This window comes from Ovis aries, chromosome 11 (genome assembly GCF_016772045.2).
Source record: "Ovis aries strain OAR_USU_Benz2616 breed Rambouillet chromosome 11, ARS-UI_Ramb_v3.0, whole genome shotgun sequence".
In the NCBI taxonomy this organism is placed as follows: Eukaryota; Metazoa; Chordata; class Mammalia; order Artiodactyla; family Bovidae; genus Ovis; species Ovis aries.
Window position 1 is genome coordinate 33,630,093 of NC_056064.1, and position 105,776 is coordinate 33,735,868.

The 105,776-nt window shown below is 50.7% G+C and overlaps 3 protein-coding genes and 1 long non-coding RNA gene across 12 annotated transcripts; 3 read left to right on the forward strand and 1 right to left on the reverse strand.

Annotated features, from left to right (window-relative positions):
- Positions 1-4,855: 4,855 nt before the first annotated feature.
- On the forward strand, positions 4,856-12,863 carry ALDH3A1 (aldehyde dehydrogenase 3 family member A1). The gene is made up of 11 exons (XM_027975464.3): positions 4,856-4,894; positions 6,766-6,932; positions 8,513-8,744; positions 9,048-9,133; positions 9,364-9,572; positions 10,134-10,251; positions 10,715-10,856; positions 11,435-11,601; positions 12,013-12,112; positions 12,452-12,582; positions 12,667-12,863. The coding sequence occupies exons 2-11, from the start codon at positions 6,771-6,773 to the stop codon at positions 12,679-12,681; spliced, it is 1,362 nt and encodes a 453-aa protein (XP_027831265.1). The 5' UTR covers positions 4,856-4,894; positions 6,766-6,770; the 3' UTR covers positions 12,682-12,863.
- Positions 12,864-24,438: 11,575 nt separating this feature from the next.
- SLC47A2 (solute carrier family 47 member 2) lies at positions 24,439-43,585 on the forward strand. Of its 5 annotated transcripts, XM_042255707.1 has the most exons (19): positions 24,439-24,566; positions 26,349-26,409; positions 27,094-27,195; positions 27,389-27,457; positions 28,126-28,274; positions 28,896-28,938; positions 29,100-29,183; positions 32,121-32,165; positions 32,342-32,439; positions 32,739-32,836; positions 33,724-33,837; positions 34,459-34,526; positions 35,388-35,496; positions 36,157-36,232; positions 36,496-36,565; positions 41,063-41,195; positions 41,267-41,361; positions 42,228-42,321; positions 43,097-43,585. In XM_042255707.1, the coding sequence occupies exons 1-19, from the start codon at positions 24,472-24,474 to the stop codon at positions 43,315-43,317; spliced, it is 1,824 nt and encodes a 607-aa protein (XP_042111641.1). In that variant the 5' UTR covers positions 24,439-24,471; the 3' UTR covers positions 43,318-43,585. The 5 variants fall into 5 exon arrangements, with proteins under 5 accessions (XP_042111641.1, XP_042111644.1, XP_042111645.1 ...); XM_042255710.1 differs by lacking the exon at positions 29,100-29,183; XM_042255708.1 differs by lacking the exon at positions 24,439-24,566 and having other exon boundaries at positions 26,240-26,409.
- Positions 43,586-46,566: 2,981 nt separating this feature from the next.
- Positions 46,567-60,774, reverse strand: ALDH3A2 (aldehyde dehydrogenase 3 family member A2). 5 transcript variants are annotated; one of them, XM_042255714.1, is made up of 12 exons: positions 60,723-60,774; positions 59,767-59,927; positions 57,369-57,600; positions 56,578-56,663; positions 55,292-55,500; positions 54,211-54,328; positions 52,447-52,588; positions 51,768-51,934; positions 50,325-50,424; positions 49,150-49,385; positions 48,438-48,543; positions 46,567-46,734 (listed from the first exon to the last, which is right to left on the reverse strand). In XM_042255714.1, exons 2-11 carry the CDS (start codon positions 59,917-59,919, stop codon positions 48,472-48,474), a joined length of 1,515 nt encoding a protein of 504 aa, XP_042111648.1. In that variant the 5' UTR covers positions 59,920-59,927; positions 60,723-60,774; the 3' UTR covers positions 46,567-46,734; positions 48,438-48,471. The 5 variants fall into 5 exon arrangements, with proteins under 5 accessions (XP_042111648.1, XP_042111647.1, XP_042111646.1 ...); XM_042255713.1 differs by having other exon boundaries at positions 60,709-60,746; XM_042255712.1 differs by lacking the exon at positions 60,723-60,774 and adding an exon at positions 60,055-60,091.
- Positions 60,199-86,313, forward strand: LOC121820590 (uncharacterized). Its single transcript, XR_006061177.2, has 2 exons — positions 60,199-60,696; positions 60,827-86,313. It is a non-coding gene; the product is annotated as an uncharacterized LOC121820590 (long non-coding RNA).
- The last annotated feature ends 19,463 nt before the right edge of the window (positions 86,314-105,776 follow it).

Sequence of the window (105,776 nt, forward strand, 5' to 3'; positions counted from 1 at the left end):
CTTTTGCATGTAGATATTCCATTGTGCAATGCTATTTGTTGGAAAGACCATTCTCTCCTTGCTGAATTGTCTTGGCAGCCTTGTCAAAAGTCAGTTGGCTATATGTGTAACAGTTTATCTCTGGACTCAGCTCTGTTCCATTGATCTATGCGTGCATGCTAAGTTGCTTCAGTTGTTTCTGAATCTTTGTGATCCCATGGACTGTAGCCCACCAAGCTCCTCTGTCCATGGGATTCTCCAGACAAGAATACTGGAGTGGGTGCCATTTCCTTCTCCAGGGGATCTTCCTGACCCAGGGACAGAACCCATGTGTCTTATGTCTCCTGCATTAGCAGGTGGATTCTTTACCACTAGTGCCACCTGGGAAGCCCCTCCACTGATCTGAATGTTTGTTTTATGTCAGCACCACAATCTTCTTTTTTTTGGCTGCACCATGCAGCATGTTGGATCTAGTTCCCTGATCAGGGATCAAACCTGTGCTCCCTGCAATGGAAGCTCAGAGTCTTAACCACTGGACCCCCCAGGGAAGTCCCAGCAGCATCACCATCTTGCAGCTTTGTCATAGTTTTGAAATTGACTCTCTGCCTTTGTTCTTCTTTTTCAAGATTGTTCTGTCTATTCTGGGTCCCTTGCATTTACATAGAAACTTTAAAGTCAGTTTTTTTATTCCTGCAAAAAAAAAACCCCCAAAACTGGGATTTTAACAGGAATTGTATTGACTCTGTAAATCAATTTGGACAGTATTGTCACGTTAATGTTACATTTTCTGATCCATGACGTGTGGTTTCATTTATTTAGATCTTTAATTTTTTTTAACAAAGTGTGGCAGTTTTCAGCGTATAACTCTTACACTTCTTTTGTTGAATTTACACTTACTTCCCCTCTTCAATGCTGCTGTACAGGGAACTGATCCTGCTGGTTGGCATCTTCCCAGCTGTTCCTCCCTGGCACCCTTCCTCTTTCTATCTAGTTACTTGGAACCAGATCCCCAGGTTGGTTGGAACCAGCTGTGTACTGAGAACCAGAGCGTTCAGAAGGAGGGCAGGAGGGCTCCACCAAGAGGAGCAGGCTTGGATATGTCCCTTCCCATTGGGGTTGCTTTGGCTGCATATCTCTTCCAGGGAGACGGCTTGGACTGGGTGAGTCAGCCTGGGCTTTGGTGGGTCCAAAGGCTGGTTCCGCCACCTGTGAGTGATGGGAACTTGGACCAACGTTCTTCGAGCCTCCTTTCCCTCTTTATAAAATGGGGTGGGGGGAGGTGGTGATACCTTCCTGTAGAATTGTCATCAGAGGCCCCATGTGTCCAGTCACAGCACAAAGTGACTGCTGCCTGAGTGGTGGCCGTGATGATCACAGGCAGCTCGAGTTTGTGATGTGTCCCTGGAATAATGCCTCACATCATGCCTGCCGTTACCTAACAATTTCACGTTTGCCTCTAAAGACCTTGTACTCATCCCTTAGAACAGTTTCTCAGGTTTTATGCCCTCAGCCTAGCTTCTTGACCACTTGAAACATGTGAACTGAATTCTGTGCCTCGGACCAATGTAAAATCTCTTTCTTATTCACATCATTACCATCAATCTTCCCAGGAGTTCCAAAATATAGTTACATACATACATACATAGTTTATAGAATATAGTTTTGTAAATGCATATATAGATATATATATATGTCTGTAACATATAGCAGGTATTAAACAATAAATAATATGATTTCCTTATAGCAACTTCTTAAAAGAATAAACACAGAGATCAAAGGGAACTCTTCCCAGTCACTGGTGAGTCAGTGGTTCTCCACCTTTACCTGGATGCCTCAGAATCCCTTAGAGGCCTCAGAATCACTGGGAGGCCTTTTTTAGTTCAGTCACTCAGTCATGTCCGACTCTTTGCAACCCCATGAACTGCAACCCACCAGGCTTTCCTGTCCATCACCAATTCCCGGAGATTGCCCAAACGCATGTCCATCGAGTCAGTGATGCCATCCAACCATCTCATCCTCTGTCCCTTCTCCTCCTGCCTTCAGTCTTTCCCAGCATCAGGGTCTTTTTCAATGAGTCAGTTCTTCACATCAGGTGGCCAAAGGATTGGAGTTTCAGCTTCAGCATTGGTCCTTCCAATGAATATTTAGGACTGATTTCCTTTAGGATTAACTGGTTGGATCTCCTTGTAGTCCCAGGGACTCTCCAAAGTCTTCTCCAACACCACAGTTCAAAAGCTTCATTTCTTCAGTGCTCAGCTTTCTTTATGGCCCAATTCTCACATGCATACATGACTACTGGAAAAACCATAGCTTTGACTATATGTACAGACAATTGTTGGCAAAGTAATGTCTCTGCTTTTTAATAGGCTGTCTAGGTTGGTCATAGCTTTCCTTCCAAGCAGCAAGTGTCTTTTAATTTCATGGCTGCAGTTACCATCTGCAGTGATTTTGGAGCCCAAGAAAATAATGTCTGTCACTGTTTCCATTGTTTCCCCATCTATTTGCCATGAAGTGATGGGACCAGATGCCATGATCTTCATTTTTTGAATGTTGAGTTTTAAGCCAGCTTTTTCACTCTCCTCTTTTACTTTCATCAAGAGGCTCTTCAGTTCTTCTTTGCTTTCTGCCATAAGGTTGGTGTCATCTGCCTATCTGAGGTTATTGATATTTCTCCCAGGAATCTTGATTCCACTTTTGCTTCATTCAGTCCAGCATTTCTCATGATGTACTCTGCATATAAGTTAAATAAGCAGGGTGACAATATACAGCCTTAATGTACTCCTTTCCCAGTTTGGAACCAGTCTGAGTTGTTCCATGTCCAGTTCTAACTGTTGCTTCTTGACCTGTATACAGATTTCTCAGGAGGCAGGTGGTGGTCTGGTATTCCCATCTTTTGAAGAATTTTCCACAGTTTGTGGTGATCCTCACAGTCAAAGGCTTTGGTGTAGTCAATAGAGCCAAGTCAGTCAGTCAGTTCAGTTGCTCAGTCATGTCCAACTCTTTGTGACCCCATGGACTGCGGCACACCAGGCTTCCGTCTATTACCAACTCCTGGAGCTTGCTCAGGCTCATGTCCATTGAGTCAGTGATGCTATCCAACCATCCCATCCTCTGTTGTTCCCTTCAATAAAGCAGAACTAGATGTTTTTCTGGAATTCTCTTGCTTTTTCTATGATCCAACAGATGTTGGAAATTTGGGAGGCCTTGTAGCATCACCAGTGGCTGGGCCTCAGCCGGAGCTTCTGATCTTGTTGAGCAGGGGGGCCTGAGAATCTGCATCCTCGACAGTTTCAATCCCTTTGTTAATAGCACCTTATTAATAACTGCGATGACACATGACTTTGTTCCTGCCTCTGTGTGCCTGCTTTTGCTGTTCCAAGCCTCCCTGCTGTTCCTTCCCTAAATACCCCCCATTCAGTTCAGACTCTGTTTCCCCACTCACCCATTGTAGGACCTTCATCAGAAGCCCTGCGGCATCTTATGCATCTTGCAGCCATTGCTGCTGCTGCTAAGTTGCTTCAGTTGTGTCCAACCCTGTGCGTCCCCATAGACAGCAGCCCACCAGGCTCCTCTGTCCCTGGGATCCTCCAGGCAAGAATACTGGAGTGAGTTGCCATTTCCTTCTCCAATGCATGAAAATGAAAAGTGAAAGTGAAGTTGCTCAGTCATATCTGACTCTTAGCGACCGAGGACTGTAGCCTACCAGGCTCCTCTGTCCATGGGATTCTCCAGGCAAGAATACTGCAGTGGGGTACCATTTCCTTCTCCACTTGCAGCCACTACAGGTTTCATATTACTTTGAAACGCTCTCTGTTCACTTCATCACATCACTCACTTATTGAGCATTTACTCTGTGCCAGACAGTGTTCTAGATGCTATGGACTCAGCAGTGAACAAAGCAAATTCTAGGTGGTGGCCAACAGATGGCAAACAGAATAAGTAGACAAATGGCCTGTCAGAGGCTGATATACCTTCTGGAAAAGAACAGCGTGGAGGAAGAGGAGGAAGCGCGGTGACGAGGGTTGGTGGGCGGCGATACAGGGAGGGGCATTCCAGGTGGAGGGAGGGGGCAGGACGATCAATCCAGGAGGGAGGTTGGGACCCCCAGACGTGGCGAGGCTGGTGGGTGAAGGTGGCAGGCAGTGCCTGTGGGAGGCCCAGAGCCTGAGGTGTGTGCAGGGGAGGTGTGGGCAGTGTTCAGATGCATTTTCCACACCTGCCTCCACCACCCCCCAACCCCACCCCTGAGCAGACACCCAGCAAACACCTGTAATTAGGGAAAGGGGCTTCCCAAGCTCTCCCTGCCCAAGCATCTCTGGCCCCCAGGTGACCATGTTTGGGAGATTCCTGGACGTTGGTACCGGTTTGTGATCCTCTTCTCTGCTGTTTAACAGGAGGGCAGACCCACATACAGTGGGGCCCACTATAGACAGTCCCGGCCTGTGGCTCCCCAGGCTTGGCAATCTCGCCTCCATGGGGCATCTTCAGGGAGCTGCGTGCACAATCACCATGACTGTACCCTGCCCCCCGCCCCCTGCCCTTATGTAACCAGGGCGGTGGGGAGAATGGCAGCTGGCACCTGCACTTGGGAAATCTGGAAGCTGTCAGGTCAGTCTAAATCAATCCGCAGCCCCTGGGCAAACACAGAGGCTCCTTTGGAAGGCTGGACCAGGCCCCACCCAAGCCTTGCGGACACATTCTTGCATTTCTGAACCGGACAAAATCAGACAGCCCAGTCCTAATCCCCCAAACTGGGAGCAGATTACAATGCCCCATGTTTGAAAGCTGTTTTGTTCTTGTTACGCAAACTTCCTGGGGAGGGACTCCCAGGACCAGGAGAAGGGTCCTTAAATGCATCACCTCTAAGCTGACACCCATTCCTGGAGCTCCATCCCTGGGAGAGCCTGTGTCGAAGGTAACCCTCTTCCCCTTCTCTTCTTCTGGAGACCTCTAGCTGCAGCCTAGCGGGGAGTGGTCCACCCCTGCAGCTGGTCCTCCCTCCCCCAGGAGCATCTTCTGAGTATCTAAGCTGTGTGCTGAAGGTCCGAAGCTCATGTCTGGCGGCTCCAGGGAGGTGGGGCCCCCTGGGGCCCTCGGAGCAGGGGGACCTGGGGACACTGGGTGAGGAGGCTTGATTCAGTCACCCGGAGGCAGAAGAGTCCCTTAGAGAGAGCATTTAATGTCTCTCAGCTTCACTTTCCTCGTCAGTAATGTGGACTATAGCAGCTCCTTCTTCGTGGGCACTCCTTCAGAGTGAGGATATCTGTGAGGATATCTGTGAGGCTCAAAGGGGATGCTGACCCCTGCGGACACGGTGGCGCAGGTGAAGCCATGGTATATATATACCATGTATAATAATACATGCACATATACCATACATATTGTGTATATGTGGTGCAGTGCTAAGTCGCTTTAGTCATGTCCGACTCTTTGTGACCCTATGGACTGTAGCCCACCAGGCTCCTCTGTACCTGGGATTTTCCAGGCAAGAAGACTGGAGTGGGTTGCCATGTCCTTCTCCAGGGATCTTTCCTACTTAGGGATCGAACCTGCATCTATCTCCTGCATTGGCAGGCGGGTTCTTTACCACGAGGGCCACCTGGGAAGCCCCATATAATGTCTTTTTTTTTTTTTAAGTGGAAATAGCCTTACTGTGTTTTTTCTGCTGTCAGAGATCACATTGTGTCTGAAAGTGGGTGGATACCTCTGGGAGGATTACAGGAACTACTGGGGGAGAGGAAGGAGGGACACTTAACTTTTCTCTGTGTCCTTTCTGTATCTTTTACATTTCCTACCATGAGCATGTATTACCTATTCAAAAAGAGAACAAACGTGCAGGATCTTAGGTCCTCAACCAGAGATCAAAACTGCACCCCCTGTAGTCCTGCAGTGGAAGCTCGGCGTCCTAACCATTGGACAGCCAGAGAATTCCCCCCAAATTAACAAACGTTTTTTGAAAATGCAAATTCGCTGCAGAAAATGAAGCCCTTCAGAAAAATGCAAGCAAAGATAACCTCTAATCCACCACCCCCTACCTCCCACCCCACCACCAGAAGATTGCCATGCCAGGGCCTGCCCCACCGGCTCTTGCAAGTGCACACATGCCTGGCTCTCTGATGTCTGTAGCCTGTTCCGTTTCTTACTCCTCGTGCCCCGGACAAGGTCGACAGTTTCAAGACCCAGCCAGCCTGGGTCAGTCTGGGGAGAAGCCACCAGTGCTTTTGAGAATGAGGCTCAGTCCAAAAGGTGGGGCGTGTGTCCTGATGCTGGGTTTCCTTTACTCAGTGTGGGTGTGGAGTCACCACCTGGGTCCTTTAATCTGATCTGGAGACTGGGCTGGTCGGGTGTGCCTGGAGAGCACTCAGGAGGGTTTGCCTGGGAGTGTCAAAAGCTCTGCACATATATAGAGGTGGGCGTGGGGCTTGAGAGATGCCAAAAAGGGCCTGCCCCCAGCACACTGCCAAGACCCCACGGTGAGCAAGTGTAGACAATCTTAGGACTCCAGGTCACCGCTGCCGGGTCCCCAGTGTGAGGGTCCGTCATCTGCTGGTGGGCAGGGGTAGCCTGCCAACCAGGACAGTCCAGACTGCGGGGTTAGGGAGCTGAAAAGGCAAAAGGATGCACTTCCCAGTGACCCCAGGGAGATCATCCTATAAAATCAGCAGCAAGCGTGGGTGTTGCCCTAAGGATCCTAGGTCTCCTTTCCCTGCGCGCGAGGCGCCCCAGGTCCATGCGCCCGGCGGAAGGGCGCTCTCCTCCACGCTGCAAGGAGCTCTCCATTCCCAGGTACCATGAGCGCAATCAGCGAGGTGGTGCAGCGGGCCAGAGCCGCCTTCAACTCGGGTCGGACGCGCCCGCTCCAGTTTCGAGTCCAGCAGCTGGAGGGGCTGCGGCGCCTGATCCGCGAGCGAGAGAAGGACCTCGTGGGCGCGCTGGCTGCGGACCTCCACAAGGTGCGCCGGCCGGACCACCGGAGTCGCGGACTGCGTGCGCCCAGGAAGTCCGCTGCGCGCGGGGGCGGGGGCAGAGTGCTCCACCCCTTAACAGAGAAGCCTCTTAGTCCCCCAAACACTCTGCGCCCTCTGGGATGGGGCGCGCCCTCCTTTGCCTGCGCGAGGCGCTCCAGGTCCATGCGCCCTACACAGGGCCAGAGGCTCTTTTCCACCGTCTGTTACCCGGCTCCTGGCTTTTCACTCCCTTCTCCACCCAGCCCAGCGCACGAGGCCACCACTTTAACCATCTCCTGCTAACACGACACCCCTTCTGGCCTCTCTTTCCTCCATCCCTCAGCCCACGCGGAGCCCCAGGTTCTCCACACCAAGAAACAGCCCAGTCTGGCCCCTCTGCTGGGGTCTGCCCTCCCTCCCCATCCTTTCCTCTTTCTGAGCAAAACCAGACCCTCCAGATTCTCAGCCCCTTCCCCTCACTGCCCCCAAGTCACTTGGAGCTGCTTCCGCTCTCCCGTCTTGCCTCGGAGGGGAGCAGAGAGGCTGTAGTCTACAAGCCTCTGCTTCCTGGCCCTTTGCTACTGTATTATTTTTTAATCTCTCAAGATTTCTAACCTTAAGACAAAAACCAAAGGCAAGAAAATCCAAGGGGTTGACCTCACAACTTCCGTCTTGCTCTGCAAAGTCGCAGTTCTAGAGAGAGCTGTTTATTACACCTTCTGCACTCCCTCTCTCCCCACCCTGCACACTGGCTTCCTCCCCACCCCACGCCCTGCCATGGGCTGCCCAGTCCCTCCTCCCCTGGCTTGAGGGTCTCCTGGATTTCCTCCTGACTCTCTTTGGTTGCATCTTTCTTACAGCCACTTTCTCAAGGTGGTCTTCTTAGGGCTCTGTCCTGGGTTCAAGTCTTGTTTTCATCTATAAGCCTTCCTGGACATCCTTCAGCTCTGTTCTCCTGGACTCACTTGTTTAGTCGCTAAGTCATGTTAGACTCTTTGGGATGCACATGCACTATAGTCCTCTAGACTCCCCTTCCATGAGATTTCCCAGGCAAGCATAGCAGAGTGGATTGCCATTTCCTTCTCCAGGGGATCTTCCCAACCCAGGGATAGAGCCCATGTCTCCTGCATTGGCAGGCGGAATCTTTACCATTGAGCCACCAGGGAAGCACTCCCTGACTCACTAGGGACCCTCAAATCAGGTCTGAGGTCCCCTTGGGCACCTTGAACTCAACATGTCCAACCTGCCTGAGCCCCCAGCACTTGAAGAAAGGGGTCCTCGCAGCTCACCACCCAAAGGTTAATCCTCAGTCCCACCCTCTGTGCCTTCTTGGTGGGTGCTCTGGGCTGGGGATTCTGCAATGAATGGCTCCCTTGCAGCTGAACAAGTCAAGTTCTAAATGGGCCCACCTGGAGGATAAGGTCCTGTCTTGCTCCCATTTTGCAGATCTGGAGACTGAGGGTAGGAAGCTCACTCGGGGTCACAGAGCTGGGAAGCAGGACCACCAGGGGCCCTGGGGCCTCTGCTCAGAGCCCCCACTGCACGGCCCTCACCCTGGGGTGAGCCTCACTGAGCCCTCTCTCTAGAACGAATGGACTGCCTACTACGAGGAGATTGTGTATGTCCTGGAGGAGATCGACTACATGATCAGGAAACTCCCTGAGTGGGCTGCTGACGAGCCTGTGGAGAAGACCCCCCACACCCAGCAGGATGAGGCCTACATCCACTCGGAGCCCCTGGGTGTGGTCCTCATCATCGGCACCTGGAACTACCCCTTCAACCTGACCATCCAGCCCATGGTGGGCGCCATCGCTGCAGGTACTGTGGGCCCTGCTCCAGGTCGGGGAGCCAGGAGGGGTGCCCATCCTCCCCTGCAGAGGAAGGGGTCTGGGGTGCTGAGGACTGGGCAAAGATGGGGCCTGCGGTCAAGGAGAGGTTTGATGGAGCTAGTTCTCTCGGGAGGCTGCAAGGACCAGAGTATTCAGCCAGGCCTCTGAGTGCCCAAGGCCCAGCCAGGTTCGGATGTCCATGCAGCCCCGCCTCCTGCCATGTGTCCTGGGTCCCTTGGAGGACAGAGTGTGGGGTGGCCCTGGTGCAGTCCCAACTCTCTGTGCTCTGCAGGGAATGCAGTGGTGCTGAAACCATCAGAGCTGAGCGAGAACACGGCGAGCCTGCTGGCCGCCATCCTCCCCCAATACCTGGACCAGGTAACGGGCTCCCCCAGCACACTGAGAACTGAGGCCCAGCCAGGTCTTTGGGGTGGGGAAATAGTGAATTCTTGCAGCCATGGGCCGAGCCACGGGTGGGGCGAGGACAGCTCAGTGAGGAGAATGGACCCCCGAGCCAGGAGAGGGCGTCTGCTCAGTGGTGGCTGCCCGGGCGGGTGGGGAGGGGGCTGTGGCCATGTCTGAGCCTCGCCTCTGTCCTCGCTCGGCAGGATCTATACCCTGTGATCAACGGGGGTGTTGCTGAGACCACGGAGGTGCTCAAGGAGAGATTTGACCACATCCTATACACCGGGAGCACCGGGGTGGGCAGGGTCGTCATGATGGCTGCGGCCAAGCACCTGACCCCCGTCACACTGGAGCTGGGGGGCAAGAACCCCTGCTATGTGGACAAGGACTGCGACCTGGACATTGCCTGCAGGTGAGAGGCTGCCCCCAACCTAGGCAGACAGCAGGGCACCCCAAGTGACACCGACGTGGCCCTGTCCTTGGGCACCTGTGGTCCTGGCAGGAGCTGGGGTGGGGGCACCATGTTCGCAGAGAGAGTTCGGGAAAGACTTCCTGCAGGGGTGGGGACATCGAGCCAGAGCCCTACCCCCCCTTCACACACTGCATGCCTTGCCTCTGGGGTGTGGGGACACCTGGCCGTGCAGGTGACACCTGGCCATGCAGGGCTCAAGGCTGTTGAAAGAGGGGTACAAAGGCCACCTACCCCAGACCCCCTGCCCCAGACATCCTCCTGCCAGTCAGTGATGAGGTCACTGCAGGCCCAGGGATCACGTCCAGGGTCATGAATGTGCTCTGGCAGGAATCTGGAAGCCAGCAGGGCACCGAGGCATGCCCCCCCATCCCCATGGACAGTTCACAGCTCAGCCCCTTACAGGCTGACTCTGGGCTAACCAGGCCAGAGGCTTGTTCCCAGGGAGCCCCCTCCCACCTCCCCATGGCTGGCAGAATCCCCTATAACCTGGGGTTCTCACAGACGCATCGCCTGGGGAAAGTTCATGAACAGCGGCCAGACCTGCGCGGCCCCCGACTACATCCTGTGTGACCCCTCTATCCAGAGCCAAATCGTGGAGAAGCTCAAAAAGTCCCTGAAAGTGAGTGCTGGCGCCGGGGGTGGGTGACGGGCTGCTAGGCAGTGAGATGGGCGTGGACTAAAGAAAAGACTGAATTTTTTTTCTGATCATGAAAGTAATCCACACTCACTGTAATTTGGAAAAGATTAAAAAGCACAGAGAAGGAAAAGAGCTCTACCTGGAATCCCGCCCTCTAGAGGCAGCCGCTGCTCATGTGGCATGTCCCCTCCATCCTCTGTGCTGTGGACGCATGTTCGAGCCCAGTGTGATGTCCAGATGCCGTGCCTGTACTTCTTTCAAACAACAGCACTTCATGCCCTGGGGAAGGCGGTGGGCAGCAGGGGTGTGGCAGCCCTGTAGTTTTTAGTGGCACTATTCCGCCAGGCAGTGCCCACATACTTCCAATTTGGAGTTGCTGTGGCTTTGCAGCTTGTGGCCACGACGAGGGTCCAGTCCTCACCTGGAGCCTGCCACCTCCTCACAGGAATTCTACGGGGAGGACGCCAAGAAGTCCAGGGACTACGGGAGAATCATCAACTCCCAGCACTTCCAGAGGGTGATGGGCCTGCTGGAGGGCCAGAAGGTCGCCTATGGAGGCACCGGGGATGCGGCCACCCGCTACATCGGTGCGTGTGCCAGCCCTCCAGAAGGGCTGGTGGAAATGGGCACAGACCCTCGAGGGGCAGGCGAAGCCCTGTGGTGCATATAATATAGCCCCTTTCACCCATGGCCCGGGTTGACTCCAGGCCTCCCCATGGGCAGGAGCTGGGTGCCACCTGGGAAGCCCCTCCTCAGACCATACCCCCCACCCCCAAAGCCTAAAGGAGCCCCACCTCTGCTCCATGCCAGTAGCTTCAGCAGAGGGTGCTAGCGGCAGAGGCCATGGGAGCCCCAGGTGTGCCAAGTGGGAGGGGCCTCCTGCCTGGGCCCGGGGGGTCAGCAGATGGGGGCCCACTTGGCCCCCAGTTTTCCGGGAGGCAGAGGAGCTCCAGCAGGGCTCATGCGGCCTGAAGTGGGGCCCCCAGGGCCCCCCATACTGGTTATGCCATTGTCCTCCCCATGACCCTCCAGGGTGGAGCCCAGCTGGAGGGCTTCCTCCTGCCCCTCGTAGAGCCCGGGGACCTCGTCTGTAAAGGGCTGGGAGAGAAGGCCACGTGCCTGGGCAGGTCTGGGCGCCAGCTGACGCTGGCCTCTCCCTGCCTAGCCCCCACCATCCTTACGGACGTGGACCCCCAGTCCCCGGTGATGCAGGAGGAGGTCTTCGGGCCCGTCCTACCCATCGTGTGCGTGCGCAGCCTGGAGGAGGCCATCCAGCTCATCACCCAGCGCGAGAAGCCCCTGGCACTCTATGTCTTCTCACCGAATGACAAGGTGGGCCAGGCGCCCTCCCCAGGGTCCTGGGAACCCAGCTCAGCACCCCTGCAAATGCAGACTCAAGGAACAGATTCCAGCCCCATACTCCCTGCCGTGCGATGTTGGGCAAGTCCCCTAACCTTCCTGAGTCCCTTTCCCCTCGTCTCTGAAGTCCGGACAGAGCACTGACTGAGATGTTGACCCACTTGGTGCTATTCTCGGTGTTGTGGGAACTACTGCTCTTCCCATCTTGGCACAAATCCCCATGGGGAGAGTGGGGGACCCAGCCTGGGACTCTAGAGGCGGGGGGGAGCGGCCCCAGGCTGGGCTCAGCCTCCACTAGCTCGCATCCTTGCAGCTCCTGGACTCGCACAGGTGGGGAGGGCTGGGGGGTCCTGGGTGGAGACTGAGGCCAGGGGGCTATTACAGGTGATTAAGAAGATGATTGCGGAGACCTCCAGCGGCGGGGTGACAGCCAATGATGTCGTTGTCCACATCACCGTGCACTCGCTGCCCTACGGGGGTGTGGGTGAGTCTGGGGGCTGAGCTTGCCACCTGCTGCCCCACCCCGGGTGTCCTCCATCCCTGGGCTGAGTCTCAGATTCCCCCAGCTCCTCCTTTGCCGGTGCACCCAAAAGCCACATTGAACCTGGAGACTCTCACCTGGACCCTGAGAGAGGCCACAGAGTCACTTAGTGGCCGGTCAGGGTGAGACTCTTCAGGCCCAGGGCTGCGGGCACCGCAGCGGACACCCCAGGTCAGGGATTGGCCCAGGCGGTATAGGGGATCAGCCCGGGCGGGCGGATGGGAGAAGGGGCACAGGAGGGGCATTAGAGTCTTGGGCCACACTGAACCGGCGCCCCTGCAGGGGACAGCGGCATGGGGTCCTACCACGGCAGGAAGAGCTTCGAGACCTTCTCGCACCGCCGCTCCTGCCTGGTGAGGCCTCTGCTGAACGAAGAGACCCTCAGAGCCAGATACCCGCCAAGCCCGGCCAAGGTGAGAGGTGGGAGGTGGGGATGGGGTGGGGTGGGGGAGCCACCGGCCAGATAAGGGCCTCACTGCCCTTCGTGTCCCCCACAGATGCCCCGTCACTGAAGCGGTGCCCTGGCCTCACTGTGCTGCGCCCTCGGAGTGCTCCTCTGGCGCCCCCACTCCTCGCCCCCCGCCTGGCTCCCAGTGCTCGGAGTGCTCCCCTGGTGCCCCCCTGCTCGAGTGCACCCTTCCCACCCAGCCCTGCCCCCGCGCTACACTAAGCATAGAGCAATAAAGCTTCAGACCAGCCCCCGACTGCGTGTCTGCACCCCGCCCCTGCCCCCTCCAGTCCCATCCCACCTCCACCCCCCATCCCCCACCTCCCCGGCCCCCACCCTGTCCAGCCCCACCCCACTGTCAGCTGAGGAGCAGCAAAATTCTCCTCAGAGCTTCCCTTTAGCCCCAGGGCCCTGGAACTTGGGGATGTCCGCTCCATTTCAGGGGGAGGGGGGCCAAGGAGGCGGGGGCAGGGGGTCCCTGGGTGAGACCTGTGGTGGATGGCCCACAAGACCCCCTGGGTGACTCCAGTGTGCTGCCTCTGGGGTGGGAGGATGGGGAGCTGGGGCAGCACTGGGACCCCACACAGCAGCTTCTGGGCCGGGGTCTGGCCTGAGGGGCCTGAGGACCCGGGTCAGGGTCCAGTGAAGACCAAGGGAAGCAGGGCATCGATCAGTCCGGTGGGTGAGGGGAGACTGGCCGACCCTGGCACTGGCTGTCACCTCGTCCGCTCCAGGAGGGCAGGGGAGAGGACGAGGTCACTGGATGTTCTGTGTGTGCCTGTTACTTATTTTGCAAATATCCAAATAATTGACTAAAAACGAAAGCAAAGTCTTCCCCAGACCATTTCCCTGAGTCAGTGCCCCGTCCCCACCCTCCTCCCCTCCACCCCCACCGGGCTGACCCAAAAACACTTCGTCCCCATGGCAGCCCCCTGCCAGGACACCCCTCCTTCCAGCACTCTCCCCCTCACTCTGGGTTCCGAGGACACCACACTTCAGTGCCCCCACCTCCCCGGCTTCTCCTCCCAAATTAAAGTCTCCGGCCCCCTGGCCCTAAGCTCCAGACTCCCGTATCCAGTAAGATTCAAGCCAAATTAACAAAGCATCCTGCTCAAAAGAGGTCCCTTGACCTCCCAGAAGAGCCACCCCCAGGCCAGAGGAAGAAGAAGGAGGAAGGCTCGGCTGGACCCACCCCTCCCCACCACCACCAGCAGCTCTGTGCACCCTCCACAGAGGAGGAAGCCCAGGCTTGGAAGTGGTGTAGCCTGGTCTCCCGACACCATTCACAGGGTCTGTGTCTCCTCCCTCACACCATGAAAGTGTCACTTGCAGGGATGTGTCCTCAAAACCCTTGCCTGAGACGGTGTTGAGAGAGCTGGAAACACGCAGCTTGGAGAGGAGATGGTTCAGGGTCTCCAAACAACTGATCTGCGTCGTTCTCTGTGCTCTGGGAAAAGTCACTGTTGCCTCCCTCCTCCCTCCTCCTCCTCTTCCCACTCACCACCTCTGTTACAAGACTAACAGTCTAAGCTGTTGTATTGTGATGTTCTAAACCTGACCAACAGGACTAACCTGGACTAATCCTATTTCCTAACTAGATTTAAACTCAATAGAAAACAATGAAAAAAAACCGTAATCTCACTATCGTGATCCCCTCTACTGTTTTTTTCCTGGATTAAGGAATGCACTGAAAAAATATTTGCATGATTGATTCAGCCTTTCCAAACAATTGCCATCATGCAAAACGTAAATGACCAAGACCCATCCCAACTCACAGGTCACCAGTGAGAGGGGGTGACGTTCTGGGTGGCTCCTCACAACCCTTATCACACTGGACAGAGGGCATGGAGGGCACCTTGACGTCCCGGTTCTTAGCTGGGCAGCTGAAACCTTGGCAAAGCACCCTTTGGCTCCACTGTTTGGTGCTTCTAGTATTTAGAGTCTCAGAAAACAAGCAAGCAGTCTGCTGTGGTCACAGTCTCTTCTTTTGCTGTTGTTATGAAACAGAGGGGAGATTTCCTCCACTCATTTGTTGCTTCAGCAAAATTTTTTAAATTAGTTCTTACTTTTTTGGCCATGCCTCACTGCCTGTGGGATCTTAATTCTTGGACCGGGGATCAAACCCATGGCCCCTGCATTGGAAGTGCAGAGTCTTAACCACAAGAGAGAGAGAGAAAAAAAAAAACACAGCAGTTTTTTGAGTGGACAGTCCTGGGTGCTGGGGACATTGTGAAAAAAACACAGGGTCTGTGCTTCTCAGGAGGTGTGTTTGATTGGGGTGACTTAGGAAGGGGTTGATAGGGGTGACTTAGGTGATGCTGCAGGAACAGTCTGACCTCAGAGTGGCCGTGGTGAGTGCCACGGGAGGCTGGCGGGGCTCTGTTTCTGGAACTTCCCCCCGCCCCTGCTAACGGCGGTCTCCTGTTCAGAGCAGGCCTTGGGGGCTCACGGAGGCGGGAGGCAGATGCAGAGGCCCACACACGGGTCACCTCCACTCACATCCCGTCTCGCAGCACCCCTGTCCCAGCGGAAGGAGGAGCATCCCTGTTGTTGTTCAGTCACGTCTGACCCTTTGTGACCCCAAGGACTGTAGCTCGCCAGGCTCCTCTGTCCATGGGGTTTCCCTGGCCAGAGTACTGGAGTCAGTTGCCATTACCATCTCCAGGGGATCTTCTCCACCCAGGGACTGAACCAAAGTCTCCTGCATTGGCAGGCAGATTCCTTACCACTGAGCCGTGGAGGAAGCCCAGGAGCATCGATACTGGGCAGCAAGTGTCTGCCACTTGTACGGACCAGACAATAAGCACAGGGATAAACAGACACCTGGAAGAGCACCTGGAAGGCGGCTGGTGCCTCACAGATGATGGAGAATCTGCCCGCAGGCAGGGAGAACCATTCAGGAGCTGAGGGAAGGTAGGCCACCACCCCTGGTCAGGGCCCCGAGAGCTCCCCTGCCCCCAGTGCCTCCTTGCCCACCCCCCAGCCACCCCTCTCCCGGCACACATCGTTATCAAGGATCCAGAGCCTTTGATTCTGTGTTCTGGAGTGGAAACTGAGCATTAATACATTACATGTATGTATGTATTCATATATTTATTGTGTATAGAAAGAACTTACAAAGTTATATATATATACACACAAAATTTGAAAGTATATATATATTTTAAAGTTCTCTAGAAGAGTCTAATATTCTGCCAGGGTTGAGCCCCCCTGGCAGAAGCCAGTACTGAAGTGTATTTTTCCAGCCAGTGACTGGGTGAGGATGGGCATGCCACCAAGTGTGGGCAGCGGGATGTGAAGGGAAGTCAACAGGCGTTAGATTCTGGGACAGGTTCCTCCCTGATGAAAACAGAAGCACTAGAAGGGATGAGGGTCTGAGAAGGTGATGTGTCTGGATGGGACACCTGGAACAGTTCAGCCATCTCGTGACCATGAGGACAGCTCCCTGAGCTCAGTAGACCTGCTAAGAACGGGGCAGTTGGAATATGGAAGCAACTTGGCTCGTGGAAGATGTTACTGAACTGCTGGCCCTGTTCTGTCTTTGGAGTCTTTGTTATCCATGATGATAAAATATCTCAAAAAAAGTTTTTGAACTGTGTTTTCTCAGCTATTTATATTTGAAATCATCTTATCAGATGGACAGACTCACCCTGCCCACCCCCCATCCCATCCCTACCCATCCTCTGGCTGGTGTCCTTCTCTCCTCCTCTTCCCCTTGGTCTCTCGGTATCCCAGCATCTTCCCAGCAGGACTGCTTGTTCTCTCTGGCAAGTCCCTTCCTCCCTGGCTCCCTCCCTAATCCTGAAGCAGCTGCTGGCTGGCCTCTAGGTGCTAAACTCCCATGCACACCAGTTCTTCCTTCCAGCCACTGCTGCCCACATGCCCTGAGTTCTGAACCAATGGGAGAGGCCAAGGGGGCATCTGGAGGAGGACTGCTTGGTGTCTACTCCAGGACCATATCAGGCATGTCAGAACAGAAAACGGAATCCTCTGTAGGTATTTTCAATAGCTGTTCAGTTGGTAAGTCGTATCTGACTCTTTGCAACCCTGTGGACTGCAGCGCACCAGGCTCCTCTGTCCTTCACTATCTCCCAGAGTTTGCTCAAACTCATGTTCATTTCAGTTGATGATGCCATCGAACCATCTCATCCTCTGTCATCCCCTTCTCCTTTTGTCTTAAATCTTAACCAGCATAAGAGTATTTTCCAATGAATCAGCTCTTTGAATCAGGTGGCCAAGTATTAGAGCTTCAGCTTCAGTCCTTCCAATGAATATTCAGGGATGATTTCCTTTAATTTTGACTGTTTGATCTCACAAGCCTTGAGACACAGCCAAAAAGTAAATAAAAATATATAAATACATACTTACCTAAAGGGAATTAGGTCTCTACAAAAACACAGGAAATTCTGGAGGAGCAGACACTGGGCAAGGCCTCCAGGAACAGCTCCCAGGACACATGAGAAGGGCTCACCGGGAGAGTTACCCTCCGCCTGGGGAATCAGAGCCACCTCTGAATTAACTGCTGTGGGCACCATGGCCTTGCTCATCAAACCCAGGAGCCAATCTGTGCTTAAGGACAGAACTCAGTCCTCGCCCAGAGCCCAGGCTGCAAGGGAATCTGGGAAAGCTGGGTTTTAGCAACACTAAAAGCTGCAGCAGGAAGGGTAGTCGATGCTGAGGGCCAGTTGAGCTATTGCAAATCCCCAGACCTGCTTCTTGATCTCCGTGAATACATGCTAAGTCACTTCCGTCGTGTCCAACTCTGCAACCCCATGGACTGTACCCTGCCAGGGTCCTCTGTCCATGGGATTCTCCAGACAAGAATAGTGGAGTGGGTTGCCATGCCCTCCTCCAGGGGATCTTCCCGACCGAGTGATTGAACCTGCGTCTCTTACATCTCCTGCATTGGCAGGCAGAGTCTTTACCAGTAGCGCCACCTAGGAAGCCCTTCTTGATCTACTGCTGCTGCTGCTGCTAAGTCGCTTCAGTCGTGTCCGACTCTGTGCGACCCCATAGACGGCAGCCCACCAGGCTCCCCCATCCCTGGGATTCTCCAGGCAAGAACACTGGAGTGGGTTGCCATTTTCTTCTCCAATGCATGAGAGTGAAAAGTGAAATTGAAGTCGCTCAGTCGTGTCCGACTCTTTGCGACCCCATGGACTGCAGCCTACCAGGCTCCTCCATCCATGGGATTCTCCAGGCAAAAGTACTGGAGTGGGGTGCCATAGTCTTGATCTACAACGGGTACTAGTTTCAGTGTTTACATCTGGCGTTAGTGTGAGGATGAAATGGGAGAACTCGGGGGAAGCTCTCGGTTTGGAGCTGCACCAGGGCCTGGTTGGTGCTCGTTACCACTGCTGAGACCTCCGCCCATAGCAAACCTCACTCTGACATGGGCTTTGAGTTCACTCCTCTGTGGAGAGTTCACTTTAGAAAGTTTAGAACAAAGGGTTTTGATAGGGTGGCCCAACAATGGGCTCCTTTATCACCAGCCACCCGGGACACGCTGCCCTTGGGGCTCTGGTCGGCTGCTCAGCCATGCCAGCCATTGTTGACTTTCCAGCCAGGAGTATTATATAAGCTGCATATTTATTTTGTTTATCAGAAATTCTGAAAATACCAACTGGGTGTGGGCTAAGCTGCTTAATTCCTAAAGGCAACAGAGATGGTTCCTGCAAGTGAGGCAGCCGCATCCAAAGCCAGCGCCCAGGCTCAGAGCCAGGCCTGGCGGACAGAGAGCTGGCAGAGCTGCTCCTTCCGGGAAGATCCAGGAGGAGGCACCAGGGGAAGCCACGTGCTTTCGGGTGCAGGTCTGATCACTCTCACAGCAGGGCCAAGCCCGTGGCCTCGGGGTCCCTGCCTGGCACTCAAGTTCTCTACCAAGAGGAGAGCCTCCACCGGCCAGATCCTCACTCCAGGCTGCTTTCAACTCCACGGCAGGCTTTTAGCAAAGAGGATGGGGGTTGGTGGGAAGATGTTCTCAGCTCTCTGGTTTGATCCAAGTTTTTGAGTCAAAAACTTGAGTTTGTGGGGGAGAGAGAGACAGACAGACAGACATATGTGGAGAAACCACACACCCTTTGTTCCCTCACACGACCACGAGGCCCTGGGGGCGCCGTGCTTCCCTAATGACTGCCGTGGCACCCCAGGAGCGCTGCCTAGCCCTGGTTCCAGAGCACCAGGCTCACAGAACATCTTTCCTTTGAACCAGGGCCAGACATGAGCTCACGAGTCCTTGTGTGACCTTCTGGGAAATCAGTGTTCAGACTGGCAGCTGTTTTGCTGGAGAAAGATGACAGTGCTCTATTCCCTGAAGCCCGTCTGCCTGGTAGGAATTTACAAGGTCGGCGGCTGGTAGAAATTTGAGTGACCCGTCCTCTCTCCCGGGAAGACAGAGGGCAGGAGCAGAGGGGCCTAAGCCCAGCCAGACACCCCGGCAGGAGGAGCGTCTCCACCCCGAGGTCTTTTTCAGAGAGCAGGCCAGCAGTTGCTAGGCAGACAGATAAATGTTTTCTTCCTCTTTTTCCCCCCAAACTGTGCTCATTGTGACACAGGCGGGAGAGGCAGCTGCGGAGCACAGGTGCAGTGTCTCCTCTACCCACGCCATGGCAGACAGCCAGGGTTGACGCCAGCACAGGTCTGCTGGGCACTCTGCAAGATGACATCCACGTAGAGCTGGAGGGCTGGAGAAGAGCGCATTGCCACCCAGATTGATACAGACCAGCCCCACATTCTGGCCCCACCACTTCATTTGGGCAGTCTATTTCCCTGAGCTTCAGTTCTCTCATTTGTAAAGGGAGATAAGCATACACCTGAAAAGGTTGGGACTAGATGAAATATGATGTCATGGCTAAAGCTGCCTGTCCAGTCAACACCTCTACACATGCTCCTATGCTCAACACACATCCGCAGGAAATCTGCAGGAAGGAAAATGCCGTGAGGCAAGCTCATTTTCTCTTGAATCTTTTTCTCCTCCTTTTCGTTCTCGTCCATCTTCAAACAGATCTGTTATGCAACAAAACTGTTATGCAGACTATCTAACCTGCTTAAGGAAAGAAACCCAAGGACTTTTGCAGTGTTCATTAGCCTCTTATAAGCTAGTCTCATCTGGTCCATTCTTTAAGACCATCAGGAATCAAGGACCAGAGTTAAGGAAGAAAAAGAAAACAGACTCTAACACCTATTAAATGCCGATGTTGTTCCAGGCACTTCCATATATGTTAGCTCATTTACTTGCATCAGTACTTTCTGTGAGGTTTAAAAAAATTTTTTTTCACTTTTAATTGTGGTAAAATATACATAACCTAAAATTAAACATCTTAAACATTTTAAAGTGCATATATAGGAATTCCCGGGTGGTCCACTGGTTAGGTGGAGAAGGCGATGGCACCTCGCTCCAGTACTCTTGCCTGGAAAATCCCATGGACAGAGGAGCCTGGTAGGTTGCAGTCCATGGGGTCGCTAAGAGTTGGACACGACTGAGCGACTTCACTTTCACTTTTCACTTTCATGCATTGGAGAAGGAAATGGCAACCCACTCCAGTGTTCTTGCCTACAAAATCCCAGGGATGGCAGAGCCTGGTGGGCTGCCGTCTGTGGGGTCACACAGAGTCGGACGCGACTGAAGCGACCTAGCAGCTAGCAGTAGCAGCCACTGGTTAGGACTCCATGCTTCCACTGCAGGGGCACAGGTTCAATCCCTGATTACAGAACTAAGGTCCTGCAAGATGCACAGCATGGCCAAGAAAAACCTCTATATGAAAAAACACTGTAAAGTGTATCAGCTCAGTGCTGTTAAGCACATTCACATCGTCCTGCAACCAATCCCCAGAAGTCTTTCCATCTTGCAAGACTAAAGGTCTACACTCACCAAACAGCTCCCCCTCTCCCTTCCCTGAGCCCTTGGCAACCAACATTTTGCTGTCTATGAACTTGATGATTCCAGGGACCTCGTATAAGCATCTCCTAGGGTATTGCATCAGTGTTTGTCTTTTGGTGACTGGCTTATTTCACCTAAAATGATGCCCTCTGTGTTGGTATTGTTGATGTGTGGCATCCGTCAGGACTTCCTTACTTTTTAAGGATGAATAATTATAGTCCATTGACTGAATAGATAACAGTCTGTTTTTCTATTTCCTCAATGGACACTTGGGTTGCCTCCACCTTTTGGTTACTTGTTTTTGACTGGTTGTCCTTAGGTTTTGTTTTTGTAAGTTATTTCTTGTTTAGCTTTTGACCACACTGGTTCTTCATTCCTGTGGGAGGACTGTCTCTAGCTGGGGGCTCAGGCCTCTCATTGCAGTGGTATCTCTTGTTGCAGAACACAAGCTCTAAGGGCACACAGGGTTCAGTAGTTGTGACTCACGAGTTTAGTTGCTCCACAGCATGTGGGATCTTCTCAGACCAGGGACCAAACCACTGCCCCTTGCACTGGCAAGCGGATTCTTATGCCATTGGACCACCAGGGCATTCCCTGTGCTTAGGTTTTGACCTCCTCACCTAGAAGCATTTACAGACTTAGATGTCGGTTTGCTTGTAGACCTCTTTGTTTAATTAATCTGACGCTCCCCTTGAGCAAACAGTTGGGTTCAGCAAACCACTTCATGGGCAGGTGTGACAGAAAGTGTCAAGAGGGGGTGTCCTCTTTGCTCCCTGGCTGGCTATGATCTGATGGGTCTGGGAGCAAGCTTGGCCCTTCACACTAGAACGTCTGCCTCTCTAACAAGACCCACGTGAAGGACAGGAAGGCCAGGGTTTGCTCAGTGGGGGTCACTACAAAGATGATGCTGGGGTTGGGGAGAGAACTGCAGGTTCAGGGGTCATGGGGTTGCAAGGGACTGACCTACATTCATCATCTCAAGTAGAACATGAGGAGGCAGGGGCGTCATCTGGTAGCAGGAAGGAATGGCCAGGCCATAAAATGACCAGACGTGGAAAAGACTGAAAAAGCCAAACCAGTGAAAAGTGAATGATACTCTGGCCCTCTCCCTCACGGCACACAGGGTCTCCCATCTGTGCCCCTCTGCCCACCACTGCCCGTCTCCTCCCCTCCCACGCAGCTGCCTCTGCTGCCAGGCCCCCAGCCCTGGGTTTAGCTGGACTCCCTCCAGTCTTGCCCCGGCCTGGCCGAGTCCGCCCAGACCTGAGCCTCCAGCCCCGCCATCTCTCGGACCGGCTCCACGCCCACACCCCCGAAGTCCCAGGAGAGAATCTGATTGGCCCAGCCCGGCCAAGGCGGCCAATAAACCTCGGTGGAGAGGCAGTCACGTGGCACAAGGAGAGGCAGTCACGTGGCACAAGGACAGGCACGGTGGGCGGGGTCCCAGGGCCGGGTGTGTGTTGTACCGGGTGTTGTCCCCACGTGCTGCTGGTGCTCACGCCGAAGGATCCGGGGGCACCCAGGCCTTAGTAATCCCCGCCTGCTGCGCACCACACTGTTCTGACTTGAGTCTCCTTCTCAGTCGAGGCCCTTATTCCCCACGGGGCCACCTGCAGCCTGGGCTCAGCTTCCTGCTTGCTCTCCCACGTGGGTCCCTGGCGGACCCTGGAGACGGTGACGTTCTTGGCTGCCTTGACCTCGCTAAAGCCCGTTGTTTGGGGCCAGCCGCTCCAAACCTGCCGGCCACAGTGGCCCGAGCTCGAGGTTCGCACTCAGAGGGCTGCCTGCAGCTGGGCGCCCAGTCCCTCAGCCCAGCCCCTTAGATGGTACAGACCCCGACTGTTGAGGCGGAGGAGTTCCCGTGGCCCTCTACGGGTAAGGAGCTGCCTCCTGACCATTCGGCCCCAGGATAAGGCCTCCTGAGCCGGGCTGTCCCGGCCCAGCAGGCGCATCCTGAAGCCTCCAGTTCAGCAGGGGAAATGGCATCCAGGGTGGGGAGGTAGTAGCAGGCTCCTGAGCCCTGATAGCCGTGGCAGTTTCTGGAAGGACCATCTCAGAGACAGACGGGGTTAGTGGTGAGAATCAGCAGTAGGCCCAGCTCAGGAGGCCCCTGCCACAGGGGACAGGCCTGGGAGAGGGGGGCCGTGGGGACTTGTATCTGTGAATATAAGAAGTAACTGTTGAGCTTGGTGCCTCTGAAGCTCTTCATCTTTGTCGAGGGAAGTAGTTGGGGGTCGGCTAGGGCCGTAGTGTGCTGGGTGAGGTGGTGGAGGTGTCCAGGCCCATGTTCTGGACCCCAGCTGCTCTGGAGAAATCACCTGGGCGGGTGTCAAAGGACACCTGGCCGAAGAATCCCCTGGTGCTAAAACCAAGAGGATGGTTCTCCTCCGTGGGGCACAGTGGCTGAACACTGTCCCGGGCTCAGAGGAGGAGAGTAAACTGTTTCCTCAGTGGACTGCTGGTTGCTCAGGTGCCTTTAATTTAAGAAGATTCACAGACCCTTAGGCTTATGTGTGCTCCTCTGTATAAATGTTATACTTCAGTAAGAAGTTAAAGAAAAAGGGAAAAGAAGTTGCTGCCTGGGCCTTAATTAGGTCCGAACATCTCTGGTGAGACCTGGGTAGTGGTGTTTTTGGAAAAAGCCTCCCGGGTGATTCTAAAATGCAGTCACGGGTTAGAACTGCTGGTTTAACTCTGAATTTGGTGTCTCCAGTACATTCTGGTAAACTTCTCCACAGGCAGAAATTTAACTCAGAAGGTCCCCTAGGAGGGTCTCCGGTCACTGTTAAGGCTGGACCAGCCGGCTGTGTCCCCCCCACCCTTGCCAACCTTGGTGTTCATCAAGACCCGAGCCCAGACATTCCAGTGAAGTCTGGCTAGAGCAGGGAAGGGCAGGGGTGTGGAGGGAAGAAATGTCAGGAGGGGCAGAGAGGGAAGAGGCCACCACCTGAATCTAGGAGGTGGGGTTGGGGGCAGTCGGAGTGGCCTCAGGCATTCAGATGTCAGTCTTGCTCAGCCATCCGTCCTTTGCCCTGAAGATGTGTGTGAAGCTGAGGGACCAGGCCAGAGTCTCTCACTCCCCAGAGGAGAGCTGGGGGTTTGGCGGTCACATGGCAGGGAAGAGGGAATCAGAGAGAGGGACTCTGGCCCCTGACTTGGGGTTGCAGGGCGCAGGGCAGCCCCAGGGCAAAAAAAATAGTTTCAGGCCTGGTGAGGTGTAACCAAGCGAGGAGAGGCTTGCAGAGGCTGGCCCTGGCTGTGCCTGGCAGGTCACTGGGTCATCAGTTCCCAGAGGGCGGGGCTCATAGGCCAGACGCACCCCCAGGGGGACTGTCTTCCTGCTGCTGCAAGAGTTGCAACCAGAGTCAGGGTCCCCTTGCGATGGCTCTGTGCTGGTGCTGGCTACAGCTGGTCTTGTGGTGAGAGGGACTCTTGAGCCCGCCCCTCCCCCCCGCTGAGATGGCTAGGCCAATTCATCCAGGTCACTGGCTTCTGGCTTGCTTCCATATGTGCTTCCTCACTGAGCCCTTCTGGGCACACTCCAGCACCTCATGGCACAATGAGGCTGCAGGGCACTGGAACTGGCTTCAGCGGAGGCATCCTCTCCTTAGTTGGATGCCTTCCCAACCCCAGGGTGTGTTGGGGGCTGGCAGTGACTCTCCACCCTTTCCCTTCACCACCCCAACCAGTCCTGGGACCTGAGAGCTTTGGGTCCTTTTTCTCTGTGAGGGTCCTGGGCAGGTCTGAGCTCCTCCCTGCTCTGCCCTTGCTCAGGGTGCGACGTGGGTGTTGGGCCAGAGGGGAGAGGATGGAGGTGGGACCGTCGAGAAGCTGGGTCCCCAGGGTGCAGGGTTTCCAGCTCCTCCCACTAGGAAGGGGATGCTGCTTCCTTTCTCAAGCTTGGGCCAGGTGACCTTGGACCTTCCCACTGCCATCCTGGAATGTTCCCTTGTCAGGCCAGCTCCGAGCCATGAGATGCCAGGCTGCCCAGAGAGGCCCCGTGACAGAAGATGGAGCCCCAGGGAAGCACCTGCTGACCGCAGACACCCACGGCAGACAGTCCCACTTGGGTGAGCCTCGGGGTGAATACAGATAGTTATTCAGTTGCTCGGTCATGTCTGACTCTTTGAGACCCTATGGACTGTAGCACCCCCCAGTACCTCTGTCCTTGGGGTTCTCCAGGCAAGAATACTGGAGTGGGTTGCCCCTTCCTTCTCCAGGGGACACAGAGACACAGGTGCGATAAAAACATCAGCCCGATGCTCCCAGCAGCCCACATGATATAAATGGTGGCTGATTAAAGACACTTGAGTTTGGGGTACACAGGTGACACCATTGTTATCTGTTCAGCATCTCATCCTTCTGAAGAACCAACCTGCCCCTCCAGGTGGTCCCCAGCACCCCCTATCCCACCCTCCCCCTCCTGTTGCCATCCCAGGTTGACTCTGCCCCAGTCTTCCAGAGATCTGGCTCTGAGGGTGAAGGTATTCAGAGCTTAATCATCTCATGGACTTGCCCTTAAAAACCCGGATTTTCTCATTCTAGTCACTCAGCTTCTTTCCAGATCACCTGCCAATGCTGACCCCCTCCACGCTGTCTCTCCCCTTCCTGTTTATTAGTTTCTCCTGTTTCCACCCGATAACCATGATTAACAAACATTGCCAGGAGGGAGGAAGTGGCGAGGCATGCTCCCAGAGCCAGGCGATTGCGGGGCAGGTTCTCACCTAAGAAGGGAGAGAGTCCCAAAGTCCTGGGGTCTGTGGCCCCGTCCCTGAGAATTGAATCCCTGCTCCTCTTTGCTGTGGGGGGGTCTGAGACCAAGGGCACAGAGCAGAGGCTGCGCATCCACCCCTGAGGGTGGGGGCCGTGGAGAGGGGCGTCCTCACCTGGCCAGGGGACCCTGCGTGGGACTGGGTGACCACTCTGTTCCGAGACTCTGTGCCAGTTCACACAGGCTGAAATCCTGGAAAATCAAACCTGGGCCCAAGCCCGCAGGCCCTGAGCGTGGTGCTGGCTGCATTTGCATTACCCCAACAGTAGTGGGGTCTTCGTAGAAAGAGGCTGAAAGTGGAGTTCTGAAAGTCAGCACCCGGGCGGCCCCCACCCTGGGGGAGCAGTCCCCACACGGGTGGAAGGGCAGGGGTTCCTATGCCCCACCCCGCCCAACTCACCTCACTTCCTTGCTCCTGTGAGCAGCAGGGGGCAGAGAGCATGGAGGAGGACATGGAGTCAGTTGTGAGTTTTCATCATACAAATTCTGGGGGATACTTGCAGATCCTCAGCCAAGGACCTGCTCCCTGGACAGTGGGCTGACCCTGACCTGCTTAGTACCCTGGGGAGCACCAGGGAAACCCAGAACCCTATGGGCTAGACCACTGAATGCCCTCCATCTGTGGGGCAGGGAACCCCTTGTCAGAACTGACCCCAGACCCCTATCCCCCAACCCCCCTTGGGACCCTTTTGAGTGTGTCTCTCTTTTCACCTGGACAGAGAGTCCTTGGCCCCCTCAGCCCTGTCTCACACCTGCACTTCCTGGGCCTTTGCTGCCAACCCCCTGGAATGGGGTCAGCACGGTGACTCCGGGTGCCCAGACCTCTGTCCTGTCCATGGCTAGTGGGTCGGGCCACAGGCCTGGCGTGCACAGGGGGCAGGGCTGGTCCCATGGGTGGTAGTGGCCCCTCCTCCGCCCCTTACTCATTAGCCAGGCTGTACGGTTACCCTGGCTGGCTGGATGAGGCTGGCTGAGAAGGTGCTCAGGCGTGCAGGGTGGCTGGGTGGCCTGGGCTTGGAATGGACAGCCCCCAGGACACGGTTCCCCCAGGCCGAAGGAGTCGCTGCCCTGCCCTCCGCAGGCTGGTCCCCGTTGGCTTTGGAGCTGAGGCACGGACGCTCTTCGTCCTTTCTGGACCCCTGGTAAGGAGGCGGGGGTGAGGCGCTGACAAGGCAGGGGGCAGGGGCTGCTGGAGGCCTTCCCCAGAAATCACCCACAGTGACAGTGTCCAGGTGGCACCAGGGGCCACCACCCAGAGCCTGGCGGGGTCTGACCTCTCTCAGCGGCTGGCAGCCCCCTCCCCCCACCATCAGAGGGACTAGGTGTGTCCTTCAGGAACCCACGGGGAGGCTGGCTGAAAGGCCCAAGAGGCCAAGGGGAGCCCAGGGGTGCCTGCACTGGCGTTGCACTGGAAGAGGGGCCTTTGCCCATTTATTTTCAAAGGCAAAATGGCTCCAGGTACATTTTTTTTCTGACCATAAAGACTACTAAATATGTGCTCCTTGTAAGAGTTTGGATAACAGTAAAAGAAGACTCCTTTCCAATCCCACCACGTGGACAGAGGCTTCCTAGGGTTTTGATGTCTTTAACTCCGCTCCTCTGTGTTTGCATGCGGCCTGACAAGATGGTTACAGTAACATCACCAGCTGTGCCCACTCCAGCGCCCCTGCTGGGGAACCAGAGCTCAGGGGTTGATGCTGTTGCCCCGTGGGGTGGGGGCAGGACCCAGGCCTTCTGCCACCCAGCCTCGAGGGTCAGGGCCTGGAGAGCCTCTTGCCAGGAGCTGGGCTGTGAGCAGGGCCCTCGACCTTGGCCCCGGCCTTCAGTTCCTCTTCCAGATGCTGAACTTCATGGTCTATGTCGTGAGCACGGTGTTCTGCGGACACCTGGGCACGGTGGAGCTGGCGGCAGTGACCCTCTCGGTGGCCGTGAGTACAGCCAGGACCTTCTCCCCTGGGCTCCTGGGAGAAGACGTGGCCTGAGAGCACAGCTGGACCTCTGAGCACACCCCACGCATAGGCCCGGCCGGGGGGTCTCCTGCTGCTGGGCAGTCCCCTGGCTGCAGGGTCCCCCGTCGGTCTCCTCCTGAAAGCCTGCGTTCTCTCCTGTGTGTGGCTCCAGTTTGTCAACGTCTGTGGAGTTTCCGTCGGGTTTGGCTTGTCCTCGGCCTGTGACACCTTGATGTCCCAGGTAGGTGGGCCCCCGGGCAGGGCCGGAGCCAGTCCCACAGCTGCTGGAGAAAGGGTAGGGCTGGGCACCCACCCGAGGCCCCCCAGTGGCCCCCGCATCTGGGAACCTGTCAGGCAGGCCTCTGGGGGGCAGCTATCCTTGTACACCCACCCCCCAGGGACCGCGTGCTCTAGGGACCAGCCCCTCCCCTTGCCAGGGTGGCCAGGTGAGAGAGCTCTGGAATGAAAGACAGTCCTCCGACCTTGAATCCTCTGACTTTGACCTTGAATCCTCTGGCCCTGTGTACTGAGGGCACACAGAGGGGGCCTGCTGTCCTCGGGGGGCCCACCACCCGGAGGGGCTCAGCTCCGGGGGCCTGGGTCTCACGGTAGGCCTGGCTGCTGCTAACTCCCCAGGGAGACTCGCATGCGCTAGTGCTTCAGGGATGGTGGGGGATGGGCAGTGCCTCCCCCATCAGGAGTCGGGGGAGTACTGGGCACTGTGGGTGGACAGGGGCTGGAGTTCTGCAAATGGCCGCTGCGGTCACTCAGAGCCCCTGAGCCCCTCAGATGAAGCCCCGGGTAGGGACTGGGGAGTGGTGGAGGGCTGCCCAGCGCACCCGCGCCCCCCCTCCCCCAAGCCGGCCAGCGGAGGGCAGGCGTGGGGTGGGCATTACTCCTGTGTTCCAGAGCTTCGGCAGCCCCAACAAGAAGCACGTGGGCGTCATCCTGCAGCGGGGCGTGCTGGTGCTGCTGCTCTGCTGTCTGCCCTGCTGGGCGCTCTTCCTCAACACTCAGCTCATCTTGCTGCTCTGCAGGCAGGACCCGGCCGTGTCCAGGTGCGCTGGGCCGGGCAGGGCCATGTCACCCCGGGAGGCCCAGCCCAGCCAGTGCTGCTCTCTCTGGGTCTCCAGCCTTCTCATGGGGGCTTGATCTGGGGACTCTCCCCCACAGCATGCTGCTCCAGCTGTGGCCAGCAGGGGGCAGACCACAGCCCATTTTAATTGAGAAAAGGCATTTGTATGGGATTTGTTTGCATCTGGTTGAGCCCCGCAGAGGCTTCCGAAGCAGTGACATGTGCACACCCCACACCACAAACAGTGGGAACAGGACCGAACCCCATTTCTGAGGAATTACACACTGTTGTTAACGTAGGATGTGTTTCCTCCTCGGAATAGCTCCCTCGTTTCCTGTTATGTGCACTTCGTGTAGTTAATTCTTAATGTGATAGAATCTTGTTTTCCCCCTTACAAACCACACATCACCCCAACTGAAGTTCCCCAGCCCTGAGACCCTGTGTTTGGGTCCTTTGGTTCTTGGGCCCCGCCTCCTGCCACCCCACCCCCACCGAGGTTCCAGATGCCTCTGGGGGTCTTGTTTTCGAGGCAAAGTCTGCCAAACCTTTCCCCACACCCAGGGCATAGGCTGCTCGGCTCAGAGCCTGGTTCTCTCTCCTGCAGGCTGGCCCAGGAGTATGTGCAGGTCTACATCCCAGGCCTGCCGGTGAGTTGTCTTATGGAGCTTGGATCCTGACCCCCCACCAGCCAGGCGCCCCTCAGCCCTCATGCTGGTGGCCAGAGGGGCCGGAGAAAACTTCACAGTGCGGTCGGTGGTTGGTGCACATTGAACTTTTAAAAAGTAGCACAACACCTTTTTCTGGTTAGAAAACCATTTACAGGAGAGATTCTGGAAAGCCTGGGGAAGAAAACTTTCAAATCTTCCGTGATCCTACTACCCAGAGAAAAGAGGTTAATCTCTCTCCAGGGCTGTTTCTCTTCATGAGTGTGTGTGTTATCAAACACAGAGCCACACCTGTAGTGGGAGATGCGGCCAGTGTGTGCATGTTGTTTCGTAAGCCACCTTTTCCCTCTCAAATATATCATTAGTCAGTCTCTGCTGCTGCTGCTGCTAAGGCGCTTCAGTCGTGTCCGACTCTGTGCGACCCCAGAGACGGAAGCCCACCAGGCTCCCGCGTCCCTGGGATTCTCCAGGCAAGAACACTGGAGTGGGTTGCCATTTCCTTCTCCAATACATGAAAGTGAAAAGTGAAAGTGAAGTCGCTCAGTCGTGTCCGACTCTTAGCGACCCCATGGACTGCAGCCCACCAGGCTCCTCTGTCCATGGGAGTTTCCAGGCAAGAGTACTGGAGTGGGGTGCCATCGCCACCTTTAGATATGCTCAAATCACTGTCCACGATACCCATTTCAAAGGCCCCACAGTATCCCCCCCTTTGCCATAACTTATTAACCAGTTCCCATGTGTTGGGTATTTAGGTTGTTTGCAGTGGTCACTCTTATAAATTAGGTTGTGATCAACATTCTTGTAGAAAAATCTTTGTGAATGTCTGTAATGATGCCTTATTGGAATTGGAGTTGCTCTGTCAGTGGCTTTTGATACTGGTTTGTATCATTTCTACCCTCAAGAACAATATTCTCATCAGCACAGAGTATTATGAAAATGTTTTCTCCAATTAGAAATAGGTTATTTTAACATACACTTTATTGCAAATGAATTTGAGTGTTTTTTCATATCTTTGATCATTTGTTTTCCTTCTGTGAATTGCCCACATCCTTTGCTTATTTTAGTGGATTAATCTCTCCCTAATTATTTTAACTCTTATTAAATAATATCTCACTCCTTTGGCATATGTGTCACAAACTTTTTCAGTTGCCTTCTAATTCTTCGATACTTTTTTCTTAAAGAATTTTTAATGTGTACATAACAGATCCATAAATCCCATCCTTTATGATGTCTGTTTGATGAGCTTAAGAACAGTCACCCCATCGCAGGATTATAGAAGCATTTGCCTTTATTTTATTTGAACTTTTTAATGGTTTCTACTTTTGTGTTTAGGACTGTAATCTTTCCAAGATGTTTTCTAAGAGTCGTTGTTGAATGTTCTTTCTCTGTTAATTTATTGAATATTAAGTAAGCAGTCCATCCACACAGGTAAGTTTCTGAGATTTGAGCCCCACCCAGTGGTCCATGTGGAGAAAGCGATGGCACCCCACTCCAGTACTCTTGCCTGGAAAATCCCATGGACAGAGGAGCCTGGTAGGCTGCAATCCATGAGGTCGCTAAGAGTCGGACATGACTGAGCGACTTCACTTTCACTTTTCACTTTCATGCACTGGAGAAGGAAATGGCAACCCACTCCAGTGTTCTTGCCTGGAGAATCCCAGGGACGGGGGAGCCTGGTGGGCTGCCATCTATGGAGTCACAGAGTCGGACACTACTGAAGCGACTTAGCAGCAGCAGCAGTGGTCCATGTGTCCACTCGGGACTCATGGCTGCACGGCGTGATTTGCTGTGGTTCAGTGGACGTGTCACCACGTGGCAGGCTGTCTCAGGGGATCCCACCTTTCTGTCTCTGCCCCACTCTATCCCCCCTTGCTCTGCCCCCTCTGTCTTTCCTCTCTGCCCCCCTCTGCCTTCCCTCGCTCTGCCCACCCGCCATCCTCCCTTGCTCTGCCCCGCTCTATCCTCCCAGCACCAGTGACAGAGCTCTTGATGGGCCTGGGAAGGGGGGGTTGGGATGAGTTCAGGGTGCCCGTAGGGGACACCAGGCCTGTCAGGGAGCCCCAGCCACACCCTCCCATCTGGAAGCCTAGTGCCATGACTTTTCTGGGGCTCCAGATTTCTCCTGTATCATAGAAACCACCTGAAATTCTGGTCTTTCTCCTCCAAAGCTTTGGCTCTTTAGACCAAGTGAAGGTATCTTGTCCAACAGGGCCCCTGGGGCTGGGTCAGGGGAAACTTCCAAGTTATCACTATGGTAGCCACTTTATCAAATCAACAAAACCCCTCCCTCCCAGACAAAGATGCTGCCGAACGTAACTCCCTGTGGGATGAGAAGCATCACGTGTCTTAGTCATGATGTTAACCCAACTCTTGGAACTCTTAAATGTGCCAAATGCTGTTTTGTAAGCACTTTTGCAATATTAGCGTTGCGTATAAATGTATGTATAAATAGCAAGGATTCACACGCACAGTATTATCCCCTTTTTAGGTGAGGAAACTGAGGCAAGAGAGGTTAAGTAAGTGGCCTAAGGCCACACCGCTCACAGGAGGCACAGAGCCAGTACCTGAATCCAGCGGCACACTCTTGCTGACTGTGCAGTCCTGAAGAGAGGTGGAAGGCTGCAGGGAGGGTGGGCAGGGGCCACAGGCCTGGGCCAGGCTTTGACAGGGCAGGAAGCTCAGGGAAATGCCCTTAAGACACACACACACAAGCAGGCCCCCTCTGTCCTCCATGGATGACTCTGAGGTCTCCACCCTGCTCTGCAGAGGCTGCTGGTGGCCTCCACCCTCCCTACCCCCACTGCCTCTGCCCAAGGCCTCTCCACCCAGAGTGTTGTCTCTGGCAGCCAGAGACAAGTCCTAGGGTGGCCCCGACCTGTGGGCTCTGGTGGCCCTTCTGTGAACAGGCCCGGTTGGCGGCCAGGGGCCCAGTCCTTCTCGTTCTTGCCAGAGCACTGGAGCCCCTCTCGGGTCCACCCTCCCTGCCCGCTGGCCCCATCCTGGCACCACCCCTCAGGCAGGGCAGGGGCACAGGCCAGCAAGGTGCATATCTGCAGGTCGGGACACACTCTGGTGAAGCAGCTGCCCCACACTCATCTCAGCAGTGTCTGTTCTTGTCCATGTGGAGGTGTTGTTTACTTGTGTCTGTGTGCTTATTTACACAGGCAAATTTTCTCTACAGCCTGCAGGCCAAGTACTTGCAGAATCAGGTACAGGGCCCTAGCTGGAGCTGCCCCCTACCCCACACTGCACTGTCCAGCAGGGGAGGAGTGCCTGGGGTCCCTATTCTGACCTCCACACGGGTCTGTGGGGAGCCACATGTCCCCAGCCTGTGTCCCCCCCCGGTGTCGCGCCACTCAATAAGGCCAGTTTTCACCAATTTCAGGGCATCGTTTGGCCCCAAGTCTTCAGCGGCATCGTGGGCAACTGCGTCAACACCCTGGCCAACTATGTCCTGGTTTCTGTGCTGGGCCAGGGGGTCAGGTGAGCAGGGGGCTTCAGAGCCTGGTTGGGGAGGTCAAGTGTTGGGGGGTTCAGGTGAGTAAGGCGCTCAGGGGCTGGTTGGGGGATCAGGTGGGCAGGGGCTGTGGCGGCCTGGTCCAGAGCCCTGCCTACCCACGAGGGGGCAGCCAGTCCCATCACAACAAGGGCTGTGGAGGCTGTCCAAACTGTTCAGCCACAGAGGGGTCGTGGGGAACTGGGAATGAGCCAGGCCTGTCCCCGCCTTGCCCCCAGGGCTAGAGTCGGCCTTTGCTCCAGCCTGGCCTTCCCTCCTCTGTCAGGGGCTCCGCATTCGCCAACACTGTCTCCCAGTTCTCGCAGGCTGTCTTCCTCCTGTTCTACATTGTGCTGAAGAAGCTGCATCTGGAGACATGGGCAGGTGTGGAGGGGGCCCCCACCCAGGGAGGGGGTTGCTGAGGGGCGGGTAGGCCGCCAGCACCAGCCCAGGGCCTTCACTTTGTGGGCAGGGTCCTAGCTGGAGCCTTTGGAGGAGCCCTGCCCCAGGCCTGCCCCCACATCCCTCAAGGCCCACCCCTTCCCCACCTCCTGTATCTGCACCCTCTCTCCACCTCTGTACCTGCCGCTTGGCCTCTGCACCCAACCCCTAGAGGCCCGGTTTCCCAGTCCAGTGTGTCATGGGGCACAGCCCTGCTGGGGATGTGCTAGGAGCTTCCTGGCTCCTATTGGAGATTGAATGACAACTCGGATAAAATGCTGGGTGCCAGCAGCAGGCTGCACCCACATTGCTCAGATAAGTTTCATGACTCCTTGTTAACTCTATTTTTATTTACATGGAGGAAGCTGGTGCCGAGAGAGTTTGTCATTCACTGCAAATCACAGAATTAGGCTCAAACCTGCTCCTAGGCCTAGGTGCTGAGCTTTTAACCCCAGAAAGCTGTCTGTGTAGACCGTGGGTCCCTCTCTGGCCCCATGGCTGTACAACCCTGTCTGCCTTGTGAAACCTCCCAGCACCTTGGTGTCATGCCACCCTCCTAGCAGCCCTTCGGGGAGATGGGGCAGAGATAAAAGCTAAAACTTCATCCAAGGAGACGGGGCCCAGGAAGGGCAGGGCTGTCTGCCAGCCCAGGCTCCCACCCAGGGGTGCTGACTGAGATGTTAGCTGGTGCCCTCCTCCCGCCCCCACCCTGCCTGGTGGCAAGTGCCTGGGCTTGCTGTGTGGAGCCAAAAGCTGTGAGCCCTGGTGGTGGGCGGGCTGGCTGGGCCGCAAGGCGGACGGGGGCTCAGGCATCTGGCTTCTGCTCCTAGGCTGGTCCTGGGAGTGCCTGCAGGACTGGGGCCCCTTCTTCCGCTTGGCCATCCCCAGCATGCTGATGCTGTGCATCGAGTGGTGGGCCTACGAGATCGGGAGCTTCCTCGTGGGTACGTAGGGCGGCAGGATGTGGGGAGCCCCCTCCCCCGGATAGGTGGTTCACCCGCCCGGCCTGGCTCCCTGCCAGACTGTGAGCTTCTAGCAGGCAGGCCTGGGCCTAGCACTGCCCAGTCTAGGCCTGGCATGGAGTGGACACCCGGGCATGATTTTCGGTCAGAGATGGAGTGAGATGGAACTGGTGCAACCGGCACATCTTGTGCTCATCAACTGACTCAGAACAGAGTCCAAACCGCCAGGGCTGGAATGGCCCCAAGAGACCTTCCAGTCTATCCCGGACCCCATTTATAGATGAGAAAATTGAGTCCTAAGAGTAAAAGAGGCTGTCCAGAGTCACCCCAACAGGGCCAAGAGCTGAACTCAGGCTTCTTGACCTTGGTCCAGCTTTTTTCCCTCCCTCATCATACCGTGTACACAGGAGAGGGACCCTGACCCTGGCACACCCAGGCAGGGGTCTCCTGGAAGGCTGAATGCCAGGTGGAAAGGTTGTTTTTGCTGTGTCTGACCTTGGAAGCCACTGGCCCCTTGGCCCCAAGAGCAAGGGGCACTTTGTCAGCCCGGGGCTGTTGGTCAGCTGGCTGGACACTCTCTGTGTTCCCGCCCCACCTCTGCAGGCCTGCTCAGTGTGCTCGACCTCTCTGCCCAAGCAGTCATCTATGAGGTGGCCACCGTCATCTACATGGTGAGGCTCATGGGGGGCACGTTTTGTTCTGCCCCCAGCCCAACCCCCTGACGGCCTGGGGGTGTCAGAGGGGGAGGGGCAGCTGTCCCCCCAGGGGCCATTTCTGTCTCCTGAGGGACCCTCCAGACTGCCTGTGTCCACCAGACCCAGGCCCTAACAGGCACACGTGGCCCATAGCCACTCCGCCAAGGGTGATACAGAACTCTCCATGTTGGAATTGTTTTGAATTGATTGGCATCATTTAAAATTGGGAGATTTCACAACACAATCTGGATTTTTGCTTTTTTTTGAAAAACGGGACATTCCCTTTGGCAGTGGGCCCACGTTCTTGCATACCCCAGTGGTGGGCCCTGGGGAACAGAGCCCTCTGGGGGCACTTCCTTGCCTCCGCCGAGGAAAGAACTCTCCACAGTTCCTTCCTCTTCAAGGACACATGGGCTATCCCATGTCGCTTGCACAGCCTCTGCCAGCCACCTGGGGTGCACACTCTGTGACCACAGCTTTAATCAAGGGAGTCACAGAAACCTACCTGTACAGAACTGATCTGTAAGGTGATTCTTACATTGCAAGTGGTGTCAATCTTTTTCTCACAGGGACCTTTCCTGACAGACTTATGACTATACTCGCCTCTTTATGTCGTGTTTACTCATGAGGTTTTGGCTGTGTGTTTATTCTGGCCGCCTGTGGTATCAGATGGCTCAGCCAGGGTGGGGCTTTGGCTGGCTTGCTTGGGGTACCCTCACCCGACCTGCTAGCCGCCAATCTCACAGCTGGTTACCAGCAGCCAGGAACACCCTGCTTTCCTCCCTCTTGGCCTGGGGTAGGAGGGGGCTGACCGTACCTTCTTGTCTCTGAGTCCAGATCCCCATGGGGCTCAGCATCGCGGTCTGTGTCCGAGTGGGGACAGCCCTGGGAGCTGCAGACACTGTGCAAGCCAAGCGATCAGCCATCTCAGGCACCCTCTGCACAGGTGGGTGGGGTCAGACCTAGGCCAGGGGAGGCCCTGAGAGCCACAGCTACCTTCCAAGCCTGTGGTACCTGTTACGTGGCCCAGAGCAGCAAGCCTGCAGTGTCCCTTCTGGCCGCTTCCCCACCGCTGGGGGTCTGGGCCGGCAGTTTCCATCACAGTATGACGCTGGGAAGGCCCTTCCTCACCAGGCTCCCAGCCCTCTAGGTCTTCCTGTGAGCTCGGCCTCCTGGAGTCCCCAGGAGCTTGGGGCTTGCTCATGGCGACCCTCGGAAAGGACCCCTCTGCATCCATCCTGTCTCTGCTTTCTGTAGCTGCCAGGCTCAGATCAGCTCTTCATGGAGAGCAGTGGTTCTCAGGCTTTAGACCTAGGTTGGGGGTGGGGTTGGGGGAGCAGGGTGTCAAAACCTGAACATCCCCCCGCCCCCGGCAGTTTCTGACCCGGTCGGAGATGGGGGTCTGAGAGTCTGCTTCCCTAGGCAGCCACTGGTCCAGGGACCCCATTTTGAGAACCACAGGAGGAAGGGCATTTTGCATGTTGTCATCACGGGACCACAGATGAGGGTCTTCGTCCAAGGGGACATGCGGCTGGGCTGGCTCAGGCTGAGGGGATCCAGGGTCGACCCTTGGCTGGGTCAGCCTCACCGCCTTCATCTCTTGCAGTCGGAACCTCCCTGGTTGTGGGCATCCTGTTGAGCCTCCTGAGAAACAAGCTGGGACACATCTTCACCAATGATGAGTAGGTCTCACCTCGAGTCAGGGGCCTCGGCTGCTGCCTGTGCACAGACCAGGCGCCGACTGAAGGGCAGGGCAGAGCTGCCGGGGCTCCTTGGGGGGTTCGGATGTGTCCCCCCCACACAGGGAGACTCAGGGACAGGAGCGGCCTGGCCTGGCCTGGGGCCACTACCTAGGCTCACAGAAAGTGGGGGCAGGGCGGAATAGACGGGACAGGAGTGGGACTCCAAGGCCAAGGTTGTGCCTCATGGTCCCCTGTCCCTGCAGGGAAGTCGTCGCCCTGGTCAACAAGGTCCTGCCGCTGTACATCTTCTTCCAGCTGTTTGATGCCCTCTGTGTGAGTCCCCCTCCGACCCCCGTGTTCCCAACCCCTGCCCCCACCCCAGCAGCTCAGGGCTGTGAGCTTGAGCTGCCTGATTAGGGCTGACTACAGAGTAAGCGGCAGCTCTTGTTGGATCTATTATTATTCAAAATAACACATCCCTTTTTTCTCTCCTGCAGTTCCAATTTACTGAGATGCATACAGATTGGCAAAATACTGACCACTCTTCAGTGCAGAATCATAAACCCTCTTCTTCCTTGTTCCCCAGGATCGGGTTGGGGGTGGGGAGCAGGGCACAGCTCTGACCCAGGCCCAACCCGGCCAGGAGCGGCCACACTGGTTTCCAGAATAGAGGCACCCAGAGTACGGAGGGGTCCAACTTTCCGCTTGGATCACTGAAGAGCAGGTCCCATTGAGTGCAAGTCTGAATTCTGTGAATGTTTTAACAGCCTGGCATAGAGACAGCGAGCACCAAAGTCTCGTTTATTGAGCAGAATTTGAAGCCCTGGGTTGTTATCTTCCCATCTTGGGCAATCTTGCAGGAAGCTCCAAGTCTCTGCTTGGAGCATGGACTTAAGAGAGCAGCAAGAGGCAGGAGGCAAGAACCTGCACAGAGTCATCATCAGCTCGTATAGGAAGGAAAGAAAGAACCGTTGGGAGAAAGTATATTCGTGGAGAGTTTTCCCCAGAGCCCTGTCACTCTGGCTGGTTCCCCATACATTCCAGGGCTGGCCTTCGAATCTAGCTGGGCACAGGCTTGTAGCACATTTCTGACCTCATTAGGACCGCTTGCTTTGGGCTGGGTTTTGTCATCAAATTCACAGCTTTAATTGCAAAACATTAAAAGAAACCCTCTTCTGGGCTCTGTTATGGCTTCTGCAAGGACACTATAGTTACTTTTCCTCTAGCTGCAAGGTGAGGCCATAGCTGAGAAACTCCTCCTGCAGGGTCAGGCCACAGAGGGCTCTGCATTCCTAAATGCTCCTGAGGTAGCACTGCCCACCAGGGAACCCGCAGCAGATTCACAGCTCACAACTGCCAGGGGTCTTGCAGTGCGCATCGCTGCATCTACTATCTTTACTCCTGGTTATATCTATCCATCTATTTGTCTATATATTTTTTCATTAAAAATTCTTATCTTTTGGCTGCACCATGCAGGCTGCGAGATCTTTGTTCTCTGACAGGAGATTGAATTGGTGCTGCCTGCAGTAGAAGCGCCACTGCATTGCCAGAGAACTGCACTGGCAAACCACTGGGTTGCCAGAGAATTCCTTGCTGCTGCTGCTGCTGAGTCACTTCAGTCGTGTCCGACTCTGTGCAACCCCAGAGACGGCAGCCTACCAGGCTCCCCCGTCCTGGGATTCTCCAGGCAGGAACACTGGAGTGGGTTGCCATTTCCTTCTCCAATGCATTAAAGTGAAAAGTGAAAGTGAAGTCGCTCAGTCGTGTCTGACTCTTAGCGACCTCATGGACTACAGCCCACCAGGGTCCTCCGCCCATGGGATTTTCCAAGCAAGAGTACTAGAGTGGGTTGCCATTGCCTTCTCCGAGAGAACTCCTTAGATCTGTGTTATTCTTTTTTTTTTTTTTTTTTTGTATAATTTTATTTACTTACTTTTGGCTGTGCTGGGTCTTCGTTGCTTGCTCAGGTTTTTCTCTAGTTGTGGGAATGGGGGCTCCTCTCTAGTGGCGGTGCTCAGGCTTCCCTTGTTGTGGAGCACGGGCTCTTGGGTGCATAGGGCTCAGTCGTGGTGGCTCTAGGGCACGAGGGTGGTGGACGGGTTTAGTTGCTCTGAAGCATGTGGGACCATCCCAGACAGGATCAAACCTGTGACTCCATTGACACATGGATTCTTTACCACTGAGCCACCAGGGAAGCCCCATATCATTCTTAAGTTTTCATGGACCTAGTTTTTTTTTTTTAATATTTTTTATGTCTTTCTTGAGTTATAATTTACATACCATAAATTCATGCATTTTACCTACATGAGTCAAACCTTTAAGTAAGCGTCTACTTGTGGAACCAGCGCTGCAATCCGGTGTTGGACTGTTTTCATCACCCCCACAGAATTCCTGGGGCCTGCTTTGAAGTCACTGCCTGCTCCCACGGGCAGCCCCAGGCAGTGCACTGACCCACTTTCTGTCGGTGTGTACTTGTCTTTTCTGATTACTTGATAGACATGCAGTTACAGAGTACGTGGTCTTTCGTGCCTGGTTTCGTTCACTTCTTGAAATGTTTCTGAGGTTCATCCATGGCGTAGCATTTTTCGGGACCTCATTCCTTTTTGTGGCTGAATAATAGTCCACTCTGTGGCTGTAACATGTTTGTCTACCCGTTCATCAGGTGATGGACATTTGGGTTGTTTTGAGGGTGGCCTGCTGTGACTAAGGCTGCTGGGAACATTCAAGTATGAATCATTGTGTGGACGTATGTTTTCCTGCCTCTTAGTAGAGTCTTAAGGAGTTGAATTGTTAGGTTGAAGCGTAAGTTTAACTTTGTAAGAAACCGTTAAGCTGTTTTCCAAAACAACTGTATCATTTTACATTCCCACCAGCAATGTGCCAGGATTCCAGTTCCTCCCCTGTGTTGCTAATTCTTGGCATTATTGTTTGTCTTGAAATTGGAAAAAGTAGATTAAGAGCAGTTTTAGGTTTACCAAAAAAATAAGCAAATACAGAGTTCCCATAAGCCCCTCCCCTGGTTCCCCCTTTTATTTATATCATATATTAGTACAGGACATTTGTTTACTTGATGAAGAATATTGATACATTAAGTCCACAGTTCATGGTTGGTGTGCATTCTATGCGTTTTGACAAATGTTTAAGGACATGTACCCAATACTGGAATCATGCAGGATACAGACTACTATATATGAAACAGGTGAACAACAAGGTCCTACTGTATAGCACAGGGAACTATATTCAGTATCCTGTAACAAACCATAATAGAAAAGAATATGAAAATATATGTGTGTATAACTGATCACTTTACAGCAGAAACTAACTTTTTTATATTATTTCTCATTTTTATTAGAGCCATCCTCATGGGTCTGTACAGGTATCTCAATGTAGTTTGAATGTACATTTCTTTTTTTTTTTAGCCATGCCACACGGCATGTGGGATCTTAGTTCCCCAACCAGGGATCAAACCGAGGCTCCCTGCAGTGCGGGCACAGAGCCCTAACTACTGGACCACCTGGGAGTCCTTGATGTGTTTCCTGAATGACTAACGCCGAGCCCCTTCCATCTGCGTGTCTCCTCGGGTGAAGTGTCTCCTCGTGTCTTTGTCCACTGCAGACATCGGGTTCTTGTTGTCTGAGCCTGCCAGGGCTGCCCTGACAAAGCACGCAAAGCCGAGCGACCTAACATACTAGAAATAGATTGTCTCGAGGTTCTGGAGACCAGAGGTCCTAGATCCAAGGCACCAGGGGAGGATCTACTCCAGGCTCTGCTGAGCTTCTGGAACCCTCAGGAGCCCCTGAGCATGTAGAAGGCATTGTTTCCCCGTGTCTGTTTACATTGTCTTCCCCCTCTGTGTGTCTGTGTTCCAGTTTCTCCTTTTCACAAGGACACCCGTCTTCTCAGGGTAGGGTCCACCCTGATGGCCTCATCTCAACTGGGTCTTCTGCAGAGATGCCATTTCCAATTAAGGTCATATTTGGAGATCCTGGGGTTGGGACCTCAGCATCTTCAGGGCGGGGCACAAGCCAACCCATAGTAATTATCTTTTTATTCAGTTCAGTCGCTCAGTCGTGTCCAAATCTTTGCGACCCCATGAATTGCAGCATGCCAGGCCTCCCTGTCCATCACCAACTCCCGGAGTTCACCCAAACTCATGTCCATCGAGTCGGTGATGCCATCCAGCCATCTCATCCTCTGTCATCCCCTTCTCCTCCTGCCCCCAATCCCTCCCAGCATCAGTCTTTTCCAATGAGTCAACTCTTCATATGAGGTGGCCAAAGTACTAATGTTCTTTTTTTCATTGTAGAATAGTTGATTTATAATGTGTTAATTTCTACTGTATAGCAAAGTGATTCAGTTATACATATATGTATTGTTGTTCAGTTGCTAATTCATGTCTGACTCTTTTCTACCACATGGACGGCAGCCATGCCTCCCTGCCCCTCACCATCTCCTGGAGTTTGCCCAAGTTCGTGTCCGTTGAGTTGGTGTACATTTTTAAAAATATTCTTTTCCATAGTGGTTTATCATAGCATATTGAACACAGTTCCCGGTGCTCTATACTCAGACCTTGTTTATCCATCCTATATGTAGTAGTTTGCATCTGCTCACCCCAGACTCCCAGTCGACCTCTCCCCCTGTATCTGAAATGCAGCAGCCTTGTGTGACCCTGGGCAGGACCCTCCAGGAAGGAAGGGAGATGAGGGCTCCTCCTAGCCCGTGTTGCGGACTTAAACAAGGCTGTGGCCTGTAGATTCCTGAGGAAGCCTCAGTGCTGAGACCCACCGTTGCCTCAGCATCACCAACCCCCAGCCCTTCCTCCTTCTGCAGTGTCTCTATGCTGGGGTCCTGCGTGGGACCGGCAGGCAGGCCTTCGGGGCCGTGGTGAATGCTGTCATGTACTACGCCATCGGCCTCCCGCTGGGTGTTGTGCTAACCTTCCTGGTCGGGATGGGGATCATGGGTACGTGGTGTGGGGGGAGGGGGGCAGGCCTAGTGATCGTCAATGCCCTCACTCACCCCCGTGTCCTGCAGGCCTCTGGCTGGGCATGCTGGTCTGTGTCATACTGGCCACCGCTGCCTTCGTCACTTACACAGCCCGGATGGACTGGAAGCGGGCTGCAGAGGAGGTGAGCGCTCTTCCCGTTACCAAGGAAACCATGCCAGACACCATCCTCAGCACCCCCCACCCCTACCCCGCTCAAACTCAAGCAGAGGGCTCCCGATGACCCCGAGGGCGAGCTGTGACCTTGGAAAAGGTACCGACAGCACCCTGTCTGTCGTCCTCTTGGGAGCACTTCTGAAACAGGCAGCCTGGCGTTTGCTTCTATGGCTCAGATCCTGAAACCCAGGGGGTGTGGTTCGCCTTTGTGTGCGGATCCAGTCCTCCTGGCATCTGAGACAATGGATCAACCCATAACTGAAAGAGCGCCACTTAAAGCTCCCCAGACCGTGGACATGGCAGGCCTGGCCTTACCGTACTTCAGGCATTGTGGTTTTTGCAGGTTGAGGGTCTGGTGCCACCCTGCATTGAGCAAGGCAATCGGCAGGCACCATCTTCGCAGCAGCATTTGTTTGCTTTGTGTCTCTGAGTCACACTTTGCTCATAATTCTCATCATATTTCAAATCTTCTCATTATTATCATTTCACTTATGGTGGGGGTGATCACTGAACTCTGACGTCACCATTGCAAAAATATGACCTGCTTAAGGTTCAGGTGATGGTATTTTCCAGCCAGGAAGTATCGTTTAACTGCGGTATGGACAAGGTGTCTTGCACACTTAGCAGACTTCAGTGTTGTGCAAACATTACTTTTATGTACACCAGGAACCCAGAAAAGCCCTCTGCCTGCATTATTCGCCTTATTGCAGTGGTCTAGAGCCCCCGAGGTGTGCCTGTGTGTGACCATGTGTATCCTGCTCAGCCTGTGGGGCTCAGCTGAGGCTGGGTGGATGGGCAGCTGGCAGGCTGACCTGGTGACTCTCTCGCCTTCAGGCGCAGAAACACGCAGGACTGCCGCCACTGGAGAGCACTGACAGCATGGCCTTCAGAACCAGGCCCGGGCCTGAGAAAGTGGTCGTGTCTTCAGGTAACACTGCCCTGTGTGCTTGGGTGGCCAGGAACCGCAAGCACCCAGGCTGCCTCTCTTCCTCAATGTGACAGTGACATCTGTTCTGACACCAAGAGGGGACACTGATGTCCCAGGAAGCAGGCCCTGTCTGTCCTGGTCTGGGAGGCTATGACCCTTGGTCCTGTCATCAGACGAGGGCATGGGTTGGGCGCTTGGATCTCCTCCCTGTTCTGCAGCTAGCTGCTAAATTAGGGGACGAGGTCTGAGCACCAACCATCTGATCTCAGGGCTCATTGTCACCACCCAGCTTCAATGTGGGCAGGAGGCCTGCAGCCGAGGATTGGGCAGGTCAGCCTGGCTTGATAACTGGTGTGGGGGGCCCTTCTCACCCACCCCTCCGCATCCTGTCAGACCGGAGCTCTGCCGCCCCGGCGCTGGCCTGAGCCCAGGGCTGTGTGTCCACAGACCATAGCCTGGTTATCTCCGCAGCCTCACCTTGCTCATCCTGGGCTGTGCCTTTATTGGGGTGGGCATGGGGAGCCGGCACAGGCTTTGGGGGCTTCAGTGTTGCCAGAGAGCGGGGGAGGCAGTGTGACAGAGCATGTCACATGCTGAGGTCGCTGGTGGAGGATACGCACCTCCAGGTCATCTGACCCCATCTGATCTCAGCCTTGTCTGCTCATCAGGTCTATAGCATGCTGTCCCACGTGTTTCCAGCTGTGAGGCAGGGGGTCAATCCTGTGGCTCCACAGACCCCCACCCAGGGCTGAGCTGGCTTCTATCTGTCTTGCAGTGGCCACAGGCAGCTCCCCTGGCGTGATCCTGACGACCTACTCGAGGCCTGGGGGCCACCTGGACCTCATCAGGACTCCGGAAGCAGTCCACGCCCTACCCACCCCTGCCGGCTGGCTGTCAGCCAAACAGCTGGCTCTCCGCCGGGGGGCTGCTCTGACGGTGGCAGTGGGCTCGTTGATAGCGGGGCTCGTCCTGAGGGTCCTCACCGCCAGGCCCTAGTGAGACAGCTTGAGACGAAAAGGAAGCTGAGAGTGGCTGCCCACCCCAAATTCAGTGCAGGGGGACGCCCCTGACCGCTCCTCAAGAACATTCACGGGACTTCCCTGGTGATCCAGTGGTTGAGAATCTGCCTGTCCACCAAGCAGGTTTCCCCTCCTCCCCACCAACCCCACCCCCCACCAACCCCCACAGGTTGGGGAGCTGGGATCCCACGTGCTGCGCAGTGTGGCCAGAAAATAAACAGATTTTCAGCCGGTGCTGCATGTCACATGGCGGGTCTGAGTGGCGGTTAAATTGCCTCCTCTCACCTGGACTGCTCTTGATCAGTGCTCAGCTGACCAGAAGATGAGACTCCTGGGGTTGGACCCGTTAATAAATGGCTTCAGGTTGGAGATTTCAGATCAAAAGGAAATAGAAAACGCCCCTGTCACACTGAAAAATAGGCAGAGTCTGCTGCCTAGGTCTGTTCACAAAGCCTTTGTGAAGCTCTGGAAGGGGGGGCTCAGTGGGCCCTGTGCACATTGTCCACCTTGCTGAGACCCGTCTGCTTCCTGCTCTGGAGCCTCCTGCAGGTCCAGGAAGCTGGTCACCTTTCCCCGAGTCCTCTCAGGGCATCAGCATTTTCACTTGATAAATGCCTTTCTCGTAGTAGCGTCAGGATATAACCAAGGGCAGTCAGTAAAGAGTCTGCTTACAATGCAGGAGGCCTGGGTTCGATCCCTGAGGTGGAAAGATCCCCCGGAGAAGGAAATGGCAACCCACTCCAGTGTTCTTGTCTGGAGCATTCCATGGACAGAGGAGACTGGCGGGTTACAGTCCCTGGGGTTGCAAAGAGTCGGACACGGCTAACACTTCGACGGACAGTGAGGCCTAGGTCGCTGGGCCAGGGAGGCTCAGGACAGAATTGGGGGCTAACCCAGTCCCAGGGTGCTTTGAGGCCTGGGACTGGGGACATGTTCGGGCTCCAGGCTGCACATGGGGCTCTGGGGGCTCAGCCTGGCCTTCAACATCAGTCCCTTTAATGTGGGTAGTTACATCCACAGACACAGTGGATGCACTAATCAAGGTGACTAGGGAAAAAGGATGCAGAGTGCAAACGTTTGACTCCATAGAAAGGTAGGAGCTAGTGTCATCTGTGACCTGAAGACTCAGTGAGCTTCTGCACCCAGACAGAATGAACAGGTATGGAACAGAAAGGCCGTGCTGTGTCCTAGGGTTGCATAAGTGAAAGGAAGGTGTTAAGTGCTAAGTGTCTGACTCTGCAATCCCATGGACCAGAGCCCACCAGGCTCCTCTGTCCATGGGATTTTCCAGGCAAGAATCCTGGAGTGGGTTGCCATACCCTCCTCTAGGGGATCTTCCCAACCCAGGGATCAAACTGGAGTCTCCTGCATTGCAGGCAGATTTCTTTACCACCTGAGCCATCAGACTGCAAGGCACTGAGGAGAGAGGACTGCAAGCGCAAGTCTGGGAAACAGCGCATCTGCACGAGCCCCCGCTAGGCGGAACTGACGCAGAGCCAGTTTCTGTGCAGAGGCTTAGGGGACTGGGGTCTCCTGAATGTGCTTACAGAAATGTTATACTTGTTTTAGGTCAGCGATGGGTAAAGATATAGTTAGAAAGAAACCTATTTACTATATATAGGTGGTTTTTAAAAACAACGCACAAGTGACAAAGTAAAACCTGAGAAATCTAGGCTGAGAAATTGAGAAAGAATTTAAGTGGATCAACACTACCTTTGATAAAGGCAAAAAGTGTATTTCTAGTTGGAGAAAATTTATGTTTAAACAATTGTCTTCATCAGGGCCTATCTGAAAACTAACATTATTAAAATTCATGCCAATTTCATCAAATATAATGTGTCTACTTTGAAGCAGAATATAGCAGTAGACAAGCAAATAATTTTAATTAGAAAGTAAAATGCACAATATACCAAATGAAAACTCCATTGTCTGAGATATTTTATGGCTGACTATTCTGATAAAGCCCCAGTGTAAGCAGGTATGTCCTAAGCCAGCCTAGTGATTGGTTGTTGATCCCTGTGTTCTGTAATGAAGGCGTAACTCTCTGCAGTCAGCCAAAGCAGGTTCATTCAATGGTGGATCACATGTGCTGTGAGGTGAGGTACATTCTCTCATTGAGTGTGGGGGCAGGGAGGACCCCCAGGGCTCTTCTTGAGACTTTCTGTTTGGCTGAAGCGCTGGGTCTGGTCCCAACTGTGCTTGGGAGGTCCCCTTCAGTGGGCTGGCTGCTGTCCTGGTCATGGAGAGCCCTCTTCCAGATGCCCCTCACCAGCCCCTGGGGCTCACAGGCTTTAAGTTGTGAACACCCAAGACCTCTTGTCCAGGACAGAAACTGCTCCCCATGTTAAGTTCTGGACAGAATCTGTTCAGCAGTGCCCCTCGCAGGTTTCCAAAAGTGAAAGTCAATCAGTTGTGTCCGACTCTTTGTGACCCCATGGACTACAGAGACCATGGAATTCTCCAGGCCAGAATACTGGAGTGGGTAGCCATTCCCTTCTCCAGGGGATCTTCCCAACCCAGGTCTCCCACATTGCAGGCGGATTCTTTACCAGCTGAGCCACAAGGGAGGCCAAGGGGATGCTTACTCGCCTTGTGGTACAGAAACAGGAAACTTGAAGATTCGTCCCTCAAGAGCCACTGACTTGCCATGTGCAGCCTCTGATCAAGGGTGGGTATCATCTGAGTACCATGACGATAGCAGTGAAACAGGCCAGTGGCTTTGTAAGATGCACAAAGTCTACGAATGACAGATGATTCTTGCACCAAACTGGCAGCTGCCTTCCAGGAGCCCAAGGATTTACCATGTGTGGACATCACAACAGACCGTCACAAGCCGAGCTCAGGACAGGACAGAGAGTGGTGAAAAAGGAGGGCTGCCTCCTGGAGCTGTCTTCTGGTCCCAGGATCAGGGACAGGGCCCCCCCCCCCCCCGTTCTAGTGCCCCAAACCCCGAGGACTCTGGGAGATCTTGCCTCACCTCTCTAGACTGAGACCTGGAAACATGTGCAGGGCAGTCTCTGGAAGGCTTCAGGGAGTGCTGCCTGAAGGTGGGGGTGGGGGTGGCAAGCCCCATGTCCCTGGTAAAGAGTCACTGAGCAGGTCTGGGAATGTGGGCTCACCCAGTGCACTCCCTGTCCCTGCCCAGAGCTCTAGGGATGCAAGTTCTCCAAGTGAGCGTGCTCAGTCCTAGGGGGCCAGGGTGGGGAGGTAAGTGGGGGACTTTGGCTGAAGCAGTGAGTTTTATTAATGGTGAATGGCAAGGATGGTGCGTTTGCATATCTTCTTAAAAAGTTCTGGTACAATTTAAAAATGATTGGTTGGTTAGCCACTGAGCAGAATAATAATTCAGCAGAGACGATGAGGAGGTGGCTAGGGTCCATCAGTAGTATCCGCCCTGTGGTGGGGAGAAGGGATCCAAGTTACAGCCAGTTTATGACCCCTCAGCCCTGCAACATGGGCCCAGGGTCAGAACCCCGACCAGCACCTCCCATCCTGGAAGTCTCTCCTCCAGTGACAGCAGGGCCCACAGGTGCCTAAGGACGAGAGGTCATGCTCTCCCTCCCAAATGACAACAGGATGGTGGTATTGGAAGCAGTACTCTGTCCGACATGGAGGAGACATGACAATGAGCAAAGACATAAGTTGTAAGAAGGAAGTGGACTGTCCACGCGAACTCTGAAAACTGGTAAGCAATTCTGCTTCTCAAATTCCAGAGAGTAATTAATTTCATCAACACCCACTGAGGCTTAAAGAAGCATAGCCACAGAGTTCAAACGATGCATTTAATCCTCAAGATCCTGATGACATCGATTGATTTTAACCTTTTATTTTCCTCAGCTTTTAAAAACCCCAGCAATGCTTTCCGTAGCTTAGGCTAACCTTTACTGGAACCCTATCTAAAAAGGATGTGGAAAATGCCCCCACCCTGAGATTCTAATGTGCTCCCCTTAGACTAATAACTGTGGCTTTCAGTTTCCCATTTTAAAATGCTCCAAATGCATTCTAATCCTAGTAAACTGAATTATTAGAATCAATCAGAGCTACGAAGTGCAAAAAAACAATTTCAGAAAAATGTTTGCAGTGATCACCAACAAACATTCCTCAAGAAAATGGCCAATTTAGGCACAGAATCCTTGGCTGAAAATAAAAGATGATTTTATAAAAGGAGGGTATAAGCGTAGAGAAGCAGCAAAGAGAGAAGAGCCCCCAAATCTTTACCCAGTCTCACACAGGATCCAAAACAACTGGAACACCTCGGTTCCCAGTGAGGACAGCAAGAGGCGGAGCTGCCCGTACCCTGCGGGCTCAGAAGAGGCCTCACCCAAAGCCATAATTAAATCAATCTCCAGGCCCAGCTAAATAGACATTTTTACAACATTGATGCATCTCTAGAGCCTACCAGACAAAGACTTGCCTGCCAAACCCTTTTGGGAACTTTGTGCAGCGCTGCCCGCCCATCTGGCAGGGAGCACTGCTCCCTAAGAGGGGGCATGCCTGTGGGGATCAATCTGCCTGCACCTCTGGATTCTCCACCAGGCTGAGCGACTCCATCGCAACCAAGGAGGTACTGATCAGGCTGGGGACCCACGACTTGGGAGAGGACAGGCAGGCAGGGACCGGAGACCAAACAGGGCCACCAGCCTCAGCAAGGGGCAGAAGAGCAGCAAGGCAGCCCACAGCAAGCTCTCATTCACCAGGTCTGCCACATAAGTGCTGAAGTTAAACTTTAAGAAAAACAACTCAAAAACGAAACAAAAAGTGACTCTGAGCTTTTTACGAGATGCTGCTCAGACTCTGAAGCTAGGTCTGAGTGGCTCCACGGGCACATCCTTGGGGCAGCTGAGCGCACATGGTTGTGGCTTTCTGGGAGCAATGGTTGCTTCGTCCCGACCCTCTAGAGTCCGGCCCTGGACTGAACCATGGCTGTCAGGTTTAACACTCTGCTGCTCCAGGCTAAAGTCCAAAGTGCCTGGAGACAAATAAATTGCACATTCTTTTTCTGGTAACACATGAGCCTCTGAGTGTAGAAAAACACGTGATCGGAAGAGCACACACCCCACGCTGGCCCGAGTTACAGAAAGGAAGAGACAGCCCTACCTCCTCTCAACACAGAGTGGGTTCTGAGACCGGCTCACGGGATGGCACGTCTGTGAACTGCCAGAAAAAGCAACAGGGCCTTTGTCCTCAGCACAGCCTGGTACCTCTGAGGAAACCCAAATGAATTCAGATGCGGCTGGTGTCTCCAGCTCTACCAACACCCTCTCAACACTTAAACCAAACACAGACACGAACGCAGCTGTTCCCGTTAAATCTGGCTTTGCCCTGGGAAGCTGCCTGGCACCGGCTCTCCTAGCACGTCCACGTCTGCGATGACCAACCACCAGAGACACACACTGCGGTCAGCCTCATGGCCAAGCTGCCTCCACCAGCAGCCTGTCACCAGAGGACTGTCTCCACCTCCACGCGCCGGGTCCATGCACATCCAGGAACCAGCTGGCCCCAAGGCACCAACAGTGAGAGGATCAAGGGTTAGGCAGCTCAGCTTCTGTAAGCGAGCTCTCCAGGGCTTTAACCTCAGACCAGAGGCAGCGCATGGCTCCTGTGAGGACAGGCTTGTGGCCTGGACAGTCTCTGCTGCTGGAGCCCAGAAGCAGCCAGAGATGCTCAGAGAATCACGGGCTGCCTGCAAGCCATCGCTCCCTAGCCCTTAGTTTTAGGCTGAATGTTAACAGGATGAGACAGCACTGATTTAATAAGATCGGAGGCGCTCCCAAGACAGAGCCACCCCAGGCAGCCATTGGGGACCCACCTTGATGAGCACAGCGGCCAGGACGCCCAGGAGAGTGAGCAGCAGGAGGCCGAGTTTCCCTCTGTTGAACTGCTTCAACAAGAAAAATTTCGCCCAGTCCACCTTCGACTGGCTGTTGGGAGGGTATCGGAGTTGGTTCGCGCCTTCCCGCTTGAGAGTTTTTAATAAACACGGACGTTGATGGGAAAAAGTATCGAAACTGTGTTTTCCGTGATACGCCCCCATCCCGCTGGACCCTGAAGTCAAGGGCAGATGAGACAAGCCGCTGTAGGTAACGGAGCTCCTCCTGCGTACAGGCAGGACCCCTGCGCACCAGCCTGGCAGGAAGGGGGCCTTGTTCCAGGAGGTCCTGGGCCCCCTGCCCATCGGCATGGGGGGAGCGCCTTGTCCCCTGCACAGTGGACCCGGCCCAGGACATGCTCAGGGTGCTCCCGGGACAGGCTCACTCTACCACAACCCCAGTTCCAAGAGGGAACAGGGCAGGTAGGGCCTTAGTGTGGTCCTGAGGGTCTGACTCTGGGAGCCCGGGGCTGAGCTACGCTTCCTCCAGGCTCTCGGGAGGTCATGTGGTGGTGCTAACAAGCTGGTGGACACTTCTGCCCTTTCAGAGCTGTGCTCCGGGCCTGTGCTCATTTGTCTGCTCTGTAAGCCAGGCAGACACGTGTGTGGCTAGGGTAACCAGGGCCCAGGGCATGATTTGGGTGAAGCTGAAGCTGCAGGGGGATTCTGTGAGATGTATCAAAAGGTGTGCCTTTTAAAGAAAAAGTCTAAATTACAAAATATTAAGTGTTTATGTCTGAGAGGTCATTGCATTTTCCCTCACAACTTTCCATAGTATTCTGTTTTTGTGCCTTTTCCCTAAAAATGCAAACGGACATCCAGGTCCTCGGCTGCTGTCTGCCCTGCCCATGGCCCCATCCCCCGCCTGTCCACGGGCCCATCCCTCGCCTGCCCATGGCCTGTCCCTCACCACCTCATTCATAAAGGACAGAGGGCAAGCCTCAGTTCATCTGAGACCTGATTCTTGGCCCAAGACATGCCCTGCATCTGATGAAGAACCGCAAACCAGGGAAGCAGCAAACTGTAAACCATTACAGACTGGGAAGCGCCCCTGAGGGTGGAGGGTGGGGACAGGCCAGAAGGAGACTCTGGGCAGCAGCTGGGAGGGGCCTCACCCACGCCTCCGAAGGGCAGAGAGCTGAGCATGAAGTGCATGATGACATCATTGCCTGTGACACCGCCGCTGGACGTCCCGTCGATCATCCGCTTGATGAGCTGAGGGGAAGAGCAGAGGCCCCAGGTCAGCTGTGGCTGGCCCAGGACACACGTCCTCCTGAGGTCAGACTCCATGAGCGAGCATGGTACAGGTCAGCTCTCAGCTGCACATCGAGTCCTCCGGGGAAGCAATGCAGAGGTGGTTGAACACCCGTCAAACCAGCGTTCGACCCCCAAGCCCACAGCCAGGGCCTCTCTTATCAGGGACCATTCAGGATCTATTCCAGGTCTTAAGAATTGTTACTATTTCTTCTTTCTGGTCTACTTTACAGCCTGTGATTTACAGATATTTCATTTCTATGAGACGCAAAAAACATTCAAATGTCCTACTTTTGAAGGAGACCGCTGGTTGGCTCACCTAGGACCCAAATGGGCAGTAACGCTTGACTGGTAAACGTTGCCTCCCTGGTGCCGACCAGTCCAGTCCTCCGTACCGAAGGTCATCACTGACCACGGGACAGAGCCTGACCTGCCACCCTCCACCCAGGCCACAGACCTCAGCTTCCGCTCTGTCCTCCACTGCCTGTGATCATTTCAGCTGTAGACCGTTGTGTTTTGCTAATCTGATCCTCACTGAGCCCTGCACGCTCGGTCTCCCTAGATGGTGGACAGAGATCAGCCCCTCAACAGCTTGGCCAGCTCTGGAAGCGGCCCCATGACCACCTGCACGGCTGGGCAGAGGCTCCACAGGGTACACCTGCTCTGGGGACTTCTCGGCTTGGCCTGGCTGCACATTCTCCTCCGAGTTTTCACTTTTCCTCAGAGGCTCCTGGCCTACTGGCCCACCTTGAGGCTACTGTCCCTCAGCAGCCAGTCGCCTTGGAGGTGCGGATGAACAGGCTTGAGAGTGGTGGCGGGGCTGCTAGGCCTGGGGTGACAAGGTGTGGGTGGCCAGCCTGACTAGGACTGTGAAACCGCTCCAACCACAAGGTTGCATCACTGGAAAAACCCAAGTCCATGGTTTCCAAGCAGCTCCCTTGGCAGTGCCAGAGACCTGCCCCAGTCCGCTCCACAGCCCCGCCTGCATGGCCTTGGGGTCCTCGGGCACCCAGGGTTAACAGCGGGAGAGCTGCTAACACTGGCGCCTGGAAGTCTCCCAATTAGACGGGAGGTGTTTGTGAGTCAACAGACTTGTGACAGTCACTCCGAAGATGGAGCTCTGACCCCAGGGAGTGAGGGGAAGGTCACAGTGATAACCCCAGGGCCTCATTACCTAAGAAAGAGACGGCCAGCTGTGAGAACAGCCTCCCTGGGGACTCAGGCGTAATAATCCCAGTCTGCTTTAGAGCAGAGAAGGTTCAAGAGCGCGGCTCACGACAGCACGCATGTGCTGTGAAGATTACCTTACTGTTGTGAGAAAACACATAGAAAGCTAGGGGCTTTTCGCGTTCATTTATGAACTGTATGGCTTCATCTGCATTCTTCACAGGCACTATTGGAAGAATTGGTCCAAAAATTTCTTCCTGCATCACCTTGGTGTCAGGATCCACATCAGTGAGTACTGTTGGGGCTGAAACAGAAAATCAAAGATGAAAAGGCTGCAGCTGAGCCAGAAACATCCAACTCTCACTGCACACTGCGCTCAGGGTTCCCCCGCCCAGCCAAGTGTCACCTCATGAAATAAGCCCCAAGTGCAAGCATGAACCGTGCAAATACTCAATGTCTCCAGGCGTGTGCATCAGGGATCCTTGTGCCAGCAAGGGGGTAGGCAGGCTGGAGTAAATCCTGTGTTCACCTAACCGTGTTCAGCACTGCACACCTGCGTCCTTCCCTGGACAGGCCTTCTTGGGAGCACAGATGGTCTGGTCCTTGGAGGGACCAGACCAGCACCACTTCTTCACTCAAGTGCATTCCTGCCCTGATCTCTCTGACCTTGACTACAACTGAGTGAGGTTAGAGAATGTCATAAAGTGGTAGCATCCCCTGGGCCTTGGCTCAGGCTCTGCCTGCCCTGGGCACATGGGACGACACAGGAAGAAACGACGTGGACTCTGAGGACACAGACCAGGTGGGTCCCCTTACCTATGTAGCGTGTGGCCTCATCCATCTCCCCACCAAAAGCTATCTTCTGTCCTTCCAGCAGACTCTGTATCCTCTTAAAATGACGAAGATTGACGATCCTCTCGTAGTCGGGAGATTCTTTTACATTTTCTCCATAAAATTCCTGAGTCAAACAACAGTATCTAGTCATCACCAAAGACCCACATTTTAACTTAATAATTATAAAATTCACTTATGTCCCCAGATCTGGCTTTACACCCTCACAGAATCCCACGCCCCCCCCCCCACCCCCCAAGGACTTCGACAGTAGTGAGGTTAAGCTCCCTGAGAGGCTGAGGACAGGAGTTTACACACACACACGTCTCCCATTTCCCAGTTTCTGGGGTTAGTGTGGGTCCTTCCTGGGGTGGACACAGAGTGGGTACTGCAAGTCGTGCCCCGTATCGGGGCCCCACGTGCTTCCCTGTCGACTCTGGCTCCTCCGCTCCCTCGAGGAGCTGAGTGGTGGCCTGCAGAGCCTGGAGCACAGCCTGTGCAGCCCTTCGCAGAAAGAGTCTGCCGCGCTTTGTGCTGCTTCCTCCTGGCCTGGAACCTCCACCAGCCACAGACAGTTGGGAAACCACTCAGAAGATCAAAGCACAGTCTGGGTAAACCAATCTCAATGACTCACATTCAGCCCCATAGGCACGCTCCATCTCCCCTGACCACTGTCCACTCCCCCCATCAACCTTGAGCTGGCTGGTAAGAACATCCCGGGCAGCCTGTGGAAACACAGGATCTCAGGTCCCTGCACTGGGGCCACTGGAGTGGCTGTTGGTGCCAGCTGCACCTGAGTGTCACCTGGAGACCCCAGACCTCCTGCGGATGGGAGGACAGGAAACTTCTCCTAAATCACGCCTAGCGACTCTCAGGCGACAAGCAGGGCGGTGAGAGGAGAAACGCCTCCAGGAAGACAGGGACTGTCACTCCCAGTCACTCCCACCTGGCTTGTCACCACGCACCCCCAGCACAACTTCTCCAGCCGCAGTGTCTCCTGCAGTCTGGCCAAGGCCCCTCTCATGCTGTCTTTGTCCAGGCCCGCCACAGTCCCACCACTACATCCACATCAAGACCCTTGGCCCCTCACTGCTCACACTGTCTCTCCTGATTGTCCATGAGCCACCTCTCAGGGCTCAGTCAGCACCCAGGGAGTGAACCATGGTTGTTCCAACAACTTCTTCACCCGGGAGGCCCATGACCCAGTGCCATCACTCCTTCCTCCAGTCTGAGTCCCTCGTTTCTCCTGGCTCACCTGGGGCCTTCCTTGACCCCAGCCCTAGACTGACACTTGAAACACCCTCAAAGACTGAGGGCTGCATTAAGCGTAGTTAATTCACTCACTCCTCGAAATAGCTGGCTTTGCTAAACCGCCTACACACTGAAGATCAGATGACCTTGACGGGCAGTGGCCACACATTAGGGGTCCTCGACTGCACTGCAGAAGCCTGACGGTCTTCTCCCCAGACCACAGAATCACACCTGAACTGTTTTTTCTAAAGCCTGTGCTGCACCTAAGGAGTTATCATCAACAAATCAGCTGGACGGTTTCTGGTGTGCATACCACCAGCCTCACCTTGCTCTCAGCAAACGTTCTCCAAAAATGTTTTCTCATTAGCCAGGAAGTTCAGTCACAGCTGCTACTGAAATGTTCAAGAGGGGAGGGGATGGGGAGCTGCTGCCCACAAACAGCCAACCTCACCCTGCACCCTTAGGCAGCCAGTGCAACCAGAGGTGGTAAACACGCACCTTCACGGCCTCCTGCACCTTCCGCACGATCTGGTCCTGGAGGGACGGCTCACAGAGCACGTAGTCGGGGGCAATGCAGGTCTGACCGCAGTTCATGAACTTGCCCCAGGCGATGCGTCTGGGAAAAGCACCAGCAGCTGCATTCAGTCCCCGCACCTGCCACCCACGCTGTGCTGTTTACTAACAATGCTCACAAACGTACTCATGAATCTTGACTGAACGATGTTTTAATGACTCATCTCTGTAGCACTTTCAGTTGATGCAGAATATTCTAAGAAGAAGGGAAAGCTTTGTGCCTACTCATCAACAACAATGCTTTAAATGCAGAGACGGCCCTGCCTGCAGCAGGAAAGGACAGAGTGCGGTTTCCTGACACCCCCTCCCTCCTCCAACTCCGGCTAGGAGGACGTCTGGGAGGACGGGGTCCCCTGGCTCTGGGAAGCTGTGCCTGAGCTCTGACAGAAATCCACACACTGGGGTCTCCTGTTCGGGCAGACAGACACCTACAGAGCCCACCCGACCCCGCCCAATGCCCCCACCCCCTCTCCACCGCCTCTCCGAGGGGAGGGGAGCCATGCCGCTCTAGCACTGTCAACTGTGGGTCTGAGCACTTGCTGTGAGCCAAACTGATTCAGCACAGACACCTCCAAACCTTTCACTTTCTAGTTCTCAGATGCAAGATGCTCTTAGTTAGAAGATGAGCAGTATCGGTTATCAATAAATGAACTGAGGAGGTCAGCATAGGGAGTCTAAAGACTTTGGATTATCTACTGTACTTTCTGGATCAGCAACCAGTGGGACAGAAAGATTTCCTGCCTGATCTATTATCTTGACAACAGAGAGACCTTGTTTTTCATTCCTAAGGATGGCCGTGTGATGTCAAGGCTTTGTATTCACAACTTCCGGCCACGGCGCTAAAAGGGAGTGTGTGAAAGTTCCACACTACCGCCTGGCCCCCACCCAGGAGGACATCAACCCCCAAGACTCATCAAGGTCTCTTGGAGCCAGGAGGCACAGGGGACACACCAGCAGGCTCTCGGCTGAGCTGGGAAAATCCAGGAAACCAGAGAGCCAGTCTCACCGGCAGGCGACATCCAAGTCACAGTCTCGGTCCACGAAGCATGGGCTCTTTCCTCCCAGTTCAAGGGTCACAGGGGTCAGATGCTTGGCAGCAGCCTGCATGACAATTTTTCCAACAGCGGTGTTTCCCGTGTAGAGAATGTGGTCAAATCGCTGCTTCAGAAGCTCCGTGGTCTCCTCAACACCACCATTGACAACGGCGTACAGATCCTGAAGGAAAGAGACAGACGCGAATATCACCGACTTCATCCTGTCGTCCAATGTAAATACCTAACTGTCTGTAAAACCAGGAAAAGGTGGAGACCGGACCTGGTGAGGATGGGTGGGGGAGTCCAATGGCACCTGAGAATCTCGACCTGCGGCAGAACTGGCCAGAGAGACCAGCATTTCCACCTCAGCCTCACAAGGCCACAAAGGAGAAGAGGGATCCCACCCAGGACATGCAGAGCTGGGGGCAGGGCGAAGGGAGGGTGGCAGGGACGCAGCTGCTGTGGGTGAGCACAGGACAGGCCCTGGGCACGTCCACCTGGACGTCCTTCCTGAACTCAGCTCAGTGCAGGGCTTAGACCACGGGGAGACCGAGGGACATCTGAGTCTGAACATGTGTGAAACCCAGTGAGGGCCCCCAAGGTCGGGCCAGCTGCTCCCTACCCCATTGCCACCAGCTCCTGTGCCTGCTGGCTGGGGGCCTCATAGCTGCCTCCCTGAGAGTCCCTGAGGACCCCCTCCCCACAGAGCTAAACGGCATCACAACATTCTCTGCCTTGCACCCGACCCCTGATCGTTTTTTCTACACAGCTTCTGACACTCTTCACTGCCAGGACTTTAACCCAGAGTGAGGGGCCAGCTCCGGGTCAGCAGGCCGTTTCCTTCTGTGGTTTTCAGGCCACAAACTTGTCCATTTAAGCCTGGACACACTCTCACACAACTGAACCTCGCTAGGAGCACCTGGCTCAGCTCCAGTCCCTCGTCAAACAACCCACTACGTGAATACACCTAAGATCGCGGCAGATCCAACAACGGGTCAACTCAGAACACCACACAGCAGGGGATGCTCTCTGAGCAGCAGAGGTGCTGATAAGGCCAAGGGCCTGAACAGACTGTAACCACAGCAGCTGAACGATTCCAGTTTGTCTTGGACTTCACTTCTCTTGTCAGGCCAGTTGTAGGAGGCTTAGGGAAATGGGGCATGGAGGCCCGACCACCAAACAACGGCGGCGGGAAGAGCGGGTACCTGTTCCCCACGACCAACAGACAGACATGCATGCCAAGGAGGGGCACTCTCACCTGGTCCAAGTACTGAGGGAGGAGCTTAGCCAAGAGCTTGGCTGTATTCTCACTTACTTCGGAAGGCTTGATAATCACAGCATTTCCTAAACAGAGCAGAAAGCAGGACAGCACTGTCGAGTACCTGAGTGACTAACAGCCACCCAGATGGCGCTAACGTGCGGAGCATAGGCTAAGCGTCACTCCACGTCTGTGCTCGGCCTTGTTCACCGCGGGCCCGAGTCACCCCACTGCCTCCTTCCTATAGGCTGACGCCTCCATTCTCACCCTCCAGGTCCCATCAGCCTCCCTACGTGGCCTCCAGCGTTCCCACATTGCTCTCACTCCCACTCCTGGGTTTTCCTGTTTGCCCTGGGATTACTACACAAATATGAGCCTTGTCATCATGAAGCTGTTGATCTGGATCCTGGAGAACTGAGAAATTAATCCCTTCGCACTTGCTGTGGGCCACGGAGCATGACTCCCACAGTCCTTATCTGAATGCAGAATCTAGTCAGACAGAATCCAACTGATTCATCCAAAGCCAGAGGTGGTGACTGGGAACATGGACGTCTGACTCTTGACCCAGTCTGTGGACTCACGTGTGCCTCTCCACCCTCATGGGTTCCCTCTCCAGGGCTCCAGAAAGCAGTGGCCACACAAACCTCTGAAGCCCACTAAACAAGAATAATGCTATGACTTTTCAATACACTGCTGGCTTACACTAAGGCAAGCCACCACAGCAAGTGCATTTAATTAGGCACCCTCCTTAACATGCAACAATGGCACGAGGACACAAGCTGACCCCAGACCTGCAGCGATGGCTCCTATCAGGGGCTGGATGGTGAGGACAAAGGGGTAGTTCCAAGCTCCGATAATCAGTACGACCCCCAGGGGCTCTGGCTGGATGTAGGCCTCGTCCAGCATGGTGAGCAGGTTCCTCTGAGCTGGTTTAGCAGCAGCCCATTCCGGAAGCTTCTCCAGCATGAGATCAATTTCTCCAAGCACAGAAATGACTTCTTGACTGTATGCGTTGAATTCGCTCTGTCACAAGAGGATACAGTTAACTTTCATGGGTCTGACATACTCAGGCAAGGGAATCCCCTGGTGGTCCAGTGGTTAGGACTCTGCTCTTCCACTGCAGAGGGCATGGGTTCAATCCCTGGCCCAGGAACTAAGATCCCACAAACCATACAGCAGTGTACAAAGAAACCAAAGTGCTGGGCTAAGCACACCTGTCAGACGGGCTGGTTTGCTGTGTAGATTTCTCTGCGCCCTTCAAGCCCACAGTGCATGCCTGCTAAGTCACTTCAGTTGTCTCCGACTCTGCAGTCGTCCAGGTTCCTCTATCCATGGGATTCTCCAGGCAAAAACACTGGAGTGGGTTGCCATGCTCTGCTCCAGGGGAATCTTCCTGACCCAGGGATAGAACTTGCCTCTCTTATGTGAACTGCACCGGCAGGCAGGTTCTTTACCACTGTTGCTGCTAAGTCGCTTCAGTTGTGTCCGACTCTGTGCGACCCCATAGATGGCAGCCCACCAGGCTCCCCTGTCCCTGGGATTCTCCAGGCAAGAACACTGGAGTGGGGTGCCATGCCCTGCTCCAGGGGAATCTTCCTGACCCAGGGATAGAACTTGCCTCTCTTATGTCAACTGCACCGGCAGGCAGGTTCTTTACCACTAGTGCCACCTAAAGCCCATAGTATACACTCATTAACTCCCTAATATATTCAGTCTCTCTAAATCCTTCTTTACCGATCCAAGACATTTAAACCCAGGCTTAAATGGTCCTTAATTGATAATGGTGTGCCCTAATCTCACTTTACAAGCCACAGTAATTATGCTTTCACCCATATCTTAATATTTCACCCTTAATACACTGCCTAATGCCAGTCTTCCCTGGTGGCTCAGATGGTAAAGCATCTGCCTGCAATGCAGGAGACCCAGGTTCGATCCCTGCGTTGAGAAGATCTCCTGGAGAAGGAAATGGCAACCCACTCCAGTACTCTTGCCTGGAGAATCCCTCGGATGGAGGAGCCTGGTAGTCTACAGTCCATGGGGTCGCAAAGAGTCAGACATGACTGAGCAAATTCACTTCACTTCACTTAAAACTGTAGTTTCACTTTGGGCATGTTTTGTTTCTGGACCAAATTTAACACCCTCAAGGGCAAGGAATTTACTGTACTTCTTTCATTTTTTTTTTTTAAAGTCATGTCTGACTCTTTGCGACCCCATGGACTGTATCGTCCATGGAATTCTCTAGGCCAGAATACTGGAGTAGCTAGCCTTTCCCTTCTCCAGGGGATCTTCCCAACCCAGGAATCCAACACAGGTCTCCCACACTGCAGGTGGATTCTTTACCAGCTGAGCCACAAAGGAAGCCCTGTACTTCTTTCATAATCCTTAAGATATACACTCAGAAATGCTGATAGAGGGAATGATTCAGACATCTTGCTTCAGACAACTTAAATCCACCTTCTGTGACACAGTGCTTCTCCACCATAAGTAAATGTTATAGTTCTGTTGTAACTACTGGTGGTGGTGGTGGTGTTCAGTCACTAAGTCATTTCTGACTCTTGTGACCCCACAGTCCATGGGATTTCCCAGGTAAGAATCCTGGAGTGGGTTGCCATTTCCTTCTCCAGGGGACCTTCCCAACTCAGGGATCAGATCTTGATCTTCTGCACTGCAGGTGGATTCCATACCAGTGAGCCACCAGGGAAGCCCACACTTCTTATGTTTGTACTCCTCAAAATAATCTTTAGGGGGAAGTGAGGGATGGAGCCTCGCAAAGCCAGAGCAAGGCCTTGCTCTGGCTTTGCTACCCCTAGAATAAAAAGGGGGGAAAAAGAATAGTAACAACAGTATTATAGAACACAGGGGACAGTATTTAAACCCTAAACACTCGCCCAAAACCTTGCTATTTAAAGCAGGGTTCCAGAAAAAGGCAGCGTTGTATCATCCGGGAGCTTGTTACAAACTCGGGCTCTCAGAGTGCCCCCAAACCTCACCCGACCCACGGAAACATCTTCGGCCTTTAACAGGTCCCGGGTAACTCGCGGGTGCACAGATCTGAAACCTAAAGTCGTGGTGGAAAATCCGAGCGCAACCAGCAGCCATAAAGTTGAAAGACAGTAATCCGGCCCGCAAATTGCTCAAATGACCCAATCCCGGGAGAGGGGATAAGGGTGGGGTCAGGTCCGGGCGCACCTTGCTCAGGTCCGCACCGATGGCCGCCAGGATGTCCTTCTCGCGCTCCTGCACCATCGCGCGCAGGGCCTCGAGCTGCCGCCGCCGGAACGTCAAGGGGCGAGAGCGGCCGGAGCCGAAAGCCGCGCGAACCCGCTGGACCTCGCGCTCCATGGCCAGTCCTGCAGGGAGAGGGGAAATCCGGCGCCGTAGGCGGCGGGCGGGCAGAACGCGGGGCCGCGGGGCGGTGCCGCCCCATCCCCGCCCTCCACCCGGTCCCGGGCCCACGGCTCACGGCCCACGCCGCACCTCAGCGCCAGACGCGCCGACTCAGCCGACGCCAACTGCCCGGCCGACGCCCAGCCAGCAGCGCTCAGCCCCGAATCACGCGCCGATTGGCCGGCGCGGCCCACGTGACCCCCGCAGGCCGGACACTGTGCGGGCCCCGCCCCCAGCCTTCGGCGGGCGAGCCGGGGAGGACGACGCGTGGGGGCTGGAGGGGACCTCGGCTGCGCCTGCGCCTGGGGCGCGCGGTTCAGACCTCGCAGACCTGGCCCCGCGCCAAGCGGCTCGGGAGGCGGCGCTTGGCCGCCCACACCGCTTCTTCCGGGCACCGAGTCTCTTGGGCTCGTCACGCATGTCATTACCCTGCGGCATCTCTTCTTCCCTTATCTGCCGCTCTCCTCCGCTTCCACCGTCCGTTTGCTGTCCCCTCCCTCCCCCACCCCAGGTCCCTGTCCCACTTTCCCTCCTCCACCCCGAATCCTTGTCCCCCTTCCCTCCCCCTCCCCGAGTCCCTGTCCCCCTTCCCCTCCCCGAGTCCCTGTCTCCCTCCCCCACCCCCATCCTGAGTCTCTGTCCCCCTTCGCCTCCCCAAGCCCCTGACCCCTTTCCCCTAGAGGGCCCGGGCTCCGGCTCCCCCTGCACCCACGGTGACAGAGCCCGCTGCCGGTGGGTGCTCACCTCACTCTCCTCACCTGTGCTGGTTGGAGGAACCTTCTGGCTCCTTCCTGACTTCACTGAGACTTTAATCTGCCTGTCACGTGATTGCTTATCATCTCCCTGTGCTTTGACTCCTCAGGGAGAGAACCTGTTATCCGGAGGTGAAGGACTCTGCCTCAGGATGGGGAAGTCTGCCCCTTTCCCGGGATGCCTCGCTGATGCTTCCCCAGAGGTGCGCTTCCCTCCCGGCCGCGGGGTCTCCCGTGAAACCTTCAAGGGTCCTGTCGCGTCTCCTGTTTGATGTGTGCTCTTCTGACAATATACAAAACTGTTCGGAAAACCGAGCTTCTGCACAGCGCTTTCCTCCATGTGGTTATTGCCCACCTGGGCTACAGCCCTCGGGTCTGGCCAGGAAAAAAAACAACAACTCTCTTCTAGTTTTATGAGCAAACTCCTTGGAAAAGACTTCGATGCTGGGAAAGATTGAGGGCAGGAGGAGAAGGGGACAACAGACAATGAGATGGTTGGATGGCATCACCGTCTCAATGGACATGAGTCTGAGCAAACTCCTGGAGATAGTGAAGGACAGAGAAGCCTGATGTGCTGCAGTCCATGGGGTCGCAAAGAGTCAGACATGACGTAGCAACTGAGCGACAACAACACAGTCTTGTGAGAGAGGTTGTTTACTGATCACTTGCCTCCACACTCCGCTGCAGCTGATCACTGCCATCTCCTGGAGGCCAGCTTCGCTTGTTTGCCTGTTTGTGTTCTGCTTGTGTTTGGCTTTGCTTGTTTGTGTTCTTCTGGTTTTCCTTTCTTTCCCTCACAGAGTCCTTTGGGTCTTTCTTTGCCGGATCTCTTCTTCCAGGCCTCCTGAAGTTCTGGTGCCTGAGGACTCAGTCCCCAGGCTTCTCCTCTTTCCTCAGTCACAACCTCATCTAATCTCCTGGACAGTGCTGGAGGTTTTCAATTCCATCTGGTCCTACCCTTTTCTTTGAACTCCAATAGGCATGTTCAACTGCATCCCTTTCATACTGGCGTTCATAATAGGCAGGTTAAAGGTGACCATGGATAGAATTGCTCGTTTATTTTAATCTACCAAATACACTGCAGAGCTCCTCCAGTGTCCCCAGTCTCAGTAAAGGGTACCATCCTTCCTTTATCCTTTTTATTCAGGCCAAACTCCTTAGATTATCCTGATTCTTTGGCCTAGCTTGTTGATCCGAGCACTTCTGCCCTAGTTTAAGCCATGATAATTCTTACCTGCACTTTATGGAACCTCCCACTGGGTTCCCTGCTTCTGCTGCTGACTTTGGGAAATTGTCATTTTTTGTCCTCCAGTTGCCCTTATGTAACCTGCCCCACAGACTCCCAGCATGTCGGAACTGTACTTTGCCAGGTTCTCACGGCTGCTGGCTTCCAGTGGGTTCTGCCTCTGGAGGCATGAGCAAGAGTGAGCAGGGTGAGGAGGAAGGCAACTTTCTGCTTCTGGGTTCTGCAGTGTGGTGGTTGCCGGCCATTCCTGAGGTGGAAGTGGAGCAAGGATGGTTCCTCCCTTGGCCAAGGGGGCTATGTCTGGTAGACGCAGGGTGACAGTGACAGCCTGTCCGGGTGGCACAAGGTGCTGGTGCAGCCCCCCGGGTTCCTTCCAGCCAGGGGTATTCTAAGCAGCTTCCCATCTGTCCTGTAGTCTTACTGTTTAGATTCCCTCCGCCTGCCATAGGTTGAGTGGCTTCTCTTTTCATATCTGAATTCTGACTTTGCTGCAGCATTTCTCCACCCAGCTGTCAGTCATCAACACCCTTGATCCTGTCCTCTGCTCAAAGCTTTCCATTGGCTTCCTGTGACATTTAGAGTAAAATCTAAAACCCACACTGTGTTCAGCAGCCCCGTGTGTCCTGCCTGCAGCCTCCTCTCCAGCCTTGTTCCAAGTGATCCTCCCACTGAGTGGAGTGCTTGCCTCATTGCTCACAGAACGGGAAGCACATCCCCACTCAGCGGCTTTACTCCTGCGTCTATCCTCAGCCTGGAGTGCTCAGCTTACCTAATTCCATCTTTGGTTAAACGTAACATCCTTAAAGAAAACTTCTCTTTAAAAAAAAAAAAAAGCTGTAGTCTCCAGTGTCTAAGCCAGCTCCATCCCTGAGGGTTGCCTGTGCCTGGCAGGCTTACAGTCTCAGGTCAGTGAAGGATCCTCCTGCTGTCCCAGGGCATGGCATTCCCGGGAGACTGTCCCAAAGGAGACGGAGGAAAGCCAAGAAGCATTTAAAATGCTAAATCTGTTTTCTTAATTTTATTTTTGGAGTATAATCGCTTTAGAATGTTGTATTAGTTTCTGCTGTACAACAAAGTGAGTCAGCCATGTATATACACAGTGAAAATCCTCTTTGGATTTTTTTCTGTCAGCAAAGACAGTCAGTTCAGTTCAGTCACTCAGTCATGTCTTACTCTTTGTGACCCCATGGACTACAGCACGCCAGGCTTCCCTGTCCTTCAGCATTTCCTGGAGCTTACTCAGATTCATGTCCTTTGAGTCAGTGATGCCACCCAAGCATCTCATCCTCTGTCATCCCCTTCTCCTGCCCTCGATCTTTCCTAGCATCAGGGTCTTTTCCAAAGAATCAGTTCTTTGCATCATGTGGCCAAAGGATAGGAGCTTCAGCATCAGTCCTTCCAATGAATAGGATTGACTGATTGGATCTCCTTGCAATCTAAGGGACTCTCAAGAGTCTTCTTCAACACCACAGTTCACAAGCATCAATCCTTTGGTGCTCAGCTTGCTTTATAGTCTAACTCTCACACCCATACGTGACTACTGTAAAAAAAAAAACATAGCTTTGACTAGACAGACCTTTGTTGGCAAAGTAATGTTTCTGCTTTTTAATATGGTGTCTAGGTTGGTCAAAGCTTTTCTTCTAAGCAGCAAGCGTCTTTTAATTTCATGGCTACAGTCACCATCTGCAGTGATTTTGGAGCCCAAGAAAATAAAGTCTGTCCCTGTTTCCATTGTTTTCCCATCTATTTGCCATGAAGTGATGGGACCAGATGCCATGATCTTTGTTATTTTTTGAATGTTGAGTTTTAAGCCAGGTTTTTCACTTCTCTTTCACTTTCATCAGGAGGCTCTTTAGTTCCTCTTCACTTTTTGCCATAAGGGTGGTGGTGTCATCTGCATATCTAAGGTTGTTGATATTTCTCCCAGCAGTCTTGATTCCAGCTTGTCCTTCATCCAGCCTGGCATTTCGCATGATGCACTCTGCATAAAAGTTAAATAAAGTTGAGAAGGCAATGGCACCCCACTCCAGTACTCTTGCCTGGAAAATCCCATGGATGGAAGAGCCTGGTGGGCTGCAGTCCTTGGGGTCGCTAAGAGTCAGACACGGCTGAGCGACTTCACTTTCACTTTTCACTTTCATGCATTGGAGAAGGAAATGGCAACCCACTCCAGTGTTATTGCCTGGAGAATCCCAGGGACGGGGGAGCCTGGTGGGCTGCCGTCTGTGGGGTCGCACAGAGCCGGACACGACTGAGGCGACTTAGCAGCAGCAGCAGCAGCCTTGACATACTCCTTTTGCAGTTGGGAACCAGTCTGTGTTTCCATGTCCAGTTCTAACTGTTGCTTCTTGATCTGCATACAGATTTCTTAGGAGACAGGTAAGGTGGCCTAGTATTCCCATCTCTTGAAGAATTTTCCACAGTTTGTTGTGATCCACGCAGTTAAAAGCTTTGGCATAGTAAGTAGATGTTTTCCTGGAACTCTTGCCTTTTCTACTATCCAACGGATGTTGGAATTTGATCTCTGGTCCTTCTGCCTTTTCTAAATCCAGCTTGAACATATGCAGGTTCTCAGTTCACGTATTGCTGAAGCCTCACTTGGAAAATTTTGAGCATTACTTTGCTAGCGTTTGAGATGAGTGGAATTGTGCGGTAGTTTGATCGTTCTTTGGTGTTGCCAGCAAAAACAAGTGCTAACATAGGCCTTTAGTGATAGCACAGCGATGTCAGACAAACTTTCCAAGTGTGGGCAGAACCTGATTCTAGAACTGTGGCAATGTTTACACTGGCTCAGAGTTCACCACAGATCACCCTTTTTGATCTGACGTGGGTAGACATTTTAAACTTTGAGCCAATATAAATGTTACATAAGGGACTAAACTGGCCTATGAGTCTCACCACAGTTTTTTAAACATAAACAATGAGCAGAATACCAACGTGAAAATAGAACAGGAACCAGTGTCAGCTAAGGTAGGTTAACCCCTGAGTAGCCAAGGGCTGCTTCTCCTGCTGAGGGTTTGACCTTAGGATCTTAAGAAGAATCTGTTTTGATTCTAATATTAGGCAACATCACTGAGGTTTGACTCCTCGCCCACTCTTGAGCATTTTTTTTTAAATTAACTAAGGGGTCTGTTGCCCCTGTCCCTTTAGGAGAGCCCTCTCTGCCAGCTCCTGAGGAGGTCTTGCATATTGCCTTATGTATTTTCTTGTATTAAGGATTACATTTTATTGGATATGACATAAATACAAGAGTTCATGAATGATAAACGTATACAGTGAATTATGACAAATTTAACCCGCCTATTTAACTGCCACCTGGAATGTTACCAGCACCCCTTTATGTCCATATCTGGTCACTGGTACAGAATTTCCAGGTGAAAGCAAATACGTGTGTAACTGTAGTAGTCAACTTTCCAGTGTGCTCTTGCCTGTTCATAGTCCACGCACGTGTGTGTGACAGTCTGCTAGCTCCACAGCCTCATCAGCACTTAACAGTGTCACTTAAAGGAAGTTAACTATTCTGATGGCTGTTTCTCAGTGTGACTTATTTTTTAATTTAATTGGCTGTGCCATGTCTCAGTTGCAGCACACAGCATCTTCATCTTCATTGTGGCACGTGGAATCTTTCGTTATGGCATGTGGGATCTAGTTCCTTGACCAGGGATAGAACCTGGGCCCCTGCCTTGGGAGCTCAGTCTTAGCCACTGCCGGACTACAAGTGGGGGCAGCTTATAAAGGCAAAAAGCAGAAAGTTGCTTAAGCTATTTGTCACGAGTTAGGTTTGGTGCTGGCGAAAAATAAGGGTGCTGGTTAAGTAGGGGTTGGTTGGGGTTCAAATGGTTGCCTAGTTACAAGGGGAGACCTTGAGACCTTAAGGCTGCAGCTGGCAGAGATTGTTTTGAGAACAGCTGTTGGTGTCCTTGAGCTTGATACAGTGCAGAAAATTCACGTTATCGGTAATGCAGGATTGTGTCTGAAACCACGTCCACAGAGGCCATCAGCTCCGCGCCTGAACCATAGGTACTCCTTCTTGACTTACGAATGATCTTAAACATGCCATCAAGACATTCATCAGTGTACTCATAAAGAAGCATCTTCTAAAAAATCATGTTCAGAAAGTATCCATGGAGCCTGCTTTATTGAATGTTCCAACGAGAATGGTTGAGGATTTTCCCACATGACTCTTCTGTGCCCATGGAGATGGTCCTATGATTGTTCTCGTTAGATCTGCTCTGATGATAAATGGCATTACTTGGTTTCCTCATATAGAACAGTCTTGACTGTTATGTGCTACTTTCCTTGGGAGCTGCCAGACTCTGCTAATATTTTATGTAAGAATTCTGCAGTGATAGTTATAAGGAAGATTGGTCTGTAGCTGTATTTTGTGTGTAATCTTTCTAAGCATTGACATTAATAGCATTAATGTTACACTGATAACATTAAGAGAATTGAAATTATTTCCTTTTTGAATGCCCTGAAACAGTTTACAAGGTGTAGGTGTGATCTGTATTATAAAGGTTTGGTGGAATTCTGTGAAATGTCATGCCTGGTGCTTTGGAAGAGTTTATTTTTAGAGCTTTCACAATTTCTTTCTGAAATCAGTGTGTTTAGACTTTCTTTTTTGGGGTCAGTTTGGCAAATTATATTTTCAGAAATTTATTACATCAAGATCCTAAATGTATAGAATTGTGCACAACAGTCTGTCACACGCTTTGGGGTAAGTTGTTCTGTGTGTGTTCTGCCTATGTACCCATCCCTGCAGTCTCTGTGGATTTCCTCAGTAACAGTGAGCTGTATTTTCTGCAGAAATAGTCTGATTTGCGCACTGGCCACATGCTATAGCGTGTGTTCAGGCAGCCCCTCTGGTTCTGTGTCAACCAGTCTGTTTTTACCATGTAAACAGTGTTGAACCTGTCCCCAAGGCTCTGTGAAAGTTTAATCCTGCAGCTCTTGTAGAACCTTCTGTGTCCACACAAACAGAGGGGCTTAGCTTCTTACCCTGACTTTTTGGAAATGTCATTTGACGGTTAATGAGTAACTGTCCTCAGTGTTGTGTCTGTTTTGATGAGTGGTTGATGCTGGGGCCTGTGGGCTGTTTGATCAGCGTGAAGCAGGACTTTGTCATTCTCTCTTTGGGACACAGAACTGCCAGATACTTACTTTGGTCTCATCTCCACCAAGCACTGTCTTCGACACCCTGGGAAATAGCATCCCACCAACTCCCAGAGCCTCTGCCTGTACTCAGCTTTACTTTAAAAAAGCAAAAAACATAAAACCTCTCCTCTGTTAGACTCCGAGCTCCTTTAGAGTAAGAGCATGTCAGATTTTCCTCTTTGCATCATAAAAGTGCAAATATTGTCCTTATTTAGCAGCTACTCAGATTTGCTAAATATGTTATAACTATTAAAGCTATAGTTAACAATATGGATATTTTGTGAAAATACATAACAATATAACAATGAAAATTAAAATTATCTATAGATCACTTCTTAAATGTAAAGCCTGAGGCATTTCAATATATTTTATCCCAGCATTTAAAGATTATTTTTATCCCAGTATTTTTTCACTATTTACAAATGTGTTGTTGTTCAGTCACTCAGTTGAAGTACTGATTATGTAATTTCCCCTGACCACGTGTTAAACACATGGTTTTTTAGTAATTCTCTATTATTTCTTGGTATCATTTATTTCAGTTCAGTTCAGTCACTCAGTCGTATCCGACTCTTTGCCACCCCATGGATCGTTTATTTAATGCTTCCCTAATAATGGACATTTAAATTGCTCTTTTTTGAAATTTTTAGAGTAAACTATAGTTGATTTAGTGTTATGTTAATTTTGCTGTACAGTTATGCACATATATATTGAGCTGGCCAGAAAGTTCATTCAGGTTTTTCCACAACATCTTACAGGAAAACCCGAACTAACTTTTGAGCCAACCCAATACATTCTTTTTAGCGTTCTTTTCCATGATGGTTTCTCCCAGAATATTGAATACAGGTCCCCATGCTATGCAGTAGGACCTTGTTGTTTATCCGTTCTATACGTAATAGTTTACCTCTGCTAATCCCAAGCTCCCAGTCTGTCCCTCCCTCACCTGCCTTGTCAACCACTGATGTATTCGCTACATCTGTGCTTCTTATTCACAGATAAGTTCATGTCATATTTTAGATTCCACACACAAGTGATATCATTCGCTCTTTGCCTTTCTCTTCCTGGCTTACTTCACTTAGTGTGTTTGTCTTTAGCTGCCTCCACGTTGCTGCAAATGGCATTGTTTCGTTCTTTTTCAGGCTGAGTCATAATCCATTGTGTATGTGTAGCACACCTTCTTTGTCCGTCCCTCTGCTGATGGGCCTTTAGGTTGCTGCGGTAGCTTGGCTGTTTTGAATAGTGCTGCTATGGACATGGGGTGCATGTGTCTTTTTGAATTAGAATTTTGCCCAGGAATGGGATTGCTGGATCATACGGTAACTCTGGTTTTTTGAAGAATCTCCTTAGATTCTTCTGCAGTGACTGCACTAATTTACATGCCCACCGACAGTGTTGGAGGGTTCCCTTCTCTCCACACCCTCTCCAGCATTTGTTATTTGTAGACTTTTTAATGATGGCCATCCTGAACGGTGTGAGGTGGTACGTCAGTGTCATTTCAATTTGCTTTTCTCTAATAATTAGTGATGTTATAAGTTGCCCCTTTCTTAAATAGCATTGTGGTGAGCATCCAAGGTATATGAATGACTAATGACATTTCTGAATCTCTCCTTAGGATGTACTCCTAGGAATAGACTTAGTCCATCGAAGGATATAAACTGTCTGTCCATCTGCTTCTGAACTCTAGAGGTTATTCCAGTGAAACGGCCAGGGGTCCAGGGATGCCCAGCCTCAGGGGACCCCTGGAGAGTGTGGGGCCTGGACATGTAGTGAATGAGCTAGCAGGCTAATCCCCAGTTTATACCACGTTCCAGCTCAGATCTCAGCAGCTGGCTTTGTAGTATGGTTACTGATACAAATTTCATTAATATATCCTCTTTGATATATAGCAGTATTTAAGTGGCTTAGTTTCTCCTCACAAGGAGATAGGCATTGTTTGTATCGTTTCTCAGCAACCTCTTGCACACATAGAAGTTAGACAGTTTTCACCCTGGGTTTTAGAAGCATCAGATCTCTCACATGTACGTGCACACACCTGTCTAAAGCCTTCCACTGGGTCCTGCTCAACTTGGAATCAAACCTGGACCTTTGGGGCCTGGAACGCTTGGCTTCCCTGACGTTCTCGTCTCCTCCCCACCCTTGCCACCCTGGCCTCTCTGCACATGGGATGTGCAGGCTGGGTCCCTCTGGGCCTGGACCTGCTCTCCCCTCTGCCTGGAGCCAGTACAGCTGGCCCCACACCCCTGGTCTCCCCTCAGAGCCCCCCAACCATCTTCTCGACTCTGGGCTGCAGGCCACTGTTACGTGCTCTGCCCAGGTCCTTGCAGGCTCTTCTCACTCATAATATTGTCCTGTTCCCTTGTTTACTGCATGTCTGCCATCCACGTGGGTATGGGTCTTCAAACACCACCTGACATAAACAAAGCCAGGAAATACTTGTTAAATCCACACGTAAAGCAGCCAACAGTTTTGGAGGTGTTTATTGATGGATTGATTGCCAATGATGGTGGTAAGCTTGAGTCAGATCCTGGTCCATAATTATCTAAAACTTTAGGGAAGTTATATTAACTGCAGTTTCCATCGTGGATACAGTGGTTACAGAAGGGTGTCGATGGTGGTAGGAGCAGAAGTGCAGAGCACCTGAATGGGCTGCTCGCTGCCCACCCGCAGGTCTCTGGTCCGGGCTGACAGTCTTCCAAACCCTCTTCTACCTGGTGTACGTCTGGAGGATCGACTGGAACCGTGCGGCAGAGCAGGTACCAGTGCGGGGAGGGGAGTGTGCGTGTGCGTGCGTGCTGTGATTCCAGGGCAGGAGAGGACTCTTCCAGGGTGAGGATGGTAAGAAGCCCACGGGCAGCAGGACGCACTGTGACTCGTGAAGAGGCATTGGACGTGAGAGTGGGGGCCAAAGGAAACCTGTGTCCTCAATACGGAGCTAATTTCTCCTCTGCTAAGCAGGCACAGCCAGAGAGTTAGCTTAGAAACTCATGTGTGAGGTCGTCTTGGGAGAACAGTAGTGCTTCCCCGTTTTTCCTGATCTGTTGTCTAGTTCTAGCGTCTCAAGGATCTTTGGTCCATGGTTTCCTGAGAAGCAGATGCCAAGTGTCTGTGGTCAGGGAGGCCCATGGGGGCAGAGCCTGTCCTGTGGGTGGAGGACCGGGATCCTGACACTCGGGGCGTCTCTGGGTTGAAGGGTGAGCCCTGCCAACTGTGTCAGGCTCAGGGTGAGATGGTGGGAGGTCGGCCGAGGGGAGATGTCATGCATCCGGGGACATGAGGAGTAGCCGAAGGGCGCAGAGCACCTCTGTCCACTCCCTGACCACCTCGAGGCTCCAGGGCCCTCATGACTGCTCGTGGGGACAGGTCACGTGCTCCCTCCCTTCAGTGTGGTCCATAGAGACAGGATGTTAAGTCGGACCATAACTACCCCTTAGGTGACTGTACCATTTATCTTCAGACTTTAATCCTTTTATCTGGACTTAGGAACAGTAAAGGGCACAGTGCAAAAAATATGTTAAGTTTGCAAATATGACAGGTAATTTTCCATTATGGAATCGCTTTAAGCTGTTGAGGTACTTTTAACATAAATTTTAATAAGAGTTTTCAAAGACGGTAACTAAAATAGAAGACTTGTGACCAGGCTATAAACTGGAAATGATAATCTTATACCATTTTATGAAGCATGTTAATTAACCTTGTCATGGTTTTCTGTCAACTGCGGGTGGATAAATACTAGTAATGTTTTCTAAGTTGTTTGAAAGGTCTATAGTATCCTATTGGTGATCAAGAAAGGAGCTACAGTTTTAAGTAAAAATTTCTCCAGGATGATACTCCATCATGGGTTGTAAATGTATAAATCTGATCATCCCTTTCATGGGTGCTCTTACCTTCTTATATTGAATATTTCTTCTTCTATGGCAGTAGGTCATTTTCCTATGAAATATTCATTGCCGATCTAGTTTTGTTTATATTGGCTATTTCCCTGTCAGTGGATTTAATCTTACCATTGAGTGTATTTGAAGGGCCTTTTCAAGCTCTAATGCCATACCAGCTTTTCTGTTTCTCAATTTCTATGATGGTAAAATACGCACAACATGAAAACAACCCTCATCACCGTTTCTCACGTGCAGTTCAGTGGATTAAGTATGTTCATAATGTGCCACACCCCGCTGTCTACCCCACCACACTGTCTACACGTGTGTCTGAAGCTCTGTCCCCATCAAACATTCTCTCATTCCCCTTCCTTCCAGCCCCTGGAAGTCTGCTTTCCCTGCTTATGGTTTTTACTGCTCTAAGCACCTCATACAAGTGCAATCATACAATATCTGTGTTTTTGTGACCAGATTATTTTACTTAGTGTAATATCCTCAAGGTTTATCCATGTAGCATGTGTCAGGATGTCCTTCCTGTTTTAAGGCTGAATAATATTCCACTGTAAATACGTGCTGCATCTTGCTTTTCTGTTCATCTGTTGGCGGAAACTTGGGTGGCTTTCAGATTTTAGCTGTTTTGAATAATGCTGCTGTGAACATGAGTTCTACAGATACAGAGTCCATGCTTTTAATTCTTTTCAGTGCACGCCCAGAATTGGAACTGGTAAGTCATCTGGTAATCTGTTCTTAATCTTTTGAGGAACCACTATACTGTTTCCCATAGTGGGTGTATCATTTTACATTCTAACCAGCCTTGCACAGGAGACCAGTTTTTCCACATCCTCATCAGCACTTGTTATTGTCTGGGTTTTGTTTTGTTTAGTTGTAGCCTACCTAATTAATGGGTGTGAGGTAATTTCTCGATGTAGTTTTGATTTGCATTTTCTTAATGGTCAGTTGTGTTTAGTATCTTTTCATGTGCTTGACCATTTGTGTGTATCCCTTGGAGATGTGTCTGTTGAAGTCCTGTTTTCATTTTTTTAAACACTGGTCTTTGGTTCTGTTTTTAGTATTTATTTATTTGTCAGCACTGGGTCTTAGTTGCAGCTTGTGGTCTCTAGTTCCCTGACCAGGGATTGAACCCTGGCCCCCTGCCCTGGGAGCTTTCATCTTAGCCGCTGGACCACCAGGGAAGTCCCCCTTGTACGTGTTTTAGTCAGGTGGTGGTTGTTGTTAAGTTTTTGGAGTTCTTTATGTAGTCTGGGCTTTAGTCCCTTATCAGAAAAATGATTTAGAAATATTTTCTCTCATTCTGTGAGTTACCTTTTAACTCTTGGATATTATCTTTTAATAAAGTTTTTAATTCTCTTGAAGTCTAATTTATCTGTTTTTTTCCTTTATTGCTTGTGCCTTTGGTGTCACATCCAAAAAGTCATTCCCAAATCCAGTGCTGTGGAGATTTTGCCTAATGTTTTCTTCTAAGAGGTTTATAGTTTTATGTCTTATGTTTAGGCTTGATCTACTTGGAGTTAATTTTTGTATGTGGTGTTAGGTAAGGATCCAGCTACATTCTTTGGCATGCAAATATCCAGTTATTTCCAGAAACATTTGTTTAAAAGATGGTCCTCTCCCCACTGAATAATCTTGGATCCTTTTCAAAAATCATTTGACCACATATGCAAGGGTTTATTTATTCAGGGGCCTTCTGTTATATTCCATTTGTCTATATTTCTGTCTTTACATCTGTTATGATTAGCTCTGCAGTAGGTTTTAAAATCATAAAGTATGATTCTCTAGGTTTGTTTTTCTTTTCCATGGTTGTTTTGGCTGTACCAGGCCCGTTGAGATTCTATGTGAATTATAAGATGGATTTTTCTATTTCTGCAAATAATGTCGTTGAGATTTTTATAAGGATTGGCATTGAGTCTGTGGGTTGTTTTAGGTAGTGTTGCCATCTTAACAGTAAAAAGGCATCCAGTCCTTGAACATGAGATGTAATTCCATTTATTTATGTCTTTAATTTTTCTCTGCAGTATTTTGAAGTTTCCACTGCACTAGTTTTTTACCTCCTTGGCTATATAAGTTAATTTCTAAATATTTATTCCTTTTGATGCTACTGTAAATGGGATTGTTTCATAATTTCCTTTTCAGATTGTTCGTTGTTACTGTATAGAATAGAAATACAGCTTTTTGGTGTGTAGACATTCTGTCCTGCTACAGTACTGAATTCCTTTATTAGCTCTAACAGTTTCTTTGTGGAATTGTTAGGGTCTACTATACATAAGATATATTGTCTTTGAACAGAGATAATTCTTCATGTCCAATTTTATACCTTTTATTTTTCTTTTTCTTCCCTAACTGCTCTGGCTAGAACTCCCAGTACTATGTTAAATAGAAGTGGTTAAACTGAGCATCCTTGCCTTGCTCCTGAACTTGGAGGAAAAGCTTTCGGTCCTTCACCATTGAGTATTATGTTAGCTGTAAGTTTCTCATATATGGGCTCTTATCACATGATGTACTTTCCTTCTGTTTTTATTTTGTTAAGTGTTTTTGTCATGAAAGGGTGTTGCATTTTGTCCGATGCTCTTTTTGCATCAGTTGAGATGATCATGAGGTTTTTCTCCCCTTTATTTGTAATGTTGTCAATGTCAATTACATTGACCTGTTTTCCTATGTCGAACCATCCTTGCACTTCAGTAAATCCCACTTGGTCATAGTGTATAAACTTTTTGTATGGTGCTGAGCGGACCTGGAAAATCCCATGGACAGAGGAGCCTGGTGGGCTGCAATCCATGGGGTCGCTAAGAGTCAGACACGACTGAGCGACTTCACTTTCACTTTTCACTTTCATGCATTGGAGATGGAAATGGCAACCCACTCCAGTGTTCTTGCCTGGAGAATCCCAGGGACGGGGGAGCCAGGTGGGCTGCCGTCGATGGGGTCGCACAGAGTTGGACATGACTGAGGCGACTTAGCAGCAGCAGCAGCAGGGTACTCTTTTTAAGATTTCTTTATTTAACTTCTGGCCACACTGGGTCCTTGTTGCTGTGCCTGGGCTTTTTCTGGTTGCAGCGAGCAGGGCCTGCTCCTGGTCGCAGTGCACAGGCTCTGGGGTGCGTGCTCTTCAGTCGTTGCAGCACGTGGGCTCAGTAGTGGTGGTGGATGAGCTCAGCTGTCCCGCAGCATGTGGAACCTTCCCAGACTGGGGATCAAAACTGTGGCACCTGCGTGGATGTCCAAGCACTGGACCACCAGGGATGTCCTGGGCTGGTGAATTTGATTTGCTAGCATTTTGGTGGAGATTTTATCTTCAGTGTTCACAGGGGATATCAGTCTGTAGTTTTGTTTGCTCCCAGTGTTTGTCTAGCTTTGGTGTCAGGTTCATGCTGGTTCCATAGAATGAATTAGGAAGTCCTCCTTCCTCAATTTTTGGGAGAAGTTTGTAAAGATTTGTTCCTCTTTAAGTATGTGCTATATTGAGTTGCTGCACAAAAAGTTTTTGATGAAATCTACCTTATCTATTTTTGTTACTGCTGGCCTTTTGATGTTATCTGAGAACCCATTCCCAAACTGTGAAAAAAAAAAAAAAGTGGTATTCGAATATAAAAATGCTATGGAAGGACTAATAATAAAAAACTAAATAGAGGACTTGAGTTTTCAATCTTAAAACTGTAAGCAGCCCAGGAGTTATCATACCTGTAGGGGGAAGCAGAATTTTACCTTTCCCCTCTTAGGGTTTTTCAGCTGGACCTAATACAGGTTCACAGGTGAAAACATACAAACTTAATGTAAGGTCTGTGTGCCATCAGAGCCCTCATAAGGAAATGAAGATGCAAAAATGTGGCAAAATCTACATGCTTTTCTACTAGTTTGAACAAAGAGGCAGTTGTAGAAAAGTAACTAAGCTCTGTGGGGAGGCTGAAGGAAGATGAGAGTTATTTTAACCAGGTCTGTGTAGATTCACTTAGCTTTGACTCCTTTCCTGGAACAGGGATGACATCTTTCACATGTGAATTTTTATGTCCTCTTTTCAAAAAGAGGAGCAGAGATTAACCTGCTCTTCAGTGCCTTTCTGACAAAAACATCTGCTGTTTTTTCAAGTACCTTTAGTTCAGAATGATTTCTATGCCAAAGTCACATATCCAGGGGTGGCATGTCCCGCCACCCTTCATTGCCCTTCAACCCACTTGGAAACTCCCCCAGCAGGTTTCACAGTCCTGAGCTGAGTTGGTGGGTTGTTTCACAGCTCGCTGAACTAGTCTCCTAGTCTTGAGAGCTAAGTCAGCGCAGTTAAACTCTTGTGTCTGTTTCAGGAGGCAGTGGTGCAGGTGGGAATCCCTGTCCTAAGTTAGGTCTGTGTGTGGTGTGAGCAATCAGGCATTTATGAAAGGAGTGTCTGTGGAAACAAAAGAAAAAGATTCCGAGTTGGAAACCTAGTTTCTGAGTTCAGAGGGGATCCAGTCAAGATTTCTGGATTTGGACTTGAAGCAGCTTCAGATGGTGGAGTGAGGATGGCAGTTGTGATTTGGCTAATTTCCTGGTTTGCAGTTTGACTAGCTCTGTTTGTGAAATTGAGTATCCCATGAATTTCCTTAGCAGGCTGGAGAAGAGCAGGTGAGAAGGTTGTCCACAAATGATCTGATGTGGCATTCCTCTGAAATTGACACCATGTCATGCAGCTTAGCTTATGATACTTCAGGGCTTCCCTGGTGGCTCAGAGGTTAAAGCGTCTGCCTGGAATGCGGAAGACCTGGGTTCGATCCCTGGGTCGGGAAGATCCCCTGGAGAAGGAAATGGCAACCCACCAATGGCAACCCACTCCAGTACTCTTGCCTGGAAAATCCCATGGAGGGAGAGCCTGATAGGCTACAGTCCATGGGGTTACAAAGAGTCTGACACAACTGAGCGACTTCACTCACTCACTTCAGGGAGAGGATAGTTCTCATTCTCAGTGATTCCAAGTTAAATGGTGGGACAGAAATTGCTGTTGTTAGTTTGAGCAGTTGTAGCTAGATATTGGAGGAAACTAAAATAATCAGTATCCAGTCTAGTTTACAGGTAGGTAGCCTTGTTCATTTTCTTTGAAGTTTTGTTTTCTTACAATAACCAAGGCAGGGTGTGGTCGTTTTCCACTGAAATCTAATTTTCTCTCTGTATTTACCCTGTTTTTCTCAAATGTCATTATTAGTAAGACTAATTTGTTTATAAAATAAGTTTAGTCTTATCCTGACCTGATTGTTTATATAAATACAGCAAGAATAGTGACTTTTCATTGGAATTATGACTGATTAATATAGAGTGAAAGTCGCTCAGTCATGTCTGACTGTTTGTGACCCCATGGACTATACAGTCCACAGAATTCTCCAGGCCAGAATACTGGAGTGGGTATTCCCTTCTCCTGGGGATCTTCCCAATTCAGAGATCGAACCCAGGTCTCTCGCATTGCAGGTGGATTCTTTACCAACTGAGCCACAAGGGAAGCCCAAGGACATTGCCAAATTGATAGTTGAACTTCATTAAAAATTAAAAACTTCTGCTCTGCAATAAAAACACTGTTAATAGAATGAAAAGATAAAACAGGGACTAGAGGGACTGCCCTGGCTGTCCAGCGGTTAAGACTCGGAGCTTGCAATGCAGGGAGTGTGGGTTTTATCCCTGGTTAGGGAGCTAAGATCCCACATGCTTCACGTAGTGTGGCCAAAAAAAAATAAATAAGGACTAGGAAAAAAAATCTTTGTAAAAACGTATCTGAAAGAGGACTGGTCTCCAAAGTGCACAGTAGAAAGAACAGTTTAAATTCAATAATAGGAAAATAACCCAGCTTAAAAACTGGGCAAAAGATCTAAGTAGACCTTATCAAAGTATATCCAGATGGCAAAGAAGCATATGAAGAGATGCTCAACACCATGAGTCATCAGGAAATTGCGGATTAAAATGAATTCCCACTACACACCTATTAGATTGGCCAAAATCTGGAATGCTAACAACACCCAGTGTTAGCAAAGATGTGGAACAACAGGAATGTTCATACATTGTTGTTAGGAACCCCAAGCAGTAGAGCTACTTGGGGGAGTTTGACAGTTTCTCACAAAGCTAAGCATAGGCTTGCTTCCTTGGTGGCTCAGACGGTAAAGAATCCTCCTGCAGTGAAGGAGACCTGGGTTCGATCCCTGGGTTGGGAAGATCCCCTGGAGGAGGGCATGGCAACCCACTCCAGTATTCTTGCCTGGAGAATCCCATGGACAGAGGAGCCTGGTGGGCCACAGTCCATGGGGTCACAAAGAGTCAGACATGACTGAGTGACTAAGCACACACCCCCAAGGATAGGTTTACCATATTGTCCAGTGTTCATGGTGCAGTTATTTACCCAAATGAGTTGAAGACTTACACCTACACAGAAAACTGGAACACACATGTTAATGGTAGCTCTGTTCTTTTGGCTATTGCTTTTGGCCACGTCGGGTCTTCGTTGTGGAGTACAGGCTGCACAGTGTGGGCCCAGTGCTCGTGGCACACGGGCTTCCTACAGCATGTGGGATCTTCCCAGACCAGGGATCAAACCGGTGTCCCTGTGTTGGAAGACAGATTCTTAACCACTGGACCAGCAGGGAAGTCCAGCAGCTTTAACTACTCAAACTTGGAAGTAGCCAAGAAAGATGTCCTTTTCAGTGACTAGATAAGCAATCCCTTCTGCATCCATACAGTGGACTTTTACTAGGTGGTAAAAAGAAGACATGGAGGAGCCTTAGTGCATATGGTTAAGAGAGAGCAGCCCTTCTGAAAAGACTGCATAGCGTATGATTCCAGCTTTATGACAGGCTGGAGTTGGCTTAACTGTGGAAGGTTTATACAGATCAGTGGCTGCCAGGATCTTGGAGGTGGGGAGAGGTTAGTTCCTGAAGCAGAAGGCGTTTTTTGGCAGTGAAGCCAACTCTGTGTGATACTGTCATGATAGGTTCATGAAATACGTTTGTCAGAGGAACCCATGGCTGACTGGGTAATAGCAAGAGTCAACCCCAGTGTGAACTATGGACTTTGGTTAATAATAACGTAGCAGTGTTTATTCGTCAGTTGCAACAAATTTATTAGTGCACAGTGTTCATAACCAGAGAAATTGTGTGGGTGTGTAAGGAGAAGCATTTATGAGAACTCTGTACTTTCTGTGAAATTTTTCTCTAAACCCAAAACTGCTCTAAAAATTAAGTCAATTGTTTTAAATGGACAAAGAGTCTATTAAACAGTGGTGTGCCTCTAAAAATATCATAAAAATGGACAGTAAACACTTAAAGAAGCTCATCTATTACCCCTTAGACTCATACATGTGAAAACACAGGCGATGCCACATGCACTTGGCGGCAGTGATAAAAAGCAGACGACAAGTGTTGGCATGGGTTTGGAGAGACGTGCAGCCACCGTGGAAAACACTGTCACATTTCTCAGTGAGACCGAGTTAACACATGACGCAGCAGTTGTACTTTGAGAACGTACATGAGAGAATTGAAAACACATGTCCACACAGAAATGTAGACATGAATACTCCTAAAAGCACTATTCAGAGTAGCTGAAAACTGCTTATTTCTGTCAGATCACTAGGTGACCACTCAATGTCCATACACAATAAAGAGTACTGTTTTAACAACAATAAAAAAAAAAAAATTTTTTTTTAAGTAACAAACAAGGGCAAAACCCCAGTAATCTTTATCAAGCAGTGGGAGTAGAACGTATCTGACTCCAGAATTGCTGGACTGTAATAGTCAAAATTCCCAATTTTCAATACAACGTTAATAGGCATGCAAGAATCAAAAACGTATGGCCCCCTCGCAGGAAGAAAAGACAGTGAGCTTCCCTGAGAAACACTTTATTATATTTTAGAATGTCTGTGTATGTATTTATTTGATTGCACCAAGACTTAGTGTGGCAGGATCTTCCAACTTCAGTGAACATATGGGTCCTAGTTCCCTAATCAAGTCTTGAACCCAGGGGCCCCAGTGTTGGGAGCGTTGAGTCTTAGCCACTGGACCACCAAGGAAGTCCCCTCTGAGAAGTACTTTACATTAACACTCAAATATGCACAGAGAGCTAAAGAAAACTAAGAGCCTGATGTCTCAACAAGTAGAGAATTCTAGCAAAGAAATGGGAAGAATAGGAACCAAGTAGAACTCCTAGGGGAGCTGACACTAGCTGAGTGTCCACAATTCAGTTCTCCAGGTCTAATGCCAGCTAACAGGAGTCAGCATCAGATGCCACCTGCTGGAGGGCAGTGTCCTCCACAGACTGTACTTCCTTCAAATGCCAGCCCATGTAGGGGTCCCCAGGACACCCACACTTCCCTGCCCAGGAGACTATAAATTCATTTCCTGCAGTCTCCTCCCTTCTGTACTTGGCTGGAATGCATAACAGGATGCACTGAAAATGCTACATTTATGACTGTAAATTTATAAAAGACACAACCCAGGAACTGCCAGATAGAGGACATACTTAAGGCAGGGTCTGGGGGCCAGAGAGGATGCAGAATTTCCTGGCCATCTCTCAGAATCTGGGCCCATCACCCTCCCAGCATATCAAGTGCTCACCAACCAGGAAGCTCCCTTGGGTTTTATAGTCCAGAGTTTTACATGGAGTTTTACATAGATATTATGATTGATTACACCATGAGCCACACAATCGACTGTGGTCTCTAGCCTCTCTCAGGGGGATCAGAGAGGTAAGGTTGAAATTTCCAGCCCTTTCCGTATGTGGTTGGTTTTTATAGTGACGGGCTCTTGTGCTGTAGCTGTCTACGGGCCCCTCCATGTGTCACCTCAGGGTAAAAACACGCTTATCACTCAGGAAAGTCCAAGGGTTTTTAAAGTTCTGTGCCAGAAACTGGGGGCCAGAGTCCAGGTTTACTGTCTTTATTCTATCAGAACAGGTCAGTTGAGATTATCCAGCATGAGGAGCAGAAAGGAAAAAAAGGATTGAGGATAAATAAGCAGAGTCTAGAAGACCTGTAAGACAGCATCAAGCAGAGCAACATATTCATAGTGGGAGATGTGGCGAGAGTAACATGGAAACATACTACCATATGTAAAATAGCCAATGGGAATTTGCTGTATGACTCGGAACTCAAATTGGGGGCTTGGTAACAACCTAGAGTGGTGAGATGGGGAGGGAGGTAGAAGGGACGTTCAAGTGGGAAGGGACGGAGGTAAACCTATGGCTGATTCATGTTGGTATTTGGTAGAAACCAACACAATACTGTAAAGCAATTATCCATCGATTAAAAATAATTTTAAAAAATCAATTAAAAAGAACTTGGAAAGCTTAGGAGATGCCTGGAAACCCATCCTTGAAATGACCTTTCCAAGGTTGTCGTTTTGAGATTAAGAACCACTAAGTGAAGGGAGAGGGTCTCTGAAAATATGTATATATATAAATTATATAACAAATATACACACACACACCCCCATTAGTAGAATGAAGAGGTAAAAAGCCACACGAGCATCTCCACTGATGCAGAAAAGGGTTGACAAAGTTCAGTATCTTTTAATGATAAAAACATTCAACAAGGGCTTCCTTGGTGGCTCAGTGGTAAAGAATCCGCTGGGTTTGATCCCTGGTACGGAAGATCCCACATGCTGTGGGGCGACTAAGGTCGTGCGCCACAACTGCTAAGCCTGTGCTCTAGAGCCCATGGGCTGCAGCAGCTGAAGCCCACGTGTCCTAGAGCCTGTGCTCCTCAACAAAAGAAGCTACCCTGCCGGGGTCCTGCCCTGGTGGATCCAGAGTGATTCGAAGGGGAGACGGATAGGCGAGGAAAAATGTATTTAATTAGAAATATAAGATTAGATTAGGAAACAATAGTGTAGTAGGAAAATGAGTGGAGAAAAGAGGCTGATTAACTTGGTTTACGTGGAAAACCAATAAAGTTCCAGACAAGGAACTTGCACCGTCTACATTGGGCCACAGGCGCCCGCTTGAATAGCGGAGGGTGCCCCGCCTTGGGCTCCCTCTTGCGTGGGTCTCAGAAGCCCGGGCAAGTAAGTAGACTCGGTGAGCCTCCGCGTTCCAAGGGATCAGCCTGAAAAGGAGAGGGAGGGAGAGGGAGCAAGAGACAGAATCGACACAGGGGAGGCCAGGCTTGTGCAAAAACCCCTCTCATAACTACTTTTAAAAGGTGTTTATATACCCTAAATTTTACATAATGGAAGATACAGAGGCATGCAGGGGCAGCAGTCCTGACCCTTTCTGTATAACTTTTTGTATACAAAAGGTCTCAGGTGATTTACGTTATCTTCTGGCCAAGAGGCTTGCTAACACTTTTTGGCTCTCTTCCTTAATGAATGTTAATCTCGTTTCCCCTGAAGTACTTTTCTTTAGTCTGCATCTCCTTAAAGCACTAAAGTTACATCTCTGTAGAACAAAGGCGCAGTGGGTTATAACAAAGAAGGTACTTGACTCAAATATCTAATATTGCTACTTGTTTTTTCTATATACCAACTATGTCAACAAATAAAAGATATGAAAATTTGGCAGCAAGTATTGGCTCAACAATGAAACGCTTAATCAGTTTTATTCTAATGATCTTGACACCTCTGAAGCCCCTTGCATTCCTAGGATGTTTTAAGCTTCTTGTGCCTCTTGCAGTTGGGAGACTGTAAACAATTCACAAGCTGTAAAAAGTCCGGGGGGACCTGTTAGGCAAGCTAGAGAGTTAACAGAGGGAGTTTGAACTGAAACATCCCTTTCAAATGCAGAAGACTAAAGCCCTGAGTTGACTTTTTCCAGAGTGTGTCAGAAGAGTCGAAAAGCACAGTACAATAAGGCAGGCAGATTCTGGTTTTGGGGGTACATGCTCAGGAAATTCCAGGGGAAGACCCTGAGGCCTGATTCGCCTTGCCCATCAGGCCTCTCCGCATGACCTTGTCATGGGTGGGATTCCTCACACTGGCTCCCGGCACCACCCCAATGAGAAACCTGCACACCGCAACTAGAGTAGCCCCCACTTGCCACTATTGGAGGAGACCCGTGCACAACCATAGATAAGTAAATAAATCTTAAAAGCAACAGCAAACAAGGAGCAGAAGGAAACGTCTGGATACGTTTCCCACCCTCGGGAATTCCCCCTGCTTTGTTGTTTTTCAGTTTCTGTGACCCCATGCACTGCAGCCCGCCAGGCTCCTCTGTCCTTGGGATTTCCCAGGCAAGAATCCTGGAGTGGGTTGCCATTTCCTTCTCCATGGGAGCTTCCTGACCCAGGGATTGAACCCGCCTCTCCTGCATTGGCAGGTGGATTCTTTACTGCTGAGCCACCAGAGAATGCATTTGTATATTCAGTCTTTGAAATCTTAGAGCACATGTCTTGAGTTAACCAAGTTTGCTGACATATTGAAGGCAGCACTTTAACAGCTTCATCTTTTAGGATTTTAAATAGCTCAGCTGGAATTCCATCACCTCCACCAGTTTTGTTTGTAGGAATGCTTCCTAAGGCCCACCTGACTTCCCACTCCAGAGTATCTGGCTCTTTGCTCTCCTATAGGACTAGTGATCACACACAGCTGCCCAAGCTCCGGGGGTGTGGGTGTGCATTTTTCCCTTTCTGCCCCAGGGACACCAGACTTCAAACATTTCTCCATTTAAAAAAAAAACATATTTAATAAAGAATGACCAAAATAATCATTGCTAACATTGATTTCTGCTTTGTGGTAAATAAGCCTTTTGCTAAAGAGCTTTCTATGACTGTCTCATGTAATAGAGGCAGGGAATATGTTGACCATATGTCACAGTTGGGCAAACTGAGGGCAGTGACGACCTTGTTTAAAGATGCAGAGTTAGATGGAGTCAGTATTCTGAACCTTACTCTGTGCAAGTTCCTAGTTCTGGATAAATCTTACTGTTTACTAAGTGACTACTAGCTGAGATAAAATAGAAAGGGGTGTGGGAGGGGGGTTCATGTTTGGGAACGCATGTAAGAATTAAAGATATTAAAATTTAAAAAAAATCAAAAAAAAATAGAAAGGGGTGGGTAAGAGGAAGCTAACACTTCAGGTAATTCTGCACAGACTATGAAAATAGAATATCAATATTTCTAATTCTGGAACAGCTGCTAAGACTAATCGAGACAAAGATTTTCAGTAATTTTTCAAAAATCTATTTCTGGCTCTTATCAGAATCAGCTGTTTTCCCCAAGAGCTTGCTTCAGCCCCAGTGGTGGGATTCAGTGTCTTCTGTGACACTTGCATTAGTCAGGGTTCAGGCAGAGCAAAACAGCAGCAGATCATTTACCCTGGGGGGCTGGCTGGCACAGCTTGGCCACACAGCCCACGAGATGTGACTGCACCTGCCGGGGAGCCCCAAGTGTGCAGGGCAGCTGTCAGAGAAGGAGACAGAAGGCAGGCTGGGGAGGAACGGGAACACGTTTGACCCTGGGACAGAGAGAGCTGAGCACACAGGCCTGGCTGTGGAGTCAAGGCCCCAGAGGAGGAGCCAAGGAGAGGAAGGCACAGCATCCCTAAACATGTCTTCTCGCGGATTTTGCCTGCTTCTCGCCAGGGCTCATTGGAGTTTAGATTTTCTGTGGGTGTGTTTGTCTTCACTGTTTTGAATGTGATCTTTAACCAGTTTCTACTTGGTAATTGATGATGTACAGGAAAGCTGATGGTTTTTGAAAGCTGACCTTGTCTCAGGAGTTTTCTGAAACCTCTGATCTGCTGTGTAATTTCTCAGCTTTTCTGTATTTTCTGGGTTGGTGATCTTGCCACCTGTAAACCATGGGGCTCTTGTCTCTTTCAACACGTGCACCTCACATTTCTTGCTTGTCTGACTGCACTGGGGAGGCTGGCAACTTTGGCTCCTGCTCCGTTCATGCCATTACTTGCTTAAATACTTTTTTTTTCCATTTGTTTCTTTTCCGAAGAACAACGGTATATATATTAGCGTTAATTTTTCTGCCTTTCATATTTCCTACGTACTACAAGATATATAGCATAAAATGTCATTTTAGTGATTTTTAGTAGATTTCATTGGCATTAAGTATGTTCAAAATGTTGTCCGGTTATCACCACTACCCATCTCCACATCTTTTTCATCCCAAACAGAAACCCTGTACCCATTAAATAACAACTCACATTTCCCCCTCCCCCAGCCCTGGTAGCTTTTATTCTACATCCTATGAATTTTCCTATTCCAGGAACCTCTTGAAAGTATAATCCTACAAATTTTGTCCTCTTATATCTGGGTTGTTTCACTTAGCATAATGTTCTGAAGATCCATCCATGTTATAGCAGGTGTCAGAATTTCATTCCTTTTTATAGCTAAATAATATTCCTTTGTATGAATATAAATCCATTTTTTTCTGATGGACACTTGGGTTATTTCAGTCACCAATGGTGAGTAATGCTGTGATGAACATGGATGTACAAGCATTTGTTTTTTAAGTTTCTGCTTTTAGTTCTTCAGGGTATATTCTAGTGGAATTGCCGAATAATGTGGTATTTCTACATTTCAGTTTTTGAGGAACTGCCAAACTTTTCCACTGTAGCTGCACCACTTTACCTTCTCAGCAGCAGTGCGCCACAGTTGCAGATATCTCCAGGTCCTCACCAACACTTACTCTGAAAACATTTATTTCTGATTACAGCCATGGTGACAGGTGTGAGGTGGTATCTCATTGCGGTGTTCATGTGCATTTCCTAAATGTCTGCTCACGCTGGGCACCTGAAGGGTCTTCTTGGAGACGTGGGTCTCACCTGTGGGGTAAGATGTTGACTCCCGTCAGCGTCAGACAGCTGCACTGAGCTGTGAATGCCCAGGTGGCTTGAGGTCTGCTGGCTTCCTCCTGCTGCTCCAGTCTGCTGCAGTGACGCTCCCATTTCAGGTATCATGCTGTTCGGCGCCAGGCTTCCCGCTTGGTTCCTGTACTTTGTTGACATTTTCTCTCTTTGTTGAGACATCGTGCCCCTCAGTCCCTTTACTTCTCTGGCCCTTGTCTGGGCACATTCGGGGGCAATTTCTGTTATCTTTTCTTCCTGGTTTATGGCCATACATTCTCAAGTCTTTGCATGGATAATTTTGTATTGAAAACTGTGACATTTTGAATATTATAGTTTGCTCCTACAGTTTTTGGCTATTCTGAACGTTCACGTAGAAGCTTCTGTATGGACGTGTGTGTCCAGTTCTCTGGGCACACACCCAGCAGTGCAGTTGCTGAGTCATGTGGTAACTGTCTCACCTTCAGTGGTGGCTGCCCTGCTGAGGTTCCTCCCGCTAATGTCAGAGGGTCCAGTTTCTCCCTGTCTGCGGCAGTGCTCATGTCTGTGTTTATTACAGCCGCCAAGCACACGCATACTCATATCTCCTCGGGGTTTTCTTCTCCATTTGTCTAATGGCTGAAACGAGTGGAGAAGTAGACTGTACTTTAGAGCTCTTGGGGGTAGCTACCCTAGGTAGCTTTAGGAGGGTGGTTGGTCATCAGAAAGACCACCAGAGCACCATCACCTCTGTACCTTCCCTATGCACTGCTTCCATGGGACATATATTCCTAAGCCCTGTAAGCTGTTCCAGCCAACTGAGGGCAGGGGTCGTGGGGGGGTGGTCACAGAAACCCCCTATTTATAGATGGTCTGTCAAAAGTACGGGTGGCCTGGACCTGCAGTGGCTTCTAAGTGGGGGCAGTCTTGTGGGCCTGAGCCCTTAACCTGTGGGGCCTGAGACAAACCCCATATAGTGTCAGAGTTGAATGGAATGACTGGACGCCCCACCGGCGCGGGAAGGTCTGGAGCATCAGTTGCGGTGCGTGTGAGCCCTGCACATTTGGCGCCAGAAGAGACATGAATCCTGCTGCTCTTGTTTGAGGACAAGGTGATGACTGCCAAGCTCCTTAAATGTCAGACTAGAAACACAGAGTCTCTTACTTACTTTTAAATTTCTTCTATAATATTCTATATTCCAACAGCACTTAAATCTTTTTCTGACAACATGGCAATGGATTTTTAGATATGACAGCAAAAGTGGAAGCAAGAAAAAAAATGGGCTTCATCAAAATTAAAAACTTTTGTGCAAAGAGTAGACACTGTCAAGAAAGTGCATAGGCAGCTGGCAGAATTGGAAGGTGGGGAGAATACTGCAAACCATAGGTCTGATGGGGGCCCAGCACCCAGAGGGTATGTCCCACAGCAGAAAGACAAGCCCATGGATGAATGGGCACGTGTCTCCAAACCATCACAGAGCTGGGCAGTAACCCTGCGAGAAGCTGAGGGATGTCATTAGTGACGTGCACTGAAACTGTAATAAAGTGTCAGAAACTGCACACTGTACAGGGCGGCATAATAATAAAGACCACTGATGCACTGGTTAATGTTGCTGAATTACACACTTGAAGGTTACTTTCCTGTTACGTGAATTTTACCTCAGAACTTTGTCTGTCCTGCTGGATGACAGTATCGGGGTTCTCCTGCCTGCTCTCCTCTGGTGGGGTGAGGGGGGCAGGTGTGTGGCCCCGGGGAGGACTGCTCTCCAGGTCATTGGTGGGCTTCATGCTGGGGCAGCGCCAGTGTCAGTCGTTTTTAGGATTTTCTGTTTGGTTGGTCACATTCCCTATTAAAGGCTCTAAAAACCTCCAGCAGGCGCTGGGGCCATACCTGCCAGCACCTGGGAGCTGAGCAGCAAGGACAGAATACAAGAGTCATCTTTTAATTAATACAAAAGTTTAACAAATTTCTTAAAAGGCAGTAAGCTACAAGTTACCACTTAGTCTGAGCATGTATTTTTAAATGTTTATTTTTTAAAAGCTTGCATGGCACTGCCCGAGACAGGACTTCATGCACACTCACACATGAGACTGGACACACAAGAGTGCCACACACACACCGTGGCCAGCAGTTACTGCTAGAGGACCTGCTCTCCTGGAAGACAGAAGGTGTTAAATGTAAGGTGGGATAAAGAACACAGCCAGCCAGGGACACCAACGTGCAGACTTAAAAACCACGATAAGAGTTAACATTTGGGAGAAAAGTTCACTTAAAATTGTAATGCTTTTCTTGATGTCCAGGATGATCATGTGAATCTTCAGAATAAGAACATGAAGCTGGCATCCCTTTCCTGCTCGGCTGGGACCGAAGCCACGGTCCAGGTGAAGAGCTCACCTCCCATGCGGCACGTGTGGCATATTGTTCTCACTGGTAGTTTGGGGCTGGGATGATTCCATTTCAGCCATGGTCAGTGAAGAGTCTTATTAAAATTCCCACTGCGAGGACAGCAACAGCCAAAACTGCAGCCGCTCGGCCCTAACACAGTCAGCTGAGTCCCCATCAGGACGTCATGGCAGGGGCTGCCCTGATTAGCTGCGCAGTCTGGCTCTTGGGTCAGGTGAGGTCCAGCAGGATGGCCCCAGCCAGTGCTTCTTTCTCCAGGTTGGACAGATCTGTTTGTACACAACAGGGAGATGATATTTACTTACATGGGAGTCTGAGTGAAGGCGTTCCTGGGTGTGACATGAGCCCACGTGGTCGTCGGTCACTGGCTGTTAACACACACAGTAGCCACACCCCAGCAGCGGCCTGGAGCCCATCTGCTGGTCAGAGGGCAGGACTAGCCACATGGGCAGGCAGCAGGGGCTCCTGCACCAGCGACTCTGAGCTCCAGGTAGGAAAGACAGAAGTGAGAATACTAGAGGACACCCCCTCACCTATGGAGCTGGATATGGCCCCTGTCCCCTCACATACTGGCTCAAACCTGTGTCAGAGGCAAACAAAGTACAGCCATGCTGGCTGGTTCCATGGTCAGACGTTATGCTTCTGCGGGAGCTACACTAGAATTTTCCGCTCTGAGCGCAGGCTTGCTCAGTCCTGACAGTGACAGTGAACACGACACTAGAGACCACTGTCATCCTCCCCAGCAACAGCTCGCGAAAATAACAACGCCCTGTACACTCTCTGCCTCCGTGGACCACACTGAAGGGGGGAGCACGTGACCTGTCCCCATGAGCAGTCATGAGGGCCCGGGAGCCTCGAGGCGGTCAGGGCGTGGACAGTGCTGGTCTGCGCCCCTCAGCTACTCCTCATGTCCCCGTATCCATGACATCTCCCCTTGGCTGACCTCCCACCATCTCACCCTGAACCTGACACAGTTAGCAGGGCTCACCCTTCAACCCAGAGACACCCCGAGTGTCAAGATCCCGGTCCTCCACCCGCAGGACAGGCTCTGCCCCTATGGACCTCCCTGACCACAGACACTTGGCATCTGCTTCCATTTGCTCAGGAAACCATGGAGCAAAGATCCTTGAGACGCTAGAACTAGACAACAGGAAAAACGGGGAAGCACTACTGTTCTCCCAAGACGACCTCACACATGAGTTTCTAAGCTAACTCTCTGGCTGTGCCTGCTAAGCAGAGGAGAAATTAGCTCCGTATTGAGGACTCAGGTTTCCTTTGGCCCCCACTCTCACGTCCAATGCCTCTTCACGAGTCACAGTGCGTCCTGCTGCCTGTGGGCTTCTTACCATCCTCACCCTGGAAGAGCCCTGGGATCACAGCATGCACGCACACGCACACTCCCCTCCCCGCGCTGGTACCTGCTCTGCCGCACGGTTCCAGTCGATCCTCCAGACGTACACCAGGTAGAAGAGGGTTTGGAAGACCGTCAGCCCGGACCAGAGACCTGCGGGTGGGCAGCGAGCAGCCCATTTAGGTGCTCTGCACCTCTGCTCCTACCACCATCGACACCCTTCTGTATCCATGGTGGGAACTGCAGTCAATATAACTTCCCTAAAGTGAAAGTCACTCAGTTGTGTCCAACTCTGTGACCCCATGGACTATACAGTCCATGGAATTCTCCAGGCCAGAATACTGGAGTGGGTAGCCTATCCCTTCTCCAGCAGATCTTCCCAACCCAGGAATCAAACCAGGGTCTCCTGCATTGCTGGTGGAATTCTTTACCAACTGAGCTACCAGGGAAGCCCTTATAACTTCCCTAAACTTTTAGATAATTACGAACCAGGATCAGACTCAGGCTTCCCACTGACCTGTCAATGGAATTCAGACCCCCAAAGCTGGGGGCTGCTTTACATGGGGATTTAACCAGTATTTCCTGGCTTTGTTTGCGTCAGGTGGTGTGTGAAGTGCTAGAAACAAAGAACTGAACGCTGTTTGACATAAAGCGTAGCAATTTTTTTGGTCCATCTCCTAAAGCAAAGAAAAGCAAAGCAAAAATAAACAAATAGGGCTAATGAAACTTAAGAGCTTTCACACAGCCAAGGAAATTATCAACAAAATGTAAAGGAAAATCTTCTGAATGGGAGACAATATTTACAAATGATGTGACTGATACAGGGTTAACATCCAACATATATAAATAGTTCATACAATTCAACATCAAAAAATGGGCGGAACTGAATAGAAATTTTTCCAGAGACGATCTGCAGATGGCCAACAGGCACAGAAGACAGGCGCAACATCGTGAACCATCAGGGAAACGCAAATCACACCACAATGAGAGATCACCCATGCCTATCAGAATGGCCATCATCAAAAAGAATTTAAGTGTCGGCGAGGATGTGGAGAAAGGAGCCCTCGTGCACTGTTGGGAATGTGAGTGCAGCTACTGTGGAAAGCAGTACAGAGGTTCCTCAGAAAAACTAAAAATAAGATTGCCAAGTGATCCAGCAAGTCCACTGCTGGATATGTATTTGAACAAAACAAAAACATTAATTCAGTAGGATCCATGCACGCCAGTGTTCACAGCAGCATTATTTACAACTGCCAAGATAAGGAAGCACCTAAGTATTTATCAAAAGATGAATAAAGGTGTGTGTGTGTATATATATACATATAATAGAATATTCCTCAGTGATAAAAAATGAAGAAATGAAATTCTGCCATTTGCAGCAAAATGGACGGACTTAGAGGGCATTATGCTAAGTGAAGTAAAGCATTCAAAGACATACATACTATGTGATATTACTTACATGTTGAATCAAAGAAATATAAGCAGTGAACATAACAAAAAAGAAACTGACTTACAGATAGAACAAACTAGTAGTTAACCCATGGGGAGAGAGAAGCAGGGAGGGGCAAGATAGGAGTAGGGGATTAAGAGTACAAACTATTACATATAAAATAAGCTACAAGAATATACTGTACAACACAGAGAATATAGTAAATACTTAGTGTTCCATTTATAGCTATTATAATCTTTAAAAGTTGTGAACTACATTATACACCTGTACATCTATATACATTATACATCATCTAACTTAAGTAAAAAATTTTAAGAAATAAAAAAGTACTACTAGAGGAGAATATAGAAAAAAAAATGTTAAAATCCTATAGTGGACATTCTTGCCAGAGAAATAAGGCATAAAAATTAGGAAGGAGTAAAACTATTTCTATGTACATGACATGTAATACATTTGACAAAATCCTCAACCATTTTTGTTGGAAACTTTCAATAAAGCAGACTCCATGAATATTTCTTAAGCATCATTAAGATGACATGAATTCATGGATTTATTATGTGTCTAATATTGTATTTGTGTGTTGTTGTTTAGTTGCTAACTCATGTCCAACTCTTTGCAACCCATGGACTGTAGCCCACCAGGCTCCTCTGTGCATGGGAGTTCCCAGGCAAGAATACTGGAGTGGGTTGCCATTTCTCCTCCAGGGGATCTTCCCGTGTATACGTGTGTGTCAGGCCAAAATCCAGCATGCTGCTTAGAACTAGGGCTTCTGATATTTCTCTACCAAAGTCCTGAACTAAACAAGCATTTCCACTAACACCACAACAATTTATTCTACTACAGGCATTAAGCAAGAAAAGAAATGTGTGATATAACCTTTAAGGGGAATATAAAAGTATTATATGATTGTTTGCCTCAGTGGGGCTTCCCTGGCAGCTCAGTGGTAAGAATCCGCCTGTCAACGCAGGAGACACAGGTTCGATCCCTGGGTCTTTGACCCCTGGAAAAGGAAATGGCAACCCACTCCAGTGGGAAATCCCACGGACAGAGGAGCCTGGCAGGCTGTAATCCATGGAGTCGCAAAGAGTCAGACATGATTTAGCAACTAAACAATGCCTGTAATATCCAGGAGTCAACTGAAAACTACCTGAGGAATTCAGAGTTTTAACAAGCTACATTCACATACAGTAGTTAACAGGCCTCATACATACAAACCACCACCACTTAGATTATATAATGGAAGGGAAGGCCTCCGTCTGCAATGACAACAAAAGGATGGTATGTCTGGGCGTAAACTTAACAAGAAAAAGGAAAATGATGAAAAGTACACTGAGCAGAGCCTAACATTTCCAAAATGCTCGTAAATATTTGTAAGAGCTGAGGTGGTCAGAGGGGTGCCCACTTTGTAAGAACACAAGTGTCTTCCAGGCCAAGGATCGCTGGGCAGCTGGACTTAGAGATCTTCTGGTGCTATCCTGAGATGAAACCCAGGAGGGGAGAATTTCCCTAAGGAAGAAGTGTCTGGAAAACAGAATCTGTCTCAAGCACCTCCTCTCTGCAGTCCCCCCAACAGGAAACTGGGTACTGAGCGAGATGCCCTTAATGAGTGTAATGAATAGCACCTGACTGGGTGCAGTGGTTACTGCAGATGCCAAACGCTAAGATAAATGCCATGGCCCTTACAAACTCTCACCTCCTAACCTCTGCAAGTGCGATAAGCCTGAGATCTCACAGTCGGAGCTGGCTAAGACTTGGCAGCCTGACCCGGGCAGACTTCTCGCCTGGGGGCCTGAACCAAGACGTCAGTGAGACGGCCTGTGAACATCTGAGCAGCCAGGAGCTTAGGTACCAAGTCGGGTCCAGAGCTGAGAGCCCCGGGCACCAGGCTGAACCCCACACCTTCCAAGGAGGAGAGTAGGAACAGGACAACAAGAGGATTATCTCTCAGCCCTCAGGGAATGCCTGCATCCTAAGAGCAAAAGGTGGGGAAAGTGCCAAAGAACAGAGAGGAGTAAACACCAAGAGCCTGGGGTGAGCTCAGAGCAGACAGGGATCCTGCCTGCTTATCTTTATGTTCCCTGGGTTCCAGCATTGCCCAGGCTGCCGTACACCGGTGTCAGTGAGTCTGCAGGGTGAATGAGGGACTCAAACCTCAGGGAGACCACGCACACCACAGTAACTAGAGTGGCTCTAGGGGCAACTGTCTGGGCTCAAATCTTGTCTCCTTACCTGCTGTCTGTGAGAAACTGCTTCACCTGTTCGGGCACCAGCTTTTCCAGGTGTCAGATGGAGCAAATGGGAGATGGTATCTGATGTTTTCATAAATTTCATAAACAACATAATGGACATAAACAATATATTTCTGCAAAGGGTTTCAGGAAAAATTATCTCGCATCCTGTAAATTATAGCTGTACTTTTTTTTTTTTTTTGACTGCACTGCATGGCATATGGGAATCTTAGTTCCCTGACTAGGGATCAAACTGGCACCCCCTGCTTTGGAAAAGCAGGGTCTTACACTGGACCACCAGGGAAGTCCTATGTTATTTTTTAATTAAAAATAAAAGTATTGCTCTGTAATGACCTATTGTAAAAAAAGAATGTGTATATGTGTAACTGATTCACTTTGCTGTACAGCAGAAATCAACACAACATTGTAAATCAACTGTACTCCAATAAAAACTTTTAAAAAGTAAATGAAACTGAAAATTAAAAATGTTAAAATCCTATTTTAGAACGATAAGGCTAGAAAAAATAAAGGGCATGGAAATTGGTAAAGAAGGAGTAAAACTGTTTGTATATGACATGACCGTATATGTAGAAAATCCTGAAAAATTCATACACACACAAATACTAGGACTAATTAATGAATTCAGCAAACTTACAAGATCAACAACAAAAATCACCTGTGTTTTAATACTCCAGCAAAGAACAATTTGAAAATGAAATTCAGAAAATTTCAGGAGCATCCAAAAGAATAAAATATCTAGGAATATATTTAACCAGGGATGTCAAAGACATATACATTGAAAACTACAAAACATTGATGTAAGAAAGGCCTAAATAAATGTGAAACACAGTCTCTGTTCACGGGTTGGAAGACTTAACATGGCAGTATTCTCTCCAAAGCAAACCAACAGATTCAATGCAATCCTAATAAAAACTTCAAAATTCTCCACAAAGCCATCTGAAGATTCAGTGCAACCCTGATAAAATTTCTAGAATTACCTGGCGGTCCAATGGGTGAGGACTTGGCATTTTGACTGCTAAGGGTCCAGGTTCAATCCCTGGTTGGGGAACTAAGATCCCACAAGCTGTACGGCACAACCCCCCCAAAAAAAACTTCCAGTGGCCTTGTAGGAAAAATGGAAAAGCTGATCTCATATGGAACTGCAAGAGGCCCTGGGGGGAGAAAAAAAACTGGCCACAGCAAAAAACCGAGAACAAACTTGGAAGATTGGAAGACTTCACCTTCTGATTTCAAGACTTATGGCCTAGGAATCTTAAATATGACAAAAGTGAAAGTGAAGTTGCTCAGTCGTGTCCGACTCTGTGACCCCATGGAAGGCAGCCTATCAGGCTCCTCTGTCCATGGGATTTTCCAGGCAAGAGTACTGGTGTGGGGTGCCTTTTCCTTCTCCAGGGGATCTTCCCAACCCAGGGATCGAACCCGGGTCTCCTGCACTGCAAGCAGATGCTTTACCGTCTGAGCCACCAGGGAAGCCCCATGACACAGAAGAACTTTCCTACAAAACAGAAACACTTACAGACATAGAGAAGAGATTTGGGGTTCCTAGGGGTGAGGGCCTCGGGAGTTTGGGATTAGCAGATGCGAACTATCACATACAGGATGGATAAACAACAAGGACCTACTGTATAGCACAGGCAACTATATCCAATATCCTGGGATAAATCACCATGGAAGAGAAAAGGAAAAAGAATGAATATGTTTGTATAACTGAGTCACCCTGCTGTAGAGCAGAAATCACAGCATTGTAAATCAACTCTACTTCAATAAAAATTTCCATAGAAGCAACTTGCACAGCTACAGTAATCCAGTGTTGTACTGGCATGAGCCAGACAGAGACAAATAGAGCACAACAGAGGCCAGAAATAAACCCTCACATCTCTGGCCCACTGATTTTTGACAAGGGTGCCAAGACCATTCAACAGAGAAAGAACCTTTTCCAACAAATGGGGCTCACCTTGTTTAGTGATTCTAGACATGCCCCAGATCTGAGCTGCTGCGTCATGACTTGGAGTTGTTCCCAGCCAGCTCCCTCCAGCCCATTGCAGGTGCTCACAGCGTCCACATCACTTAACCCAAATGGAGTAAGTGTGTGATTACTTACTAGATCCTGGTCTCATCCTGAGGGCAGGGTCATGTTCATTTTTTTCAAGTGGACATTTCCAGTGTTTTTGTGTGCTTAATACACAAACTCTTCTTGTATACCAAATATACAAAGTGTAAATTCTACATGCAAAATAACTATTTAGGGAGGAAATAATTTTTCCTATTCCACAAGGGTCAGTTTGCAGATAACTGCTTTGTATCTCAGTTTACGTTAACATGACAAGCAGGATCCAAGGCAAGTCACCTCGGACTCAGACACATACCTGTCATCCCATAATGAGCAGCAGACATCAGAGATGGTCCAGGGAGAGAACCACACACATAGTGACCAGTGGCACTCAGGAAAGCACCCTGCTCCTCTCAAGACTCCACCAGAAGTGCCCCAAAGGGAAGGAAAACAGCTGACACTGCGGTCATTCGTGTGTCACCAGGTCAGGTCAGAGCACCACCTGGCATTTCACGCGCTGAGTACAGTCACACGTCCCATCTCAAAACAGGGCCCCGCCTTCGAGACAAAGGAGAACGTATGCTTCTAAAGGTACGTTAACAACAACTACAGCAGCTCTCATCAGAGTCCGCCAGACAACAGCATTTAAATCTCTATTTAAATATAGTTCCTAAAGGGAACTCCCTGACAGTCTCGTGGGTAGGACTCTGCACTTTAACGACCAATGGCCCAGGTTCAGTTCCTGGTCAGAGAACTAAGATCCCATGAGCCTCATGGTTTGGCCAAAGAATAACCTATCAATTGACCAATTTAAAAAAATAAAACATAAGAATAGTTCATAAGTATTTAAAAAATGTAGAGGTTTCATGGATGGAACTTTCAGCAAAAACTAGTCTGATATCATAGCTGGAAAATATTAATGCAACTGGGCTTCTAGAATGCCCACAGCCAGTGGGATGATGACTGTCTCACTCTGTCATGTTCTTGCCATAGCCAGTGTCCAGTCATGGGCACCAGGTCTCCAGAGTGACTGAGACACAGCAGAAAGATGGCAAGTGGACCCAGAAGTCATATCATGAGGACCCATTGCTAAACCAGGAATAAGCTTCACAGGATGACTCTAGGGTTCAGCAGAAGGGTCTTCAAATACCCCTAAGCCTACAGAAGATCAGGCGGGAGAAGGATCTTCTCATGGTCAGGACTGACTCCAAGGTAGCATGGCCTGCCTTGGAGGTGTCACCACATGGCCAGAGTTACACAGAGTGTCCGGGCCCAGACACAGTAGGGGAGGCCGGCTAGCCCAGGGCTCTCCTACCCCAGATGCCACACGTCACGTCACCCACCTGTCCCTCCAATGGCTCCAACCACGTGAAGGTAGAACTCCCTCTTTTTGAAAACTAAATCATAGGCATTTAATTAAAAACCAGAAACACAAAGTGTGCTAGTGTGGCAGACAATAAAACCACCAGTACTCAGAGCAAGTGCATCAAACAGATGAAAAGCAGTGAAGATCAGCATTACCTGGCTCACTAGGGAAATAATGTCCCTGTTGGAGGAAAAGAAAGTAGTCATGACCAGAAACCCATGGCTCTGTGCAGTTGTGGTTACCTGGCAGGGTGGCCAGTCCACCCAGGCCAAACACTTCTTTCCTATCTGAGAAAATGAGGGCATCATAAAACCTCACTGGGCTTCCCTGCCAGTCAAGTGGTTAAGAACCTGCCTTGCGATGCAGGGGACACAGGTTCAATCCCTGGTCCAGGGTGATCGCACATGCCTTGGGACAACTAAGGCCATGTGCCGCTACTGCTGAAGCCTGAGTGCCCCAGGGGCTGCTCTCCAAGAGAAGCACCGCAGTGAGAAGCCGGCCCAGACACCACAACTAGAGCAAGCCCCTGGCGCACATCAAGAAAGACCCAGCACAGCCAAAACAAACAAGGTAGTAGATCAGCTGGAGCCCGTCAGGCAGAACGAGGCAGAGTAGACGCAGTCCTGCTCTGAGTGGAGCTGCGAGCACTGCCTTCAGGTCTGTATGCACTCCAGATGGTGGAGGCCCAAAATCACACACACTCCCCCGACTCCCAGCTCCACTTCCTCAGCCCAAGGAGATGCCCCTGTCTGCACTTTGTCCTGGAAACTGCTCCCCTGTGGTAAGCCAGGCAGTCACAGGCTCCCCTCCATGCTGCCCCTTGGATCCACGTGTGCCGCCTGTGGTCCAGAGTCTGAAAGCCATTTTTCACCAAATAGATTTTGTCTAGATTTTTCGCTGCTTAAGACAGGAGGGTAAATCTAGTTTCTGTTCCTCCAGCTGACCACCTCGTTAGTCCTGAGATTTTACATTTTAAACTCTGGTCTAAAATCAGTAGCACGAGATGAGCACACTTTACAGCAGTAAAGCCAAATTTCTTCAAAAGCACAATCTGGGGCAACTGTGAAAATTACTGAGGCGTTTTCATCAAGATTTGGTTTATTTAGGACACTTATTAGTAACAGTCTAAATAACTATGCAAACACATCATCACAGAAAATGTGAAATTCAACCTAAGATTGAGTCAGTGGTCTGCACAAACACCGCCCAGGTGATCCAGGAGGGCTTGCTGTCACAGCGTGCCCCGGACAGGAAACTGCCTGTCTGGGGGTGAGGTTTTTCCACACTCTGAGCACAAACACACTGAGCACAAGAGAAACCCCACTTTGGTTTGATAAATGATTGATTGGAGGGATGGAGGGGGTCTCCTCAGGCTTCCTTCATTCAAACCTGTTCAAGTTCAGCTCTGGTTCTCAGTCCTGGCTGCACTACAGATTTTCCTGTAGAGTGAAATGCCACTCACCTCTCAGAGTGAGAAAAGTACAGTGAAGAAAGCAGGCATAAAATCTACAGTGTCCTTCCAGAAGATGTACATACTTGTCACTTGTAAATGCAGAGGCAACCACATCCTTTAAAGCAGCAAGTAAGATCCCATTACAAGGGCACAGGCACCTGAAAGATACTGAAGACCCAACAGGAAGTAGACGTAATCCTAGTACCGACTTCTCATGGTCAGTGACTTAAGAAATCTAAGTGTTTCTTCTGACTGTCCAGGAAAAGACAGCTAAAGTCACCTTTAAATCACCTAAAATCACCAGCCTTATGGCAGAAAGTGAAGAGGAACTGAAAAGCCTCTTGATGAAAGTGAAAGAGGAGAGTGAAAAAATTGGCTTAAAGCTCAACATTCAGAAAACGAAGATCATGGCATCTGGTCCCATCACTTCATGGCAAATAGATGGGGAAACAATGTCAGACTTTATTTTGGGGGGCTCCCAAATCACTGCAGATGGTGATTGCAGCCATGAAATTAAAAGACGCTTACTCCTTGGAAGGAAAGTTATGACCAACCTAGACAGCATATTGAAAAGCACAGACATTACTTTGCCAACAAAGGTCCGTCTAGTCAAGGCTATGGTTTTTCCTGTGGTCATGTATGGATGTGAGAGTTGGACTGTGAAGAAAGCTGAGCGCCGAAGAATTGATGCTTTTGAACTGTGGTGTTGGAGAAGACTCTTGAGAGTCCCTTGGACTGCAAGGAGATCCAACCAGTCCATTCTAAAGGAGATCAGCTCTGGGTGTTCTTTGGAAGGAATGATGCTAAAGCTGAAACTCCAGTACTTTGGCCACCTCATGCCAAGAGTTGACTCACTGGAAAAGACTTTGATGCTGGGAGGGATTGCGGGCAGGAGGAAAAGGGGACGACAAAGGATGAGATGGCTGGATGGCATCACCGACTCGATGTACATGAGTCTGAGTGAACTCTGGGAGTTGGTGATGAACAGGGAGGCCTGGTGTGCTGCAATTCATGGGGTCACAAAGAGTTTGACACAACTGAGCAACTGAACTGAACTGAAAATCACTGAAGTGATTCTAACCCCTTTTTCTCATAGAAAAGATGCTCAGTAAGATGGCATCTTCTCTAACTGCTCGGATTCCAGAACATTCAGACTGCCCAGGGGTCGGGATGCAGAGACCTGGAGGGCCGGGTACACAGATGCTCATCAGAAAGGAGCCTGCACATGGTCACAACTGCGTTTGCAATGATTCCCTTTAGGGCCCAGGAGAACAGTATTTAGTTGGCACCTGATAACAGAAAATCATAATCAAGAGTTTTATTTAATGGAGTAAACCGGAGACAACATAAAGAATAAAATTTCAGTTGAGTTTACATATGTAAGCCAATTCCTGGAGAACTCGTGATACACAAATTTAACTCGGATTAAATTCAGGAAGGCAGCCTCGAGCCACATCACACCATGCACAGGAGGCTGGTGATGCAGGAGTACCGCTCCTGTCCTTTGTTTCCCGCCCCCAGGGTGTTGCCCACCTGGACACTGGCCACCACACTGAGGCCAGGGGGCACCTGGGAACAAACAACCACAAGTCACAAGAAGTCGGGTCTGAGAGTCAGAATACCAGAGCACTGGGGTCCACCTGCATGGAAACCCGAGATGGAGTCAGAGGTCCGGGATCCATACCCGGTCCAGTGTGTCCTTGCTGTGTGATGTAAACAAGCAGATCACCTCACTGGCTGTTACAGGCAAGTAACAGCTGCCCAGACCGCTCCCCCATCAAAGGCAGCCAAGTAGGGGCTTCCCTGGTGGTCCAGTGGTAGAATCCATCTTGCGGCGCAAGGGACACTGGTTTGATCTCTGGTCCAGGAAGATCCCACCTGCTGTGGAGCAACTAAGCCCCTGCACCACAGCGATTGCTGTGCTGCAGCTACGAAGCCCGTGCACCTAAACCCTGTGCTCTGCAAGGAGAGAAGCCACCGCAGTGAGAAGCCCGAGCACTCAACAAAGGGTAGCTGCTGCTCGCTGCCACCAGAGAACGCCCTCATACAGCAAGGAAGACCTGCCGCGCCAAAAGATGATCTTTTTTTTTTTTTTTTCTTCAAAAAAGGGGCAGCAGAATAGGAACCTCTTAAAGATGCTGGGTATGAAGGCAAAGCACCTCCCTTATTAGCTAAACACACACTCTGAAAAGTCCATTCAACTTTGCTACATTCTACAAGATTTAGTGAACTGTAAATATAGAAATGATATGTAAAAATTAAATGAACCAGGAGTTCTCTGGGGTCCAGTGGTTAAGAATCTGCCTGCCAATGCAGGGAACACAGGTTCGACCCCTGGTCTGGAAAGATTCCACATCCTGTGGGGCAACTAAGTGCCACAAATGCTAAGCCCACACGCTGTAGAGCCTGTGCTCCACAGGAAGAAAAGCCGCCACAAGGAGAAGCCCGAGGACCACAGCTAGAGAACAGGCCCTGCTCACTGCAAGTAGAGCAAGTCTGTGTGCAACAACAAAGACCCAGCACAGCCAAAAATAATTTTAAAAAAAAGGTTCAGTCACTCAGTCATGTCCGACTCTTTGCAACCCCATGGACTGCAGCATGCCAGGCTTCCCTGTCCATCAGCAACTCCCAGAGCTTACTCAAACTCATGTCCATCAAGTCAGTGATGCTATCCAACAATCTCATCCTTTGTCGTCCCCTTCTCCTGCCTTCAATCTTTCCCAGCATCAGGATCTTTGCCAGTGAGTCAGTTCTTCATATCAGGTGGCCTAAGTATTGGGGCTTCAAAAAAAGAAGTAAAGCCGTTTAAAAAATTAAATAACCCATGTGAAACAAGCACTCAGAACAAACCTGGCACTCTAGGAACATTGCAAAAGCTGATGAAATCTGACCCCATCACACATCATGTGTCCAGCATTCCTTGTGCCTAATTACCCACTAAACTGAAGTACAGCCCTTCAAATGCCAAAACTTTAATAATTGGTTATGAATCCTAAAAGATGATGCTGTGAAAGTGTTGCACTCAATATGCCAGCAAATTTGGAAAACTCAGCAGTGGCCACAGGACTGGAAAAGGTCAGTTTTCATTCCAATCCCAAAGAAAAGCAATGCCAAAGAATGCTCAAACTACCGTACAATTGCACTCATCTCACATGCTAGTAAAATAATGCTCAAAATTCTCCAAGCCAGGCTTCAATAGTACATGAACCATGAACTTCCAGATGTTCAAGCTGGATTTAGTAAAGCCAGAGGAGCCAGAGATCAAATTGTCAACATATGTTGGATCATTGGAAAAGCAAGAGAGTTCCCAGAAAAACATCTGCTTTATTGACTATGCCAAAGCCTTTGACTGGATCACAACAAACTGGAAAATTCTTCAAGAGATGGGAATACCAGACTACTTGACTTGCCTCCTAAGAAACCTGTATGAAGGTCAAAAAGCAACAGTTAGAACTGGACATGAAACAATAGACTAGTTCCAAATTGGGAAAGGAGTACATCAAGGCTGTATATTGTCACCCTGCTTATTTAACTTATATGAAGAATACATCATGAGAAATGCTGGACTGGATAAAGCACAGGCTGGATCTAGATTGCTGGGAGAAATATCAATAACCTCAGATATGTAGATGGTACCACCCTATGGCAGAAAGTGAAGAACTAAAGAGCCTTTTGTTGAAAGTGAAAGAGGAAAGTGAAAAGTTGGCTTAAAGCTCAACATTCAGAAAACTAAGATCATGGCATCTGGTCTCATCACTTCATGGCAAATAGATGGGGAAACAGTGGCAGACTTTATTTTGGGGGGGCTCCAAAATCCCTGCAGATGGTGACTGCAGCCATGAAATTAAAAGATGCTTTCTCCTTGGAAGAAGAGCTATGACCAACCTAGACAGCTTATTAAAAAGCAGAGACATTACTTTGCCAACAAAGGTCCATCTAGTCAAAGCTATGGTTTTTCAATTAGCCATGCATGGATTTGAGAGTTGAACTATAAAGAAAGCTGAGCACCAAAGAATTGATGCTTGTGAACTGTGATGTTGGAGAAGACTTTTGCGAGTCCCTTGCAGCAAGGAGATCCAACCAGTCAATCCTAAAGGAAATCAGTCCTGAATATTCATTAGAAGGACTGATGCTGAAGCTGAAATTCCAATACTCTGGCCATCTGATGCAAAGAACTGACTCATTGGAAAAGACCCTAATGCTGGGAAAGATTGAAGGCAGGAGGAGAAGGGGACGACAGAGGGTGAAATGGTTGAATGGCATCACCGACTCAATGGACATGAGTCTGAATAAGCTCCGGGAGTTGGTGATGGACAGAGAGGCCTGGTGTGTTTCAGTCCATGGGGTTGCAAAGAGTCAGACACGACTGAGCGACTGAACTGAACTGAATCTCATGTCTGCTTGTAATAATTTGCACGTCAGCTTTAACTTCTTATTCCTACTAGAAGCAGCATCCTCCAAAGAACCGTCTAATTTGTTGCTATTGGAGAGCCAACTTAAGTGAAGTTGATAAAAACATATGTATTAAAAATTGTTAAGAATCTGAGGAACAGTGGACCTGACTATATAAAAATTTACAAGACTTGTGGGTCCAAAGTATATGTATTGGCTTCAGCTCATGATGAATGGCCAGCTCACATGCTTATCCCCCTTCCTTCCCAAAATGCTGCAAAAATGTCAGTAAAGGTGCTATCAGAAATGAAATCCATTAACAACACTGAACATAAATGAGCAGCCGAGCTTCAGGAAGAGGGAAGGACCACAGTAAAGAAGGCTAGGTCCCACCAGTTCTTTCCAGGGGAGCCCCAGGAGGCAGTGGTAAGCGGTGCTGGGGACTCACTTCTGGGTCACAGGCAGCTCAGCCAGACCCACTGCTGACCACCCCTCCCTTGAGGTCACTGCACAGAGACTGGGCAAACAGAAAAGCAAAGTGCCAGAGCTCCCTGGTGCTGTGAGCACCTCAGAGCTAAGCCCTTCCCATCCTGGGGGATGGGAGGTGGGGTGAGCTGGTGGGGGAGGGCAGGGCTGCTGCTCTCTGCCCCCTGCCCACAAACCCTAAAGACGTCATGGGACCAAGCCCACCTCTGTACTGAGCTGCCCACTGAGCCTTCCTATGTAGTGGAGAGGTCCACTGGAGAAAAATCCACAAACAAAGGACAGGAAAGCCATGTCAGCCTTTCAGTTTCTAAATCAACGCATCTTCCTTTTCTTGCCTAACTGCACAGGTTAGAATCTCTAATATAATGTTATTATTGCTGAATATAATATCATTATCATCACGTCAGTCCTCTTCTGATCTCTCTCATCAGTGCCTGAATTCTGCATCTGCACCAGTAAAGCCTCGCCCTCTGGGACTCCTAGTATATGTAAAACAGGTCTCCATCTCTCACATATTCCAGTTCTACTATTTCTCATTTGTATTTATTGTGGTTAGCCTTTCTCCGCTTCTTACTCCAGTCATGACTATATGGTGTGTTGTTTTAACATCATAACCATTTTAAAGTTCACACTTCAAGACTTCCCTGGTGGTCCAGTGGCTAAGACTCCACACTCCCAATGTGGGGGCAGGGAGGGGTGGGGGGCCCAGGTTCACAGCGTCAGGGCAAAAGCTCCGAGACACCTCTGCCTTCCAGGAAGAGAGAAAGATGAAGCATGTCAATCTCTCAGAGTTTTATATTGAATACAAAGTAACACGTGAGCCTTTTTTGGAAGTATATTTATAAACCAACTCAAATGCTTTGTGGAACAAGGTGGGTATATAGAAATGTTCTCTTATCTTAAAACCACTCTTATAAAATCTTGTCATAATATATTCAGAATTTTCTCACAAGGTAAAAAAAGAAAAAATGTTAACTGTGTCTGGCTTTCAGAAATAGTTTTCTCAAAATGAGCCTACTCTCTCCCTAGCAATTCGCTATCTTGCCACTCACTGCCCAAGGGAGGACGGGCACAGAAACCCCTTATCTGAGACCGTGTCCACAGAAATGCCTGCCTTTGCAACATACCCGCTTCCCACATGCTCTTTTCAGGCCTATCTGTATAATTTTAGGTTTGTATTTACTGCGTTACTGAGATGTAGTGTAGACTCTCTGTCAAGGGATGTAAGTGGACAGAGGCCAGAGGGGAGTTGACAGGAGACAAGTTTATACAAAAAATGAGACCTGGAGACCTTTATCACAATTCAGCAGGACTGGTTAAAGGGAAGGGGCTGGAGGAGAGAGGACGGTTCTGTGCCCAGGTCTCAAAAGAAGATAGTGATGGTCCAGGTGGCAGTTCTGAAGGAAGAGGAAGGAGGGGTGGTCAGGCACCGACTGGCCCTGGGTTCTGGGAGGGGACCAAGCGGGGGGCTGCAGAGGAAGGAAGGGTGAAGGGATCAGGGCACAGCAAACCCTGTGAGGGCAGAGGCCATGAGACACAGGTGTGAGGACCAGACAGGGCTCCAGGGATAAAAGGAGGTGAGTGGAGGTGTAAAGTTCAAAGCTTCTACTGTGGGTGCAAGTGGAGGGCTAGGAATGTGCAGGGTGGGGGACCCAAACTGGATTCGGGGGTTCTGGAAGCCAGTGAGATGGAAAGAGGTGGACCAACACAGCCAAGGAGACAGACACTCGGGTCCTGAGGGTGTTTGAGCATAGAGGAGGCCACCCAGAGATCATCAACGAGGAAAAATATAGGATGGTGTACTGGATGGACTGTCCAAAAATGGACGCCGGGAAAGGGGAGTCCACGTGCAAAAGAATGAAACTGGACCCCTATGTATTACCACACACACAATCAACTTACAGTGGGTGAAAGAGCTGAAACCATAAAACTGGAAGAAAACTTGGGCAGTAAGTTTTTTGGGATCTGACACCAAAATCAAAGGCACCAGGTAAAAATTACCAAGACTCCATAAAACTAAAAGCTTCTGCACAGCAAAGGAAACCATCAACAAAATGAAAAGGCAACCCACCAAATGGGTTCACAATAACAGACCTGAAAATAAAACGTCTGATTCCATGCACCAAGGTTGTCACGATTCAGGGCTGTACACCCATCTAGATGGGGACAGAAGGAGCATTTTCTGAGACTGGGAAAGACCACCTGCCATCACCAGCAGGAGTTTCTCACCTTTGAAGGCCTTGATGAAATGCAGGAGACAGGCAGCTGTCCATGACTTCACCAGCAAAAAAGCAGGGATGTCATGGTGGTTTCTTGGTTTTGGCCATGCCACTTAGCTTGTGAGATTTTAGTTCCCCAACCAGGGATTGAACCCATGCCCTCTGTAGTGAAAGGGCAGAGTCCTAATCACTGGACCACCAGGGAACTCTCCAAAATGCAGGTCTTCAGAGAAGGTATCATTTCAATCCATGGGAGACACTTTACTATGAGGCTGAAATAGTGTGGCCTTAGTGAACTGGCAGGAGGAGAAGGGGACAACAGAGGATGAGATGGTTGGATGGCATCACCGACTCAATGCACATGAGTTTGGGTAAACTCTGGGAGCTGGTGATGGACAGGGAGGCCTGGCATGCTGGGGTTCATGGGGTCTCAAAGAGTCCCACATGACTGAGCAACTGAACTGAACTGAGCTGAACTGAGTGAACTAATTCTAACTAATGGCAGCCAGCCTAGATGTAGATAAGTTACCTAGTTTAACTTCATAATAAAGGGGGAAATGTGGTTCTTCATGTTCTACCTGCAGAGTTGTCTCATGGCTACAAATTTCTTGCATAATTAGAGGTGGGTCCCTTGGCAACCCACTCCAGGACTCTTGCCTGGAAAATTCCATGGACTGCGGAGCCTGGTGGGCTACAGGCCATGGGGTTGCAAAGAGTCAGACACAACTGAGCAACTTCACTTTCACTTTCCCCTGGGGCTGGTTTGAGAGTAAGGAAAACACCTTTCCTCAGTAGTCCATAGGATCTCTTTCTAAATCTGATGATGAGGTAATGGAACCCTCGGGGCAAGCTCTGACTCCATAAAGGTGCAAGTGCCAGACAAGACCGTTTAAATTCCAGGTTTTTCCTTCTCCTCAGTCCTAATGAAAGTGTAGCCTATCAGGCTCCTCCGTCCATGGGATTTTCCAGGCAGTCCTAATGAAAGGAATGTAAAAACCTACCGAGACAGCTCCACCTTGCCCAGGTGTCCGCGGAACACCGCGCTCACTGTGCTGATGAGAAACAGGAGCAGCCGCGCGGGGAACTGGTGGGCGAGGGCGGAGGCAGCGCGTTACACCGGCCCCCGGGCCCAGAGGGAGCCGGACCCTGTCCACGGGCCGGACAACGGGGGCGGGAGGACATGGGGGGGCCGCGGGGGACAAGGGGTGCCCGCGGGGAGGGACCATGGGATGAAGGACCACGTGTGACCGCGGAATGAGGGGCAGCGGAGGACACGGGGGAACCGCGGGGCTGGGGGCTGGGGGCGGGCTGCTCACTCACCACAGGGCCCACGAGCGCCGCCAGTCTGGGCCCCACGTCCCCGCGTCGGGGGCAGAGGTCGTCTCAGGGCCTGCAGGCATTCGTGCCAGCGGGCGTCTGGATGGCAGCGGGGGCAGGGGTGGCCATGCAGGCACCAGCGGGGCCTGAGCTCAGGCGCGGCGGTTTGCCCAGGGAGCACGCGGGAGGCGAGGCGGGCAGGGGCGTCGGGTGAGAAGGGGGCTCCACCTCCCGCCACCCCCCGCCCCCCGCCGCTGCCGACCAGGGCTGGGGGAACCCTTGCAGTCCCGTGACCCCCGGGGCTCGGTGGAGGGGCGGCCTTCGTGGGGGC

What these genes read in the sequence shown, in the direction of transcription:
- SLC47A2 (XM_042255707.1), top strand. Translation starts at nt 24,472, where the DNA reads ATGCCAGGCTGCCCAGAGAGGCCCCGTGACAGAAGATGGAGCCCCAGG. An exon ending in CTACTACCCAGAGAAAAGAG is followed by an intron (nt 29,184 to 32,120) that starts GTTAATCTCTCT and finishes TTATTTACACAG; the next exon opens with GCAAATTTTCTCTACAGCCT. An exon ending in CCAAGTACTTGCAGAATCAG is followed by an intron (nt 32,166 to 32,341) that starts GTACAGGGCCCT and finishes CACCAATTTCAG; the next exon opens with GGCATCGTTTGGCCCCAAGT.
- ALDH3A1 (XM_027975464.3), top strand. Translation starts at nt 6,771, where the DNA reads ATGAGCGCAATCAGCGAGGTGGTGCAGCGGGCCAGAGCCGCCTTCAAC. An exon ending in GGTGGGCGCCATCGCTGCAG is followed by an intron (nt 8,745 to 9,047) that starts GTACTGTGGGCC and finishes TGTGCTCTGCAG; the next exon opens with GGAATGCAGTGGTGCTGAAA. An exon ending in TCTTCTCACCGAATGACAAG is followed by an intron (nt 11,602 to 12,012) that starts GTGGGCCAGGCG and finishes GGGCTATTACAG; the next exon opens with GTGATTAAGAAGATGATTGC.
- ALDH3A2 (XM_042255714.1), bottom strand. Translation starts at nt 59,919, where the DNA reads ATGGAGCGCGAGGTCCAGCGGGTTCGCGCGGCTTTCGGCTCCGGCCGC. An exon ending in GATAGGAGCCATCGCTGCAG is followed by an intron (nt 56,664 to 57,368) that starts GTCTGGGGTCAG and finishes TGCTCTGTTTAG; the next exon opens with GAAATGCTGTGATTATCAAG. An exon ending in TGTTTTCTCACAACAGTAAG is followed by an intron (nt 50,425 to 51,767) that starts GTAATCTTCACA and finishes TCTTCCCCTCAG; the next exon opens with CTCATCAAGCGGATGATCGA.